The sequence below is a fragment of the Cyprinus carpio genome, chromosome A12, assembly GCF_018340385.1.
Source record: "Cyprinus carpio isolate SPL01 chromosome A12, ASM1834038v1, whole genome shotgun sequence".
Taxonomy (NCBI): Eukaryota; Metazoa; Chordata; class Actinopteri; order Cypriniformes; family Cyprinidae; genus Cyprinus; species Cyprinus carpio.
In genome coordinates, this window is record NC_056583.1 from 21,495,110 (window position 1) to 21,639,288 (window position 144,179).

At 35.6% G+C, this 144,179-nt stretch overlaps 1 pseudogene; it reads left to right on the forward strand.

Moving 5' to 3' along the window:
- Positions 1 to 9,031: 9,031 nt before the first annotated feature.
- On the forward strand, positions 9,032 to 87,278 carry LOC109073507 (annotated as a pseudogene).
- Positions 87,279 to 144,179: the final 56,901 nt, after the last annotated feature.

Below are 144,179 nucleotides of genomic sequence, written 5' to 3' on the forward strand. Positions count from 1 at the left end.
GAGCCGGAATGGGATTGGATTATTTCAGAAGCATTTTTATGGCACAGAAATTGAATTTGCCTTGCTCAAGAGCTCATGAGACATTAGATGCAGGCAGTCGTCAGCTGAATATTATTATGTGTTTAGAACAGAGACGGCTAATGGGAAGCTAGTGGCTGCCAAAGGAAGAGTGCAAAACTGCACATAGCCAATTATCTCATTAAACTAGCCTGCTTATTAAAGCAGAATACGGGCGAAACCATTTGTGCTGGTGGCGTCTGCATTACACCTGATCACCTCCGTGCTTTCTGGATTTAGATCTGGGACTGGCTCCAAAGCTTTTTGTTTGTTCCTGCAAATATGTAAGGCAGGACATCTCGTTCCAGATGGATTTTCTCTATTATAACAAGCCCTGACTCAATTCAGTCACATACATCAGACAAAAGATTGATCTGCTACATGATTGAGAGCCAGTCTAAGATTATAGATGTAGATCAGATGGTCAAGATTCGACTGGTTGGGTTGTGTTTGTCCCTGCTGGAAGATCCTGGAACTACACAAATAGGTGGGCAAAATATATTTTATTATGGATGGCCATAGTTAAATTAGCCATAAATATTCTAAGTTTTTTTTTTTTTTTTTTTTTTTTTTTTTTTAGAAATCTATATTTTTATTTAGCAATGATGCATCAAATTTATCAAAAGTGACAGTAAAGACATACATACATATATATTCATTTTAACTTTATTTTTGTTAAGCATTCATTCTTTATTAATTTACTTATTTACACTTTATTTTTAATTTATCTCAGCTGTAGTTTTTATTTTACAGTTTGTAATTTTAGTGCTACAACTTAAACTTATTTAATTTAGTTGCCAAGGCAGCTTTTATTTAGATTTTTTTTAAATGTAATATTTTATTCTAGCTTTATTTCAAGCAATAAAATATTATATACATACATACATACATACATGCATAGAGAGATATATTTATGTTAAAAAGAAATATCTCTCTCTCTCTCTCTCTACATATATATATATATCAAGTTAGAATATACAACAATGCATGAAAAAAATATTTCTGAGAATAGCTTTTTGCATTATTTGTTGCAGAGGCCAATTGCTTTGATATTGTAATCATAATGCTTTGATATTCAGACATTGTAAATGTGACTTAAGTGGTCTTAATACTTCAGGACACTGTATGCAATTTACAGTGTGTAACATTTCTGTATCTTTCATTTCATAGCCCTGGCAGCATAACAATGAAGCATCAAAGTGTCTTTTGATTATGGTTAAGATCAGAAAGGAAATGTAGGTCATTTATAATAACTGCAAACCCATAGTTTTGCTTTTGGGTCTTTTTTGGTCTAAAAGGAGCATTAGTAGACGTTTTTTCGGCTCCTGCATGGTAGGTTAAGCAGATGCCTGCTTCTTTAGATGAAGTGTGACAGAACCTGAGCGAAAGGTATGAGGAGCTGATTTGATCTGAGGCTTTATGAGACTCTTGGGAGCAGAATCTTCTCTGCCAATTCCAGGACCAGGCCTCCCTTATGGCCACTATCACAGATGTGCCAGGGTCCACAGGGTATCGGGGTAATTGTAAGTGATACAGAGCAAGCTGGCTTTATGATGGAGTAGCACTTGACTCCACCGCATGCGATATAGAGTTTAGAGATGAAACACTGATGGAAGAAAGGTGCAATTCTCTTAATTTAAGTTATCAAAGCTGATGGATATGTGGTACAACAGTTCAAAAAAAAAAAAAAAAAAAAACTATATATATATATATATATATATATATATATATATATATATATATATATATATATATATATATATATATATATATATATATATATATATATATATATATAATCATCTTGAATTCATATTGTACAAGAAAATTCATTAATGTGAGAAACATGTAATTTTTCATTTTAAAGATTTTCTAATGACACACACACACTATGCCACATGGATGTCAACATGCAAATCCTTTAAAAAAATTCCAAACCTGTAGTCTTATTGTAGTTATTTTTATGCATGTCTTTATGAAAAACAAAAAGACATTGACATCAAAATAGCATTTGTTCTAGCATGCCATTCATTCATTTACTTACTTGCTCTTCAAAAGTTCTGTGCCAGTAGTTTTTTTTGTGCAATTATACATTAATTCAATTGATCAAAAGTGACAATAAGTACACTAAAGTGTCAGAAAAATATATAATAAAATAATTTCTATTTCAAATGAATGCTTTCAACTTTATTCAACACAACATCCTAGAAAATAAAATAAATAAATATGCAGCTAAGCGGATTAGTGTATTATTTACATAACACAGTTGTTCCAAGCCTGTATGAGTTTCCTTCTTCTGCTGAACAAAAGAATGTTGGTAACCAGACAGTTGCTGGTAGACATTGATTTCCATAGTATGGGACAAATCTATGGGAGTCAATGGGGAACATCAACTGTTTGGTTACCAACAATCTTCAAAATATTAAGAATGAAATTCATACTACTTTATGCATGTATGTATTAGGGGTGCATGATAAATATCGGCCTATTAATTAATGCGCATCTCGTAAGTAACGCCGGTTATCTAATCAGCAGTAAATTCCATCAGGTGCTAATTTCACATAGAGCAGCTGTTACTACACAGAAACGTTGTTAAAATACAAGCTCATCAAAACCACGTACATTATCAGCTTGTATACGCGCAGCTTGTCAGTTAACAACGGCTCTGTTTAGTAACCTGCTCTATGTGAAATCATGCACCTGATGAAATTTACCGCTGATTAGATAACCGGCTTTGCTGACGAGATGTGCATTAATTATCGCCCGATATTTATTGTGCACCCCTAGTATGTATTAGATGGAACTTTGTGCTTGTATTTCTTAAGCAAAGGGTGATTGCCAAATAAATAAATAAATACATACATAAATATTTGGATGCTGGTGTAGCCATGCTTCTCAACTAACATAATAGTTAACACTGGTCAGCCAGATTCACTGATGTGACCGTGCTAGTCACGCTAAGTTATGCTGAGAAAAAAAAAAAAAAAAAAAAAAAAAAAAAAACTTTTTTTTTTCCCTTATCTACTAGTTATATCAGAGCTAACCAGCTTGGACAAGTTTGAAAATTCATGCTGGTTTAAACTAGTTATTTCACTGGGGAAAACACATAAAAACACATGCACATAGTTACCCTCCTGACTGTAATAATTACACTGAATCATAATTTCCCTGCTTTCATTATCGCATGGGCTAAAATGCCCCCTTGTTTCCCGCTTCTAATGGATGCATTTATCAAACCTGTCTTTCCACTTGGCAAAGGTGTCACCTAGCCTTCAGAGTCAAGGACCACTCAGAGTGGACTGGGGTCCTGGGCACAATGGGTAATGTAGCTGTAGGTCGGTGTGCGGGCAAAGCCACCTACCTTCCCCAAATAAAGTCAGGCTGCAGTTTGTTCAAAGTGGCAAGAGATATGGGAAAGCACTAAAGCAGTTATCGGAATGAAACATTTACCCACAACTATCCTCTTTTATGTTTAATTGCCCAAAAACCTTTTTTTTTTTTACCTCACAAAAACAAACACTTACTGGTAAAGGCATGCTTAGATAGGAATTTGTCATGAACATCAGCAAAACTCTCAGCCATGATGATGAAAGTATAATAAAAAATAAAACGATTTCTTCAGAGGTCAACAAATTCACAAAAGTTACTCAGAGTCAAACACATGACATGCATTAGAACGTCCTTAAACAAGCTTTATCCAAAGACAAAATGGAGATAAATGGACTACCATTGTTGTCAACTAACATGTTGTCAATGTTGTTAACGTATTATCAACAGTTGTGCTACATAAGATTTTTGTGGAAAACATGATTTTTTTTTTTTTTTTTGTAGGATTCTTTGATGAATAGAAAGCCCAAAAGAACAACAATTATTTGAAATAGTCTTTTGTCACGGTTTAATTTAATGCATCCTTGCTGAATAAAAGTTTGAATTTCTTTCAAATAATAATAATAAATCCTATTAACTATTTTGCAGAAGTTTTTATCCAAAGCAACTTGAAGCTAGTAAAGGCACATTAGCAGTGAATTTGTAACTTTGTGCTCTGCACAAGAAAGTTGGTCATACAGATTGCAGAATGATATATGGAGTTTGAGTGAACTATAACTACACCACAACACCAATTCTTCCACATCACTGTGTTTTCATCCTAGATGTCAGAGGATCCTTCCTGCACAATCAACACTTTCCTGAAGAGGAGAAGCGATACATCAATTTTCCAGTGCCTGCGACAGCTGTGGTATGAACAAGCACTTTTGTAATACAGCAACAGTGATGGGAATATTCCTGTTCCAGAATCTAGCATGACAACAAACAAGCAGAGCAGAGGGAAAACCTCTAACTGGTTCCCAAGTGCGGTCTAACAGAGGTTTGTGGATAATCAGAGCACACATGTAAATGACCAGGTTTAGGAAGTGTGGTATCCTCAGGCTATGACTCCATCAGGCATTATTCACAGCAAATCATTGACAATAACTCAGCATTATACCTGTTATTCATATTCCACTTTTTTATCTGCTTGGTTTCAAATTTTTAGTTTTGATGAACAAAGTATATGTGTAAACTGATTAATATAATTAACTGTGATGAATTTGTGGTCTTCAGAAGTTTTACAGAGCAGCACTTTAAATTTAAACATAATTTACTTTAAATAATTTACATCTTGCAGCCCTGTAGGAGGCCCCCTTCGTTAAATAATTTGAATAATAACTTTAAATAACTATTGACATTCATTTAACCCTATGTTTTGTTGACACTGATGTTTTTATGTTTGGAGCCCTAGAGACTCCATCCATCCATCCTTTAACTCTCTGTTATAATTCTAAGTAGACATGCACTTTTCTGACAGGAAAACTCAAAAGCTGCTGACCCATAATGGACTTTCACAACCTTATTGTGATCAATTAAATGTAATAATGTGAAATGATTTTCCTTTCAGCTGATGTCATGAAGCTCTATTACTTTTAACTCTTTCTCTTCCACTCCTCAACTGAACTCAACTCAGAATTTTTTTTTTCTTTGCCTGACCAATGACATATGGGAGAAGTATTGGGAATCCTGTCTGAAAACGGTCATTTTCTTTCCAGTTCCAATGGTTGATGGTACTGATGGTGCAGAAACCATACACTTTTAATTTTTTTTTTTTCGAGTGTAATCAGTAGCAAGAGTTATTTGTGTCATTTTATTAATGCGCACTAAACACATAAGCATTCTCATGAATAAGTTCCACTGTGCATTAAAGAATCTTAAATTATACAAGAGTATGTAATTGTGTCCAGGCCAGTCCATAAATACACCAGATTGCCCCTGTAATTAACCTCTCCATGTGTTCTGTCTTAGCATAATCATTTGTCCAGCTGTGAGGGCATTAACATTCATGTTTTCTCTGAAAGAAATACCACAAAGCCTTTCAATGTCAAGGCAATATGTTTCAATAGTCTTGCGGGCCCTTGTTAAGCCAATTCCTCTGGGTAACACACCATTTACAATGGATTGTGTCTCTTTTTAATACTATTAAAATATAAATGAATGTCCATGCATCCATAATTTTGTTATCAGCCTCTACTGTTGCTCAGGTAACTAAGGTGGTGATTGTGGCACCTGACTTCTGAATATTATTGTAATGCTCAAAATATTCTGTCATGCTTTCCTCACACTCACAGAATCTAAAGTAAGATGTGCCCCAGGCATTAGACATACGATGTGATTGAGGGTGAGGTTTTAACCAATCAGAAATGGTTGAGAAATTTCATTTCTGCATCCAGATTTTCCCTTCAGAGAAATAGCAGCGGATGATCCAAACAACTCCTACGGCAGACCCCAAAACTGGAATATCACAACAGAACAGCTCCAGTCAAATAATCTCTATCGCTACAGCACTGGCAGGGCCTTATTCTGTGCCACGGACAGCCGCTGGTATCCAGCCATTTTCTCCAACCAATCTAGGATGACAAATAGAAAGGGCAACAGTCCCTAATTATAAGCAGAGATCCATTTTTAAAAGGACATGAAACAGAACTGCTGGAGAGCCTGGGGTGTGAGATCACAAAGATATGAAAATCAAGATTTTTGTTGAACAAAATTAAGAAGTCTTGGCCTAAGGCTTCCCTCAATGTCAAGTCAAATTGTTGAGTTCTCACCCATTCAAAGACCTTGAGAACCTACCCTAGTAAGAAACTGATTTGGACCGCTTATCACCATTAATGATAAATAATTCACAAAAGCACGACGAAGAACCGGACTTTTGGCAGAGCACACAGATGTTACAATGAAAGTTTTATGAAACTAGCAAAAGTTGGCTATCAAAAGTCATTGTTTACTCCTACATATCCACTACTGTTCAATAGTTTGGTGTCTTTAAGTTGTTTTAGTTTTTTTTACTTTATTTGAAATAAGTTAATACTTTTATTCAGCAACGGGAAAAAGTAAATGCAGCCTAATTTAGTGAGCATAAGAGTCTTAAAAAAACATTTTTGAATAGCAGTGTAAATTCAGCAGGATCTAGGCCTATCTGAAACTGTTTTGCTGATATTGTTGTCCCGCTGAAAAAGTGTGGAGAAAATTAAACCACAAGGTTTCCCCACCATGAACTTTATGTAGAATCTCCTATAATACAATTGACAATAAAGAATCTTTCAAAACAGCATTGGCATCCTTTCTTAAATGCATTGGAACAGTTTGGGACATACTAGTAATGCTGTACATCGTTATAGTAATGATACACAAATTGATGAATAGATATGTTGAGGCATTCACAATTAAATTTAAATAAGATTTTGCATATAAACTAGTACAAAACGATTCCTAATCTGAAAATACTTCATTGCAAGCAATTATCTTTATCTGGAAAATGCATGTACTGTATATTTAAATTTCTTTATAATTCCCTTATTCCACGTACATTTCTTAATATTCACTATCTACCAGTGAGTCACATAATCAACATTAAATAAACAGATTTAAACATAAAATAGAAAAATATAACTTATTTGACCCTGGACTTCCCCCTCAGATATTCAAATAGTTGTATCTCGACCAAATATTGTCCTATCCTAACAAACCATACATCAATGGAAAGCTTATGTATTCAACTTCTATGTGATTTATTTACAAAATTAAAGAAAAAAAAAAACCCTTATGACTGGTTTTGTGGTCCAAGGTGACACAAATGCCAAATACCGAACAATAAATCCTCAACATGTGGGCCTCCCAACACTAATGCTACAAATGCAGCTCTGAGCTCACTAATCTCTGAAATAATTAACGTTATGCTTTTAAACATCACAAACAACACTTACTGTAATCAACATAATCACATCTACATCCTCTTAAACAGCATAAAACATTATTTCACACATTATTAACAGATAACTAACCTTTACCTGAAAATGTGGAGGAAGTAGATTAAACACACAAAACTCGACGAGTTTTCCCACCGCGAACTTTCTGTAGGATGAACAAACCCCGCGAGTTCTGCCCCTAGTGTTCAACAAGACTCAAGTAATCGATCGCAAACCTTGTGCCAAACTAATTAATCACCGATAACATTTTTGTTGTTGTTGTTGTTGTTGCTTATACTTACAAGGACAGTCCATCTAGAGAAACACAAGTTTTATTTAAATTCTGAATATATTATCGTATTCAGCATGCAAAGAGTGATCCCTTCAAATTTATTAAAAACAGTCCCTCATTTATCAGGATTTCACAAAGTTAAAAAAAAAAAAAAAAAAAAAAAAAAAAAAAAAAAAACGACCGTGACCACACGATAAAAGTTGTTCATGTCTTTATTAGAAAGAAGTTACGAGTATGATAGAACTTAATAAATAAATAAAATAAATAAAATAATAAAATAATGATAAATAAATAAATAAATAAATAAATAAATAAATAAAAAAACGACCGTGACCACGATAAAACTTTTTCATGTCCTTATTAGAAAGAATGTGTCATGTACATACTTCAAGGACACAATGGATATAATGTGAATAATGGAAATCCCTTGTGGGAACAGTCACCAGCCCTGAGCCACAACACCATTCACACCAGTCACCAGACTCTAAACTCAGACTGGGATTTCAAATCCACTTATATATCATTTTTGTTTGCACACAGCGTTTTATGACATTCACAGGATGGTTGATCCACTCACCAGGAGACACCCAGTTGTGGGCAAAAGAGAGAGACAGAGAGAAAACTATATATCCCTCTATATGGCTGTTCAAACATCCCCCTGGTGGTATAAGAAAAATATGATGACTTGTGCTTCAAAGTCACCATAGAGGATTGATTGATAAGGAAAAGAAAAGAAAAGAAAAGAAAAGAAAAGAAAAGAAAAGAAAAAAGAAAAGAAAAGAAAAGAAAAGAAAAGAAAAAAGAAAAGAAAAGAAAAGAAAAGGTTTTTGCCTTCCAGGCCCCCCTTTGGCCAAGGCAATATTGGAAAGCTCCCCATAAGATATTTCCTCTGGTACAACTGCTGTAATGATGACAAATCTATATGTGTTCAGACTTTTTATGAACAGAAGTAGCAATAGGCTAGATTAAAATAAATAACTATGATTTCAGAGGTTTTTTGCAAGTATTTTTCTTCCATTTTAATCAAGTAAAATACTGAAGTTTAATTTTTAAAAATATATTATTAGTTTATATTTTAATGTTCTGATCTAATCACAAACTAGCAGATTATTATTATAATATTATAATAATAATAAAAATTAAAATTAAAAACTCCACAATACACCAACCACTCTACAGATTTTTGACTCTCGTCAATTTTAGTTGTTTATGAAAAAAAAGAAAGAAATAAAGAAATAAAGAAAGAAAGAAAGAAAGAACCCCTGGGGTCCCAAAACAGAGCATGAGGGTTAAATAAACTCTCATGTAGGTTTTAAACAAGATAAATCATGTCACTGGTTACAGATTAAAATAGTTGTCACAATATTCTAATCATCCCAGCTCATCAGAGTGCGAGTTGTGCGTCTTTGCGCGTCCTGACGCACTTTATGTTGTGCTGCGCACGGCGCCATCAGATCCGCTCAGAAAGCAAATGCACCCGGTCTGGACTGCTAGCAGGAGGACTTTCAACAGAGCAGAAACACAGTAGGCTATCTGTTCATCCACGATGATTGTCTACATAACATACACAAGTTCTACAAGCATGAATGAGAAAAAGAGGATTATAATGTGATTAGGGATGATTTTGAGATGCTCTACGAGTCACCACTGCGGGAGGCTGAAGAATCGTCGGCTTGACAGTGAACAGATTTCCACAAGATTCCCTCTTGTGAGCGAGATGAACAACCCGCCGGTGTGATCGTGCACATGGAGAGCGCGATCCACGGCGCGTGAACGCACGCACGGAGATCCGTGTATTCTATGCGCTTTGGACACCATTCTTACCGGATATTCTTAGAAATCTTCGTCTGCAGACACAGTTTCATTTTTAATTAATCTGTTTGTATTTTGCGTTACTTATTGATTTCCAACGAAACACTAAGAGACATAATTTAGGTTGAACTAAAGGGATTTTGATACCCCTCATACAGTAGGTGAGTTTGGATCTAATATTTGGTGTATTTTAAAAATAAACGAACACACACACACACACACACACACACACACACACACACACACACACACACACACACACACACACACACACACACACTAATAACTTTTCCGTTTAAGTTACACAGAAAAGCCCTTGATAAGAGCCTTGCAACTTGAGCTTTTGGGAGGGGAGCCTGTTTATTATATTTCAATGGGCTTTTTATCAGATTTCTGATTCTCGTGATTGCAGGTTTAGGATTATCTGTGTGGAGAAAACAGGCTAATGTAAGAGTCGTCTTGTGATGTTTGAGTTCTGCTTATGCATTTAATATAATTTATGCATATACGTTTTTGTGCTTTTGTAATATGTGCTAAAATATCCATAAACTTTCAGAGACTTTTGGACAGTGCAGTTTAAAAAACAACAACAACAACAACAAAAAACAAACAAACAAACAAACAAAAAAAACATTATTTTTGGAAGTTTCATAGGCGCAGTCTTGTTGTGGTTTATTTTAGTGAACGGGTCTGAATAACTTTTCCATTTAAGTTTGTTTTTGCGTTGCATCCACCTGTTTTAGTCCATGCGCATGCATGTGCTGCAGAATTTGGGAGGGGAGCCTGTTTATTATGTTTCAGCGGGCATATGTTTTATTCATATTCTGATTCTCAAAGTCTCCTTACATAATGAGTTTTGTATGTTTACAACAAGATTGTCTGTACCCAATGAACACATTCGCTTACACACTTTTACGGGGTTCTTTGAGTTTTGGCCATGCATTTAAATAATTCATGCATGCATAAATTAGGAAATATGTACGGACACTGGCCCAGTATGATAAAACCGTCTATTTTTGTCAATCGGAGACGCTGGGGCGCTACATGTGCGCTATCTATTTATCTTTTTCTTTTTTTTCAGCGTCACTCCACGGACAGCTTCTTCAGTCTCCATCCATCCTTCTTTAGAGATATATAGGATGCAGCAGGAATGATCCCGGTCCAGCGCGTTAAAGCTCAGCCTCAGCTGTGGCACGTGAGCGCCGAAGCTCCTCCGTGGCTATGGATGGTCCCGACCACCTCCGGACTGTGTAGGGTGGGTTCTGTTCCTCCCGTGCTCATCTCCTCTCGTCCTCCTCCGGTGATTCAGACAGTCTCGGGATGGCAGATGTCCTGCGATCCGTTTGTGCCTGTGATGCGCGCTGCCGCTGCGGAACCCGCGACCATCAGTCAGTTCAGTCTGCCCAGTGTTCAGGTAACAGGGCTTCACATGCAAATAAAAAGCCCCACATTATCTACTGAACATTTTATAGAGTTTAAAAGAGCCAATTAATGAATGAATGAATTTATGATCCGTTACTGAAATATAGCCTATAAGGACCAAGTCTTGTTTCATAAAGGTTTCTCCTTGTTGCCACAGTTGCTTTTGGTTTGCTTACTGTGTATATTAAGGCTCTGTTTCTGTAAAGGTACAGAATTGATAAATATATAATAGCAACTGTAATTAATATGATAATACAATATATAGAATATAGACTAGATGTTCAGTCCCATGTTTTGGGAGACCATCGTTTCTTTTCAAAGACTAATGTCTTCTATTTTTAATCTGAATGAGGTTTTCAGAATTTATGTAGATATTTGATATGGTGTGCATGACAATATGAACATGTATGTATAATAAATCACATGCATCCAAAACATTTGCTTTCAGCCGAATCAAATGAAAAACACTTCTTACCTGTAACTTATTTTCACTATGACTTTGTTGAAAAGTTTTGTCAAAAAAAAAAAAAAAAAGTTTTTGACTTTTACTCTGGTGCTGCAGGGTTAGGCTTTAGGACATATATCTAAAGAGTTACATAATACCATTAAAATGCTTTACAATTGTCCTTAAGGATAAAATTGTGTCCATAATATAGTTTATGGCTTTAATTTATAATTTATGGCTTTAATTTAATTTTAAAGTTCTGGCCGCAAATGTCCTGAAAATGAATTATTACTAGATAATTTATCTGAACATAATATTTAGATACAGTACTATTCGACTTATTACTCAATACCCTGTTGATTATTTGGATAAGTTAATGTCATTAGTATTAAAATAGCTAAAGAGCAATTACTGTACGCTTTCTCATTAAAGGCTTTAAGAAATCACCTTTATGCATTAAACACCCCAAGTGCCATTTTCTTTCCTGTGTTGATGTAATAATGTGTGATTTCATATTGAAACAGGAATCTGGGGTAAAAACTGAAGGGCTCATACTTTTTTTTTTTTTTTAAATAGCCAGAAGCCTTTAGTTTAGAAGCCTCACAAACTAAAGAAATAAAGCAAATGTATACAGCCCTGGGTGGTTTTGGTCTATTTTCAAAGACAAGGCTAGTGTAAAACTTGTAGGAGAGTATTTAGAAGAAACATAGACTGAAATCCACAAAACTTCAATTATTATCTTATTTTGTTAATGCTGTCCTCACATGCTGTCTGAAATTGATTATTTCCCACTTAGTTTAAAAATAGATTTTGAGAGAGAGAGAAAAAAGTATCATCCCATTCATCGACAAACATACAAACATTACCCACTCACACATTTGTACAGATTCACATCTAGATAGTCATCTTAGACATCAAGTTTTGGTCAAATAAGTGCTTTTTTCATTGTGTAATATACAAACAAAACGTATCAAATGGCTATTTATATACAGTACGTATACATGACTGTAATGGCAAGAAAAATCAATGTATATGTTGTGGGGAAAATTAACAAAACTTAAGTCACTAGAGCAATAGTTCTTGTAGTGAAAGCTTATGGTTTGCCCAATTCGGATATTAACATTATGTCAGAGTTTCCAAGTTGTAAATACGACTCGAGAGGCAGTAAAGGGCAGCATAAATGGTTCTCTTTTTGGCCAAAGGTCCGAGCTCATACCCCACAAATTATAATGTGTATGTGGTGAGTAATGTTTTGCCTACAACTAATCTTTTTTTTTTTTTTTTTTGGTCAAAAATATTAGCTTTTTGTGGTATTAGCCAGTGATCCTATAGTACTTTGTGTATTAAAATGATATGCAGCTACCATTTGTGCAGTAAATACAAATATACTGTAAATCACAGAACTAAGATTAGTTCACATCACTAAGTTCAGTTTTAAATCACTGGCACAAAAAGCTAAAAAAAAAAAGTACTCTTCATCTGAGCATTTTGACTTGCTGTGAAAATGAATTAGTCAAGTCAAGGTGCATTTCTAATACAATGATTCAAGGTCTTGATTAAATCTTGAAACAATTTTATTTGAAGGATTGGCAGTTGCTAGAATATGCCAGGAAGGACTGAAATGTGCAGGACAATATCTGATGTTGATAACGTTTTATCAACATCACTTTTGGAGAACTGATGCCTCTGTTAAAGCAGAAAATCAAAATTCTATGCATTACCTCCCATCAGCTCCACTGCTTCACCACTAGAGGCGCTGTCCTCAAGATGACCCTCACATCTGCAGTTGCTTCCCCCTCATGACTCAAACTCAGCGTGACATTTAATCTGTGTGTCTGGCAGAGGCATGATCACCACTGTTCCACATCCCTGGCATTGAGAACTTTGTGCTTTCACATCATTAAAGTGCCGTTCAGAGAAGGCAGCAAGCATGAACTCAAGTCGCACTGTACTGGAACCAGACAGAGAGAAAGAGACAGAGACAGTGGGAGGAAAGAGTATATTATTTAAACAGAGACTTTGAGTTGCAGACAGCCTTCAGAAGCCTTTGATTGACTGCTACTGCGGAGAGGCATTGACGCAGAACCGAGCATGATAAAACAGGATGTTATGCTGAATGCAGAAGAAACAGATATAGCGTAATCAGCAGAGAAATTTCCTAGCTTCAAAGTCAACATGTAATGATGTCCACTACCCATTTGTCCTTGTAATATGACGTGTTTTTGAGTAATACTGAAAATTATATAAAAATACTGGTTTGGATCAGGAATGGGTTTTAAAAAGGCCAGTTCTGATTTCATATTGACTTGTTGTGTGCTTATACTGAGTTTGAAGGGCAGCCAAAACAACAACATCCAACAATCAAGATAATCTTGAATACATGGCCATCAGGTCATCACATCTTTACATTTATGAAAATAAAAGATAGTCGTTGCAGCCAAAATGGTTACACTGGTGATTCAATGAACCCAAATACAGATAGTCTTTCACTATTAGTGAAAGTAAAAACGGGAAAGTGACGTGACATGTGGCCAAGTATGGTGAACCATACTTGGAATTAGTGCATTTATCCCATCCAAAGTGCACACACACAGCAATGAACACACACACACACACCGTGATCACACACCCGGAGCAGAATATTAAGAATAAAGTTCACAAACGTTGTGTGTGTGTTTTTTTTTTTTTTTTTTTTTGGATTGGAAAGTCTTCATGGATGTTAAAAGAAGTCATTTCCCAGTCATTCACAGTACAGATCCACTAACAAGCAGTTTCTCTGTAGTTATTGAGTGAGATACAAAAAGGTTGACATGACTGTGATTGTGGTCATCATGTAAATCTGTAGTAATTGAAGCTTCCCTGTTCCAGAAATATCTGCTGTCATCAGTGTTATAAGGGAAAAAAAAATAATGTTTTGTGTTGAAAGTTGGGAATTTATCATTTATCCTGTTGCAGTTGGTGGAATTACTGAAGAACAGCAGGTGTTATGCCAAAAAGACTTCCATAACTTTCCCATAAATTCCCTGTAACTAAAATGCTTTCTTGACAGCTTTCCATCCCACCCAGGTCTGATTCAGTTCTTCACTTCTTCTTAATGAGGTGGATATGAATAGATCTCAGTGGTAATCTCAGAAACTTCTCTTCCGCTTGTCTGTCCCAGTGGGAGATGCCATCCAGGCCTCATGTGTTGGGTTTCCAACCTTCTGCAAGTGTGGATCTACTTCCAGTGTTTCCTCATGTATACCGGACGGTCCTGCCTCCACACTACGGCAAGGGCTGGGTGGAAAAACGTGTGCCTGACTACAAGGTAAAGGAAGCATTCATGGTATTTAATTATATTTAGTTTTGGAGTGCGAATCTCACAAAACCTGTAAAAAATGTCATAGTTCATCTCAAAATCAACAGAATAAATAAATAAATAAATAATTAGCCTATTTGTATGAACGTTAAGTGACGTTATTTTCATGATAATACATAATGTCTTCTCTTAATTTTCTATCGTTACTGATGCAAAGAGTCTCACCCTGTTTAATATATATATTTATATATAAAGTTTCTATTAATATAATATAATATAATATAACATGCAAAAAAAAAAAAAAAAAAAAAAAGAAGAAGAATGCAAAGAGGCACATGTAAAGGCAACTTTCTTATTTTTATCAGTTTTTTTTTTTTTTCTGAGATGTGTTTAACCAAAGAACGAATGTTTGCAAAAGTCTCATTGCAACTTAATAACTTCCCATTCATTGTAAATGCAGTTCTGGTGTATACTCATATCCGCTCGTGGGCAAGAACAACTGTTCTGGGGAAACTTGGAGTTTTTCATCATTCTGTAATTGATTTCTGTTTTCTCATTTGCAGTTTTATCTAAACAACACTTTAGCTCTTGAGACCACCTGGATCAGTCCAGAGGAAATGGGAATTTTCCAGCGTCAGGAAAAGCCACTGCTGAGGACAAATCAAACAGCGTTGAGCATATGTAGGCCAGCTGCGGCCTCCAGGAATATCCACACTCTACTGCTAAAACCCAGGCGTGTTTCAGGTAAGAGGTAGAATTTATGATCCCAGCACCCATTTTCCTATACCTTTGTGATTCTGGCTCGCTGTTTGACTAACATTCATCAGAGGGCTTTATAAAAACGCTTTCTGTATTCTATTTACTCCCTAGACTCTTTCAGGCTCATCTTCTAGTTTCTTTTTTAAACAGCTTTTCCATTGTAACTTTAATCTTCTTATTTAACTTGATGTAATAATATCAGAGGATTGTCAGCTGAGATTTTATGGAGCAAATACCCGAAGCAAGGCTGTCACTCCCTCTGTCTGTGTGTTTGTGTGTGGGAAGAGAGGCGGTTTGATTTGTGCTTATGAAATGAATCCAAAATGACTTCAAATTTCAGCTCATTTTCAATCATAGTGTGGTTTAATCAACTAGATTGTGCACTGAAGGCTGCTTAAGAAGGCGTAAATGAAGACCCATAATGAGTATGCAGTAAAACGAATTATGCTATTTGATTCTGGTAACCTGACAAATGTACTGTATACTACACACTTTATACTGTATACCATGCGTCTTAGGGTCATTCCTGTTTTGCAGTATCTTTTGAACTCTGTACCTTTTAAATAATCATGCATGTGGTTAAACTGAAGTGTTTCTATAAATAAGCATAGCTGACCCTTTTATCCCTCTGTGGCTGTTATTGTGCATTATAAAGGAATTTTTAAGACATTTCCAGAGTGCAGACTTGCACTCTTGAAAAATGCACTTACACGTGATTTAATACATTTATTTACACATTGACAATAATGGAAATATAGAACTAAAATTAATTGTTCAATGATTGATCAACACAATCTCATTGCAATCTGTAACTATTTTACATTTTTGGAATCCTTATGAATTTGTACGATTTTATTCATCATTCATTTTATACCCTAGCAGTCTAGGTTTTTTTTTTTTTTTTTTTTTAGGGGTGGACTTTCATGCTTAAATTTATCGAGAAGCAGCATTTAAATAATTCACAAAGATGGCGGCGACTGACGAGAATAGCACAACAAAAAGTTTATAATGCGATGTATGAAGATGCTCGCATTTGAATGCAAATGTAAGCATTTTGTGTTAATGAATTATATTTTGGCCATAACTGGGATAAAAACACAATAACAATAACAATAAAAATAACAATAACACGTGATTTACTGGAACGCCTTGAGTTCGAGAGTGGGAAGTTTCAGCTCTGGTATTCGTGCATCCTACAGTTGGCTGGTAATCAAAAACATAGTGATGTCTGATTGAGAAAGGAATCATTCTTTTTAATGAATTGCCCAAACAGGTCTGCGAAACAGTCTGATAAACTCAACCTCAACGAGAAACAGTATTTATGTACATAATTCACAAAGATGGCGATGGATGACTAGTATAGCATGACATAAAGTTCAGTTCTGTTATATAAAGATACTCGTGTTCACATTAAAAACATTTTTAATGCAAATACAAGATTTTTGTGTCTGTGACTTTTGTTTTTGCCATAATTGGCATTAAAACACAAGATGTTCTCTTTAATTCATTAACATCTTTTGGTGACAGTGATGTGTGATTAACAGTAATGTGTTCAGAAGTGGGAATTTTCTCAGCTGTTTATGATCAAAAATAGCGATGTCTAATTTGGAAAGGATCATTCTGTTTAATTAATTACTCAAGCAATCTTTCAGGCAGTAGCAGAAAGCTATTCGAAGCTTTCTCCATGTAACTTACAGTGTAACATGCTGTGCTTTTAAATGATAACTTAAATTTTTGCTTAGCTATTATTTTCTATATAGATTAAAGATTGTAAACTTACAGTTTCCACCTTCCAAAGAAACATCAGCATGCAGAAGTTTGGAAGCTCTGCATTCCGAAAATGAGCGAGCTGTAGCATGGGAATACTAGATCAGATCCGTTTTGTGGAGATGCATTTATGTGGCCAAGTGTGAAACGTGCACACCCAGCAATCCAGTCGATCAAAATGCATGAAGTGACCCCTTAAAATATTTAATTTACCCACAGTGAACAAGTTCTATTGAAAACAGACCAGGGATTCAGATGCAGCTGAGCGGTGTTTCATATAGCCCTGCATTTAATTCCAAACGCTCTTGCCCTCCAGCAGAGAGCCAGTGTGTTACACCTGTGCTCTTCGCTGATCATAATTCCTAAGCTGTAGACGCTTCAGGTAGACAGTGATAAATTAGATTACAGATGCACTCGTGTGCCGTTCAAAGATTAGTCCTTGAGAGATGAAAAGTTCCTGTAGAGGGTTTTCTGTCTTTCGGACGGCAAAGTCTATAATGAGAGGAAGTGAATGGAATATCTTAGCAGCACAGATCCTGCACAAGCTCTCTGCATAAGACTGAGGCTGAGCTGACAATAAAGATTTGACCTTTGCTACTACGCTTTTACAAGTCTAACACTTTAAGTGTGCTTTAGAATAGAGCGAAGATTTGAAAAGTATTAATAAAGCTGACAGATATTCTGAACAATAAAAATATTCTGGTCCGCTTCAGTTCTTCTTGACTTCAGAACTATAATCAATATCACTTGAAAAGCATAACTTCTTGTACTAGTGAGCAGGATAAACATACTAATACTACGTACTGTAAAGGATTTCTGACAACTTAATGCCCATACAATTATTTAGCAAATGAATATGACTCATGTAGAATACAGTATGCGAATGTATATACAAATGAGATGGAGGATGACTCTTTATATTTTTATCATTTATTTAAAATGTATTTATAAATGTTTAATGGTCTGCCCAGACAGGATTTAGGCCTGTTATGCAGATGGAACAAATAATAATGATAATACATATATAATGACTGCAGAAAATAGTATTATACAATTCATATGATTAAATATTATAATAAATAGTATTATATAATTAATTATAAGTATATTGATTTTTGAGGTTGAATATTATATCTAAAGAGAGTATTATGTAAGTTACAAATAATAATAATAATAATAATAATAATAAAAACAAATACATTAAAAAAAAAACATTAATTAATTACAAAACACAAAAAAAAATTAAAAATATTTTTTTATTATAAAACATATTATAAAAAATATGATTAATGTTAAAAAAGAGTGTTATATAACCAGAATAAGAAAAGTAAACAAACATTTTATGAGTGAACATACAATGATTATAAATTATATATTGAAAGGTTAACATTATTCATCAGGCCTATTTCAATTTAATGTATTTCAGTTTAGCTTTTAGGACTGCAGTTATATCTGTTCTAAATATATGTCATATTCTGTTTTGTCCTCTTGTGAGAAGTCAGTCGCTCAAGGTTGTCACAATGTTCTCCGGCAGACATGTCAGGGTGAGTTATATTGTCTGTGAAAAGAGCTGTCTCTTTTTCACTATCTCTGAGTAGCTTGAGTATGTTTTGCCATTTGAGCAATTAAATTAGCAGTATGTTTCCTTGTGGTTAAAAACGTTGTACATCAAGGTTATCTTCGTGCTGTAAATGTGCCTTTGATGTCTTAACTTGCAGTTTAGGTAAGAAGAACTGCTGAACTATTAAGTAGTATGTGAGTGTTTAGTCTACCCAACTATAGCCAATATAGCTCTATTAAAATAAATAAATAAATAAGTTCATATAAGCAAGCAAAGGCTATGAGAGTTTATCCTGACTGAAGGATAGAGACTATACAGTGTGTGTGAGAGAGTCACAGGCAATATACTTTTTTAACACTGAAACACACACAAGTGCATTTCGACTAGCAAGTGAGCTTTGAAAATGGTCAATGACATATACCACCCTGAATAATCTCTCTCTGAAGTTTAGCCTCTCCACAGGTGAAGCAGTAACCCAGTATGCCATCTCAACCCTGGAATGTATATCTGTACCCTACAGTAACTGTATAAAGATGTAAAGCCATTCAAAAGTGCTAATATAAAGATTTCTTTCCAGTCTGAAAGATGAATCATACTTTTGACTGGAATCAGATTCAGTCTCAAACTCAACATTAGAAAATTCAAATCAATCAAACTGAATTTGAAACTTACTGTGCTTTACTACAATATATGTCCATATATGTGTAGTCATTGCATGTTACAAAGGAACAATGTACCAGTGTGAAAACCCCGATACATGGAAAACATCAAAAAAAAAATTTTATACAAACAAAAAATATCAAAAATCACACTCTATATTTTCTATTTAGAATCATAATATTTTAATAAAGCAACTGAACAACTGGTGTCAATCTTTAATGAATTTGAATTTGAATATGCACGCAAATGTGATTTCAGAACTTCAGCACAGCTTCCGATTATCATAAAATCATTATTGTACGCATTCAAAAGTTTGGGGTTAATAAGATTTTTAAAATATTTTTAAAAAGTTGCTCAACCTTGCTCACCAAGTTGCATTTATTTGATTAAAATACAGTAAATATAAAAATATTCTGAAATATTATTGCAATTTAAAATAACTGTTTGCTATTTTAATATATTTCAAAATGTAATTTATTCCTGTTATGCAAATCCTGAATTTTCAGCATCATTACTCCAGTCTTCAGTGTCATGATCCTTCAAAAGTCATGCTGATTTTCTGCTCAAGAAACATTTACTATTATTGTCATCAATGTAGAAAACAGATTTGCTGCTGAATATTTTTGTGGGATGACAATCATTTTTTAGGATTATTTGATGAATAGAAGTGTTAAAAGAACAGCATTTATTTGAAACAGAAATCTTTTAAAAATGACTTTATTGTCACTTTTGATCAATTTATGATATAATTTTAATTTAGGCTGGTTGATTTAAGTTTGCACCATAAGAGCAACAACACGCCGGGCAAGAAATTGTGAATCTCTACGTGCAAGCAGGTATTGGAGCTTCCGTCTTGTAGTATGCGCTTAACCTACCTATTGAGGTTTTTGTGGTTTTGAGGTGACAAAAAAATAAATAAATAAATAAATAATAATAATGATGGAAATAACAGATGTGGGTGTGGAAGTAAAGTCTGCTGCCATCTGTCAAAAACTTCCATCTACACCCCATAAACCAAAAAGCATCATATGCTTCTACACCCCATAACCCAAAAAGCAGCAGAAGCCTGTTTCTGTGGCTGAAAAATGATTTGTTTCTCATGCATATATCGATGCAAATCAGTTTGTTGTGACTGATGTTTTTGTGATGTATCCTGAGCATCTTGTTTAGAGCCGTGTCTGCTGAGCTAAAAATTGAGGTATATATTTAAAGTGAGGTTTAAGATTAATGTTACATTCTTGCATGCTATGATGGTCACGAATGAGGAAACAATTTATATTTTAAACCTGTATTTAGTGAAATGGAAAATATTTCTGGAAGCCAGAAGTACATTCAGGAATAGGTTATGAACATCTTCGTTGAGTTTAACATGCAGTGCGATTGAAATGTATGGAAGCTTGTTTCCACCACAGAATGAAAAAAATAAAAAAGGTTACTGCCACTTTTTATCTCACAATTCTGACTTTCTTTCTCACAATACTGAGTTTACATCTTACGGAAGAGGATTAGGGCCAAGCAATAATAATAATTAAAAAAAAAAAATACATCTCTTGATTAAAGTCATTATAATGCAAGATTAAACTCGTAAAATTCTGAGAAAGAAGTCAAAATAAAATGCTGAGAATATACACATTAAATTATGAGAAAAAAATTGTTGTGTTTCAAGAAGAAACTCGATAAAATTTCGAGAAAAAAAAAGGTCAAAATTAAATAAAAATAATAAAAAAAAAAAAATGTTGAGAACAAACTTATTAAATAACAAGAATTTACTTTCACTTAGTAAATGATATGTGATGAAAAGAGGAAGCTTGACACCGACTGATGACACGAATGTGTTTATTCTCAGCATTTTATTTCAAATTTTTCTCTAAATTTAATGAGTTTTTTCCTCTAAACAACGACTTTTTTCACGTAATTTAATGGGTTTATTCTAAACAATTTTATTTCGCCTTTTTATCAAAATTTAATGATTTAATTCTCTACATTTTATTTTGAATTTTTTCTTGAAATTTAACAAGTTTAATCTCAAGATGGTTTTATTTTTTTTTATTATTGCTTGGCCCTAATTCTCCTCCAAAACATCTCGCAATTCGTTTTTTTTTTTTTTTTTTTACTGAAATATGAGTTCAAATTCTGTTGTTTTATTTCATTTATTTTTTGGTTTTGTTTTGTTTCCACACAGATTGGAAAAAGTAATTGTGACCTTTTTATCTCATAATTCTGACTTTTTTCTTGCAACTTCAAGTTTATATTTCATAATTCTGAGTCTCACAATTCTGAAAAAGTCCAAATTGTGAGATAAAAACTCAAAATTGCTGTTTTGTTTAGTTTCCACCACAGAATAAGTAATAAAAAGTAATTAGGACTTTTAATGTCACAATTCCGACTTCCTATATTGCATTCCGAGTTTATATCTCACAGTTCCGAAATTTTACATCTCAGAATCGTGTCTTTTTTTCTCAGAATTCTTTTTACATTTCTTTTTACATATAGCTTATATCTTGCAATTCTGAATTTATATTTCACAGTTCTGAAAAATCTCAAAACTGAGATATAAAAACAAAATCAATCTGAGATAAATTGGAAATTCCTTTTTTTTTTCTTTTTTATCCCATGGTGGAAAAAGCTTCAGAACTGATTAAAAAAAAAATGGTATTGGCCATTTAAAACTGTTCTTTAAATATGCACAACTTTCCTTTTATAACTCTTTTGGGGCATAAAATACGCATTCAACCCGTCTGTTGCCTGTCAGTTTTTTTTAGGCCACAGGCAAGTTGCCTGAGAATTAAAAAGTTTATCTTTGATCTGGAGAAGTACAAAATCTACTTGATCTTTGTCTTCACATTTGATGAGTTTAGCTTGACATAAAGCTGAATGGATCAAACCATTTTTTTTTTTTTTTAACACACTTCGGCGTCAGTTATAAAGCAATAGTTATTCACCCTCAGCACAACAAACCTTTGGGGAAAATCGGAGCTTCAGAAGTTAGATGTCTGTGTCCGGGAATCAGCTGTGGAATTGAATTAAGAGTTGTTCTTACAAAGTCATCCTCATGGGCTGGAGCTGTTGATGAGCGTTAGCTGAGGCAGTAATTGTTGCCGGAGGGAGTGTGGCGCTCTCACAATCGAACTCTGTGAGGAAGTCCAATTTGTGTCTTCGTAGTCACACTTCCTTACCGCAGGGAGAAGGAAGTTCTCGACGTCTGCAAACACATCCACACAGGTCAGCAGCAGTTTAAGAGCTTTTCCCTCAGGTAACAGCTTACTTTATTAGGGGCACTAGATATTCTCAAGATAAACTGATGCGGCACTCACAGCATTTGCCTGTCTAAAAAAGGACTGTGTTTTTTTCTCTCATAGTGCTGATGTCTGTCATACTGTAGTGTTTTCCTCAACTTTCTCGATTTTAATAAGCCTGCATCTACAGTCTTTGCCTCACGTCACGCCCACATTTCTTTAACAGATCTTCTGATGCATGTTGCACACAAAACTGCCAAATACGATATAATCTGAATTTTCTATTTGCTGTCTGGTACTGGGTTGATACGAGCGCTCTGAAGAAGAACTAATCACTGGATTTACCAGTTTCACTGGTTAGTGGCATCACATTTTGCAAAGATATTATTTTTTAAAGATACTTAACTGCAAGTAGAAATAAGTATCCACAAGCAGAAGTATATATTCTGGTATTACTGTTCAGATATAATCATGCTGAACTTGCTCATTAAGATTCTCGTAAGACTGTTTTTTTTTTTGAAAGAGATGGTTGGTGGATTTTTCAGCTGAGAGAGACAACTGTAAGATGGTAGATTTTGCACCTGGAAATTTACCTGAAAGAGATAATTAGCTTATATTTTTCACCTGAAAGTTCAGATGAAAGAGACACTTCTCTGTGGAACCTTATACTTTCCTGTAGCTCAAGCTGTACAGCATGGTCTTAGCCATATACTAAGGTCATGAGTTCAATTCCCAGAAGATGCATGAACTTTATTTAAAATTTTTAGCCTTGATTAAAAATTTTATCTTTAAAGTCCAATTTGGATAAAAGCATCTGCCAAATGTGTAAATATAGAAGATGACACTATAATCTTTAACACCTCTTGTGGCAACAGTAAGAATGACATGTTTTTGTTATGAACTTCAATGTGTCAAAACACAATGCAACGAATCTACTGTTGCTATAGTAACAAACGCAACTCTAAAGTGCTTCTGATCGAAAGATAAACCGTGCGCTACTGTATGTTGGGTATATTTCAGCACATTTTGCTTTCGCTCAGTAATAACATCTACAATAAATAAATAAATATAGGCTAATGAATCACTGTTGATCCCCCCCCCCCCCCAGTACTCTAAACATTTTTTTGGTGTAATTAACAATCGTCTATTTTGTAATATAAACTGTCTAACAACAAAGCATGCAGAAAACTATTCTAAAATCTTTTAGAACTGCTTGGATTCAACTCACTTTATTTTCCTCATTCGTTTGAAATAAAATTATACATCATTTGTTTGTAATTTTTAAAGTCATGTAGGATAGGCTGTTACTGATATGTGTGTTGCGAGCTTGGGATGCTGTTTGGGAAGAGTATTTATTTGTGAGTATGTGTGTGGTTTCCTACAAAGAAATGTAGAAAATACAACGATTAAAGGGATCCCTTACCTCCATGTCGTTCCAAACCCGTAAAAGCTCCGTTCATCTTTGGAACACAATTAAGATATTTTGGATGAAAACCGGGAGGACTGTGACTGTCCCATAGACTGCCAAATAAATAACAGTGTCAACATCAAAAAAAGGTATGAAAGTCGTTGTCAGAATACTCCATCTGCCATCAGACGTGCAATCTGGGTAATATGAAGCGACGATAACACTTTTTTGTAAGTGAGGAAAACAAAAATAATGACTTTATTCAAATAATTCCTTTGTCAACAGTCTCCTCTGTGTCTCTCCATATCACCGTATGCTGCGTATGCTCTTCTGTATCATCCGCGCCAACAAGAATGCGCTGTTTCTACGTGTATTAATCATTCAATATAAAAAACACATCAAATCCTTACTGTTCACATTACACAGAAGAGCATAAAAAGCATATGGTAATATGGAGAGACAATTATTAACAATAAAAATGTAAAATAAGAACAAAGACGCACATTACAAATACATTATTGAAGTGCGTCCTAGATAAACACAACATAATCCACTTATTGCGGTAGTGAAACTGTGATGAGTCATCTAGCAGTAACAACGTAATGCTAACAGCTAATTATCATATTAACCAAAGTACAAGCAAAATAATCATATTCAAGCATTTAACATTTACAAGTTAAATGTCATTACTGAACAATACTCCACAAATTATAGCGATCACAAAGAAGTATGTGTACAGTAAGTATAAGTGTAAGTATATAACACCCCATCATATTCAGTTCCTATACTGCCACCTGTTAGTGACTTTTGTTTTGCCGGGAAGATCAAGATAATATTAAGTCCTGATCATGAAAAAATCAAGTTGTTGTGATCACGAGAAAACAAGAAAGAAAAATAATAATAATCTATGGCCTTTTAGGACTTCCATACACATGTCATTGGAGGGAAACTTACTGATTTGCATGTCATATTAATTAAACGTTTTTATTAATTTTCTTTTCTTTTTTTTTTTCAATAATGCAAGACCAAATTAAAATGCATTTAGAACAGAGTATGTTTGGAAAATGACTGGTGAGGCTGCAAGACTGGAAACTCGAACATACAATCGTGGCATAATGAAAACAGAGCAAATCAATATCTGAAGCAAATAACTTCCTGAGATTCTGACATTCTTCATCTACTCAGCACAGAATGTGCCGCCAGCCGTGCATTCAAGTCCAGCATTAATAATCTGTGTTCTACAGTGTTTTACATCTAACCAAAGGGAAATAAGAAGAATGTGTTCTGTACAAAATATAAGGTGGAATAGCTCAGACGTATATTTTCATCTTCAGTGCAGTTTCAACCCTCGGGGCCATTAAACTCCACCTTCTGAAGGTATACATCCCTGTCCTATGGTATCGATCCATAATACTACTCCTGCCAGCTGTCGTGTACCGATAAACCAATATTTTATCATGAATAATCACTAATAACATCAACATTTTTGGACTTACAACAAAAAGAAAATCATCAATTACAGATAATATACATTTACATACAAGAACTACCACATTTTGCTATAAGTTTGATTGCATAATTGCTGTTAATAGTGTTAATCGTCTGTTTGTTTACGTCTTTTTATTGATTTTTTCTGAACATTTCTGCTATATGCACATGAACTGACAGTCACCACTGATAAGCTACTACTAAATATTGTAGAAACTTAATTTTCTGTAAAGTTGCTTTGTAATGATTTGTATCGTAAAAAGCGCTATACAAATAAACTTGAATTGAATTGAATTGAATTATAACAGTGTGTGTTGTCTTCATGAGGGATATTTTACATTTACATTTAGTCATTTTTCAGATGCTTTTATCCAAAGTGACTTACAATTTTTAAGCCTGGAAACAATGGAATTTTATATATAATAATATATATTTTTTATTTTTATGAGCAGCATGTGCATATACTGTATATACATATATATACTCTTTTTTTTTTTTTTTATTCGGCATGAATTAAATCAATGCAATTGGATGTATTCAAAGAATGCACTGAAATGATTGAAAGGGACAGTAAAAAATTCTGTTACAAAATATTTATATTTCAAGTATTCAAATTTTTATTTTAAAATATTTTTTATTTCAAATGCTGTTTTCAACCTTCTACTAATTAAAGAATTTTCAAGAATCTTTTGTTTTCTTCATGCAAACCAGTGTGGATGTTGTAAGAGAAAGATATGTCTTCTGTTTAGTGTCTGTATTATTTCACAGTGACCAGTCTTTATTTCATTTGCTGCTGCAACTGTAGAGAATCAGTAAAGATGCCAAACACTGCAGAATAATGGTGCAGGAAACACTGAAATTTACATGAAAATGATTGGTTCCAGTATTTTTATTATTATTGTATTTATTTTTTTTTTTTTTTTAAAATGAAACTTAGCAATTAGTCGTGATGTGAGTTTTGCAGCAATTTATGAATTTAAAACTGGAGATGGAAAAAATAGCTCCAAATAACGGTGATTTAGGCAACCGAACTAGTTCAGGCTTTATTTTAGCTCGCTCACGGTCATTCATTTATCATCTAATGGTTGGAAGCATTGCAAATGCTTCCTGAGGGCTTTCATGAGAAGGACTCATTCTGTTGTGTGCATTTTCAGGATCTACAGTGTGGTTTCTAGGCCAAAAAGTCATTTTTACTTTAACCCACCATTCCTCTGATTCACAGACCTGCTCTGAAATCTCATTTTTCATCTTCACAAATTTTAGCCTGGTCTTATTGACAGGACCTAATGGAACGTGAAAAGTCACTCTGGTTGCCTTGTCAAGAAATACGCGGCTTCTGGAAAATAGAGTTTAAAAGTTGAGCAGGCGATTTAGAAGTGTGCACTGAAGCGTTTTGGCCCACCTTGAATGGATCACATCGAAACCCTCATGGGAAATTTAATGAGGTGCTTTAAAACACCTTCACGTGGAAACGTTTCATGCATTTGATTTTGTGCCACAGAGAGATTCAGCAACAAAACTCAAAATTTTATAAATACTTTTACATCATTAGAGATAAAGAATGAAATCAATAACACGCCAGCCATGCTAGCACATCAAAATGTGTACAAAATAAAAAGAAACTCTGTTTACTTTAGTTGTGCCAGAAGAATCCACCGCAGTGCAACAGTCACACGCTCCATCACATATGACTCCAGCTAGTTCAAACAGAATACTTTTGAAATAAGAAACATCGATTTGTCTGACACACTTTCACTGCAGACTATGTGTGAATACTAATTATACTCTGTGAAACTCCACAGCTTTATTGGTGTATTCCAGGATGTGAATGAAATAATGACTGTGAATGAAATAATGTCTCGAAAAGTGTTTTTGCCATTTTCAAGGGCACAATCTGTTGAGCGGGGTCTTAAGCAACCCATATTGGCAAACCATATTGCACATCAACCAAACCCATAGGAATTGTATTGATAGTTGCCATTTATTATTCATTAGACATGATGGAGGTCTTTATGATGTTTAATTTAAGTATCTTAACAGATGTTTCCCTTAACATTACTTGGAAGTAAACATTAGTCACAGATGGGGACAATTGCTGATATATATGGAAGAATTTAATGGTAATGGTTGAGTTTTGAGTGCACATTTGTGACCCTTTAATGTGAGAGATGTTATTCCATGGCTTTTATATGAGATGCATTTGAGATTACTGAGCTTAATTTAGTCGCTCCACAACCCAGGCTCACTGGAATACATGACTGCCTACATTTCTACAAATCCTGAAATACGTAGCTTTGGAAAATTCTGCTGCACTTTTCAGATCACAAGTCCTCAATATACGCTATAAACTATATCAACTTTTTCTTCATTGCAGATATGGGTTTGGCCTCTAAATAGTGTGTTAAATTTTCTCTGAAGCAGTTACGCGTGACTGTGACAATGTTTTATTAAGTTGTGTGTAGAAGAAATGCTTTACATCAGAGAAGGCAACATACAGTATGGCGCAAAAATCATGCGCTTTATATGATAAAAGTGTTTTGAGGTCATATCATAGCATTGTGCATACAAAATAAACCTTTATTCATCGATAATATGCCCCTTTACTACCTCTAGAGTTCATTTTACCTGGAACCAGCAGTGAAATGGTACGTATGTATACAGTAGGTATGTTTTTGTACTTTTGCAGACATGTAGATGGAAACACACAGAGCATTTCCAGTCAGCCTGGGTTGAGAATCTCTGTTCTCTGGTCACTACATTTCAAAACACAGTTTCATTTGGCCTGATATTTATTTGGCCACAAGTCACTATTTGCATGCATAATATGAACAAAATCCATGCAAGTGCTTTCATTGGTGGGAAATATGTATGCAGAGCATGCAGCGATACTTCTGCCCTCCATTAAGACAAATCAGCCACCCAAACACAATTTCAAATCAATACATATAGGCACCTGGTTGTAGCCCAGCAAATGCATTCTCCCTCTGCCAAGACCCCTAAGCCTGCCTGGATTTTAATTTTTAAAAAGATCCCAAAAAAGCAACTGCAGTGCCAAAAATCACTGAATTTTGTGCTTTAGATACAGTCTACATGAACTAGAGACTGGGTTTGAAAAATCTGAAAAGCAGAGACTTTCACCTGCCTTTTGTAGGGCCCTATGAAATGTTTTATTTTTTTCTCACCATATTTTTTTATTGTTATCAGATTCTGGTGTTTTTACCATGTCTAATTATTTGAATGCAGATTCTTATTATTTTCCCCTTACATTCTGGTGTTGTGTATTTAAATTGTTCTGGGTATCAAAATGAAGGCATAAAAACAAGTAATTTCATGTCATCTTCGATAAAGCAAACTTTATTTTTTTTGGCAAAAATAAAGGGGATTTACTATTAAAAATTTAAACACCATGGAAAATCCCCTGAAATGTTGTGTGATTATTCCTTAAAAAAACGTGTTTTGTTCATTTTCATAGCCTATTTTAGTAGTAGTGTAGATTCTTCGTAGTAGATGTACATTCAACTGAAAGACAGACTTCAAATCAAAACCGGACTTTATTTTGACAGGTTGCCCGTGAATACCTTTAGAGTTTCGGTGTAATTTTGTGATATGGACGCTAGTTTTACTCAACTTTCTAAAAATGGCTTGTAAATTATTGAATCCGCAAATCTTGAATTCAATCTTTTTGCTGTCAACTTGGTTCTTTAAATAGCACACACGGTGTTTTGTGGTTCTTTTTGGAACTATCTGATCTTAGGATCTGAGCTTATGCATGTCATTTTTGGAGTGAAAAAAAGCATCCTTTGTGGATAAACTTTGGCCATGTGTTGGTGCATAAGTTCAGATCAATGAATCCTATGATTAATGCAAAAGCAGAAAAATGGAGATTTGATGGTGATTTCCGCATCCATACGGGTTCAGGGAAAGACATGAGAGTTAGGATGGAGTGAGTAAACAGATTGTGATGTTTGGGTGAACTATGGACCTATTCTTTAAGTAAGGGGAAATAGTGTGCATTTTGATTTCATGTTGACTTTAAAACCATGTTTACTAAAATTGTTGTTGCTTCCACCAAAATTCTTACTCAACTAACTTTATAAATGACTGCTGCATGAAAAGCCTCTTCTTCAGGCAGTTATACCGTCCGACTCCACTTTGACACTGAACAAAGAGGGGCTCAGCATATTTATCTGGCCGTTGTGTTGCAGGAGGAGTCTGGGGAGGACAGGTAGCATAATCAGCAAAAAATAAGATTGTTTTCAGGGAAGAGGGTATGAAGGTAGGTGGTTTGTTAACCAGTAAAATGAGGGCGGGGGAACAGGGGAGGACAGCATATGTGAGGAGAGAGAGACAGAGAATCCAACACTGAGCCTCTTTGTGAATCAAGATGATGGTCTAGGTAGTCTGAAGCACACCATAAGTGGCCGAAAAGTCTTCATAAGTGCAATCACATCGCCATTATTCAGCTCCGCAGCAGGAGCGGACAGCTCTAGAAGCGCCTGAAGGCTCCCGCTGCATTTACCCTTGTCTTGGCCTGAAATCTTCCTGATACTCAATTTCTCGGAAACAAGAACCCCCTGAGAGAAAGAAATTTGAGAGATTGCTAGAAACATATCACACTCAGACATGAACACACCCACACACAAAAATCACTGCATGACGTTATGTAAATATAAAAATCGAGATCACACACACACACACACCACACACACACAACACACCTCACACACACACACACACACACACACACACACCACACAAGGGGGTTTCTGCACCTATTAGCAATTTTAGACCTGTGGACTTTTAGAAAATAAACATCTTAAAAGTTTGTGAGTTTTTGCTTAAAAACACTTTTTTACACTCTCACTAGTTTAATTTGTATACTAACACAGGTACAGCATAGTATATTACAGTACATCCTATAATAGTAGAATTTCTGCATTTTTCTGCGACACGTGTCATCACAGTGTAGTATTTTATGATTATTGAGGTATAATTATTGTAGGATTTATTAATTTATCTGGAATTCGCTTATATTTGTAATATGTTAATTTTCATTTAATCTTCTATCTATCTATCTATCTATCCTATCTATCTATCTATCTATTCTATCTTCTATCTATCTATCTATCTATCTTAATCAATAATAATAATAATATGAATAATAATAATAATTAGTTCTCACGTCCGATTTTAGTACTCTAACTTCAAACTTTTGCCAAGGCAGCATTCAAAACAAGTTTTTAAATATTGATATTTGAGTATATTTTTCAGCTTTATTGTCAATTAACAGAAACACTTTTTAATATGCAATTATTTTAAACATTTTTGGTTTATTTAACCATAAACACCACAGTCTCCACCACTGCTATAGTGGAAATTATTCATTATTATTTTTTTTTGTCTTCATTTCATAGCTAGCAATTTATGGTGGTCACATTAATTAGTATTTTTTTACACTGACCTTTAATCTTTTTATTTTCACTTTGCATGCCCTTTAATGACACTGCTGTCTTATATCTAAACAAGATTACATTTATTAAAAACTTTATTAGTAGTCAAATTGTTGTTTGTTATATGACTGAAGGAAAGTTGTAATGTAAAGTGTTAAAAACTATTATATCGTAATCACATTTTTTCTCACTTTTTTTTGGTTTACATTATCATATCTTTATAAATATTCTTATTAATAACGTTACGATGATAGATAGAAAATATTATTTCAATATTCTAGTATAGGACCTCTGTTGAACGGTGTTCTGGAGATCTAAATGCGTTAGTTGTCATATATAATATCAATAAAATGTGAAAAACAAGGTTAAAGTTTACATTTAAATTTAATTGCAGCATTCAATAGCAAAAATCAAATAAAACTTTAACCATTTTGGGACCAACTCGTACTGTAGATTCAAGGATCCTATAGATATACTGTATATTATCATAGGGAGCTGTCAAAACAATCATTGGCTGTGGATACAAACATAGTTGGGAAAGAAATAAATTGTAAGGACCTTATTTAGGAAGGTTGAGGACACTTAAGGAGAACAGCAATAATTGATCCCCGCGAGACTGGGAAAAAAAAGGGCCATTCTGGCAGCATTTGGCCACACGCAGTATTTATAAGTGTTTCTCCATCCTTGTTTAAACCTGTCAACGGAGGCGCACCCAGCACCAAAATAAAGAAGTGTTATATATCATGAGTGCTGTTCTGAACACCCTGTTACTTTTGAGGTTTACCTTGTTAAGTTACATGGTGTGTGCTGGGCTGGCGTTTCGAGGGAAGCCCCCGGTGGATATATAATTCAAGGTTTCTATGTCTGTGGAGAGTGTCTCTTGATGAACGATGCATTGTTTATGTGATCTGTGCACCTGTCACTTCATCTCCAGCGGCTAGGTGTTTAAGTGAAGTGGTTAGATCCACATTTATCATTATCAAGCTACATGTAAAAAGGTTAGTAGAGTTTAATCTGCAGTCCCGTACCCTTTGCTTGAGCTGTCAGATGACAGAGTATTCCTCCCCACAACCCTCAGTTGTTTTTCCGCATTCTAAAGCGTTCTCGCAGTATGGGAGAGTCGATGTGCTGGAGCCGATCCATATGATATATTCCCCAGTGGCCTGATTTTTTAGTGTGGTACATGTGCACGCTAACTGCTATGGTTGGTTCTTATCCGCCCCACTCGTAACCATTAGATAAGGTTTCAGCTGCTCAGCGTGGAAGAAACACCAACGCCTGCTCACTCCAACGATCTCCTTCAAGGTTAGTTGCAAATAGCATTTCCCTTCGATCAGGGGACGGAGGCAGGCGCTGAAAATGAGACGGAGCGGGAGATGAACGAGCCACATGTGTGTTAGCTCACCCGGTTGACTAATAATGGATCATCATCATGGTTTTGACAACAACAGTGAAGTTTGGTGGCATTATGACCATAACGGGAAACCATCTACTGTGTTTTGAGCTGCCCTATTTTTCCCACTTTTCTCCCTTCCAATCCAAGCATTTCACATAGATTTGGCAATAATGAATTCTAAATCATGAAACAATGCGACCAGATGAAACATGAAAATTATAATTTGAAACCAGAAAATTTTTTCAAAAAATCATTGCAAAAAAAGAAAAGGTATATACTATGCAGTAGTACTATACCCAGTAATAATATATTACACACACACACACACACACACACACACACACACACACACACACACACACACATATGTAATTATGTTATTTCTTCTACGTTCTTTTTCTTTTTGTCCTTTGCCTACATTCTTTGTAATTACTGTATTGAGTGAAATTTATTTCGAAGAAAATCCTAAAACATTTTTTCAGTGCACTTTTTGAACTGCCATATTTTCCCCATGTTTCCTCCTCCTAGGCAACTCTAACCATGAACCAAAGCAAACAGAGAAAAATCTAAAAAATGTGGAAAATCATAAAATAAAAGGATATGTACAATGTAAAATAAAAAAACTATAAATAAAAATCCTAAATCCTCCACTTTAGTTATACTTGAGGAAATGACTTGAGTAAGTATAAGTACGTCTCACATACTTGAGTAAACTACTCATCCCATGATGCTTTGCCATAATGGAAACAACTGTCCCAGTCCAAAAACAATTGAAATATTACACTTGTAATTCTATTACACGTCATATCTTGTCTGCAATTGTGATAAGGATTTCAACACTTTGATGTAGCACCAAAGGCAAAAAAGGCCCATGAATATCTTTGGCAGCCAGTTAAAACATAGAACAAACACAGACCTGCACACAACATCCGGTGGGAAGAATACACATACTATTACCACTGATGTACATCATAAGAATTGATAAACAATCTGCTATTTATATGACTCTTTATTTGCTTGAACCCTATTTACTTTTCTTATAGTAACATGTTTATGTTTTTAGGGCAATTTAGATGGTGATAAAAGTGATTAGAAAAATGAATCAAAAAGTGATTAAAATCATTAAAAACACACACTCAGGAATTAATAACATTAACATCTCCTAAACACATTGTGCATTTTCAAGTTCAGCGTTTAAACGGAAGTTTATGATCAGTGGTTGTAGTGGTTGCCTTGAGAAGTGGTGTATTCTACTTATTTATGCCCCCAAATTGTATGGGGGTAGAATTGTGTGGCATTTATTCCCAACATAAACAGATTATGGTCCACAAATAAATGTGAAGGAGATTTACAAAAAAATTCAACATATTGTCAAAGAAATAGAATGAGGATCCAACAAACTAAAATACTCAGAGTTTCACAAACATTCATTAATTTCACAAAACAAATTTAAAAAATGAAGATTTGCAATTAAAAAAACATATTCATAAAATCATGTTTGTCACAAACACAATTTGTTGCCTGCCCTTAGTTTTTTGTGAATCACGTCCTGTACATTTGTAGATCGCTGCATGCATTTGTGGCTCCCTGTGCATTTTGTAAGATTTTAAAAAACACTTCTAGCGTCAAGAACGCTGACAATCCACAAAATGCGTGGACTCCACCCACACGTCATACTCAAGCCAATCAGATAACGCCACCACTTCGCTGAACCAATCGTAGCACATTCGCCTCGCTGTAATAACCAATCATGTTGTTGCTTTACAATCAGGCAGTCTCTTCCTAAAATAACTTTATCATAATATTCATGGGCGTCAAATCAGGACATATAAGGGCCATAAAAATTGTTTACAGTAAAAGACATTAAAAATTTTACATGCCTTTTGAAAATGCCAGAGAGAAAACAGCACTTTAAATCAAGGAGCTTATACTGGATACAAACACCTTACTGGAAGGGTCATTCATGATGGAAAGAAAAATATATATCTTTGATTCTAACCCACGACCACTTGCCCCTCCCCACCACCAGAGGGATTTGTGATTGTGAATGAATCATAAATTTGTGTATAATCCTGAGTTTATCCTCATTCACTGATCCTGATGCAAATACAAAGAAACATTCGATACTCCACAATCTATTTTTTTTTTTTTTTTTTTTTTTTTTTTTTTAACCACACAAACAGCACTTCAGCTTGATTTGAAAGAAGTGTCCATAGAATGCAGTTTCCTTACAGGGGGTGCCAAATGATCTGCTCCCACCCTGATTTGTAAGCAAAACGTGATTGGTTTATAGCGAGAACGTGCTACGATTGGTTCAGCATAGTGTGTTGTTATCTAATTGGGCTTAAGTAGAGACGGTTGGGTAGAGTGCATACATTGTGTGGATTTGTGGTGAGCATCTTGACGCCTAGAAATGTCTCTAAACCCACAAATACGTTGTAGCGATCCACAAATGCACAGCAAAGCTATCCACAAATGCGCACAGCGATCTACAAATGCACAGAATGCGATTCAACTATATAAATTGCCAGGCAGAGCTGTGTGTGTGAAATAAAAAAGATATTTGTGAATATAGTTTTTATTTGCAAGTCTCACATGTTTGTGAAACTCTGAGATTTATTCGTGGATTCTCATTCTATTGATCTGTCAATATGTTTAATTTTTTGTAAATCTCTTTACATTTATTTGTGGATCATAATCGATTTATTTGGAATAATGCAACAATTCTACCCCCATACAATTGTTTTAAGCAGCACTTATGAAAACCCTTTGTTAAAAACAGTGACATGTAAAACTAGACTTGCATATTTAGTTCACCCCAAAATGAGCCAGTAGTATTTGCACACTGTCACTTAACTTCTACTTCTGCTGTTTGACTTCATGGAGCAAGGATCATAGCCACAGAAGAGGTGCAGATTTTTTGCAATAAATAATTCAAAATAAAGTAAATAAATAGACTGCAACAATTAAACATTTTGTCGAAACTCTAGTAAATTACATGCTATTTTGTTTAGCTGGACTGTTATACCATCATTGCATAATCATGATCTCTATTTGAAATTAAATAAATTAATTAAAAAAAAAAATAATAATCAAATAAATAATTAAATAAAAAAAAATGTGATTCCAGAATTTTGTACATCTCTACTCCTATGTGTGACTGACTGTTTCTCCCATGACATACAGTCAATTTCGAGCCCTGACACTGGGGTGGGAGCAAGCATTTCAGAAAGTGAGGAGGACAGAAATGTCCTAATTGAAATAATCAAATATAATTAATTTACAAATAGAATTCCTTTATCCATATTAGGGATTTCCTCGTAGAAGTTATTACTTCTACGAGTCCGTCTTGGACTTTCTGCTTAAGCGCACCCTCTGGCTTCCAGTATGAATGAAACATAGCCTGCATGAACGTATTTATGCCTCGGTCCTGAGTGTTTTCAGGGAATATTTGCATGGCTGGACTGTCTTGTTTGGCTAATGCAGGACACTACAGGATGAAGTGCATCAGAGGGGATTTAGATGTGGTATAAAGGAGACGCAATGCTGACTGATAAAGAAGTGGGGTATACGCCATACGAGCTGTGGATACCCCTGCACACACACCACTGGTTATGATCATCTTCCATATTATGATGCATACTGTGAAACTGCCTCCTGAAAGAGAAAAGATGTAATGGCGGCACTTGATTTTGTCTACTGGGAACTGACTGTTTGGTAATTGCTGCACTCTCACGTGATTATGCTGTAGTATCATTTATTAACATTATGAGGAATCATTAATTAAAAAAAATAAAATAATCGTGTGCACAGATAAATCATAAACACCTCAATATTCTATTAAAAAAAAAATTTTGGATTTAATGGTAAATTTAAATAGACAGCTTGATGGAATAAAAAAGCGACACAGACTCACATTACCTGAATTTACTGGGGGACTATATTCCCCATCCTTGTTCAAGTACAGCCATCAATATCAATATTTCAGAGCACATACTTTGTTAGAAAATTGCCAACCATAAATACTGTTATATCCATGGTATTATTCGACAAAGCACAGTAATTCACTTCTTTTATCAAACTTTATTTCTCTTTTCAGGTTGTCCTGTGGGCATAAGCAAGTAGGAAGTTCTAAAAAACGGATCGCTCTGGCTAAGCAGCAGCCATGATGGCGATTGGATTCCTTGACGTGACCCAGGGACCATCTGTCTCTTCTGCTCACCCTCTCCACCTGCTCTCACTCTCACCCATCAAGTTTCCTTTTCTGATGGCACCTCATGCAGGTAGGACCACAAAAGAAAATGCTTGTGCTAATGAAACAAAATCCCCGCCGCTGTCCTAAAGGTTCTATCCTAGCAGCCAGTTTCGGGGTCTAGTAACTAACTAAAGTAACTAAGACCCTTTAACTTCATTACATTTTGCAGTGACAGCAACGCAGCTGTTTTCGAAATGGTATAGTTTTTCCTGTAATGTGGTGTGATATAACTATGTCACAGCGTTTGGTAGATCATGCAAAGACAATTGCGAATGTGTTATTGCTTATTATAAAACAGTGCAAGATGTTAAAGGGATAGTTCACCCAAAAATAAAAATTCTGTCATTATGTACTCCCCATATTGTTTCCAAATCTGTATGATTTTCTTTGTTTGGTAGAAGATTATTTTGAAGACTATTGGTAATCAAACAGTTTGGTTCCCATTGATTTTCATTGTATTTAAGCAAATACATTTTTGATTCCCAGCATTTTGCAAAAGAAAGAAATGTATACAGGTTTTGAACGACATGAGGGTGTAAATGATTCAATGAGTCACTGGTTTGCATTCCGTTAAAGGCACACTTTAAAACATGGAAGGATGTCCAAAAACATGTGTATAGTCAACCTGAATGAATCAGTGTTATTGAACAAAAATCATATGAATGAATGCTTCAATGACTAAGCCTTAATGGGACGGTTACTTGTTTAGTTTTCCTGATTTGAATGAGTGTGTCTGAATGAATCAGATGCATGAATGATTCAATGACTCACTAACAGTCACTTTTTTGTACTGAATGAGTTAATGATTCAGTGACTCTTAAAGATAGGCAGTTGTTTAATTTCTGAGCGTTGTTCAGCATTGTTAAGTGAATAATTCAACGTGTCAACTTGTAACCCCGACAGTTACATGTTTTTGTCTCTGAATTGAATCAGTGTGTTTGAAATGAGTTAAGATTCCATCACTTTTGCAAACTACTGACATAACGATGAAGCCCTACGAAAAAAAAAAATCATTAATAGATAGTGATAACCGTATTTTAAATAACTTGTCAAATGATTTCATTTGTATTCATATTATTTGTTTTTGTTTGTGATTATTGCACTCATGATTTTTGCATTAAACCAAACATAACATCCTTGGATTGGTGTGCGCTAGACTGTCTTGACTTTACCAGTAAACCTATCTCCTCATCATTGTTTCAGCTTTTTTTTGTTTTTTCTTTTTTTTCTTTTTTCTTCTGGCTCAGGTTTAAACCAACCAGCTTTGTGTTGTTTTGTCTGACCCACTTGCTATGATTCTTGGGTTCATAATGAGGGCCTTCTTTCTCGAAAAAGCTTCTGATGGCCTAATTGGTCAATTGTAATTGCAAATGTCTTTGGTTATGCAAATGTCACAGATTTTTAGTCCTGGCTTGTCAGAAATAGTCTGCACGTTGTCTTTTTCCTTCTCTTTTAGACTCAGCATGCATGAAAATGAAAGGTTATACAGTGCATTCTGGTAAAAATTGAGTTAGTGTGTTTGCGTTCGGTTACTTTGATTGCAGAGTTTTAGAGGAAATGTTAGTGTTTTATGGTTGGCAGTTTGGGACTTCGCTAAGCAAATTTCAGAAATGTTGTTGCTTGAGCACCCATCTTCTTGCTGAGTTTGTTTTGGTATTGTTCTTACTGTGGGCGGTACCATTTCTCTTGAAGAAGTAAGAGTTTCACTTTGCTGAAGTGGACGGGTTTAAATCAAGGGTCAGTGCATAAATGACTGAACTGAATGGAAGTACGGCCGTTCGTTTGGTGAAACAGACAGTCTTGCCTGTGAAACAGTTTTTCTTGTTTTCTCTCTTTCTCTGCCTTCATGCATATTGATTAACTGTTTCCTTCCTCTGGTGTCAGTGAACTTGTTCAGTCCCTCTGCGGGTGGATTGCCTGAGGTGAAAAACCATGCGTGTGTGTGTCAATAGGAGTGTGTGCATGAGTCTGAGTGCAGGTCTATATATTTTATGAGCAAATGTATGTATTTTTCAGCTCTGGTCTTGTATGTGGGTGTGAGGGATGAATTCTCTGCTGTGAATCAATAGGAAATGCGGCCGTGGTTGTCAACATGCCCTGTATGGATGACAGGAATCCTCCCCTGGAATTACTTCCTTTTAGCCAGGCCTCAAAAGCAACATTAAAGCAAACAGGCCAGCAAACCCCGAAGGGCTTTTAATTTAGCTCTAACGATGTATATGCATGTTTGTCTGATGCTGTGGTAAACTGGATCACTCTCCATGTCTAGTCCACGCAGCATCAGCCCACTGCATTTGAACTGTAATGACGCTGTAATTCATTCTGATTGCGATCTAATACTTAAGGCAGGAAGGATTGTCATACAGTTTGTGTGAGGGAAGATAATGGAGGTGTGTAGCTCTCTCAGGATGCAGTGTTTAAAGATTTATGTTATATACAAAATGGAACAAGTCTTATTTCATTATTCTTGAAATACCATTGCATAGTGATAAATTCTATTATAATCAAATTTTGATATTTTACAAGGTCTATGTCTGGTTATATAATTTTTTTTTATGTTACATATTTGTAATGAACTTTTAAGTTTAGCATTTGTGGGGGAAGTCGTGGCCTAATGGTTAGGCACTTTCACAACTAACACTAATGATTCTCGTTCCAGCAATGCCACGACTGAAAAACAAATGAGATACCCTTCAACCAAGCAACCAAGCACCGTGTAAACCATCAAAAATATACTACCACTGAAACACACATAGAACGTATTTTAGAACGATACTACCTTTGAAAGACACATAGAAGGTATTTTAGAATAATTATGCTGCCTATACCTTTTGGAAACAACCCCCAACTCATGAAAGGAAGGTGTCTATAATGCCTTTAGATGCTGCCTACGTAGGCAGTTCACTAGGTTTTGAAACAGAGCCAAGGAGAAGATTTTGAAGCTGAACTCTCCCAGTTGTAATGGATGCATGTTTTGAAAGCAGTATGTTGACATTATATCAATGTGCACGAGTTGAGTTTTGGTCTCTTATTTTTTGTGTCCTCTGTTTAGTGCCAGCACTGTGGGGAATCTTTTAATGGCAATGGAGGCGTCTTTGAGCTCCCTTGAAATGCTTGAATTATAGGAGTCCTACACATCTGTGCTGAGAGATTAAGCTTTCAACCGATGCCCTGAATGTGATGCCTTTGTTGCCAAACCATTTTTTCCCCCCTGCAAGTAAATGATAGAGGAATAGTATTGTGTGACCAAAATCCTATATCACAGTGTGAAAAGTTTTCGAGCAGGAGAACAGTATCAGCATGAAGTCGAGTAAATGGAGACAGAACTATTTCTGTGTTTGTGTCAGAGGCCTTTTTTTTCTGTTTATGTCGAGATGTTGCACAATAAGTTGAACTAATGTGTTGTCTGCCAAATTCCCAAAGCTCATGATGTCTAGATGCATCGTACTGATGTGGGAGAAGGTGTTTTTGGCTCAAACATAAAGATGTGTTTTTCTTGCTACTTAAAGATTGACATGCTCAGTACTCTTGTGAGTGAGGATACCATACTCTGTGGGGGTATACGACTTCTTTTTTTCTGTTTTCTGCAGTAATAAAAATGAAAAGGAACAAAACTGCAAATATCATATTTACAGCACATTATATCATATATATGATTTATAGGTGAAATCACATTATTATGACGTGTAGAATATAGTTATATACATTGCTGTTCGAAAGTTTTGGAGTCAATAAGATTTTTTTTTTCTTTTTTTTCATTTTATTAATTAAGGCTGCATTCTTTTGCAGAATTGATCAAAATTTACAGTTTTATAATGATTTCTGATTCAAACAAATGGTGTTCTTTTCAAATGGTAAGACCACGAGGGTAATGATGCTAAAAATCCAGCTTTGCATCACAGGAATAAATGAGATTTTAAAATATATTGAAATTGAAAATATTTACTTTAAATTGAAATAACATTTCACAATATTACTGATTTTACTGGATTCTTGATCATTATACATGCAGTCTTGATGAGCCCCTCAAGAGATTGTCTTTTTTTAACAAATGTTCAAAAATCTTGAAAACCTTTGTTCTTAATGATCATGTTTGAATTCTGTCTCTGACTTAGAAACGTGGATGGAGTTTTTTGAGTTTGTCTTATGCAAATCCCACTCATGGAGTTTTCATGACTTATACAAGGTTTTGACCCACCAAAAGCCAAAGGTCGAAATTTAAACAAGCTGGGCTGCTGAATGAGGGGACAATTATGCAAATTGCATTATGTCTGATAACAGCAGCATTAGTAGGTCATGATTTACATAAGAAGTGTCTTCACTGCTTGGGCATAGAGATAACAATTTAGAGATTAATTTGGAGTTTTCTGAAAACTTTGATAAACACCTTCACTGATAAATCTCTATTGTGAATGACAGAGATAGAAGGGAGGGGTCTATTTTCTTTCTCTCTCTCTGTCTCTTGAGAAGTCCTGCTAATTACAAACTTATTTCAGAACAATAGTAGGTCAGTCCAGAGGGTCAAGCTGGGTTAGATACCATAACTACAGCATTCTGACAAAATGTGGTGTAATTATATTATATTATATTATATTTATATTATATTATATTATATTATATTATATTATATTATATTATATTATATTATATTATATCGTTACTACAAAGAAGCAAGGCACTTAAAGTTGTGTGACATGGACTTATATTTTGAATAAAAGAGTCTGCTAAATAAATAAATGCAATTTATTTTAAACGCTTTGAAAATTATATATATATATTCAGGATAGGCCCTAAAATAAAACCAGTCAAATTGTGCCTCGTAAATATTCAACATTATAGCAGATTTATTAATTTAGTTTGATAAAATTTCTTTTAAGACACATCAGAAGTTTGTTATTGTCAGCTAAATTTTGTTTAAATGAAATTGATAATTTTATTACGGTGAGAAAACTTTTTAGCAAGTGTCAGTAAATACATTTTTTTTAGCAGTAAAATGTTATTAAAAATGTGTTTCTTGAGCAGCAAATCAGCATATTATAAAGATTTCTGAAGGATCACTTGACACTGGAGTAATGATGCTGAAAATTCAGCTTAACTATCACAGGAATAATTTACATTTTAAAATAAATTAAAAACAATTATTTTAAATTGTTATAATAGTTGACATAATTACTGAGACACTTCTTTCAAAAACATTATAAGAAAATCTAGTGACTCCAAACTTTTGAATGGGATATGTATCTCGTAAAGGCTTCCAGCTCAGACAATGATTGAATGGCCGCAGCTCTGAGCTCTCTGCTCTTCCAGCGCATGGACTCCATGGACAGCTTGTACTACTCATGTTCACACTGATCAGGGTCAGCCTTAAAGCTTTAATTGATTGAAAAGGTCCCTGGAGAGTGATAAAGAGTGAGAGAGATGAGGATGATTAAATGTGTTTCATAATGAAAGGTCTCTAGCAAAGCTGTCATAATATTACGCACTCAGGCTGGACTAAGAGAGGATTCACTAATGACTCTGAGGATGCTCGCTATGAATTTGGTACCACATTTAGATGAGCATTTGCTCCCTGGAAATTCCTTTATCACAGATTATTATATGATAGCCAGTCACAGATATTATCAATTGAGAAAAATCTGCTTTAAGATATACAGCAACAAATATAGCAAAATTGTTCTATTTATTATTATTATTATTATTATTATTCACTATTATTTGACTTTTATTTTTTTAATTTATTTTGAGAATATACAGTAATGTTGATTATAGATATATATATATATATATATTATATATATATGTATATATATAATAAATATATATAATATATATATTATATATATATATTTATAATAAAATAAAAATCCAAATAATAATAATAGAACGATTTGCTATATATGTTGCTCTATATCTTAAAGCTGGTTTTTTTTCAATTGATAATATCTAATAAATAATAATAATAAACTAAATATTATGTTGTTGTTATTGATTATTTATTTTAGTTATAATTTGCTGTTGTTTTTATTAGTAGTAGTAGCAATTTTTCGTAATTATAGTTTTTGTAATTATTATTATTATTAGCTGTAGTAGTAATAGTATTTATGTAGGAAAATGTTTGCTATGTATGTATGATATAGCTCATAAAGGTGTTGTTCTCAATAATCATAATAATAATAATAGTAATAATAATAATAAATAAATAATAAAGTTTGGTTATTATATATTAATAGTAAATAAAAACAATTGTTTGTTATTGAAGCAAGGGAAACACCGTGTATTGATTGAATATATATATAAAAAAAAAGAACAAAAACACCGTATATATAGATGTTGCTATATATATATATATATAATATATATATATATATATATATATATATATATTTTGTATTGAAGAATAATGTGGCATTGTCATGATTTCCAAGCTTAAATACTACAAGTGCGCCAGTATACTGCTTTCTATCAAATTATATAATGTTAGTATATCTGAGATATTTTTATCCCCAGTCTGCCTATGACATCTTTGAATGCGAATGGTAAGGTGGCCAAAGGAAGCGTATGGGTTAATTTTTTTTTTTTTTTTTTTTAAACAACAGAGTATTGACAGCATGAGCATCACTCATCACCAGACTGTGAATGTGTGCCAGTCAGATTTTCACTCTGAATTACAGATGTGTCACTCAGTCTCATTTTGGTACTTTGGCCATCACACACGTGAACAGCTACATTTACGCTCAGCTGTCATTTGTTTCTGAGCAACTGCACATTAGTGTCAGCGGTGGCCGAACTCACCGCAGCGGCACTCTCGTTTCAACATATTTTGCCTTTTATTAATTGAAGACTGGATTGAATCGCTAATTTCACAGATAATGTGATTCACTTGACAGACAGAAAAGTATTGAATCCGTTACACAAATTCGGGGTGTCCTTTTTTTTTTTTTTTTTTTTGACAATCATGACTAGAAATGGTACACTAATTATCCCAACCCTGGGTTTGCGCCGTCCTATGTAAAAGCCAGTGTCTGATGTGTTTTCAGACTCTTTCATCACAGAGATTTATGTCACACTGAGTTTTTGAGCTTTTTGATTTATGAAGTCTCATCATTAGCTCTGTTCAGCTTGCCAAGCAGGATCCATTCTTATTCCAGGGCAGTGCCCGTACTGCGAAAAGACTTAGTTAGTATAACTAACAGTACTGCCATAGTGTGATTATGTGATAGTCTTCATATAAATAAATTAATAAAAAGTCTTTTTAGGCAGTTTTGAAATTGTTATTTAAAAAGCTGTTTTTGTACTAATGCCATGAATATGAATCATTGGATATATCCTCTGGTTTGCATCCAAAATAATCAAATGACATGAAGTAAACGTAGGTCCTTTCATGTATGAAGTTTTAATTTAGTGGATTATCCAAAGAAACAGGCATTCCTGCATGGTTATTTAATAATTAAATCCTATTTACAAAAATCAAATGACATTTTCAAGCAAAAATAATTATTTTGTCATTAAATGAGTCTCCTTTTTATGTGCCTTTAAAATATTTTCTTTATTATTTTTTATTTTATGTTTCTTGTTTATTTTTCTATTTCGATTATTTTATTATTATTTTTTAATTTATTTAGTTTTCAGTTTATAGAGTCGTTAGTACTTCAACTTCAACTTATATTATTTTAAACTTATCATAGTTGTCAAATAGCAATATTTGTATTTCCTTTTAAGTTAAACTTTTTTTATATAATGTTTATAAGTCCTCTGAGGTAGAAGCATCAATCAATGTGTAATAAATTTTTTTTTTTCTTGCCAGAAAATGTAAGTTTTATTTTTTGATAATTGCGGCTACTTTATTTTTTGCTATCCAAAATAATCAAATCAATGAAAGTAACAGTTAATTTCTGAAGTTTAAATTTACTGGATTATCCAAACATGAGGTATTCTTACTTGGTTATTCAATATTTAAACCATATTCAAATATAATTTAAATAAAATCTATAGCAAAAATAAAAAATAGCTATATTGACATAAAATTACTTTTTTTTTTTTTTTTTTTTTTTAGTTATTTAATTTTATTGCATATTTATTAATGACTCATAACATGCTATTAGATTTTGGTCATTTAGACCTTTAGGTGTTCGGATCTTCTGATCATCATAGTAGTTATTTTCTAAACACAGTGCCAGATTGTCTTCCAACAGAGCCGATAATTACCATTTTCTCTGAAGGAATATCTTATTGCTTAATGACAATTTGAGAAAGCTCTCTGTAGATCACTGGGACATTGATTCTCACATTGTTATTCTTATTTGAACAGTTGGAGACTTTTACAGATTTACTGTCTGCAAACCAGTTTCCATAGCACCTAGAATTGACTCACAAACACCAAAATCAATGTAGCCTGTCAAGTTCCCCGCTTCTCTGAGCTGCCCAAATAAAACCACTTATCATTTCTCTGTTCATACTGTCTCCCAGTTTTCAATGTCCGGGGTCATATCTTATCTATCTATATAGATGCCCCTCAATTTCTAAAATGAGTTTTGTGAAACTCCAGTATCCTATCGTTTGGACAGAGAAAAGAAAGCTATTACCAGTGGCTCCTGGATGGCAGAAAGTGTTCTGAACTCTTCTTTAAGACTTTTCGAAGAAGGGTTCACTCCTTTCCCTCCTGTATCTGTCCGACTTTTGTAATCCTCCACATTGAAATTCCCTTTCAAAAGTTTCTATCATCAAAAGATAGAAAAAAAAAAAAAAAAAAAAAAAAAACCTCAACACTCAAGTCAAGCTGTCCTTCTGATTGGCTGTCAGAGTAGATGAGGGTCCTAATCTCTGGGGTGATGTCCTAATTCTCTTTCACTCGGGTTCCCTCAGCAGAAAAAAATACTCACATCGCTCAAGGAGAGTCTTGAGCACACCAACGTCTTGGCCTATAGGAAAGTAAAACCAAGAATGGTATTTGTTTAATAGATCAATTGTGTTGTGTCCTAGACAGCTATGCGTTTTCCTGATTAGATCTCTTGATTTTTATCCTTTAGATTTACAAAAGATCTCATTATAGCACATAGTCAAATGTCAAAGATTTCAATATGAGATATTTCTAATTAGGTTTTTTGTTCTTCCATATAAGGAATTTGAGGAGAAACATCTGAGAGAAAGTCCCCTGAAAGAGCAATCAATGAGTCATATACAGTAATACCGATAAAATCAAGATACAGCAATTTTGCGATAATTGATATATTACTAGACCAATCCTTTAAGTGATACGTCCACAATATCTTCTATGAAAACAAATGGCTGTGGAAAGGTTACGTGCAGGTTCCTCCCTCACTTCATTCAAGTCCAAACTGCTGAAAATCTCTGGCAAAAAAAAAAATGAAAATTCTGTCATGATTTACTCACTCTCAAGTGGTTGTGACTCTTCTATTGAACATAAAAAGTAATTTTAAAGAATGTGGGTAACCAAAATTTGTTGCAGGCACCAAAGTTAATGGGGACCAGCAACCTGTTTACTGTTCTTTTGGTTTCCCAAAATACTCTTCTTTTTTTTTTTCGCATTCTTTTTCGAAGCACAAGAAAGAAATTAATACAGGTTGGGACAACATGAGAGTGAGTAAATAATGACAGAATTTTTCATTTTGGTGTGAACTCATCCCTTTTCAATGGCAAGCGGCAGTATGTTTTCCACAATTAGTCTGCTTTCACTTTTGTGTTTTTTGACAGTATTAGTGCAATCAGAGGTGATGAAGATAAACTTCAATCCAGTAATCAGGTTTGCTGTTTTGACAGGCTTTCAGTGATCAGCGCTCTTACAAGTTGTACCTGCTAATAGTTAATTAAGTTATTAAAAATGAACTCTAATAACTTTGGAGTAATGGTGGTAAATTTCATATTAGACAGTTTAAAGGTGCTAATATAATTTGTAAAAACAGGGAAAAAAAAATATTTGTGGTATCAATCTTTTTGGATACCCACTGTATATGCTGTTTATACCCGTATCAGCCGGATCTGTGCTCACACTCCTAATAGGCAGAATCATGTATAAAAAACAAGCAGGCACAGAAGGAGGTGGAGTTAAATAGCAGAGTAGATGGTCATATTCAGGAACGGACACTAATGTGTAGATTTGTGCAGCAAGTAAATCATTGTATTCAAATAAAGCACATAAAACACTACTGTGACAGTCAAGTAGCAAAGGAACGCTGAAGTGTTGACAATAATGCATTACATGACTGCCATACTCTAGAATGAACTGACACACATGGCTTTGGAAGTTGTGTTCTCACTAGGAGTCTGTGTGATGGTGAATAGCAAATCTCATGCAACAGAGCATAATATATATTGTGTGTATATATATATATATATATATATATATAGATATATTATATACTATATATATAATAATATATATAAACTCATCTGTAAATCAGATTACTGTATTTAAATCAAGCTGAGATTTTCCTCACCTTAGTTAGCTTCACCCCTCACCCCTAGTTCTGTGCAATTAACTGGGGTATCTGAATGCAGACTAATTATATTAATTTTAATTATGTAGATGTCATATCATTTTTATACTTTAAATATTTGTTTCAGTGTACTTGATATAGTAGCTTAGGTGTCACTGATTATGGACAGACAGGACGCCTTGGATGTGGCGATGAATTTCTCATGTGGAAAAAAGGGCGATTCATCTGAATCCCATGCTTGCTTATGCAGGTCGGTGTGGGGTTGTTAAAATCAGAACCAACTTGCACTAGTTCAAGACCTTTTGAAATCCGGTGATGACTTCTGGTGCCCGGTCGGCATCGTAAACTGATGCTGAGCCGAACTCAATGGACATTCAGTTTTAGCTAGTGTTCATTCTGGGTCATATCTTACGCTGGCTGGTAAGAGAACCTTTGTGTTGCAATACGTACTCATAAAATTGTCCTTTACAGACTGACAGATAATATATCCACTGAAACATGAGGCTCTGTTTACTCCCGAGGCATCCCACCTGCCCCTGCTGTGACAGAACCAGACTTTGTTTAACACAGCAAAAAGAAGAGTCCAGGGGAACAGCCCACGCTTTTTAGGACCAATCAGAAACAGACTTACTTCTCTGCCTTTTGGTTTTTTTTTTTGGGGCGGGGGGTTTTTGTTTATGGTTGGGCGCTCAAGCTTCTGAAATCTGGACATATGTGTCACTTTATCAAACTGGTGGAAGTCGTAGTAAAGCAGCACACAATTCTCTTTCAGCATTGTAGTCTGTCCTGTGTGGGTTGGTTTCTTTTTGAAAATTTGTATTACCATATGGGAACAAACTGCAGTAATGTTTGTCTTTTGAAGTATGCGTATTAATGGCACCTGTTTACCACAAGTATGGTGAGAATGATTCGGGAGAAGAAGTGTGCCATTTTTTCTTGTGCTTATTAATGTATTTTTCTCCTTTTATAGACTGTAACTTTACCACAAGCTGTATTGCCTATGTGAGAAATGAGTATAATCGAGTTATAACGCCACCTCTAGCAGATGAGCACCGCAATGAGATGACTCATATTGTGCTCGCAAGTGTGTAAATTTTCAAGATTGTTTAAAATGTTCTTAAAAATTAGTCGCTTATCCTTGCCAAGGCTGCATCTATTTGATTAAATACAGAAACCAAAATAGCAACGTTGGTCAACAAATAATATTACACTTTAAAAGAACAGTTCGTTTCAATATATATTTTAAATTTTCATGATTCATTGATTGCCTAAGCGAGCGTGCATAACGCCAGACTTATGTGGCACGATGACTCCTTAGAATATCATTTTAAAATGCTGATTTGTGCAAAATTAAAGAAAACATTTCTTATCTATCTCAGTGATTTCTTTCAAGGACTGGCCAACATTTGTGCTGTCTTATTATTTTTTGTGGAACCAATTTTTCCAGGGTTTTTTGAGAAAGTTCCAGAAGGACAGAAGTTGTTTAAATATAAATATTTTGTAACATTATAACCTGTCTTTTTTTTATCTTTAAATAATTATTATCAATTAAATATTATCAATTGTTGAAAGCGGTTGTGCTGCTTAATATTTTTTTTTTTTTTTTTTTGCGTGTGGAAACCATCATACTGTTTTTTTAGGATTTGTTGATGAATAGAAAGGTAAGAAAGTCAAATAAACAGCATTTATTTGACAGAAGAAATCTTTTCTAACATTATAAATGTCTTTATTGTTACATTTGATCCATTTAAATTGCATCAATTAAGAAAAATACTTATTTCTTTCATACAAACAAACAAACCAAAACAAAAAACATACTGACCCGCAAAGTTTTTAAACACGTAGTAAATTAGTAAATACATTTTCTACTTTTAATAAAGTCAATTTTTAATGTACAAATTATAATGCATTAAAGTCAGTAGCAAAAATATTTCCAAAAAACTATGTTGCAATATGCATGTATTATAGGCCAGATTTTTGAAATGCAATTCATTTTTTAAATGCAATATTTAACGCTTTGTGTTTCTATCTACTAAGGTTTTTCCTGACAGAGGTTTGAAAGCACGCAGTGTCCATCCAAATCCTTTTTTGAGCTCCTTCTCTGTGAAAAGCAATACTCATTTCATTGTAGTTTTGGTCCCAAGAGTCGTCTAACCGTTTTATTTTGTCTGTTTTTAGGAGCTATTTTCTACTCACCTTCTGAATGGAGCAGCCGCTTGATGTGGCCCAATATCCGTCGGATGTTGAATTCACGTGGCAGTCAACACAAACTGCTGTGCTCCACCGAATTCTGTTTTGATACCAATTTTTTCACAGCATTTTCTAGTAAGCCTATTGTAAGTCTCTGAAGAGTGCTATTGGAAGTCCTGCGGCCCTCGTAAACAGATTTTCAGCGGTATGCACAGAGAAACAGCTGTATTACAAATCTTTGTGGTTATGCATCCGATCGATCTGTTCTACAAAGGTCTATATGCAGAACCAGTGAAGACTGGTGTTGTTCTGAAAGAGATATGCTTTTGTGGGCTCTGACAAACAGCACTATGTAATATGCTTCTGAACCCATGCCAACCCCCAGCTCTGTATCAGACAGGATGTCCCTCGATTGTATCTGCTCGCTGTGAGTGCTGCTTTAGTTGGCCAGGTGAATGACAGCTCTGGCTATTCTTTGAAAGCGACAGCTGTTTTAGACCTGTGCTGGGAAGAGCTCGTTTTTTCCACTATTAAGTGTGAATGGAAGAACGATAGAGAGTCATGAGGGAAAAATCACAGCCAAACAAAAGAGGCTTTTTCACTGATAAGTCATGCATGGCATATGCTGGAGTGCGGTGGAAAAGAGCATGTGGGGTCACGGTGCAGAAACGCCGTCCCAGGTGCATTATGAAAAGGTCATCTGCAAATCTCCGTCATATGGTGGGAAACAACCTCAACTGACCTTTGCTTTGAAAGGAGCTGATGCTAGCATGCCGACTCATTGCTTCAAATATGTCGATGCTGGCTTGAATAGCTTGTGGATTTTAGGATTAATTGATTCATTGTGGTAAGGGCACATTTTGAGAATACCTGGTTAAATACCTAGTACCGTTCCAAGTTTGAGGTAACGTTTGAGTTTTTAAAAAAATATATTTATTTGATAAAAAATACAGTAAAAATAAATGTGAAATGTTATTAGTTTGTTACTGTGACATGAAGATGAATTTTCAGCATCATTACCCTAGTCTTCAGTGTCTCAAAATTCTATAAATAAATAAATAAATAATTTTGAACACAGTGCTATATACTGTATATTTAACATTATCAATGTACAGTATTTATTGTAACTTTTGATATACTGTCTGAATAAGTATTAATTTCTTAATAAAAAAAAAATTTACTGATTGCTAATGTCTGAATATATGTGTATATTCACTTATATTTTTATATATTCACTCGTTTGAATTCAACTGACAGTAACGTCCATTTTCTGAATGAAACTATGTTTTTGAATGAATTATTCGAGTCAGTGAAAAACACATTGAGTCATACAGAGAGTCATTAGACTTGTTTGAGATTGCAACAAAGCCTCGCCTGAAATTTAGGCTAGAGTAGGCGGCTACAGTGAGGGGAGTGACTGAAAATAAGTGAAGTCAAGACGGACAGTTCTGAGCTCTCCAAGTAGAATATACACACATAACGAGATCAAAGGCGGATATTGCACTATTCACACTCATGCTTTGTGTTGCGGCTTATAATTTCAATTCTGTTGCTTTTTATACGAAAACAAATATGATGAACAAGACACTCAAAATACTTGCATAAAACTGCCTTCTGTCATTATTTCCCTAAGCCTTCATGGTCATCCGACAATTTTTAAGCTGTTCGTTCTTTTTTTTCTTTTCTGTGTAAAGAGATTCCATGCAGCTCTTTCACAGCACAGACCGGCCGACAGCCGTTCAAGCTCCAAAAAGCATCAAACTTCAATAAAAAGCTTCCATGAAAGTAGCCCGATGACTCCATGCACTGCATTCCAAGCCTCAGAAAAGAAGTCATCTAACAGCTTTGTGTGAAGAACAGGCCAAAATGTAGCTCGCCATTTTGAAAAATCTTCCTGCAAACAGAATATCATCTCGAGTGGAACTATTTCTTTAATGCTGCAAACTCAAAGTACATCTATAGAGTGATGGTGAAAGATCCTGGCAAGACCGAATAAATTTCCATGTTAGCTGGTTTATTCACAGTTTACTGTTTGTATACTTTATAAAAGCGTTAAGAGGCCCTAGGTCTACCAAACCTTAAAAATATGATCATGACCAGATTGACATGCTTTTATATAGACATCCTGTCCAATTACAGATTAACTTCGCATTATGTACAGTTACATTACAGTGCTCTACTTCCAACCCTGTTTTGCATAAAACATGCCTCACAGTGGACTCACAACCCCTGAGCGGCCTCCAGCCAAATCCTCCAGCTCATTTTATCCATTTTTCTAGGCGAGATCATCATTCCCTCTGCACATGGGAAACGCTCTGATTTCCTCAATCAAACCTGGGTCGGATAGTCCCTCCGTTAACCCAAACAGTAGATGGATGAGTAGCCAATCACGAGAGCCACAGTGCCAGCCATCGGTCCCATGATGGAGTTTGAATAATTTAATGGTTGTTTTAGGTCAGGCTGGACTAAGCTTTGGGGCTTACTGTTGCGCTAATAATAATGAGCCACTGTTGGCGTGCTGCTGTTGAATACGTATGCAGAATCGGGGGGTTCCTTTTGAATCACTGCCAGTACTGGGTTGATTTAGCACAGATGCTATAATTCCAGACCAAACGCTCATGATTGGCAAAAAAACGAGTTGGTGTTAGCATTCGACTGTGTAGTGTGCCAAGAAATGAAAGCTTAGGGGGCTCATGTGGCACTCAATGTGCTTGGTTGAAGAACCAGCGAAAAGGTTGATGCTGAATGAGACTTTTTCCTCAGGGAAAAAGAAATGGAATGAGTGACCTTGAGATGTGGAAGTTTTATGCCATTAAGACATGGGATATCTTTGAGATGGCACACTGTCCATACTTCAATACAATGCATAGTACACTTTGGGTGCAATACTGTATCCCACAATACAGTGCACCTGAAGTCACCTACCATTTGGTGATTGGATACGTTTTTTTTTTTAGTCCATTATTTGATCAATTTGGCTCAAAAGTGGAATATTTAGATATATTTAAGAAATAATGCAGTTGGACACTACTGATTATTAAACATGCAAAATAGCTAAGCCTTGTGACTACAATGTACCATACAACTGTTTGAAATGCATATGTCCAAATATGCCTACTATACAGTAGGTGAAAAACAGTATGTGAACTTAATAGTATGTCTGAATTAATAGTAATTCATAAACAGTATGCTAGAGCCCAGTGATTTACTACAGAACCTCCGACAAGATTCAGAAGTGCACGTCTGCATGGACAGTTTACTGTCCAATGGGCATCGAGAGAGGATTTTTGAATGACATGTGAAGCAAAACGCACCTGATGCTGCTTGGGTCACCATACATCCAAATTTCATTATACTATAAGAAATCATTTCGAATATTATTTTTGAAAACAAGGCACAAAGAAAAGCTCAAAACAAATGTTGTACCTGCCTATACATTTATTGATCTTGGATATGCTTAAGTTTGAGAAAGCGTTATTTGTTCTAACAGTAATAGTACTTAGTATTCCTATTTCAAACAGATTCATGGACCGACTTCACACACTGAAACACATGTAAATCTATTTAGTCAACATGCGTTATGTGAGGCTACATGATTGGCATACACCCCTCATGTAAACTCAAGTAAAATACATTTTTTATCAAATGTGGGCTGCATTATGTAAGATGAAGTGTGAGAACTCATCTAAGAATACATAGTACATTCTCAGAGGCAGATACTGGTGTGAACAAACTGTTCTTAAAGGGATAGTTACTTTTAAAAAAGGGGCAATTCTGACATGATTTACTCAAACATGTATTTCTTTATTTCTTTAGGTTATTTTTTTTTTCCTTATCTGGCGAAACACAAAAGACACATTTGGTCTGATCCTCATACCAAAAGCTATAATTTGAATTCAGACGACTTGTAAGTATTATTTTGAAGATTTAAATTTTCATTTCAGGTCGATATTTTACTAAAAATAATATACACTGAAGCATAAATATTAACCCGCACAAAAAAGATTTTTATTTGTATTTTTTTAATTAATTATAGTTGTCCATGTGAGGTTGTTTATATGGCAACAAATTATGATTATTGTGATGCAAGGATAAGTGGTAATAAATTAATAAATAAAGACAGTACAAATAAACCTTTCAATAACACTTAACTTTTGAGAGTTGGTGCAATACAGTAATGTCAATAATTTAGGGGGTAAAAGTACTTTAATTTTCATTAAAAAATCTCAGTGCATATTTCAACTGCGGTCCCATCATGGAAGAAAAAAGAAAAAAGTTATACAGGTTTGAAACCCACACCCAGAGACTAAATGATGACAGAATTTTAAGGATTAGATTACTACTATTCTATTAATAAAAGCATTGTATTGTTAAAATCAACAAGCATCTTTCCTACCACCCTCCTTAATTCGAAATGCGATCTGCGAGAGTTCCATCGGTGAACTTTCAAGTAAGTTTCCTTAAACTGAAATGGCCTTGTTCCTGCTCGTAAAAATAATCATTTGTATTTTTTTTTTGATGCAGCAACAGCAAGGTGGTCCTTTTAATGGCATCTGTCGCCACATGTGGGAACAAGCCCCTGTGCCTAATCTGATTGGTTATAAAATTTTAATTACGCTGAAACAACACGGTTTTCTCATGCCTTGTTTGTTTAGATGGGAAGCTGATTACTACTGAGGTCTGAGTGTGGGGAAATTGCAGGCACTAGGGCTCTGTGCCAGATTGCACTCCATAGATCGAAGATGTTGTGAGCTTTTCACTGCAGAGAGGTTCGGCTCTCTCCGCGCATTTTTCCATGTCATTAGTTTCATACCATGGAGTGTCCATTTCCAAGAAGAGGAGAACTTATTCTGTGTCATTGCATTCTCTGCAAAGCACTGGGTAAATAACATCAAAGTATCATGTGCAGTGGTAGAAAAGCAGGAGACATCGAAAGACAGTTGTGGCTTGGATGTATCTTAAGTTAAGCAGAGAGCAGAGCTGTTTGGATTGAATGATATCATATCATTTCTTTAATTATGCCCATCTCTTTTTTGAAGAATGTATAATTAAAAGTCAACAAAAATGTTTTTTAGGCCCACTTTAATTCAACTATCTGATGTAGTGAAACCATATTAGATGAGGAAAATGTGTCTATATATAATATATATATTATATAATATATATATATATATATAATAGTAGATATATATATACATCAAGCCTCACTGTCTTTCGATGCCTCCTGCTTTTCTACACTAGTGAGGCACTACCTTTCTAAATTAGACAGAGGAACGAGTCATACGGAATCTATCTCAGTTCCTTCTATTCTCCTTCAGATCTAGATTAATGTTTTGACTGTGCTTGACGGACACTCCCACAATCAATAAAAGTCTAGATGAGAACAACAGGCAAGTGTTGTTTTTTTATCCCAATGATTTGAGATATATTGCATTCTGGAATGGATAAGGATGCTTTGCTGAGTGAAAAGCCATTCGACAGGAACTGGACACTTGCTTGAAGCTGATCTGTTTTCTGCTCAGACCAATGCCAGCATCACATGAAATCCTATAAGCGACAGGACAGATGAGAGAGGAATCGAGAGACAGTGATAGCAGGAGGTTGAAAGAGGACAGATTTGAATAATTTGTTAAAAGGAAACGAGATTCTAAAATTTGCTCTGAAGAGAAGGCAACGTGACATTGAATTGCAAAGCCTGCCAAAGCCTTTTCCTTGTTTTTGAGGAGGTAATAATCACCAAGCTTTGACCTGGTACAGACTTTTCAAGACTGGACAAAAACAGGACCGTTATCACAGCTAAGCTTTCTGATATATGAAATGGAAATGTCTAAATCTCCTTGATACAGCGGTTACTTCTTAAGAAGACAAATGAGAGGGGAGATTAATGAAATGTCGCTGCATAATACCACCTGAATTGATGCAAATCTTTACCACTAGTGTCCATGGTTTTATTCAGACCCTCTGGGGCTCTTTTCAAATGGAAAATGCCTATGCATCTGTTCTGCCCTCTTTTCCATCATCCATACACAATGGCTGTGTGTTCTGCATTAGAGTGACTAAAGCTTCCTAATTCAACCATTAATACCGACAGTCTAACTCAAACAAACAGACATCCCCTAAATTACTCCCGTCATGCTCTCCAGAAGATAGCCGCTAGCAAATGTGAGCGGGAAAAAACCCCTAATGCTATTAGCCTAGTGGCTGTGACAAAACACGTGGTTTCACCCACCTGAACACACCTGAGGCCTGTTACGTCAGTAATTGAGATGAAGCTATAATGAATTGAAATAAGGTTTGTAAGGCCAGAGACCAACAATGAAAACATTTAGTCAAAGGGATGCTCTGGAAATCAGGTTGGGAAACTGCAAATTTTCTCATGAGCAGAAAGTACTGGAAAGCTACTTCAAAATATTTTCTGTCAGTCAGTTTCATTGTCGATTTGCCCAACAGTTTTCTTTCTTTTAGTGTATATACAGTTTTTTATAGAATAATAAAATAATAAAAACGAAAATAAATAAATAATCGCAATTATACACTGAATTGAAAAAAGGATCATCCCCTCAGAAAAATGGTTTAACATGGTTTAGATGATTTAAACAAGTTTATACAATTCTTTCATCTCCTATAGCAGCACGAATGAGTGGAATTGTTCCTCGGGGGATCTATAGTGCACTAATCTGATGTGATACTATAGCTGACAGCTGCATTGGTTATAATTCTATCTCTACTAGTATCAACTTTGGAAGTAAAGAAGTTCATAAAGTCATTACTGCTGTGCTGTTGGGAAATGTCTGTCTGTTGATGCTTTATTTTTCGTTAATTTTGCCAATGTATTGAATAAATACCTGGGGTTATGTTAGTTTTCTAATAAAAGTGATAAAAAGTAAGCAGATCTAGCAGTTTTTAATGCTTTTCTGTAGGAGGAAATACTTTTGCCCTCCATGCAATATTGAAATCCTCTAGTTTTGTTTTCTTCCAGCTACTGCTCTCTTTAGGGCGCAACTGAGTGCCTTGTTATACCACAGCGTTGGACTGTTTTCCTTAATCTTATTTAAGTGTAAAGGAGCAACCATTTCTAAAGTGCTAGATAAGAGAGAGTCCATAGTTTTCTGTGTACAACATCAAGTTTTTCTGAGCTAGTGAATATGTTGAGGAATCAAGACGAATCAGGAAAGGTTATTACAAAAAGCCGTCTTTCATCAGTAGAAGTGATGGTTCAACCCATATTTGTAACAAGGAGTTGAAATTTGCCAGCTTTAGCTATATAGAGTATATAGGAACTAGATAATGATCTGAGATACCATCGCTCTGCTATAGAAGTTCAATGCCATTGACATCAATTCACCATGAGATAGTATTAAATCTAAATTATGATTACGACAACGAGCTGGTCCTGACCCCAGTAGAGTTTCGAATAGTCTTTCAATGCTGATCCCAATGCATCCTTGGTTTTTCAATAATACTGTAACTGTTCATAAATCTGGATGATCCATACCTTTGTAATATTTTTATCCAGAAAGGATGGAATAAAATAAATCAAAGTGACAGTAAATGTCACAAGTAAACTGACATTTCCACCCTGAGGTTCTGGGGGGAGGGCACGCAGTTAAAATCACATTCCGGGGTCATGGGGGGACGATCGCCTAGGGTATGGTGCCGAGGCTAGGGTATGGCGACTGCCATAAGTGGAAATGCCACCCACTGATCTTAACCTGCCTCAAATACTTTTGAACGGTAGTGTTTATATAAAACATGACCATGCTTATGATGCCTTAAAATACTGTTTAGGTAAGCAGCTGACTAGGTGTTGGAACAGAGCCGTTGTCTGTCTTCTCTCATTTCTTGATTCCACTGCTGCCTCTCTTAGATTCCACAGAGGCCCACAGCAGAAAGTTCCTGCTTCATTTTTTAATGAATCCTGTACTCTCACCATGAAGTCTGTTTCTCTCGGTAGCTCTTGAATACCCCACATTTACCCCAGTGCTACACAAACTCTCTCCCATGTATCTTGACCTCTCTCCTCCAGCCTGTCCCCTCTCCTCTTCATTACAATATTATTAGACCTCATTTTCCCAACAGTCTCTCTCTTTCATTTCTCTATACTGTTCTGTAAATTATCACACTCTCTCCTCCTCAAACTGCTTATCTCTCTACTCTTCTTCACTCTGCTATTCTTATGTACTTCATATTCAGAAGCATCTGTGGTTGAAAATGTGTGAAGATGATTCCCCATAGAGGGCTTCCTAAAAGAAAACAGATTTTCTATCCAGTTAATTCCACCATGTTTTACAGAAAGTGTGAGAATAGTGTTTGAGCAGTCGTGCTTTTTACGGTGTCTAATAGACCCTATATATAAGCAATATCACACATCACAATTATGCTGTTGTTGCAAATACTCTGTACTTTATATAGGATACTTAGGATTTCATCTTAAAAGCATTCAGACCAACAACACAATATATTACAACAATTATTCAATACACAACAGGTTTATATTGAATAACCTAGTCCCCCCACCCCAACCCAACCAATAACTTTGTCTATTTTGATCTGTCAAAATAAATAATTACAAAATGACCAGGTAAAAGTGAAATTAACCGTTGTGGATCTCAGAAAAACACAGAGTACGAATCACTTGAGTAAATGATTCAGTGAATCATTCATAAATAAGATCACTTATTTTATTTTTTTTTCTTTCATGAGTGAATCATTATCAAAGAATCATCTGAAGCTTTGTTTTTTCAGTTGTTACTGTTCAAAGTTTTTGAAGAAGAAAGAAAAGAAGACTTTTTATCAGTAAGGATGCATCATATTGATCAAAAGTGACAGTAAATAAATGTAATAATGTGGCATTGAAGACCCTGGAGTAATGGCTGCTGACAATTCAGTTTTTACATTCCAGGAATAAATTACATTTTAAAATATATTAAAAAAGAGAACGCTTATTTTATATTGTAATTATATTTCACGAATATTTAATTTTTTACCTATATTTTTGATACAAATAACGCAACCTTTGGTGAGCATAAGAGGCTTCTGTTATATAATGTACTGTAACATTTTAGACGTGTGTTATCATTATTATTATTATAGTATTAATGTCTTTCCGGCTAAATCAAGTCAAACCAAACACTGACCTACGAACGCTGTCAGTGTTGCCACATTGAAAAGTCTCTCGATATAGTAAAAAGAAGAGGGTGGAATCACATTTTTTTTCACAGGCGTTGTGTATAATGTTTCAAAGTCAGAAAAAGTAAAATCTACACCCACGCTATTTGGGAGAAAATGACTATTTGTACATGTGCTTGACATTTATGTAAATGATTCTATATCATAGCCCAGTGTCTAAATAGAACCTGTCATTGCAAACATCCCACACCCACATAAAGTTGTTTTATGTGCATGTAGAAGCTGTATTTATAGGCTTCCCAGATCCCCTGGTCGTATTGAACGCATCTTATTTCGGCCAAGAAACACCCCACAAGAAGAGGCCTTCTGTTGACATGTAAAGTGACCATGAACTGTTTCGTTTTGATGTGTTATTTAGGGCTACGTTCTTTTTCCTCTGTGTAGTTGCTGTACACTTAAAAATAAAGGTTCTTTAGTGGCATCTATGGTTCACTGAAGAACCTTTGACAAGTTTTCATTTCACACAAAGGTTCCTTATCGAGTAGAAAAAGGTTCTTTAGATTATTAAGATTTTCTTTACACTAAGAAAAAGAAACGGCTATTTTTTTAGAACTTGTTCACTGAAAGGTTCTTTAGGGAACCAGAAATAGTTCCTAATGGATCACAGTGGATAAAATGCATATGGATAAAATGCCTTTGTAAGGCATCTCCAACATGCTTTTTCTGTCTGTTCTGCATGTAAATGCCTGTGAAACATGCACATACACTTCCTTGTTTTTTCTTGCATGAGTCTTGTGTGAATTCATGAATTTTGCGTCAAGCAGCAGGTTAATGTAACGGCTCAAGGCAGGTTGAAAGGTGAGGCTGATGCAAAGTAATTAGGCCTTCAGAAATGTCAGTTAGGCTTTAGAGAAATCAAGACTTCAGTCTGAGGCTCACCTAGTCACTGTTTAAAAGAGACGTTTTCAGCATGTACTGTATGTCAGGATTAGACTCAAAGAGGCATTAATGTGGTCCAGCTAAATATATTTGCTAATAGGTCACTGAGATTTCCAGTACACATCACAAACAGGCTTATCATAACCAAATGTGACATGCAAGTTTAGAATGAGAACTGAGAGCTGTAGTGGGGAGATTTTCAGTGAATAAAATTGTGGCCTTACACAAATATATATATGGTTTAATAAGAAATATGTTCATTCATCATTATAAGACTACTTTATAGTGTAATCTGTCTTTATTTGGCCACTATGAACTGGAAAAAACATCTGCATGATGTTTCTCCTTTTGGAGTTTTTATAACTTGCAGTTGTGAGATATAAACTATCGCTGCGAGAAAAATGTCAGAACTGTGAGGTAAAAAGTTGCAATTACCTTTTTATTTTTATTTTATTTTATGGCAGACCAAAAATACAAAATAAAAAAATTAGAAATAGCAAAATTTTAAATTCTGGAAAAAAAAAAGTACTGAATTATGGGTTTGTAGCTCTTCAATTCTCACTTTTTTCTTCCTTGAACTGTGGTTAGATTATATGTTTACCTTATCAATTTTGTAATTACAGTTTTATTTTTATTTTGATTCATTTTTTTTTGGTCCTGTGGCAGAACACAAGCTTCCATAGATAGAGTAAATAGTTGTCAGAAGTATTTATGTATTTATTTAGTCATAGTTCGTTCGAATGTTTTATTATTATAATATTTTGTTCCTCAAGTTGCTTTGGATAAAAGAGTCTGCTAAATGCATATTATAATAATATAATATTGTAACGTTATATTGCCATTATGTGGAAGTGAATCATTTAAAAGTTAAGTGTTGTTTAATTATATTACACCAGTCTTTTCTAACTGATAAAAATTATTGTTTGTTTCTCGGGGACATTCATTTCTTTCTGAAATACTTTCAGAAAGTCTCCTCCATGGGTGTTCAGTTTAAGTAATTGTTTTTTCTTTAAATTAAAAGTTTTAGAGCCCATGTCAGCATTTCTCCATCAGGCTGCCTACAGGAGGAAATTAATAAGCATATCAGAATGGAGCATTTGGGCATATTTATGTATCTCATAGGCCTTACAGATGGAGAGAAGGGAGATGTTTGGAGAGTCTGCTAATATTGGACGGATTGTGGCTTATCCTTGTTTGTAAACAGAGAAAGACACCAGGATGTGGATGGCAGATACACTGGTACTGTTATTTATAGAGCAGCGAGTTTGGTGTGAAATGGGGAACTATTAGGGTGGAGGAAATGGAAAAATCTGTCAAACATGGTGTCTTCACGCTCTGAATTCTCACTTTAGGTTTTTGTCTCAAATCAGTGCTTCTCGGTTTCTAATTCTATATAAGAAATGAATTTGTTAATACCTTTTTTGTTATCTACCCCCGTTTCATTCCGAGATTCACTACTACATTTCACGTGAACCATACTAGAGCATTATGTTCCCAGCCAAGAGCGCTGATAAAAATGTGTCGCTAGGATCTTTCAATCAGCAAACTACTAGAGCTTATTAAAGTTGCTTTTCAAGAAGTTTGTGCAGTGCAGTGATTATCAAGGAAAGAGACTAGAGACTGGAGGACTATTGATTATGAAGATACAGCATCTGCCTACCAATAATGGCAAGTTCTACTCCATAGACAAGCCATTGCTAAGAGAATTATGTTGCCTTATCATAGGGAATATTGTGCCAATTTTCAAGCAGTGAAAACTTCAGTAATGATATCAAACGGCATATAGTGATTTGTAAACTAGACTTACCATAGTCTCAAAAACCTCACTCCCATTCAAACTGTGGCCTATTTTTGTCCACATGTATTAGCTTTAAGGTCATCTATTTACTAGCGCAGTATAAAAATTTGTGCAGATATAGTGCCAGATCAACATACCATTAAAATGTAGCAGGAAAGAAACCAGAAAATGTTAATGATTTCATCTTGCTGTAAATTGAAACACAACTTGAGAATTTTTAAAAAAGACTACCTATTTCACTGAATCGGTGTGAATATTCTGTTGCAAACGTAATGTCTTAGTTCAGGCACTTACTTGCATTTAAATAGAAATCAAATTAATTCATTGTATTATAAGTAATACATTATATATTAAAAACATGTGCTGAACTTTTTTACACCCACATAAGTGGGACTAAAGTTTAATATTTTTATGTAAATCCCTAATCACCTTCTATTGTCTTTGGAACACTTTTTTACAAGTTGTCACTGCCAAATATACCACAACGTATTTATAGTAAACTAAAAGATACTGCAATGTCCCTGGGTTAAAAATTTACATGGTTACTGTATTGTAATAAATAATTTGGCACATTTTGTAATGATTTTTGAAATTTGCCAATTTATCAAATTTAAATGTAATATTTAAATGTCCACACTACAGTTAAAAATGATAATCCATGTAGGCCAACACATCAAATAAGTGTAGTGTTTAAAGCACGGCAAAAGATTATAAAGAACACAATGATTTAAAATGTGCTTGTAAAGCAAAACTTATTAAGTTGACAATTACTTTTTATTGAACTCAATAAACGTTGAAGTACACTTCAGTGGCCTTGTCTTAGAATTAGTTTTCTTATCGCAAGTAACAGTTTTTTTTTTTTTTTTTTTAAATCTACTTTTAATATTTGAATTACTTTCAGGTGCATATCAAACAATTAAGCAGTGTTTTTGAAGTAGCAAATCAAAACTCACAGCTGACGGAAAATAATGTCCATAGTGCCTATTTCAAAGGAAACCTGTTCTAATCAAGGCCATTTCACAGGAGTTTTTTCAAGATAGCAAAGATGATCTGGTCACTCTGTTTTCTTAGGAGTATTCATGTCTTTGTTATGATCTGAAAGAGTGTGTCCAGTATTGCCCAGGGTATCCTTGCACGCAGGGCACTACAACACGTCCGTACACCTAAATGGATGAAAAAGATGTTTGTTTTCTTAACGATGTATCAAACCTTACAAGTATTACAAATCATGAAAGTACTCCGCATATCAAAGTCCTCTTTGATTTTAAATCCTATCTTTCCACTCATCTCGTGAGAACGGTACTGCTTTCCTAATGCTCTTCAGGATCTCGTCTACATCCCCTTAGCTAGATCTTTTGTTTTCCACTTAATTTTAAGTGGAATAATGTGGTTTAGAATCAAGGCAGCATTGCAGGCAACAGTATCAATACTAACTTGGGAGTGTGTTTATTTTAACCTCTGTATCCGTCACTAATGAATTAACGACTTGTGAAATTTTTACTTTTGATTCTTGGAGCATCTGGTTGGGTGCTAAGAAAACCAACAAAGTAAAATGGTTAGTTTAAGTGGTCAGCTCATGCTAAAAGGACCAGCTCACACCAACACAAACCTTCTAACAGTTGTTCCAGGTTTAGTCAGTCTGTTGGATCCTTATAAAAATGATATTAACCAGCTGCCTCACTGACCCAGAAACATCATTGACTTAACAGGCAGAATTTTTGGCCACCTTTAAATAAGCTGTTTTCTATGGAAGCACATGTCCGCCACGGAATATATAGAATCAAGAAAGGTACCTTCAGCTCTCAAAATTCAGACTTTGGTTTTTCACAATTCCGAATTTTACTTGATATAAATTATATATATACAGTATATATATATATATATATATATATATATATAGTATATAATTATATATATATATATATATATATATATATATATATAAATAATAATAAATAAATAAATTCGACTTTATCATCTCACAGTTCTGAGCGTTTTCCCCTTCATATTTGCTTTCCCATGGCCTCAAAAAAAAACCCTTTTTTAACATCATGTCAGTTTAAACAGTAGTTCTCAACCGAGTTTTTGTGCTTAAAACAATATCTTTAAAATAGTATAACTTTTAATGCATTACTATTTGTATTTAACCGGTCACAGTACATTTACTTATGACAGTAACTCACTACACAAAACTCATTATGGCCCAGATTTGGCTTATCTTTGTTGCAATGGTGGGACCTAATGTCTGATTTCTGTCTAGTTTTAAACATGTACAGATGAATTGGCACCTAAGTTTGGTGGAATGCAAATCTCCAAATCCTCAAGAACAGAAGATATGTAAAGCATTTTCCTCTTTCCTTTTAAAAATGTTGGAAACCTAACCTATGTCTTAATTCAACGCTATCCTCACGGCAAGTCGATAAATAATTTACGAGGTGGCTAATTCGTACAAATTCTTACGACCTCACTCGTACGATTTCATACGCTTGGCGAGACCCAGTGACGTGTTTAGTTCTAGGGGCGGGGTTCGGTGTAGGTCATTCGTACAAATTCATACGAATGTGCAACTCATAAAATACGTACCATTTGGCGAAAAATCGTATAGAATTTGTAACGAGTGTGGTCGTAACGAATTCGTACGAATTAGACCACCTCGTAAAATATGTACGAAGTGCCATGAGAATCGGGCTGGAGATGATATAATGGTTGATGTTGCATTTAAGTGTGTATTCATAATTGTTGTTGTTTTTTCAACATTTTAGAGGTGGGCTTTAATTCTATGTTCACATATAACCCAGGAACGTAGATGTCCATGAGGCAAGATTGAGCACCTGTCTGAAAGATCCTGATGACCTTTAAAGCAGGAGATGTTTTTTTCAACAGATGGAAAATGGCTGGCATGTTAGTATAATTGACTTGCTTTCACTCTTTTTAATCTCCATTTGAACCCAGCACTTCAGATGGACCGAGTACATCATGTCCCTCTTATCTAGATCTCAAATTAAATCCAAATTCATTAGAACAAACAGAACAGGGCAAATAATAATAGACCAAGCAAACAAGCAATATCACTCAAGGAACCTTGAATGAAAGTCTTTGCTGCCTTAGTTTTTTGCTTATTTATACCACATAGCGCTGTTCGCTTGAAAAAATCATGTCTCTAACAAAGCAGGCTTTAATTACATAATGTATATATACCAAAAAGAGTATCCCTGAAACCACCTAGTGAGAACGCACGTAGCAATTAACCATTTCCGATGTTTTACTTGGACTGCTCTTGCATCTTTTGACACACAAATACAATTGTAAGAAACACATCAGGGATTGCCCTCCTCTCAGATGCCTGGCTAAGCTCCATTGTTCCAGGATTTTTTTCCCATAAGATTAAACCTCTTTAACAGTCACAAAGACTGGGGAATCGTTGTAGTAGTTGCGAGTGTTCAGTATTTGTGTCCGAGCTTTCGGGTTCCCGGTAAACACCTCTGTGCCATTGTCAGTGGAAACTCATGAAGTGTGTATCAAGTAAACAAACAAACAAAAAACAAACAACAAACAAACAAACAAACAAACAAAACAAAAAAAAAAAAAAAAAACACCTAAATTTAAAACCTTTAGTATCATATAGACCCCCCAAAAATTATTAAGAAAAGTTCTTATGCACCCTTAGATTTATGCAGGGTGTTTGCTGGGTCCAGAGCTAGGAAGTGCTACTTACTTTCTATGCAGAGCACCTAGGTTTCAATTCCCATGCTGGAATAAAAAAATGTTTTTTTTTCCCGCCCCTTTTTTAATAAATCAAGTAATCAAGTAAAATTGCAAATATATGCCAGTGGTGGTATTAACAGGAGCATCTCATTGGTTTAATTTAGTAATGACTTGATTAAACAACCTTGAAAGCAGTGATGAACACATTTTCAGTGACTACTGCTGTAAAATTACTGGTAACACTTTAGATTATTACAACACAATATCACTATTAACTAGAGCTTTAAATAACAATAAACTCCTAATTAACTGCTTATTGATGGTACAAGGTAGTTGTGTAATAGTTTATTTGGGTACTTGTATAAAGTCATGAATAAAATAAAGTTTTGTTCTGGGTGCTTGACCAACAATGAGATAACGTGATGTGTGGGGTGTTCCCCTGCTTTTTACTGTTTTGTTTGATGCACTTACTAGACCTACTGCTCCTTTTCAACCAACCATGTTGTGATTTTTAAATTGGTCTTTTTGAAGCATTGAGCTTCCTTGTTTCTAAAGTATGAGCTGGTTTTGCCCATTATTTGCCCCAGAAAGTGAAGTGTCCTAATAACACTTGAACTTTTGTTTTAGTGGGTTTTCAGGATCAAACGGTAGGTATTAGATTTGTGTTTCTTGCAGAATTTGATGTCCATTAGCCTGCCCTCTTTTACTTAAACTGCTGACTCCAAAAAGCCAGTCTTTTTACACATCCTCCCATATGCACTTTATGTATCTGGTCCTTTAAAGTTATGGTTCATGCATGACCCATGGTTAAAGGGATAATTTACCCAAAATGTTTTAATTCTGTCATCATTTACTCACCCTTTTACTAAAATGAAATTCTAAAAACAACATTGGACATCAGTGACTTTGTAAACGGTAAATGAGGAGACAATTTTCACTTTTGGTGTGAACTATCCCTTCGAGATCCAAAAGCAGGAGGCCCAATGAAACAGTTGAATTCTGAAATTTTAGATGTTTTGAATTAAAGCTTTTGTTACTGTGGAATTCAAAGATCGATATTCAAACTGCCTACATTTTTCCTGTCTCTGTGGGTTTGTGCAATCCTGCTGATCTGTGTAATTCCCAAATTAATGTCACGCATCTGAGGCTTTTTGTTTACCTGATCTTTAGATGGATCTGTTCGGGGAGGATTAGCAAAGCCAGGGGTGGCAACCTTGGCGCGACAGGTCTGATTGGCCTCCCACAATGCACTGCTGAGGCATGACATCCTTCAAGAACAGAGAATGGTAGATCAGTATCAGAATGCATAGGTCGACAAGTCTGTGTAACATGTGCAATCCTGTGCTTATTGTGATTGTATAAAACAGTATTTCAATCATTTTTCCCAAATATAGAAAAAAAAAAGACTGATTAAAGTGCCGCTCGATGAGAAAATTACAGGGGAGAGATATTGAGCGCAGGCCATGCCGAAGTGCTGCAATGACGAGAGCTTGTGAAATTGCATTGTCATTTTTATACGACAGGGCAATATTACAAACAGGAACTCATCTTCAAAGTTTTGGAGACATGACAGCCTAAAAGGGTTAAGAGCCTCACTTTTGGCCACCATGACAAACTAGATATTTGGATCCGAAGACTGACAGTATTGGTTGCATCTCCACAACTTCATAGAAGCATAAATCTTAGAAGCCTTTAGAAGCTGTATCTGATAGCGTATATCAATTTCATGGATATTATAACTGGATTAGTTTTTGGCAACAATGATTGCAATATTACTTCACAGTGAAACCTATTATCCAATCAAAGGATCATAGGCTGATGTTGTTAAATATAACTTTATTTTGTTTTTAGCGGGTTTACACCCAGATAACCTAAATCTCCAGGCACTAAAAACTCTTACCCACACTGGGCTTTTCATAATTATTTCCAGAATTAATTAAAAGGAAGAGTTTAAGCACAGCTTTTAAACATTCAAGTCATCTCTCCCCAAAACACTCTCGCCCTTGGGCCACTGCGTTTAGCTCACAAGAGGGAGTTCTTGAAGCCTCCACAAAGGAAGCCTTCGGTTCGGTTGCATTTTAAGGCCAACAGGAGTCTCCGGAGTTGAAATGCTCGCGATTCTTGGCAGATGCGCTGCACGTCTTCGCTCATTGATTCTGATGTGCGTTTGATATGCCGTGGGACTCAACTAGGTCACATTTTATTTCTTTGTTTCTTTGATACGAGACATTTTGGCAGGGCAAGGTTTGAAATGGAAGGGAGAGGCAGCCATGCTCGGAGACTCTGAGTTTGTTGTAAAATAAAATGACTCATTAAATGGATTATAAAGCACAGAGTTTTCAAGCCGTAGGTTTAATTATCTCACCGCATGTGATATTTAATTACACATTATACATACATAAAAGCATCATCATTGTTCCCCTAAGCTCTGTTTGAGAAAAGGTGAGAAAGTTTGAGAAAGAAGCAGAAAGGTGATTTATATGATCTATGGCTGGTGCTGTGCAGCACATCGATACTTATAAAAACTGCACTGATATCAGAACTGGAAGTTTTAGATGACCAAAAAAGTGTTTTGAGTCCAGAAAACTTTAAAATCAAGGAACCTGAGAAGTATAGTTATGTTCTGTTGAGGAAAACAACTGGACACACTCTTTTATCTATCTATCTATCTATCTATCTATCTATCTATCTATCTTAAAGAAAATTATACCTTTTTCAGCAAGGATGCATAATATTGATGCAAATTGACATGAAAAACTTTTATATTATAATGAAAGATGCTGTCAATCGAGCGTTGCCATCATATGAATAAAATACTGCACATTTTAAAAAGATTTTTTTTTTTAATTGCAATAATATTTCACAATACTAGTGTTTACAATATTTTTAAATGCAGCCTTGGTGAGCATAATAAACTTTTTAAATATATTTATTAAATATATATAAAAATATTACCGACCCTAAACTTTTGAGTGGTATTGTATTTTAAAGTCTTTTAACAGCTACAAATTTTACAATTTACACATTTAAACTGTCACAGTTACACATTTTGTTTATGAAAATTATTGCGTGTTCTATTCAGGTTTTTTTTTTTTTTTTTTTTGAGAGAGAGAGAGGGAGAGAGAGAGAGAGAGAGAGAGAGAGAGAGAGAGAGCACTGATTGTGAATTTTTTCTCTGCTCATGTTTATCATTATATTTCAATGTGTTGCTGACTTTTTCACTCATTTGCTATCATAGTTCGCTGTATGATGAAAGAATGGGAGTAAATTTGCATATTTGCTCACAGCTCCAGACAGTATTGCAGTTTACTCAAGATTTTTGGGTCCTGGATGATGAAACTACTTTTAAAGATTATACTCTGATTTCAAGACGCAATTAGTCTCAGGTCAGGGTTGTTCATCTTTTTTCTGTATAGTAGTTAAACAGATTTGAGACAGATATGGCCAAAAAAATTTAAAAGAACTGCCTGAAATCTTAAAGTGATTGTTATTATGATGCAAATGTAATTCTACAAATGTGCTGTTTTCAGTCAATTTTGCATAAAACAAATGATTATTTACAATAATTTTGATGCACGTTTTTTTTCCCCCTTATAATTTCTGGGTCAGATTTATTTAATCACTTTTTCAAAATTATTAGTTAGCACCTTCATGGTAGTGATCTTTAAAAAGGACTGGTGATGTGATAAAAGGCAGATAAAAACTGGCCAGCTACCCAGCTCTGAATGAATATAATCAGAAGTTACAGAAGCGTGTCTGATGGTAAGGCCAATGAATCGCCTCGGTGAGCAGATACGATCTGGTAAGGGGCTTCAGTCAAGGTCCAGTGTCAGCAGAAGCAATACATTCTCATTCATAATGAAGAGGCTGTTCTGCTTCCCAAAATAATAAACATTTATTATTCTCTCTCAGCTGCATGAGCATTAGACAGGAATTGTAAACTGATACAAATTACCAAGATACAAATTGGGTGCATTACAGTTTCACCTCTTTCTTTATGAATAATTCATCTAATAAAAGACCAGTCTGTTCGTAAATAGACTATGCTAGTATTTTGAACATGTAAATACAAATGTATGTGTAACTCGTAGGCTGGAATGTCTGGAAGCTGGTGTTGCTACAGATCCCCGCTGCAATGCGCAGAATGCTCTTCACATGTTATTTTGGGCAGTCACAACTCACTGCACTGGATGAGACTACCTGTACTCTTTCCTCTTTCTGAAGACACCTTTTGTGGAAGATATTCTGAGACAGTTGCATAGAGAATCACATAATTACTCACAAGATAGATTCTTAGACAACAAACACAATTTATTGCGTAATGTTTCCTTATAAAATGCTCTCTTTTAGGCACATATAAGAAAGCATTGTAGTATTTTTTATTTATTTATCTATTTATTTATTTTTATTTTTGTTTTATTTTTGTATAAAACCCCATTGACTTTGGGACAGTGTGCAGCAGCGAAATTGCTTGTATGTTTTTCACATCAAGATAATCTTCACAAAAACTTTTATGAATTTTGAAGCCTAAATATAATTGGCATTAGTAAAAAAAACAAACGTAGGGCTTGATAAAGATGTTTTTCAAGAGATATAAAAACATATATATACTGTATATATAGTCTGGTATTACTGGTGTATTTTACACCCTAGAATAAAACATGAAAATATGCTAGTATCATATCCCTTACTTCAGGCATTTAACCAAAAACCCAATGAAAATTCCATTGACTTTGGAACAATGGACCTGAAATAGCAACAATGCTAATGTAACTAATTTCTAGGTATTTGGACACATTCTGACATCACAAAATCTTTTCACAAATTGTACTGGTATTCAAAAACAGTTTTTGACTCTTTTGTGTGTGCTGTGTATTTTTATGCACCATTAACCTAGCAACATGCTAATGTGAAACTATTTGGAACCAATTATGAGTCGAGTCTCCTATGCCGAATTGCTGCTTATGTAGAACACTTGAAAATACTCATTCACTCTTGAGGTTTAATTTCTGTTTGGATGCTGCCTATACAGGCTGCAGTCAGCTTGGTTTTGAACAGTCCCTTCAACTTAGCCGGAATGCATTATGCTAAAACTTCAAACCAAATAACGAACAGAAAGCATCAGATGCACAGTTTTAGATCTTGCATTTTAACCTCAGACATTCACCATGCATCATGTCGACTGTAAAGTTGGTCCTCCGTCTCTCACCCTTAGCAACCATTTGTCTCATACAGGTAATTCCAAAAGCTTTCACTGCCTCTGTCTGATGCCTTCATAACAACAGATTACAGATAATGTCCTCCTGTCACCCTCTAAACGTCCGTCCCCATCAGTCGACCCTGACATCAAAACACATCCAAGTCTCTTAACCTTCCCAAGAATAATATCAACCGATCAACCCTGTTTTGATTGGCAAAGACGGGTTTATCAAAAGGACGGGTTTATACAGGAACCGCAAATCTAAACTTTCCATAAGCAAATTCATCCTGTTTTTGAATCCTCAAGCGGAGAAGAAAAAAGGGACAGCTCACCAAAAATTAAAATTGTAGATCGTTTTGCTCCAGCTCATGTCTTAAATTAGCCACGGGAAAAGTGGCATTAGGCCAGACACAGTGAGTGCGGGACGCTCTCGTCGTTGATTTTGGGTAGCTTTAATTTGGCAGGTTTTTGATCATGCGCTTTGAATTATTTAATGACTAAGCTGGAAGACATCTTTTTACTGAGGCCTGTGTACCTGATCTCATTAAATGATCTCATATTTTTATACGTTAGACAAGCAGCTAATTCAAGATTGGAATGAGGATATGTGTGAAGACGCGTCACGTCAAAAAGCTCAGGCCTCAACAACATATGTAACTTTGAGTGAAATAAATAGCTAATACCCAGTAACCTAGAGACAAGCCAGATATCATGAAGTGTAGAAATGATCTATAGCATCAAAATAACATCAATCCAACATTTGTGTTTGGTTTGTGTATGTGTGTGTTTGTATGCACACGCGTGTGTTTCTGTCTGTCGGTGTGTCTCCCAGATCAGAAAGTAATAGCAAGAACAGCCATATTTTTTCATCGAACAGATGAAAATCATGAAGTTCATGCATCATTAAATGTTTTAATGAGGCAGATGTCCATCATCTCCCTCTCCATTTAACTTCCCATGAATGCACAATACATCTTTTTCAAGAAAAGTAACTGACAGGACACAACAGTGACTGATATTCTTTCATAATGAACTGAGGTTCCAGAGTCAGAAATAATAACAAATGTCTTCCACAATTTAAGTTAGATTTTGAGGAGACCTTGCCAAACAAGGCAAAATTTCCTATGGATAATTAATTAATTAAAATAAATAAATTAATATTTTTTTTAGATTATTTACATAAACTAAATATATATTTTTGTCTAGCTGCAAATAATACATATTTTCAGTTTGCATGTCTTCTTTGACCAAGGTCATTATAATTAACTAAAAAAATTATATATATAGTTTAGTATATTTTATAGTATATATATATATAGTATATAATATAAATACACTAAACTATAATTATCATTTTTTTAGTTAATTTAAGTTAATTTTTTAGTTAATTTAGTTTAGTATATATATATATATATATATATAATATATATATATCTATATATATATATATATATTATATATATATTAGTATATATTAATACACACACATTAATATATTGCTATTCATATAGCAATACTTCTAATTCTTATTTAGTTTATTTTGATGAAAACTTATTTTGATAAAACTATGAATAAAACTATAGACAGTTTAAAAAGTACATAAAATTAATAAAAATGAAAAAATAAAACTTATAATTATAAATATATATATAATACTCTGCCTGTGACTGTATTGACAAAATATTATTCTTTTATTATATAAATTATATATTATTTTATTTTTTATTGTTAGTATATTTTATTGTTTTCTAATTTTACTGTTCTATTGTATACATTTATTTTTATATTTTATTTTTAGTATAATTTATTTTCAATTTTGTGGTTTAAAAGGGCAACAACAGAAATAGAAAGGGCAATGTCATTTACAATCCAGAAAGCTTAATAACTTCTAATAACCTTTTTTTTTTTTTTTTTTTTTTTTTGAAGCAGAACATCACAACAGAACATTGTGGAAATGGCACATACATATTCAACCTGACAATCTGTCAACCCCTCTGGATTTCAGCAATGCCCAGCCCAGAGCTGAAGCCAAATGTAATTAACCTTTATGAACAAGCAGAACTGGGTCAGCAGAAAACTGGGGACAGAACGCTAGAAAATTAAAGGTTAAATATGGCCCGGTTGATGAGAAAAAGCCTCGAGCCTCATCCAGCATTTTCAATGTTTAAAAAGTCAGACGAACTTTTGATTGAAGCTTTAATCAGTTTAATAAGTTTAGAGAGTAAAATGAAATGCTCTTTTGATTCCCAATGATGAAAGCAACGTTTATGTTGATCTAGGGAGTTATATTGCTGGTTGTCCTCCTGTAGGTTATCTATGCAGGGTTTGAGATTTGTGAATTTAATTTATAGCCTTATTGGCTTGTAGAAAATGGATAGCCAGACTGATTTGTACTGCATAATGTGTGTGTATTTTGCAATGTGTCCTTGGCATCATCTCTAATAGCAAAAAACAACACATAATACAACACCTAATAAAAAACAAAAATCATCAAAAGATGGTACTGATGGTTTCTAAATTCAGCTTAAGATTGTACATATAAAAACTATAAATATACACATAAACTATAAACATAACAGGAACAAAAAACTATAACTATACACATAAACTATAAACTAGATGGATTTTATTTATGCCTTACCAGTCTATCATTCTCTGTCTTTCTCCATAATTCATGCATAATAAAATGCTCTTCCATGTTTCCTTTGTGGCATATAGGAACACGGAACAGCTGGGAAGGCTTGCTGGGACCCATCCTGCCCTCTCAGATCACTGCAGTAACATCACTCTCTGCTCCTGGAGTGACCCTGCTTACTGGAAACTGGAAGAAGCAAAGAGCAACAGGTGAGAAAACACATAATATAATACAATTTTAAATAGCATTCCCACAATTGCTTTTGTAGTGTATGCCAACGTTATTTCATTAGTATTCATAGGTATTTGTGCACTACCATTCAAAAGTGTGGGGTCAAAAAAAAAAAAATAATAATTACAGTTTGCACAAAAATATTAAATAGCACAACTGTTCTCAACACTAATAATAATAAATATAAAAATGTTTCTTGAGCAGCAAATCAGCATATTAGAATGATTTCCGAAGGATCATGAGACACTGAAGACTGGAGTAATGATGCTGAAGATTCAGTTTTGCATCACAGGAATAAATTAAGTTTAAAAATATATTAATATAGAAAATAGCTATTTAAAATTGTAATAATATTTTGATTAAACAAATGCAGCCTTGGTATATGTGTATGTTCTTTAAGTAAAAATACCTATAAATTAGATCATCTGACGTTTTGAACATTATTCTACCTGACTAGTAACAATGAACAGAGCCTTCATAAGTTATATTTGTTTAGAATAAAAACAAACTGTTTAGATTTTTTTTTTCTTGAAAGCATAATTGTATCCCAGCCTAGGATATTTTTATTTAACAAAGTTATTGCACATCTCTGAAGAAATTAATTCAAAATCAAAACAGCATCATTTTATTGTTATATTATTATTATTTTTTTTTGGTATTTTATTATTATTATTATTTTTTTTTTTGACGTTTATTGCAAAAATACCAACCTTGCAGGTACTTCTGAAGGAGACTTTAATTAAATGACATCTATTATATAGCTTTTCAAAATTAATTCCCAAAAAATAAGTTAAGTATTCTTCACCCGCTTTTCCCGTCTTCGTGAAATTCACTGCATTTTAAACAAGACAGATCTGAGTCTGCACACTCTAGCCAACAAAACTGACCAGATTTGACATGTCCAGCAATGTTCAACCATCGTATTCTTTCCTTCTACATTATGGTCTGTATTGCCTGTGTAAAATATTTTGGACAGCAGCCTTGTGTTTATCACAGCATAAACAGCTTGTGATTCAACTAGTCACCACACAGATATTCTTCACCATTGTCTTCCATCTTAGTAAGACTTCAGAGTAGAAGTGTGCCATGGAAGTATCTGCGCTGACAGAAACAAATGAATGGTTTGTGTAGGCGTGGATGAGAGGTTTTCCATCAATGCTTCCAGCTCTGTGATGATGACTGATATAAATCAAACAGAATCTTCATTCAGCCCTTATTGCAAAGCAGCTGCTTGTTGTAATACAAAGAGTTGCTATGGGGCCAGAACAGTTTCATCCAACTTTAATCAGGATTTGTCAGTGCTAGTTGTTTTATAAGTAATCCATTACAAGCTGTTCTCCCTATGCCCCCTTTAACTGTATACATACACCACCATTCAAAAGTTTTTTTGTTTTATTTTGTTTTTTGAAGAAACTGGATCAAGTTTGATGACACACTTTGATAGTGGCTTGTCTGAAACTTTAAAAATAACCTTTAAAAGCTTAAAGTTTGGAGGTTATGCTCAGTCTGAAAAAGTCAGACAGGCCAATAAAACTCAGACCATAAACTACTCAAAAAGTGCCCCTGGCCATCTTGTTATTGTTCTCTTCAGGGCAGTTAGTATCACCACAGACCTCATCGCTGATTTTCCTTCGTTGAGCTGTAAGGATGGAGACGGTAGCCGTTGCCTTCCCACTGCTTTGTAGCGCTGCAGAATACGTCTTCTGTGACAGTGAAGTAACAAAATCCTCCACCTTTTCAGGAGAGACGAACATCATCTGCTCACATTTGTGCCGTAGTTTAATTATCGCCAGATATGTGAGGAAGAGCTGGAGACCAAGTGCTGTCATCTTCTTCGAGACTGGATTAAAGCTCTTTCTCTTGGTAGTTGTGGCAGGACTAAAGTCGGGAAAAAATAGTAGCGTGACATTATCCTGCATATATTTCACCGGATATGGCTGCCGAGCACCTTTCAAGATCGCCGACCTGTCATGCCATCTTAGTACATGGAAGATGAGAGTACACGGCCGATCAGAGTTTTTCCTTCAATCATACATGTGATGTGCCTGGTCAATCTCGATGTCACGGCCTTTCAGTGAAGGGATCCACTTGGAAAGATAAGCTCTGAGGAAGCCCGCTGCATCTGAGCCCTCCGCCCCCTCTGGTAACCCCACCAGTCGTACGTTATTTCTCCTGCTCCTGTCTTCAGTGTCCGTCATTTTTTCAGTGAGTTGTTCCAGCTGATTTTTTTAAGTTTGTGACTGTCCTCCTATCCTCATGTGCAGCTGCTTGAGCGGAGTCGACCCGGTCCTGTGTCTGTTTTGCTGTGTTGGCTAGCTTTTCAACTTCTGCTTTTAGCTCTTTTACAGAATTGTTGGTCGTTTGTGTATCCAAATGTAGATCACGGAGTCCTGGGGTCAGTACAGAGCCTATTGCTTCTCTAACAGTCGAAGCCACAACCGAATCGAGTGTACTTTGTTGCTCTGTGAGCCCTAACTTAATACTGCTAGCTATAGCTGCGTTGATATCCTCTCTGGAGAAGGTGGAATCTTTGAATTTTTTCTTTATTGGCGATTGTTCAATCTCTCTTTTCTGAACATCCTTGACTGCTGGGGTACTCATAGTGGGCTAGGTAAAGAGTGGTTAAAATTTACTGACAGGCTATATATCATTTCTGACAAAGTGAGGACTATGCATTCATTGCTACCGAAGGGTCACGTGATCTACTGTCCCAAACTTTTGAACAGTAGTTTATGCTAAATTCATGCTGTTTTTGTCTGATATGTAATAGAGGTCCTTTAAAAAGCCAAGTTCAGCCATATAACATCTATCATTATATTCAAGTCCTCTGATGTCATTTGGCAGCTTTGTGTGAGGAAAAGACTGAAATTTATGCAATCATTCTATCTCTCAAACCTCGTTTGCAACTGAATTTTTCAAATGTATATTCAAGTTTACCACTTGTATTTCCTTTCAGAATTAATTATTTAAATTATTGTTTCCATGCCATATACTTTTACAGTATATATGTAGAATCAAAACAATCTTTAGCAAATCCCATTCCCACCTCTGAGCATGAGCTTTTCTCCTTGACGTTTCTTTGTTGTTTTATCCAAAGCTGCTGAATTCAGTATGCAGCCTGTTTGAGTTTCATTTCATGCAGGACAAAAGATCAAGCAGCGCATTTGATTTCCACTCCACCTTATGCTTGCCACATCTAATTTCATACCTTTCCATGGAGATAAAGTGAAAATTATTTTGGCCTAGACTGAGTTTGAGTGTGTTCAAACTATTTATGTAGAAGTGACTGATGGTGTAGTGTATAATGGTTTCTCATTGATTTGCCTGCCAGCTGTTAGGTGGTTGTTGTTAGAAGGTTTTACTCTTATCAATTGAGGTTCAGAATGTGTTGCAATGTCTTTTGATAACTTTTTGATGTTGCTTGTAATGTGTGTTTTTTTTTTTTTTTAATACATTATTGATTTTCTGAATGTTCTGTCAATATCCATAAAGAGCAAATAGCACTTCATTGTTTGTACTCAATGTAGTACAGTGTTTCTGTGGGGGGAAAAGGTGTAGAAACAGTTCTCACTCAGAAATTGCTAGTAAGCTTCACAATTAATTAAATAGAAACAGCAAATAACACATTGAATTAAAAATTAAATGTTGAAGTAGAAAGACTGAAATAGTATTTTCTTGTAAAATGTACTATTTGTTTTATTTACAACTTTGAAAAATCTTAGGCTAGATTATTATTAAATTAGAAAAATACAAAACAAAAACATTTTTACTAGTAGTCTCAGAAAGCTAAGGAATAGCAGTCAATCATAACTGAACACATAGCCTATATTCATACATGCAAATGAAGACACCCCTCTTTCCTTGATGATAGCTCAGCTTAAAACAGAAGACAAAACGAAATAGCTCTCAGTAAACTGATTTGCAATGTTTTCATTATGGGAATTCCATTGATTTATTTGGATGCCACAACCATTTGATTAGTAGATGAAGTGAACATGAATTGTCTTTTAATGTTTTCCTTGAATTAAATTTACTATTAATGAGACACTGATTGTTTGAATAAATAATGTGAATTTTGTAATCAGGGGATATTGGGCATTTATCTATGTCCTCAGATAGGATTTTGGAATTGAAGAAGCCATCCTGCACAGATGCCTTAGTGCTCCGCCGTGATCCAAACCCAAAGGCTAAAGCTGAGGTTTGTAATCCTCATCTTTCTCTTATTAGCTGTAATTGATTCTTAAAAAAACATGATATAGGCACCATCAACATAATTGCCATTGCCATACTGTTCATTCGTTGCCAGACTTTGGTCCTCATGAAAATTGTTTTGGATCGTCTTAGAGGCAGAAAAAAATATCAAACTGATTTGTGGAAAAGGTCAGACTGTGGGCACAATCAGATTTGGAGTCCAATTAAGTTTGAGTTAATAATCGCTTTTGTTGAAGTGTGCTTTACCACAGAGTCCCTATAGGTGACAGCTTTTAAAATCCTCTCAGCCAGATTAATTAGCGAAATTCCCCCAGAACTGTAATTCAGTTGCCTGCAAGCCTGCTGCCCGACCTTATTCAGAGAATTAGTCATTTGCATCATTCGGTCATGCAGGGACTGGGTAATTGGTTGTTTTTTGAGTATGTGTTCAAGGCTGAACACATCTACATCATTTATCAGGTGGATAATCATCACTATATTTTATTATTAGCCTTGTAACCCATGTTTAGATAATTGAGGTTCACTTTGCCTGCATGATTACGGAGTAGAAAAAACATATGTGCTCTGTTTTAAAGCCTCGCTGTCTGCCGCCAAACTGAATCGAGTGACTTGATTTCAGAAGTGATTTGAAACAATCTGCACATATTACTAAAATAAAAATATGATACTCTGATAAGCATGAAAATACATAAATCACACAAGTATTGACTAAAACAATCAATTTTTATTTATTAGATCTATTTTTACTGATACTTTTAAGTTTTTGTTTGCCCATACTCTTGTAAAACTGTGGATTACTCAGAATTACCGGATTAGACATTGATTTCTAGTTTTGAGTTTTTCATCTAATATTTCATTCTATACATAAAATAAAATGCATAATACCATCAAAAAATCTTTTCTTTTTAACTAACAGCACACACACATCTGAAATAATACTAATTATAATAATAACATTTTCCTTAAAACATTCTGTTTTACTCTTAAACATCACATTAAGCAGTAAAATTGTGAATGCTGTTTGATGCTTTTGGCCCTGACTCTTGTACTGGTCATGAATCTGGCCTGAATCCTGTATGAAAACTCACAAGACTACTTAGACAACGGTAGCACTTTATTTTACAGTCCTGTTCCTCATGTACATACTATGTACTTATTATAGTAATTACAATAACTATGTAATAACTAGGTACTAACCCTGAACCTACCCTTAAACCTTACCCTTACCCATGTAGTTACCTTGTATTACCAGAACTTTCTTAGATAAATACACTGTAAGTGCACTATAAGTACATGTAAGTACACGTACTGTAAAATAATGTGCAACCCAGACAACATTATATGCCCTCATGTCAAGCTGACACATCCTTTCTGTATGTGTGTGTATATGTGTCCAGGATGAGCCTTTTAACGTCAGTATGGATGAGGACAGTTCACTCAAAGACAAGCGGCCAGTTGCATCCACTCCTATACCTGGATCACCATGGTAACTATCAGTTTTGTCTGCGCAAATATGATTGTATGGCTCACCATCAATTTGATGCATCTTGATTGCTAATAAATGACTCTCTGCAAACAAGATAATGACCGATCGATTTCACTGTGTCAACCTAAACTTTCAAATGCCACTGTTGTAAGTGCGCTGTTTTCTCATGTGTTTTGGAATGCTTTAATAGCCAGTTTGTTCTTATATAGTGACAAAGATGTTTGTTTTATCTCGTCTCATTCTGTCATAAATGTCAGCAGCTTTAGCACTATTTAAATGATCCATGCCGCTTTATAACTGTTTGATGACAGTAATGCATGAATAAAATACAGAAGTGCACATTGGCAAACCTCCAGAGCTAAACAGATGCACTGACACCCAATCGAAAACCTGCATTAGGACGAGGTGTTATGCAAGACTTCCATTTTTTTTTTTTCTGCCAAAGCAGTGTGGGCTTTCTTTCACTGCAAAACAAACACACACACACACACACACACACACACACACACACACACACACACACACACACACACACACACACACACACACACATTTTTGAAGCCCAGCAGGCGTCATGGCTTATTGCATTCAGCTTTTGTTGACTCACACAAACTGGCTTCACTGTTAAACGCATTTAACATGTGGCTGATGACACCAGAATTAGAGCTGTTGTGTGATTATCCAGATAGCGATGTTGGTTAGATTCTTGTGGTAAATAAAGAAAAAAACATTTTAGAATGTAAACCCAAATGAAAGATCAAATGAGATCTCTATAGTGTTTCAAATATTTCGAGACAAAAATCAAGTGTAGCGTTAGTCAAGCTTGCATCATCTGACTCTTCTGCTGATCCATGTCCACCTATAGGAATACGACGCCTATCACGGCATTCCTATATAAGGTCTTTTCTGTATTATCCAGCAGCTTTATCGCTTGCTCAGGAGCAAATTGCCCTTGTCTGTCCCCAACTCCTCCTTTCATCACAGTCAAGACTTGGCTTTCTAATATTCATTGTTGAATCAGACTCCTTTTATCTTTAATAATGTTGTTACACTAAAATGTCCTTAAGAGCATTCATTATATCTGCATTTGGTTCTGTTCTGTTTACCCTTGGGAGATATTGCTGCTCTCCCTGCTCATTCATGACAGACAGAGTTTTTACCCAGAACAGAACCATACCGCCAATCCAAACTGTACGCAAAGTGTCAATCATTTTGACGACAGGGGTTCTGACAAACATGAGATTGAATGGAGAGCACATTGAGAATATTAGTTAAGTCTCCAACTTCTCAGATATCCTTTTTATCTAGTGCTCTAGAAGTGACCTCAATAATGTCTGAAACTATATGAGTACAGATTATCTGATCTAATTTGATTCTGATTCATATGTGCATTTTGTTTACTTAGCTAATCCTGTAAATTGCACAAGGAACCTTGGTATATTGCAAAAATATTCATTTTAAAAATAAAATAAGAGTTGTTTGCCAATAAAATAAGAGCCATTTGTTCCTGAACGGTATTGCACTGGAGGTGCTGTGTGTTTCTATCAAGTCGTTCTGCACTGGGTGTGCTATATGATTTTATTCCCTAAAAAACACTATGTCACAGGAGCCATCACATATCGAACTAGACTGATTACTCTGATGTGTGTTTTTGGTTCAGTATTAAGAACTTGTGATCTGGACTACGCTGGTTGTGCTGTATGTTAATGATTCACTTAAAATTACAGGTTCATAAGAGTCAATTGCTTGAGAATTGGACTAGACCTGTGCTGTATGTTTCTAATTCACTCACAAGTACTGTTTCATAAGAGTCATTTGTTTGCGAATCAGACTACCCTGTTCATGCAGATTGTTTGTGTTCTGCACAGCACATTTGAACAACTCAAAAAAAAAAAAAAAAACGATTTATTTATTTTTTATATTATTTCATGGTACACTGCCTGTAAACACAGGTAATGTTTCTTTTTACTTTTTCAAATGTATTAAGGTGGATAGTGGTACAAAATTATGCTGTTTTGCATTTTTGGGGGAAACTGACATAAGAATACTTTATAGTTGTTCTGCATAGTAAGTCAGCATAGAAGAAAGTCTGAAGAAAGTTGCATAAAAAAAAAGAAAAAAAGAAACAAATAACACACTATTTTGCATCTCCTAAGCCATAAAAGAACAATCTCTAAGCAATAAAATAGTCCTTTGGGTAGAGTTCGTGCTTCTAAAGTTAATTTTGTAGTTATTGTTTTATATAGAGGTTGTATGGAAATGATTTTAAAACACAAGAATCCCTGCAATATTAATGGAAAGACAAATGAAGCATGAGTCTAGTGCATAACTGCATATGACTAAAGCAGATGCTCCGTTTCAAAGATTTTTTTTTTAATATCATTGGGTCAGTTTTATGGTACAGGAAGGCACTGCCGATCTCCCTGATGCAATGGGGTTGCAAAAAAAAATAAAAGTAATGATTTGTCATTCATGGCATGAGGCTAGGTTGTATCAAATTACCTCACAGACCATGGCAAAATCCATGAATACTTTATCCGACATGCCCTGAATGAAGCCTGAAATGGGTCTTAAATTATCACTGTAAGGTAAGAATATCTAGTGCGGAACATCTGAAAAATTGGCTAATTTTGTATTTATGACATAAAACTTAAATGTATAATAGGCTTGTAGATACTTGATGCTGGACATATTGTTGATTTTATCCATTTAAAAATCTTGTGTAACTCCTGAAGGATGGTTACGGCCAAAAAAAAATAAAAAAAATAAAAATAAAAATAGCTGGTGAAGACAAAAATACATCAGAATCTGAATCAAATGGTCAAATTCAGCCCATCTGGTCTTTCTCAGCTGTCATTTGTGACCCAGAATCCTCTCTCTGGGTCTCTCTAGTCCTGCTGGGACTGTTTTTCATCATCAGGATTTCTTAGTCACACTGTGAGAATACCACAAACAGTCTGTCGGTTTGTGCTCCTGCATGTATGTGACTGAATAAAGGCATGACAGCATCTCTCTCTTTTCTGTAGGTGTGTAGTGTGGACAGGCGATGACAGGGTGTTTTTCTTCAATCCCACCATGCATTTGTCAGTATGGGAGAAACCAGTGGATCTGAAAGATCGTGGAGACCTCAATCGAATCATCGAGGACCCGCCACATAAACGCAAGAAAGACTCTTTAGGTGAGACTCTGTCCAGAAATAGTAGACCATTCAGGCATATTTAACACACTCTTTTAAATATACGATTTGAAACAATTTTAGATACCATTTAGTATGAATAGTGTACAAATTGGTATGCAGGCAATGTGTTTTCTGACCCATTTAATGGCACATTTATTTATAAATGAAATCCAGATGGCACAAACGAAGTCTTTATATGCTTGAATTTAGTTAACATCAAAAGTTCAAGTATGAAATATAATTGAAACATCATCGTATTTAGAAATCACACAAAAACTGTTATGGAAGATTCAGTAAATGTGTAAACTGTGTTAAAAAAATTAAATGAAAAAAATGTGATGCCGTTAAACATATTTTATCTAATTTCTAAGTCAGTCTCATTTAAACAATTCAATCTGTGATTTAATGGCATATTCCATGAACCTGTTATAAGATAAAATATATCAAAATTCATAAAAATTTCACAAGTTTTAATAATTTATTCATTGAATAAATGAATAAAAAATTAAATGAACTACAACTACACTTACACACACACACACACACACACACACGCACACACACGCACACACACGCACGCACGCACGCGCGTGCGCACACACACACACACACACACACACACACACACACACACACACACACACACACACATATTTACTGTACACTACCATTTAAAAGTTTGATTGATTGATTGATTGATTGATTGATTGATTGATTGATTGATTGACTGACTGACTCATCGATTGAAAGAAGTCTCTTCTGCTCACCAAGACTGAATTTGTTTGATCAAAAATACATTAAAAATATTGTGGCAAAAAATACATTTTAAAATAACTGTTTGTAAATATAAAATGTATGTAAATGTAAATACAAACAGGAATTAATATGTAATTATTTCTATGATGGCAAAGCTCAATTTCAAAGTCAAAGTCATGATCCTTCAGAAATCATTCTACTATTCTGATTTGCTGCTCAAAAAACATTTATTATTTATTATTAAACAGTTGTGTTTGTCGAAATAATTATTTTCAGGATTATTTGATGAATAGAAAGTTCAACAGAACAGCATTTTTCTGAATGGAAACCTTTTGTAACATTATATATGTCTTTAATTTAATTTTTTATCAATTTTATGCATCCTTGCTGAATAAAAGTATTCAAATTTACTGACCCCAAACTTTTGAACAGTAGCATACCTGCAAATACTAATGAGATCAGGTTGGCAAGCCCTACTGTAGCCTCAAGGAAAGACCCATTTATGTTCAGATTAAGTTGCTGAATCTGTGAAGTGTAATTTACGACTTTATGAAATGAAATACAAGAGCACAGTCTGTAAAGAGATGAACTTGACTGAAAGTTTAATCCTCACAGTGCGATAATGATGCTCAAGCAAAAGTTTAATACACTCACCAACTACGGAACTGGTGTTCTCGTGGATTAACTAAAAGCAGTAATCCAATGAAGCGGCTCTGCAAATATTGAATTAGTCTGGATCTTGTCTGGAAGTTATTAAATGGTTGGCTTGATTTCCCAGAAGGCTTTTCATCTTTATTGATTTAGTTTCATTGCTGTTTCATGGAGATTATCTATTGATGACCTTAATCTATTCAGTGTCTAAAATTTAAATATGTCCGTCCGAGTAAATTAGTTATTATTGTACTTTTCGGATTAATAACCTGGCACGAGCCAGGCATATCAATACAGAAGAGCTGGAGTTATGTGCATAAATAAAACTTTACAAACTTGTTGCATGTTTTTACTAATTTATTGCTTGTTTGTTTTGATAATCTGTTTACAATGTTAAATCCTAGTAAAGTGTATGGATGCAGTATATGCTTATCTACAGCATTTTTTGTTCTATCAACAGATGATGGCTCAAATGCTGACGATGATGACGATGATGAAGAGGAAGGTAGTTCAAAGACCAAGCGCTACAAGTAAGTTAGGTCGACCCATGTAAAATATGACAGCAGATCTTAATCTGCTTTAATTGATGAGGAGGGTTTTGTATCAGATGTGTTATATTTTACTCACCTTAATAATCGCACCTCAACAGGAAGTCTTTAGTTTTTGGTGGGCAACATCTGCACTCACAGCTTGATGCGGATTTCTTAATCTGTCACTCCTGGAGATGATTTACATTGAACAGTTGGGTGTTTGAAAGAAATACTCCCAAATGTCTGTGTGGAGACAAGAAAACACTTTAAAAATCAGAGTTGTGTTGGTGTTTCTTAATTAATTAATTTATTATTATTATTATTATTATTACTATTATTATTATTATTATTTTATTTATGTATTCTTTTTTTTTGCACATTTCATTTAATACAGTTTTGATTTTTTTTTTGTTTGTTTGTTTGTTTGTTTTTGTTTTTGTGGTTAATACTGGTTGGCTGATATGAATTTTTAAAATGCCCAATGAGAAACGTAATAAAAAATTGAGTAAAAAAAAAAAAAAAAATATATATATATATATATATATATATATATATATTATAGATAATATAAATACATATTATTAATATATATATATATACATATATATCATATATATACATATATACATATATATAACATATATACATATATATATATATACATATATATATATATATATATATAATATATATATATAAGCATATACATATATATATATATATACATATATATATATATATATATATAATATATATATATATATATATATATATAATATATATATATATATATAAATCATACATAGGTATGACTTATGTTTGTTGTCAAAACTTCCAAGTATTTAATCACAAACCTTTAGATCAAAAAGTTTTGAAGATGAAGACAAAGTATATCCAAACTTTGCAGAGTATGATAAAAATGAATGATAGCAAAAGAGGCACGGTCAGAATTGCTGAAATGGCATTAATATTTAATTCACACAATATTTACTATAAAATATTTGAAGATATTTTAGTGAGTTATAAACTAACTATCGTAATAGTTTGTGCAGAATCAATGCTGTAAAAAAATATCTGAAGTTTCTGAAGATCTACTTAAAATTGTCATGTTTAATTCAGTGTGTTACTTGCTGTTTCTTTGTAATTGTTTTTGAAAACATCAGTTTAGTTTCTACATAATTTTTTTCAGTGTATTGGACAAAATATGAGTTGTTGTATTTCCATTCCTTTAAAGACTGGACCACCCTGTTGAGTGTGAAGGAAAAAACGGATCATCTCTTCGGTTGGTTTTACCGCTGGAGCTCCGGATCGGCCACTTCAGAGACATGCTTCTGGAAAGAGGGGTGAGAAATCCAGTGATAATAATGAAACTTCAGACTTAAAATGGGGGAAAAAAAAATGAGATAAAAGTTAATTTAATCGTTCACCCTAAAATTAAAATTCTGCCACTACCTGGCCCACCAAAATAGTGCAGACTTTGTATATTTGTACACACTGTGAATCTTGAAATGACGTGGCGTAATTGACATTTGTTTGTTCTGGATGAGAGGATCATTCATTCTGTGTATTTTGAACAGGTGTCTGCATTCTCCACCTGGGAGAAAGAACTGCACAAAATTGTATTTGATCCACGGTAAATCCAGATGAACCCAAAGCAACTAAACCACACAAAACACAAACATCAGCACAAAACAACCAAAAAAACTAAAATATTAATAGATTCATTACCTCTACATTTCCACAGACCTACTGTGGTTTTATTAACTACTAGTAGATGGTTGCAAGACCAAATGTCTTGTATCAAGGTAACTGTATATCACATCGATAATGACTTACTGTACACACTAAAAATTATTTATATATTGAATATGTTTATTTATACATGTTATTAAATTTATATTATAAATATTAAATTATATATATATATATATAATATATATATATAATATTTCTATATATTAATAAATATATAATATAAAATATTATATATTTATATATAATATATATCTATTATATATATTATGCACACACACGATGCAGAAAAAAATCTGTACTAAATTGACAATACTACTTTTTTTTTCTCCTTCAGATTTATGATCAGTTTGTCAAAGCAAGAATGGAAAAAGGAGCAACAGAAAGAGAGGAAAAATGAATGCAAGAAACTCCAGCAACAGCGAAAGAAGAGTACAGAAAAACTGCTGGAGGAAATCACAAAATCACAATCCAGGTGAGCTTATGAAAATAAGTGTGGACTGCTTTTGCTGATGCATTAAAAAAAATCCATCTCTTGAGCGGATTATTTATTCAGCAGAGGGTTTGTTAATAAACTGATGGTCTTTGCAAAGTTTGGGTCCTTGTTTCTTTGGGTTTGTGTGTATTGGTTTTCACCTTGTTTCTTGTTAAAGGTCTTCCTAACAGAGAAGTGAATTCAAAAAACATGCCACAGGGATTAACACAAAGCTTGAAGTTTCCTTTTTGCAGGTTTAACAGAAAACTTCTTTCATTTTAACTCTGTTCTTTACCTGGTTAATTTATAGTGAAAGGAACTGAAGAGAAGTGAATCACTGAACTAATATTACCACATTCACAGCTCCTGTTATTGGAGCAAAACAAAATATTTCATCTTAAATAACTGACTATGAGTAGTTGGAAATATGATATACATCTATGTATATGTTGGCATTAACTCTTTCCCCACCATTGCAGTAATTTTCCGGCTTTCCATGTTTTAACTGATATGCAGTAAGAGGCGCTGTTACACATCTTCTGAAAAGAGTACTGAATGTCTGGATCAAAACATGGTGAAGAAGAAACAGAAACAAGGGATTGCATATGAAAGCAGATGTATGTTTAAAATAAGATCATCAAGCATTAAACGGCATATAAATCAAAAACTGCCTAAATAAAATGCAGTCTCCAGGAGGTGGTCTACAGGAACGTGTGCAAAAAAAAGCGTTTCTGCCAGGTGTGTAAAGTGATGAAATGAATCACCGTTTGTCTAAGTGCGCCTATAAAATGTTAAGTATTGGAACACAAAAAAGTGCTTTTCTACCACATTTTGCTCAAAATGTTGCTGTTTTCTCCAGTTCTACTTAGACCACGCGCTCACTTCCGAGCCCCCCTTTCGAGCGATGTTCATCATGGAGGTGGGCACACTATCAAGGATGCTAAAAGATCTAAAATGCACTAAAGCATTCAGTCGCTAGTGCCCCTCTTGATATCAGAGGTTGAAATTTACCTGCTCAGCTATTACTTTGGCAATCCATTACACTTCACCCCTGAAATACTCCCGCGGTCACCCCGGCAACCAATGTAACCTACCCAACTCGCAAATGCTGAAGCGAAAGCTTGAACATGGCATGAGTGCAGGATGTGAGGGCGGGGTGTCACTAAAACACAGACTCTAAAGACTGCAGCCAATCAGCAGCACTCATTTGCTAATATGCCCTCATGATTATCAGGGAAGTCTGAGGTTTATCTGCACCCACAAGTTCTTACTTCCTGGGCTCCTCCATTATACTTCACTTCTCCCAATATCCGGTCTATGGACCTTGGTGTAACCCACACCGCTCGGCATTTTGAAGACAGCAAAGACCTCTGAGTTGTTCTGGGCATGTGTGTTGGTCTCTGTTTATACTTACCCAACCTTTAAACTTTACTCCCATTCGGGTCACCGGCACCATATGTAACCACACCTGCTCCAAGCGGCGAACTCAAACTGCAGCCTATAGGGTCACGGTCCCGTACGGAGATCAGGGGGGAGTTCTCAGGGGAGTAAGCTTTTATTAGCTTGCCTCTGTCTAAAATCATCATGCTCTCCATTGCAAGTTCTCACAAGCGGAAACAAACTTAAGTGATAGACTTTATAGTCAGGTTTTTGAAAAATCCCCTACCGCTAAGTAAAACTTGCATTACCCTGAACCACTTCAACGCTAGCAACTCAACTTGCCCCCAGTTTAACCAACCTGTACCTAGAACACCCTTGCAGTTCCCTGGCAACCAGCCAGAACACGCCATAAAACAAACTACATAAGCTATGTGTCCCTGCCCTAGAACACCCTAGATAAATCATAGCCAACAGCCTAGCAAACCAGTTTGCAATCCCATAGGAAAAATGGTTTAAGTTAAAAGATAAAGATGAAGATAACAAATGCATTAAAATGAGAATGTTTCTTGGTGAAATTGTCTTTAGCTTATTTTTTTAAAATGTTGTGAGAGATGGTATCTCGACATCCTTTTATTGCTTCTGGGCAGCTTTATGTGCTTTGTCCACCTGTATCTTCCAGACTGAAAGAACATGCTAGGATCTCGATTCTTGAAGAAAGCTTTCAAAAGTCTATCCATTGGAAAAAAAAAAAAACACAAGTCAGACCTCTTTATAGACTGAACAGATTAGTGGATTCATCCACACCGACTGACGTACAAACATATGATGATTGTCAAGGATCTCATTCTGATATTCTCGTTCGCTACGGTCGACATTTCAAATCGAATGTTTTCGGAAAAAAGTATGGGGAACGATCCGGCGGTTTTTTAAGACAGGTAACTTAAAGAGGAAAGACCAGGAGCTGTTTTTTCACCCAGTTCATCAGCACGTTTAAAGAAGGCGGGACAAGGAGAACAGAAATTGCGGTCTGAGGAAGATGAGATGAGTGTTAGTTCGGGTGAGGGAGGGTGACTGTGAACTGATTTCCTATGTGAGGACTGATTATCACAGCTTATACCACCATACAGTGATACACATCTGCCTATATGTCTGGACCAAAACCAAAAAGGGCAGTTTGCTTTTCAATGAATTGTGACTTTCAAACAAATGGAAACCAATACAGAACCAGTTAGAATCTGAGCAGCGCTTTTTGCGGAATGGGACAGTCTGTATATGAATCGTTTCATTATGAAAGCTGATTTTTCCCTGATTTGAGTATAACAAAGGTTACCTAAATCGCAACACTGAACATGGAATATCAGAGTTTGACTCGCTGGAGAAGTATCCTAAAGCCATTGACCTGTGCTACACAGGGTAGGAAAAATGATTTTATATAATAATTCGTAGATAAGTGTTGACCTTGCCTCGGAGCTGTGCTAGAACAGTGACCGTTAGAAGTGAAAACCATTTTGTCAGAGGCAGGAACAGATTCTACACAGCATCTGTGAGTTTGAGACTCAGGTGTAAGTGGTGGTTGTGTTTCGCATGTTCGATATAATTTTTCAACATGGCCGTCTAAAGGTTTGTTGTCATTTAAATTTGTTCATGATATCGTCCAAAAAAATTTTTAAAGTGATGCTTTTTACAGAATGTAATTCATGGTAAACGCTCTGTGAAGTGCTGGTGATATTTTGTTTGTGGAATAGTTTACCCAAAATGAAAATTTGCTTTACAATTTATTCAACAACATCGAGCCATACAAGATGTGACCTGTAAGCATAAGTTTGTTTCTTCATCCAGAACAGATTTGGAGGAACTTTTGCATACACATCACTTTGGCTCTTAACATGGGGTCATATGCAGTGAATGGGTGCCACCCTTCAGCTATGAGAGAGTCCAAACAGCTAAAAAAAAAACTCCACAACGTAATGCACCTACTCCAGTCCAATCAACTAATTTGAAGGCCAAAAAAAGACTGCGTGTTTGTAAGAACACTTGTGGATTATGTGCTGAGGTTTTTATCAGCTGTTTTTGTGATTCTCTCATGTACTGGACGGGTACCCATTCGCTGCTTAGGTTTTAGAGACTCGAGAAGCACTTATGGTGAGCATGGTAAACTTATCTCCAAATCTGTTGTCCGAGCTACATGTGGGCATGGCCCCTATATTTTCGACGACATTTTCATTTTTGGAATTGTTGACACTAAGTTCTTTTAAGTCTAGTGCCAAAGTGGATTCTGTTCTACAGTAAATTTAATTGAAAAGGACTGTTTAGAAATGTTTTTTCTTGGTGCAATTCAATTCATGTAGGCTATTTGTAACGCCGTATTGATATAAATAAATTATTTTATTTTATTTAATTCTGGTTGAAATGCAATTATACATTTCTGTAAGCTTTTATACACCACCAAAAAACCTATTCAGGGCACCCCCGCCCCTCACAATAATTGAGTTTAAACATTATTTTACTTGCCAAATATTACCTGTTTATTTACAATTCTGATTCGAGTAACAATGCTAAGAAGGAAAAAAACTCATTAATTGCCAAGATGTTAACTTGCAATTGCACTGAAAAATAGAGAATTGTTGAGCTAAAAACATTGCGCATGACCTTTTTTCTCCATGTTTATTTCCGGCCAGGTGAAAATAACTAATAATATAATAATAATAATAATATAATAATAAAAATGAAATTGAAACTGAGGAAATTGCAGATGTAAAACCGAACTGCAATAAAAAAAACTCTGTATTCTGAGATTATATCTTGCATTTCTGAAACTAAAGTCCAAATTGTGAAATAAAAAAGTCACAATTACCGTTTTTATTTCCATAGGCATGCAATGTGGCATACCATGCAAAAAATAATTTAATTATAATTTTAAACACGTTTAGAGATGATCTGAGAGCACTGAAAAATATTCATGCAGTTTTCAATAAATCATTTATTTTAGCCAGAGAGAGATAGCATTACATTGTTGATATTGAAATAAGCTAAATGAACAACATTCAAAACATCCAGATTTTCTCAAATATGTATGAAAATACATGATTTTTGGATGTAAGACATAGGTTACAACAGACATCAACCCAGAAACTGGATGGTAAGCATTAAAAAGTATGTATGTTTTCATGTATGTTTTCATGACCTTTTATGAAACTCTCCTACTCTGACCCTGGGCCATCATCTATATTGTTGAGCCTTGTTTTTGTTAACGTAAAAAGTATGTATGTTTTCATGTTTGTTTTAAATTTTTAGTTTTCTTTTATGCCATTTTTACTGTAATACCTCCGTTAAGATCTTTCATTCTGCTATTTGTTGTATAAAACATTTTATTTATAATTATTTTTTGTTGATATTCAAACATCATAGGTGTGCAAAAGTAAATAAAAGTGATTTCCTATTAAAATACATTTCTGAATATATACTGTACATGTAATAAACAAACCTCTAGACAACTCATCTCACAAATCTCCTATTACACAAAATATGTTATTCTTATCCAGTTCCTTCATTAATGTTGACACGCCAGAAGAAATGTAGGCTGAACATGTTCAATTTCATTTGTTTTCCTAGAAGTTTTAGCCAGAATTAGAATTCGATGCGACTAATTAAATGTTGATGATAAAATTTTCATTTGCTGCCATGCACACATCTGTCAAGCAATTGTCACATTACACACAAACTGGCTTCTCAGGCATCAAATTTTTAACATAATTAAAATAGTTTTTCTCTTTTGTATGTAGACTTTTCTTAGATTCATGTTGTTTTGGACTCGCATCTTCATACTGGATTTTGGAAAGGGACATTGGGCATCTTCTGTAGTGAAGCTCTTTGGTTTAATGTTGTGGCCTGTTTTCAGCTGCCTGCAAACACAAAGCTCAAATAACCAACAACAAAGACTGTGTTTTGGCTTCATCAGCTAGCAGCACCTTATGATTTTAACACCAGAGACAATAAGAAGGACAAAAAAAAATGAAATAAGAAAAAAAAAAAAACTTTTATTAACATATATCTATATTTTTTTTAATATTTAAATGAACACATGATAATGTTAAGGCTGAAAAATAAACTTGCTTTTTTTTTTTAGCCATGGCCCAGTGATTATTTGAAACCCTTTTAGTCATGCACTAGAGATGCTGGAGAGACATCTTTATATATTCAGCCACTGTTCAGCCTGTCTTAGATGGGGTCAAGGGAATCATGTACTTTCATGAAAAGACCAATGAAGTCTGCAGCTGTCCAGATAATACATACAACAAAAATGGGAACCAACCAGCCAGCAGGGGTATAAGTCATGGCATTAGTTTAGCACAGTGAAAAATAAAAAGCAGCTTTAGGAATATTTACCCTGAAAATGAAAATTGTGTGTCCAAAACTGTATGACTTCAGAAGACAATGAATAAACTTGGATTCTTATGGACTCCTTTTGTGGTTCACTTTGTCAGCTTCACAGTTAGCCTATAGTTGTCGGGAGGAAATAAGTTTTTTGATGATTCTTAAGGAAATCACTTCTGTGTTCCACAGAATAAATGACCTAGTTACAAAATGAGGGGGGTGAGTAAATAATGGCGGCAATTAAATTCAGGGGTCAACTGTTAATACAGGCTCATTAATACAATGAAAGAAAACTGCAATGACTTGCACTTTGTTTCAGCTTTAATCAAAGTTTGAAGAAGAAGCGACACTCAGTTTTCAAGGACACTGATGTAGTGAAGAGGAATTGAAACTTAAATTATCTTCTCCAGTCGTCTTCTAGAGCCTGGATATCGACTTATAATAAAACAGCTGATGTAAATATTACTACACGTGACTATTAAAAACAGCTTTAATACTACAGTAGCACACATCTGGAGTAGGGAGAATGACAGTTTTTTTTTTTTTTTTTACTTCCTGCAGAAATAACAATACACACAGATAAACACAGAGATGAACGTCTCACCAAATGTCTATACGCTGTCCTAAAATTGTTATTCGCATTAAAATATAATCAAACAAAAATATTAAAAACAAACAATAAAAAAAATACATCTCAAAATGATTTAAACCAAAAAGTGCTGACCCCATGAAAAAAAATCCCTTATTGAATTCCAATCCTTATTATTGAATTCCCTATGAATTACCCCAACCAAATAAATGTATTTCTCTCTCAGACTTATGTCTCTCAAAAGCAGTGGAGCTGTCCAAACATGGGAAAACGGAAGACAACTGATGGAGGCGAGATTAGGCTACTGGCACTGAGGCCCAGTGCTTGTTTACTGCAGAGACGCTGAGGTGACGGAGCCGGCTAGCTAACCAGTTCATGCAGCATCAGTAGTGCCGCGATTCCGCTCTGCGCCTCACACAGGCTGATGATGAACCCGACTCACTGGTGAGGAAAAGTCACAGCCGCTTCTCCATGGGAGTGTCACCTCAATCAAACACAGCTATAAAATAAGCACAGGGAAAGCAGACAGAAAAAAATGTCCTGGCAAACTGTTTTGTGGGGGAACGAAGGAGTAGAATAAAAAGACATTATGGCTCCACGGGACATCCATACTCTCTGGCTTCATCCCAAGCATGTTAGTCTCCTCCCTATCTAGTCAATGACAACTGCAGGTGACTCTGGTGCAAGGAGCAGGGGAGATTGGGAATCTTCGCGGTGAAAGAAGATCACTATACAGTACCAGACCTGACTGAAAGGGCGGCTGCTGATAGAAGTTTGCCCACTAAGGAAGATGTCTGTTCCTAAAGAAAAGAGGAGCTGAAAATTTTTAGAGATCATTCCGTAAGAACTGTTGTGAGGAATCGGGGAGGTGAGAACCTGAGAACGGAAAGACAAGTGGAGCAACTTGAAAAGAAACAAACAATAAAAAGGGATGAGTCATTCACAAACCAGACTGATCCTCTTTTATTTTAAAGATCCAGCTCTTGGGTTAACAGCTCTGAAGAGCATAATTATGAGTGAATAACAAGTTACAGTATACAGCAACTAATACACAACATTTCAGTCTATTAGTACATAGAGGTATGTACTTTTTTGAAGTTGATAGTAAGACTTAAATGAAATTTATATTATTGCTCTGTTTGAAAGAAAAAACCAGCATACTGAAGTTTAAGCGTAGTGGAATCCCATTTCAGCCACAGATTTAAAAATAAAAATAAAATAAAATAAAATAAAATAAATAAAATAAAATAAAATAAAAATAAAAATAAATAAAATAAAAATATAAAATATAAAATATAAAATATAAAATATAAAATAAATAAAATAAAAAATAAAAATAATAGGCAACTGAAACTTTTTGTATCCTGACAATTTCGGACTTTGTTTTCTCACAAATCTCACAATTCTGATTATTTAAAAAAAAAAATAAAAACTTTATTATTTTTTTTTGTGTATTTATTATAAATAAAATACCTTTTTTTCTTGAAAATGTATATTTACAAAATTCAGAAATGTTCTCTCAGTTTTGTAGCTTTCATTTTAATATCTTTTCTCAGGGGAAATGTGAAAAAGTCTTAAAATTGAAACATAAGCTATATATATTTGTATATTTTATAATAATTTATTATACAAAACGAAAGCTACCATTTTATTGAAAATAGAATTTCAGAATCAGCAATGTTCTCCTCAGTTTGGTAGCTTTCACATTAATATCTTTTATCAGAAATATGACTAAGGGGAAGAAAAGTAGCTGATATATATATATATCATTTGTTAATTTATTTTTATTCTATGGTGGAAGGCAAACAGCTTTAATAGAAATAACATGAGTGTGAGAAAAAAAAAGACAATTACCATTCATTTGGAAGTCTTTACTAGAGCTGGATAATTTATAAATAGAGGCTGATTCTGGTACTTTATCTTAGCTACAAGATTTTATTTAGACAAAATTATGATTTCATCTTTTATGGAGGACATCATTGAAAACAATTTCCCCCTTATGCTTTTACCCCGGATTAAGCATTTAGCTTTCTGAGATGACGCTAGCATTGAAAAACACTGCTGATGGGGAAACAGCTGTAAATCTAGATTTTTTTTTTTTTTTTTTTTTTTTTTTTTTTTTTTTTTTCTGAAAGCATGTTTTACCAACCTTGAGCACTTTAATATTCACAGCTCAAACACCTATTTAGTATGCAAAAGAGGATATCCAATCATAACAGGGGTCATTTGTATATTTCAGTCTTACATATAAAGTAGCAAACAGGGGTCTGAAAAAGGGAAGAAACACACACTGTAAGATTAAAAAGTGGAGAATATGGCTCCTTAAAAGCCATTAAATATTTAACACAAAAACCATTAAAACTGCATTAGTCATATTATGAAGAATCAAAGTTCCATGATCTTTTGAGTTAAAAGTTGTTCATTGTGCTATTAAGAAATACTGTAACTTTCAAAAACTCTTTCAAAAGCTGTGTAAATAGCTCACTCGAAGTCAATAATATTTCCACATATGAAGTTAAGGTTAAAGCAATATAATGACTTCTCTTTACAAAGGAGGCTATCAGTATAAAAATGGAAAAATTAAAAATCAATTGCATATTACATTTAACGGCAAACCTGCAGACTGCATAAGGCGTCTTATTTAACTATGAGAGAGGTAGTAGCAGCAGCTAAAGTTGCCTAATTTTAAGATCAAGAAAGAGGGTGGGAAATGGTCAGAATAATCTAAAGAATGACTTATTAACTGGAAATATACTCTACTTTGTACAATACAAGCAAAAACATCCTTTGAGGGTCAAAACGCTAACTAAAACAATCCTTGCTTAGGAGTACCATCTCACATGTGTAGCTCATTAAGTGAAAATGTGTAGAGTCAGGTGGTAAGTTACACTTGGCATCTAATGTGTACTCTTTGTCTGGGGTGTGCTGGCCTTGGCGTGTGGTCTCTGAAAACAGCTGAAAATGAGTGGGGTTTTAGGAATCAAGCCCATCTGAAGGTGTGTGCAGAAAAAAGAAGGGAAAAAGGACAAAAGAAAAGAAGTTCAAATGAGAGCGTAACCGGTTTGGCGGCGCAGGTCTGCAGCACCCTTGTGGTAATGCATCACAATCAATATTGATCAAGATGCAGAAATCAGACGTCTAATAACGAATGACAGAATTCTGGAAATGCAGACATTTATTTTTTCAACTTGCCACTTTTTACATTTCAAGTGGAAAATGGTGCTAACAAAAAATATACATTTTTTCATCTGTTTTAAAGTAAATCCCGTTGCTTAGAAACACAACAGCACACTTCCTCTTCAACAAGCAGATCTGAGATATCATGGAAGGAATACTTCACCCAAAAAAAAAAAAATTGCTGAAAATATATTCACCCTCAGGCTATCCTTTCTTTTTTCTTCATCTAACCAGCACTGATGGAAACAGCTGCAAAAACTAGGATATTTTTTTTTTTTTTTTTTTTTTCTGAAAGCATCATTTTACAACCTTGAGCACTTTTAATATTCACAGCTCAACACCTATTTAGTATGCAAACGAGATATCCAATCAAACAGGGGCAGGGTGGATATGCCGTCTTACAGATAAAGGGAGCAAACAGGGGCGGAAAAAGGAAGAAACCACACGGGGATAAAAAGTGGAGAATATGCTCCTTAAAGTCAGGAAAGAGGGCAACACAAAAAACCATGAAACTGCAGGAGTCATATTATGAAGAATCAAAGTTCCCGTGATCGTGTTTGAGTGTAAAAAGTTTGGGCATGGTACTATGAAGAAAGACGGGAAACGGTTCTGCAAAACTCTTTTCAAAGCTGGAAAATGGACTCACGCAGGCAATATAGGCAACATATGGAACGTTGTAAGGGTAAACAAGATAATGACTTCTTTACAAAGAGGCTATCATCAGTATAAAATGGAAAAAATTAAAAGCCTCAGTGGCAGAGGACAGTGAACGGCAACCCTGCAGACTGATAGGGGCGGGGGAACATGAGAGAGGATAGCACGCGAAAATTGCCTACTCCTAAGAGCACGCAAAGAGGGGTGGGAAATGGTCGTAACAATCTAAAGAAGGACTTATTAACTGAAAGAGACGCTACGGTGGACAAGACAAAACATCCTGTGGAGGGTCAAACACTAACGAAACAATCCTGCGGTGAGAATGAGCCACAGGTTGGCGAGTGGAGGAAAGGTAGAGGCGCAGGTGGTAAATGAACTGGCATCGAATGTGGCCCGTGTCTGAAGTGCGGACGCAGCGTGTATCTCTTGAAAACGCGAAAATGATGTTTTGAATCAAACCCGCGGAAGGTGGGCAGAAAAGAAGAAAGGACAAAAGAACAGAGTGCAATGAAGAGAGGGCATGTCGTTTGAGCGAGCGCAGGTGCAGCACCCTGTGGTAATGCCTCACAATCAATATTGACACGAGGCAGAAATCAGACGTCTAAATATACGAATGACAGGAATTCTGGAAATGGCAGACGTTATTTGTTCACTTGCCACTTTTTACATTCAAAATGGAGATGTGCTACCAAAAATATACATTTTTTTCATCTGTTTTAAAAGTAAATCCCGTTGCTTAGAAACAAAACAGCACACTTCCTCCTTTCAACCAAGCAGATCTGAGATATCATGGAAGTAATACTATCACCCAAAAAAAAAAAAAAAAATTGCTGAAAATATATCACCCCTCACAGCTATCCAATATGATTTCGTTTTTCCTTCATGCTAACCCAGATTTTTAGAGAACTTCAGCATTAAATCGCTTGTCTCCCCAATAGACCAATGCATTGAATGGGTTTCCATCAAAAATACGAGTCCCAACAGCTGCTGAAAACTTCACAATAACTCCCAAGTAATCCACAACCACTCCAGTCCATCATTTAAAGGTTCTGTATGGATGATGGACACTGGAGGGGGGGGGAGTGTTGAACTAGGTATTGCAGTCCAAATTCAAAATATTTGAGAGGGGTTGTTATTCACCCGTCCCCTCCTCCTCAGACTTGACACCCACGCAGGTTGCCAGCATTGACACACCAACAGTAACGGAGCTGCACTTGACGTGAATAAAAATATAAATACGTTTGTGTTTTCCGCCAACTGGCAAACTGGGGTGCTGAAATACACATTGGGTAAATGGCAGTGGGTGGGTTTCCAAAACCAAAAACAGGAGACAGTCAGGCCCAGAACGCAAATTTCAAACGGAAAAATAACGGACTGTAGCCTTTTTGTTTTTTCAGACAAATATTATAAGCATGTTTCATAAATAATCTGCAAAACATCTGATGTTATCTTTAATACTTTAGTAGAGTCAAACAATTTTACATCCAGCAACCTTTGATGTCTTGTGAAGTGAAAAGCTGCATGTTTATAATAACCAAATCCATCAATGCAGACATTTTTAACTTCAAATGAGTAGCTCTATCTATAATATTTATTTTCGTCCAGTAAAAATTTTGTCTCTTCTGCATCCGGCAGAGAAATTATGCACGACTCAAACACAGTTTAAAAAGTGCAAAAAAAATGAAAATTTTGTTTCATTCTGATGGCACACCGATTCACTGCACTGACTCCCTCATCCATTGTGTGGAGTGAATTAATGCGACAAACAAACTCCACCTACATCTTGGCCTGGTCAGAGGGTGTCAAATTTTCATTTTTGGGGGACAAAATTTTCAATAATTAAAATTTCTTTATTTTTTCATTTGTTTGAACTATTCTCATTAATGTCCATTGCACATGTGATGTCATTATTCAGCTTTGATTCCTTAGTGAGACACTGTCAATAATGAAAACAGAGTGGTTGATATGCATATTTTTACAGCACTAATGATGAGCTTGTGCAAGGACCACTAAAATAAACATCTTTGAATCATAAGATTTGTGAAATTATTAATAACCGAATGAGGATTTAAAAAAAAAATTAATATGAATTCCTTAATTAGTGAGAAATTCAGACACAATGCAGAAAAAACTGGTAGGAAAGTTGCACTGTATACACACATTGTGATCCCAAAAAACTGTAACCACATGTAATATTCTCGAGGTGCAGTATCGCTAGCTTCTTAGAGGCTGCGGGCGAATTCTCTTGTTTTGGCCATCAGGCGTTGGTTAGGCAGTGGACCTCCCTGTGGTCGCTCCATCCACTAACCCACTCTTTGGCAGTGGTTTCCGAAGCAAAGTTTTGTTATCCCGAGAGTTTTAGCATGGCATTTTTCCCTCGGTTTGGTTTATAAAAAAATCCACACAACATAAGGAAAAATGCAAGACAGCATGTGTTCACTCAGTGCTATCTGATGTGTTGCTCTGTCGTCCAAGGGTGTATATATTGCAAAAAAATTTTGGCCTAATAATACCCTATAGGTTTATTGTAACCTTGTATTGCATGTGGAGAACCGAAGTCATCCGCACCAGCGTTGGCATTTCTTCCCTTTTTAGTTTTACTAATTCATGGTTTTGCAACTCTGAACCACATCAGCCAATCATGATCTGTCTTATACAGTAGGGTTATTTATTAGCCAACCCAAAATATGAACTCTTTTCCAAATGTTTCACATTAATACTACTGTATTCCTTAACTTTATAAATATGCTGCAATAATAAAACCATAAACAAAATCAGCACCATTTCTAATAATCCAGCTGCAGTGCATTTTGGGAGCTGTATTTTGTCAGTCAACATAACATTATCAAGTAAATGTATACGTACATAACACTGACAAAGTCCTCAGCAGATTGTACTCAACCAGTTTATAGGCTAAACTTTTTGCAATAAGTAACAAATAAATTATACATACAGTTATAAGACTTCATAATAGACAGAGACACAAGACAGGCATACAACAATAAGTGATATATGCAAAGCTGCTGGGCAAAAAACTGTAAATTTCAGAGTTTCATTCTTTCAAGGTCAAACATTGGTTTTCTACTTCTAGAACATGTCCGGATTGATTGTGAGCAAATACATCTGCACCTGTGGCCAGTCTTATGAAGCATTGAAGTCTGATATCTCTCCCATTTATACCGATGCCTGTCAACAAAACGCTCAGTTTACCCTGTGGCCCCATGTTTCCAGACCTCTACACGCAAATGCAGCTCCGCTCTCTCCAGATTCTCTGCCATGCCACAAAGGCTTTGCTACAAACATGCATTAAACATCTGCTTTTGTAGTCTGAGCGAAACAAATAAATATGATAAATATAAATACCTATTACATTTTAAAACTGTACATGCAGACAGTCTTAAGTTCAGATCTGCAATCAAATAAGACTTGTGTGTAAAATAGATCTTAAAGTCACCATGAAATCAAAAATGACAATCTTCACTAGCGAGTTTAATTTGACAGACGATCTGACGATGCTGAATCCGTGGTTTTGTCCAAACAAACAACACCAGACGGGAAAGTAGAGCTTCGAACTTGTATTGACGTCTTTCCACTGTTGAGGACAATATACATTTTTGATATTCATGCGTGTGTATTTTCTGCTAAACTAGCAGGAAGAGATCAATTTACATTTGCCCTGCTAGAAACTGAGGCACTACAGCAATAGGTCATAGTAAAGAGCCACAAAAATTGAGATTTGTTATGTTTGTATGTGTTTTAAGGAATGCCAAAACTTGCAAGCTGAGACTTTATAGTTTCATTCCAAAAAGTAACCCATTCTGTCGTGTTGGTCAGATCGCCTTGTCAAATCAAACTCCGCGGTGAGGGGGTGCCACCCCGACCTACATTCCAGAAGCAGTTTCAAACGATATTTTTTTTTTTTTTTTGTCTATGTCACAGTTGGAAGCAAAAGACTATCGACAAAATTCAGATTCATGCCGACTTCAAAAGGACTCTATAACGATGTAACCCTTTTTTGTTATAAATATTTCAACATCAAATCAAACAATCCAAACTTGCTCGTTCTGTCCGTTTTTCCGATTCCTGATAAATCTTTAGCAGGCTGCCTGCTTTAGAGAACAAGGACTCTCTTAGGGATAATTTTTTAGTTTACCGTTAATGCTTATTAGTGGACATTCGGTTCCTTTACATCAATATCAAAGAAAATACCTGGGAATTTGAATGAACCGCAATCAATGCGCTGGTCATTAGGTTTCTAAAGATGACACATCCCATTCAATAACTCTCATTATAGCCTTATCCTTAAAAATAGGCATGGCAAAAGCCTTATGCCCAATACAGAACGTTATATGTTAAGTTAACGTGCAAGTGAAAGTGACGTGACCTTCAGCCCAATTATGGTGACCCATACTCAGAATTAGTGCTTCTGCATTTAACCCCATCCTCATTGCACACACACAGAGCATTGAACCCACACACACCACTGTGCAACACACCACCCGGAGCAGTATAGGGAACAGCCATTTGTTGCTGCGGCGGCGCCCGGGTCAGCAGTTGGTGGGGTTTCGATGCCTTGCTCAATGGCACATAGCAGTCGTGCGTATTGAAGGCTGAGAGCGAACGGTACTCACTAAAACTCCCCCCACCCAAATTTCCTGCCGGCCGAGACTCGAACTCACAACCCTTCGATTGGGAGTCCGACTCTCGAACCATTAGGCCACTAATCACCCATTTTCACAGATAATCTTGGTTTAGCAATAGCTGACATCACCAATGTGAGGAATTTGTCATTGTTTACTCACTCGCATAACATTCCGACTCTCATTTTATTTTGTCTCTTCCAAGAAACACAAAATCCAATTCTTTCTGCAGAATATACAAGATGTTGTTATCCAGTGAAAGTGAATGGTGATACGTACTGCAAAAATCCACAAGGGCAGAATTTTTTTTTTTTTTGGAATAACCTAATAACCCTTGTGGAGAACCTATAATGGTACTTTTTATGATTTAGAAGCATACCCTTTGTTGAAACATTCCATTTACCCATTTTTTAGGTTTATTTTTATAACCGTAAATTAAATGAACCTTCCCAGAACATTGCAGGGAGGTTTGGATTAGATTGATTGATGGATTGATCGATTGATTGGGCCATATACAGAATGATTATACTTATGCCTAGAAATTAGTATTCTCAGTTACAGGTATGTGTTAATGCAACATATTAAACAACTTTACACAAAGTTGTTGATGGACAAATGAATGCTAAGCATGACAGTTGCAATAATTTTTACATCATGTTTGGACTTAATGTGTTCGTAACATTGCCAAAGGTATTCACGGTTGTGATTTGGTAAGTGAATACTGAAATCGGTAGAAATTTAGCGACACTTTTCTACATATATGTTTGGACTTTCTAATGGCCATGTAAAATGTGGCATGACAATAAGATCCAAACAGTTCTGGCATGAAATTATTTCCACTCAATTCAGATTGATATCACTAATGTAACTCAAATACCTAAAGTGGCCTATTGCATTATTAACAGATGATCATAGAATACCTTTGTCTCTTAATTCGGATTGGTTGAGCCAACACATTGACAGGTATTATTGTGGCAATGCTGATTATGCATCCCTGCATCATATTTACTGAATGAAATTCAATATTTGCTTCGTACTAAATTTGAGGTGCTTTCGACATCATTTAGAGAAGTGAAGTCCATTCTCTTGTTTTATCCCTTAATCACCAGGATTAAACTGCCATGAAGACATGATTCCCAAGTTATAATTATTTATTCAATTTTCAGCTGATTTTCACGATGTAATGAATGAATCTGAAATGACATCTATGTCATATCTAATTATGATTTCCTACTTCTCAAACATTGATTTTTTTTTTTTTTTAATGTAAGTTTGATAAGTTGCATTAACGATAAAGTCTAATTTGAGAGAGAAAAAAAAAGAAAAAAAAAAAAAAAAAACATTTGGATATTGTGAAAATACTGGGATGGAGAGTTTTTTTTACTGATTGTTTTTTTTTTTTTTGCAAATTTTTTTTTAATTATTAATGCAAATCAGGCAGTGTAATTTCTTTATTTAATTATTTTAAGATGGCCGGCCTGTGTAATTTTTTTATTAATGTAGCAAATGAAATATTACCTGGTGGAAGGATGGATTTATCAGAAGATTATCTACTGTAAGCTAACATCTTTTGTTTTCCAAATTGCTATTGCCACATTTTTTTTTAATAAAAGCAATACGCCTCAACACATAACAACCACCGACTCTTACAATAAATGTGCTTCATTGGAAACTTTACTTTTAAGAGTGTAAGAGTGCATGGTAAAAAAGTTTGAATTAATATATATTTACAGCATAATTAATTTTAATATATCTTTTATCTATATTTACCTATATCTAATCTAAGAAGATCTCAGATCTTTAGATCACCACTATATATGTTATACTGGGGGGGTTGGTGTTGTGTCTTGTTCTGGTAAGCACCATGTAACAGTGCAGTTATGAATCTTCGGGAAGTTGGTACATTGCTTGCTTGGATTCTTTTCACATCAATTTCCCGAGATTTTCCAGCGGCTCTAACAACTTCCATGAATGTCCATTTGTCGGCAAAGCAAAGAGGGGCTGCTGTCCAGGGATCCATTTGTATCTCATTGTCCATGGTGTGTGTCATTTATGGGGGGGATGTATCTTGGGCAATTGCTGCTTGGAACTGTTTTTGGTGAATTGGGATGTTTTATGGACCACTTACAGACTGCAGATAGACATTGCAGACAGTAGACAGCCAAATAGTTGTTGATTTCCCCCATAGGGACTGGAATTCAGGTCCATTAAGGTGAGCAGCAATAGAAAAACAAATGGTTATATGAATTTTTGTCAGCCTACATACTGTGTTGAGAGAATGGCAACAAGAGCTTCAAGTAGCACACACACACACTGGGCCAGTACATAAATGATTATATAAGTGGCCCAACTTTGCTGAACTCTGCATGAAAAATAATGCTTCTAGACTGTAAGGGGTTAGATCAAATGTGCCAAACTTCACATTGCACCATGCATATCTATGGTCTACCATAGACCGTCCCGCAGGGGCTCCAGGAAGAGAGAAAGTGAAAAAATCGTTCAAAAACAACTGCGGTTATGCAACTTCAGTTGTTTCAGCCTCAAATGGACAAGAAATTTACTAAAACAGGAGAAGGGTAATGGTTGTCAGGAGCACTTGTGCTGACGTTCTGCTCCATTACTCCACAAAGTGCACTATTTGGTCTCATTGGACTTCTTTCTGTGGAACTAATAAAATGAGATTGAATAGTGTTTCATTGAAGCAGCTGTGTTTTTTACCATTAACGTTACAACTCTATAAAATGGTCTGGGACAGATTATCTTGCTTGCTCTGCATATGCAAATAGTCGGCTGATGAATTGGCAACTGGCAAGAGCTGCACACAGACGTGAAACGGCAAAGCTCAGTTCTGCTAAATGACCAATGCACCTGTCAGCTAGAATATACAGCAGTCAGCCCAAGCAAAGCATCTTCATTTTAAGGACATTAAGTTGGAGGTCCTTTTTAATTTATCACTGTATAACGAGGCCTGTGAAGGCCGGGGGTTTGGCTTCTTTTTTTAGACTGTTGTAAATATTCAGAGATATCTGAATGCAACATAATAATCATCGATGGAAATTCAAATTCAAAATGTTCACTGGATTACAATGGTTATACACTGTCCATTTAACCTGCTGGCTAAACTGAGTGAAAGTACATTTTAGGTAATGCACAACATATATGCATATGAACTTCATTGATTGAGAGATGTCCCACCCTCAACGTTATCGGTGATGTTATGATTTGGATCACATCACTTGAGTTGCGGTTGCGAGTACATCAGATAAGAAAGATAAAGTGGCATTTTACCTATCCAAGTACACACACACAGTAGTGAACACAGAAACACACGCACACCATATTGCTGCTGTGCCCAGGGACGCAGTTGGGGTTTCGGGGGGTATCACAGAAGTCCCATGGTACTGAGGGTTGAAGAAAGCACTAGTTTGTCCCTCACTCCCCCCACCGACAATTCCTGCCAACAGCCTTCGGGTTACAAGTCCAACTCTCCAACCATTAGGCCACGACTGCCCACGATTGGTGGTATATCTAACTTGTAGAACATCTTATTGTAGTATTAAAAAAAATAATAAAAAAAATTAATAATTAAGAAAAAATAGACAAGAGTAATCATCAACTACTAAATGAACTGGCATAAATGAAAAAGGAATAAACGTGCACAAGGTAACATGCAGCTGATTCAGTTGGGTGGATGCTATTGCAGGGTTTGCGCTATCTTTATGAAAGATAAACTGAAACACTAATCGACGAAAAACTTATTATGCCTCAAAAACAATAAATGAAAGAAAGAATATTAAACCTGATCAGCTATAATAACATCATCTAATGTAAAATTAGAAAATCCAAATATTGAATAAGATGCAATAATTGCCAACTGGTCTCTGGAAAAGGTTTAAATAAGTGATATTTACATTTGCTGTGGGTCGAGTGAGCATTGTCCTGTGACTTCTGGTTGTGCTGGTAACAATGCAGTTTGGAAGAGGAATAGTAATCTGTTTCAACAGCCTTTCAACAAAACGAGCCTGAAGCCGCTGTAACAGATGCTGATCGCCTGGAGCACCAAACAGTCTGGAACGCAGACAGTGGCCCTGGAGTAGGTGCAGAAGGTTGTTTATTTTGGAACACACAACAAAAGTACCTTGAAGTTTGCTCTCGCTGGAGCTTAACCTTGTTGTAAATGTCTGAATGTCTTCTGCTTTCTGGGCCAGAGAGACTCAGAACATGGTTCAATCCACTTTGTCTTTCTTAAGCCATTGATTGAATCCTGCTCCCATGGTGCACACGTGGGGCGGAAGACAGGGACGCACTTAGATAGAGGAGTGTGTCTATCACAGCTGTTGTATACAGTGATATATTGGATAACACTGGGAAAGCATACCCCCATAACGTAACACTACAGAAAACTTAAATTAGAATGTATCATGTGAAAATTAATACATATGGACTGACAAACACAGCCGTGCCTACATATGGACGGCCTCTGTGGTAGATTTCTGTGGTAGATTTAGCCTAGCTAGGGTGAAATTACTACCAGCAGGGACGGCAGGGATGGGCAGAGTGGGGCACTGCCAGGGAAAGACACAGGCCGCTATGAGGTAATCCATACCGTGGAAACACCCACATGGGGATCTCAGGTGGAGTACACGGGTGAGGCCATCGGCTCTACACTGAGAATTGCAAAAATCTCTCAAATGTGTTAGGTGTCGCCCCAGCCCACATCTCTACAAATGTCTGTTATTCGAAGTGCCACATACCAAAGCCCAGGAAGAAGCAACACTTCAGTAGAGTGAGCTCTCATCCCCAGGAGGCAATGGCTGATCTTAATATTGGTGAGCCCAAGACTTTTGGATCGCGTACTAATCCAGTGGGCAAGAACTGTACGTTGAGACAGCCTTTCCCTTCTGCTGTCCTGACATAGCAAAGATAGATATAGAATAAGTGCCCCGCTTCCACAATATAGTGACCTCCAAATGCACGTCTGGGAAGACTGGTACCAGAATTGGGTGCTGATGATCAGCGGGGGGCAACCACCAGGTCCCAATACATCCAGGCATAATGCGTCCTCGGCGGATGGGGGAGGCTTTTCCCATCAAGGGCTCCGACTGTACTTCAGCGGCCTGGAAAAGCATAGCTGGTCACCCCTGGGTCCTGACTCAGGCAATGCCTACACTTCCGTGAAGGTATGGGTCTTACACTCACGAGAGCCTTTGATGCTAGCGGTCGACATACTGTCCATTCCGCCAAAGCCTCCAAAAGAGATGCTGGATCCTCCTTTAAGAAGGACACAGCAACCTCATCCCACAACTCCACTACCTTGAGATTCACTAAAGGAGCCGAGGGCCCCCACTGAGAGCGTGCTCGGCGGGGAAGGCCCTCACGGTAATACTCAGGGCACCCTGTCCACATGACAAATTTAGTACCCTTCAAGGATGAGGAACTAGATCAGGGACTCCACCTCGTTTTCAAGTCTCGCGCCAAAACACTACCATCTCTATTCCCGCACTATGGGGAACATGAATAATCCACCAAACACAGAATCATAGTGCTTACAGCCCAGGCACGTTGATTACAGTGATCGTGAAATGGACAGATTGGAGCAGAAAACAAAAGCACCCAAAAACACATGGGTGGAATGAAATTTTAGAAAGACGCAATGTCACACCTGTGTCCCTTCGTTTAGCTATTAGTGCTATATAAGCCACACAGGGGAAGGTTCACATCATGTACTGGACAGCTTCTTATAAAACTGCAGCGTTGCATCGCAGGTTTTCTCTCTCAAAATCTGCAAGCCGCAGCTGAACACGTTACCTGACCATGCTTTTTTAAACAGGTAAACCCTCCTGTTTCCCCTTCTGTATGCCTGTGTGCACGTACCAAGTTCCTCTGTCCTGCTCTCAATATCTTATGTGTGGTCTATAATGGCCAATCTGGCAGGGTGGCAAAAGGGTCCCTGGACTCTTGAAATATTTTCACCACATCCCAATTAAAGCTCTCATGTCAACCTCATGCCACTTTTGTCGAGTGCCTTGTTTGGCTGTGGGTTTCGCTCTCTCTATCGTAAAGGAAGAGAGGTGCCACTCTCGATGACTAACTTAATCAAATCTTTGGCACGTGGTGTCTATGTGGATGAGGGAAAAGTAATCTTCTGTCTATAGGGAATATTTGTAAAATGTTTAGTACCTACGCTAGTTTTAATCTAGCATTTACAGGTCATGCGTTACAAGGACAAGGCTGACCATACGCTGCGTTTCTCAAGGTGGCTCATTAAGAACTAAAACAAAAGAGCTTGTGTCATTACCTTTTTATTTTATTTATTTAAACATTATCCAGCAATATTTACTAGAAACGCTAAATATATGGTGTTCCAAAAAAGCCATATTTGAGCACAAACTTTGAAATTGAATATATTTTCCTATATTGGACTAGTGTGAGTTCCACTTAGAAGATTAAACGGAGCAAATTGGAAAAAGCTTAAATCCTCCTGGCTGCCAGGTGTTATTTAGAGCTCTCGAGATCAGGGCAAGGTGCTGGGATTGTTTAATATTGAAAGAGCAAACTGGGACTCAATCAGCTGTCACATAATTATTGCATTTAAATTTCAGGTAGTCAAATATACACCAGCCTACTTAAAACGTGGTCGCTCTTCATAGGTAACATGACACCTGAAGTCCGTCAGCTTTGAAAGCAGATGTGATAAAGATATTTGTATTATTTTATTAATTGTTAAAATGCAAGTTTTATACCAATATTCTGTTTATAAGAGTGATATTTGCAATTTAAAATAGTGTATACAAAATTAAAAAGCAGTAACATTAACCAGATTTTGCAGTCCCACAAGACTATTGATGCTCATTTAATAGGTAAAAACAATCACTTTTTTATCATTGCATAATTCAGGTTTATTTTTGCGTGTGTTCTGCACCACTTCTTTTCAATGCCACATTGTCGAAAGCAGTGAGTCAGATTTATTGCTGAGAAAAAAAGCATTAGAAAATAGTCAGTTAAAGTGCATCATGAGCACTAGTATGCCATGTTTATGCTGCACATTTTGCCTGCTGCTCAACAAATGATGACACTGCAGCAGAGAGTGCTTAACACTGTATAGTTTCTGAACTTACTAAGGACTTAACTTACATTTAAGGAGCAGTTCATCCAAAAATGAGGTTGCTGTCCGTGTTTTTTTTTTTTTTTTTTTTTTTTTCTTAATGGAGCTCTTTTCTATACAAGGAAAGTATATGTATATGTTTAGGTGAAAATACATTGCTATATGGCTATTGAAAATGTTTTAAAATGCAAACTGGAAGCATTCAAAGTTTATAATTTTTACAATGTCTCATTGGCCAGGCAATAATCATTCTGACTTCATTCACCGCACGGACCAGGTTTAGAGGACTAACAGAGCTACATTAGTCTTGGTTAGTTGTGACATCCTAAGATTGATAGTGTGAGGAACTAGTGGAATGTTTTTCATTTCAGCAAATTGCCATGTTGTAGCAATTCAATGTCAGAGGCAGAAAAGCAAAATGCATTTCCTTTGTGGCAGAGAGATCAATAATAATTACCAGTGCAGAAAACAAGAGGGTAAAAATGCGTTGTTTATTGTTTGACATAAAGAAAAGTGCAGTCAGTCAGAAGAGAAAAAAATGCAGTTACATTTATTGTAGAACTTTTAGGAAGCTCACCGCGCAAATGTAAATGAATATATTCACAACAAAGCAATCATAAGCAGATAATAAAAAGCTTTTTATAAAAGTGTGAACGAAAGAAAATGCTATTCAATAGTGCTAGAAATGATTGAGACATCTATAAGTGTTTTTTTAAATAATTTCTGAAGATTGACTAAGGCAAAAATGAGAATTTTGCTCAGCAAAAATTGTTACCAAAACCTGTGAATTGTTTCAGAACATAAAACAACTTCCATACTCGAGTACTGTTCTCTCTTTGATTTCACAAGTTATTAAAGCAAATTTTGCTATTGTAAATATGAGTTTTCCATACTGTGAAACTTAGGATGTTACTAATCAGGTATAAATTATAGGGGGCTCTGTTTTTGAACACAGATGACAAGCCTTATGAAAAACTATAGATGGATGAAGAAACTAGTGAGGATGGGGGGTGAAAATATGACTGCTTGGATGCAGGCTGCAAGGTCTGGACAGGAATGGTGCAGAAAATAAATTGAGCCTTTTTCAGCAAGACTGCTTCAGAGGATGCTTGGCAGATTTCAATATGGGGCCCTGCAGGAAAAATATGGAAACTGAATCCAAAGGAGGACCGTGTTGAGGAAGCTGGGAATTTAAATCAGCCTACACATGATCTAGGCTACATACATCATTGGGGGGAAGAGAAAAATGCTTAAAACCAAGAATTTATGTCTCAGCACACAATATGTGCCAAGAGCTTTTTTTTTGTCACGTAACCAAAGACTGTCAAAAAACCTCAGTGAGATGGTAATTATTCACAGCACTTTTTTGAAGTTATACTTCGTTAGTACTTCCATTAGGTGAAAACGGACAACATTAAAGGAACATTTAAAAATTAAAATACTGTTCATTTTCACTCACCTACATGGCATTCTGAACACAAAAATGTCAGAATTTTAAGAAGTGGAGTTTTTTCTTCTCTGTACAATTACAATGAACAGAGATTTCAAGCTCCAGAAAGGATATCAAAGGCAATGCTCTAAAAGAAAAAAGGTCATCCACAAGAAATGTTCACATATATTTTAATTCTTCTGAAGCCATACAATAGATTTATACAAGGAACAAATGGAAATTGAAGTCTTCCTCTTCCAGTGAGCTGTTTTTTGTCCATTTTTGTGAATGAATCAATTGGTTCATTTAAAAGAACTGACCTCAACTATGGCAGCTTAGGGTGAATGTTGTAGCTTTGTGGATGTCAAACCTTTTTGGGGAATAATGACTTCAATTATTTGCACCTTCTAATCTACAAAACCTTCAACTCGGACTTGTATGGAGCACTTTTGCAGTAGTTTTTATGATGCTTATGTACCTTTGTGATGTTTAAAAGCTCCAGTCACCATAAACTGTAAACTGCATGCAAAAAATTAACAGTACATATCATCAAAGAATTTTCATTTTGTTTTTTTAACTGAAAAAAGAGGAAGCCCATGCACACCATGACATGAGGGGGAGGAAGAATGGCAAAATATTAATTTTTGAGTGTAATTAAGTTCCTTAATGCTGTCATGAAATCTGACCTCCATGTTTCTTCTTTTTTTTTTTTTTTTTTTGCCCTTGATGTTTCTTGCACCCTATGTTGTGATTCACTCAAACGCTGGAAGGGAAATGTACAAACATCAAAAGGTTTTTTGACAGCTTGATCAGATCTCCTCATTTCATTCTTCAATGAGTTTGTGTCATTTCTCATGCTGAGGCACTTCTGACAGACAGACAGTTTCTTAGCATCAAACTCACAGCACCAACATCGCAGGGCTCAAACAGAGGGAGACGTCTTATAAGGGGCATTACTATTACTAAAAGGCTTTGACTAATACACATCAAAGGGATTAGCTGACCAAAGAGCATCATGGGATTGTTACATATTTAGACAACATTGGATACATAGCTACCGAATAAGATGTAGGCCTACAATCTGCAACAGCAGTAAAACCATAAATGCAGGTCACTTTTATGAAATTTTCAGAACAGTATTTCCTGCATTTATATATATATATATAGTATATATATATATATATATATAATATATTATATATAGATATATCTATATATGATTAATACGTACTCTACTGACAGCCCAACATTTTTTATTTAAAAGCAAAGGGAACAGATTGTTTCTTACAAACGCACAGCTTTTCACTTCGCAAGATGTTAATCATGGACTGGTGTGGTGTGGATTACTTGTGGATTATTATGATGTTTTATGAGCTATTTGGGACTATCATTCTGATGGCACCCATTCACTGCAGGGGGGGAGCCATTAGTGAGAAAAACATGTAATAATGCTAAATTGCACCAAATCTGTTCCGAAGAGAAAAACAAACTCATCTACACCTGGGATGGCCTGAGGGTGAGTAAATTCTTCAGCCAATGTCATTTTGTGGGTGAACATTTTCCCTTAAATAGCAAGACAAATCATGCGATATATAATATATATATATATCTTATTATACCTATATATATTATATATATATATATATATTCTATATATATATATATGTGCATATATATAAAAACTAATCATAATATAATTCAAAAAGAGAGCATGTTTACATTCGCAGCAACAGCACAGTCCTTCAACCACATATTTATGACAAGCCCTGTACACAGTGAATAAAATTTCCCCACATTCTGCATATGCATTGCCTCCTTATTGCTCTCTTGCCTTGTTTTCTTTCTCTGCAGCATGTTCTATCAGGGCGAATTGATGTTTCGAATTTACTAATGGCCGAATCAATGTCTAACATCCAACACGCCCACTTGATTCACATGCATGAAAGAAAAAATAACCTTATATAACCGTTTATGCTCAGTGTCATTATGTTCTCATATCTTTCAAATCACCTACTAGATGACAACATGATTTTTCAGCAGGTGGAGAAAAAATATAGGCACCACCAAGGGATTTCATTATTAGTATGATTCATACAAATCTACAGCTAGACAGCCCTGAAAGATAAAATGTTTTCTGTGTTCAAACTATATAAGGTATCAGGAAGGTCATGCACTCATATAGGAAAACAGGTATTTGAATGCGCCCAGGGGCAAATAAAAAAAAACAATCATCATCAGAGCTTTAATTTTAAATATATGATGTTGATTGCAGGGTACTGTAACTAGAAACACATTCCATCCTGTACAGCTAACTATTTTTCCTATTTATGTTGTTAGAAACCCCTCAGTACCACCAATGTGCTGCTGCAGTATTAGCCGATACTAAGTAGTATGGTATTAAATCAGAATTCAGAAAGAAACCTCGACAAGAAACACCTCAGTACATTGAGAGTAGATTGAGATAATCAACCTGATGCGCACAAGGGGCTTCCTGTCCTCACCACTTTATCCCTTGTCATTCAAACATGGCAACAAAAAAAAAAAAATCTCATATTCTCATCCAACAGATCAAGAAACTCTGTATCTATGTTTAAGAATACTTTAACCTATAAATCAAAACTTCTGTCATTATTAATTCACTCTCACAATGGTCCAGACCCATTCGAGCTCTGTTTATTATGACAATTGAACTGTCAACCTCCAAAAAGAAAAAAAAAATAAAAAAGAAAGAAATGATAAAACACCAATATTCCACTTAGGTGTCTTGATGATGCTAGTAACCCGTCAGGTTTTGGTCGATATTACAGAATATAACAATAGTTATGTACCTCTATCGACTGAGGCAGTGTTTCAAGAGCCTTAAGATTCACAAAATCTTGCTTTCGCTTTTGGATTGTTCTGTTTTTTGCGTGTTTAGAACAGATGTAGACAGACTATCAACATCTACATTAGCAGTAAGGATTTTTTTTCATCGACTTTGTCTGCAAGTTAACATATTTACACCAGTAGGTGGCGAAAAGTGATTGTATTTATGATGGAATCATATCATTCAACTGACTCACTTGCTGCATTCCAGTTCGCCTCCTTTGTTACTATGCCCTAAAAAGATCTCCTCTTTTTTGTGAAGACAAATTACAATCTTTTGAGAATGTAGCAGACTACTGCACGACGCAGCAACTGATTCATTCAGAAATGATTCATTGATTCATTCGCTCATCAAAATTCGTTCAAACACACTGATTCATTCTGGAATGCCGTAGAGTAGGGCAATTGTCTTCTTTTAAAATATTTAGTTTAGCGAAAAAAAAGTGAACCAAAGTCACATTTTTGTGCTGAAACCTACGTTTATCGATTGTTTATTGAACTGCAGGACCTTGTGCCTATTGCTGGAATCACTGCTGCTGCTGCCACTCGGTAACACAAACAGCCCTCTGCTCGTGTGCATATTAGCTTAAACCCACACCTCTGAGGTTGACAAAAAGATTAATAAACTCTGTTTGTCCTCCCTCTCTCCTCAGCGTCGTGACCGTGCTTCAAGCTCTGTGCTCTTGGGTTCATGAGACCACTTTCATTTGTAACAGATCTTGCCAAATCCAGTCTGCAGCAGCTATGGGGGCCTTATGGGAAATGTTCCATCATTTGCTCTGTGTCCTGAAAGCAAAAGGTCACTCACAAGAACAGAGGTTGGCAACTTTGGGGACAGGAGGTTATTATGACAAAGCTGTAAAGTTTGAAGGACTTGAAAATTGTGCTTCTGAAATGAAGGGGAAACAGGACAGCAAGATTTGAAACAGGGTTGTCGCACTATTCAGAATAAATTAGTGAATGCCTTTTTAAATTCCTAATTTGAATTTAGGATAGTAAACAGGCAGGCTTACACATTACCAAAGTTTGGGGTTGGTAAGATTTTTTTAAAGTCTCTTATGGTCACCAAAGCTCAATTATTTATAATAAAAGTAGTATTTACTTTTGAATGGTAATGAGCATTGAAATTAATGTAAATTATATTTAAATGTAATTAAATTTAGCTGCTAAGTTTATGTGGACTAATGAAGTTCCCATTATGAAATTAGATACCTTTCTTGGCAATGCAGTACATTACGTTCCCACCATTTCAATTCCATTTTGAAGTCATTACGGTTTGACAGATTCAGTTCAAATTTACACTCATGAATTGAAAGGCAAACCAGTTCTTAAATTATAAATTTGCACCAACCCCGATTTGTAGTTGTTTACCATTTAGATATGCAACGTAAACTAAATATACACTCATGAATTTTTCCGAAACAGGGAAAAAACTACAACTGTTAAATACCTGAACACAAAATTACTGCGCATAAGATGTTTTACGAAGTTCACACAGCAAAGTTTTTGAGTGTGAAATTCCCCCAAAACAAGCAGCCTTTTCTCCTCAGTCTTCAGGTATGTCCCCTGGTCTGGACGATGCATGATGCTTCAGTCTAGATGATTAATGCTGCTGTTCTGATCATCTTTAACTCTAGAGCAGGTTTGGACTAATGGCAGTCAGCCCAGCAGGGACTGATCACTAGGAGAAGAGAACTAAATAATACTTCCTAATTAGCTGCTCAAGAAAAGGCACGATCGTTGGCACGCTGTTACACTGGCTTGCCGCAGATTGCTATTTTCAGGGACGGCATGACAGATAACAGAAATGGTGTGACCTGCACAGACAGACTCACTAAATGATATTTCCTGGGTTACTGATATTGAATTCCTTCTAATGTGCTCAGTTTTCTTTCTTTTTTCTTTTCTTTTTTTGCTAAAGACAAAGAGGGAAATTCACTAAGATTGAATTGTGCCCATTTTTCTTTAGCAACCAACTCACTAATGAATTTATGTAAAGTAAGGCACAATTCTCCATCTAAACACTAAAAATTTAAAGTGAAACATTGCCCACCACAAAACCTGTTTTAGGTCCCTGCATGGGTGGCGATGTTTACTATGGTGTTGCGGGACAAAGGAGTTTTAATTTGGCACATCATTGTCAAACTGTGAAGATCAAAAATGAGACACTTGTGAAGTTTGTTCATTTGTAGTGTGGACGGCTTGTTTGTAGAGGGAGACTGCCATCTATATTACAATGTCGGAATAATTGGAAATCTAATCAGAGATTAGGCAATTAGCTACTGCTCACAATATTCTGTGAAGTTCGTTTGTCCAGCTTTTTAGCGCCTTGTACTCACATTACTTAGCACTTTAATGGTTTGAAAGCTTAAAGTGGATTCATCCTACATTTATATGAACTGAATGTGCACATTTTTGCTGTTAAAGATGTATTTTCATTCTATATGCAAAGTGACCTATAAATAAGCTGGTAGTCGAAAATCAAAAAACAAAAACCAGAACATAAACAACATTGGCATTGTGGCTAGACTATCTGGCTGGCAAAACAAAGGCAGAGAGAGTTTGGGAAAAACCTTCATTCCTGTATGAAAACCACTCATAATTAATTTTGCGAGTTGGCAAACACATTACCAGCCCTTCAGCTTGTAAGGCAACTCTGGGTGTAAACAGTTCTGACCTCCAGAATATTGTTAACAAACAGACTACGAGCAGCTTTCCAAATTCAGGTTTTGAAATGACCACAGCTGCCAGATTCTCATGTACCAAAGCAGCTTGCTGTCCAGTAGAAACATAATTGAGTTCCTCAACCACACAAGCCAACATGATAATACCACCACGTTCTCTTATGATGCTTCAGTGGATGGAGAACAGAGAGACGGAGGTGTTCTGATAAGATTGTTTGAGCGAAGATGTGGCATGTTTTTCTGCTCTGTTGTCAGTCGCAGGCTTACAGATCCGGATGAGTGCATTCTGAGCTCTTCACTTTAATTACAAATTGCCGTTAGCATAAACCTTCACTACCAACAAAATTAACTATTTATTTACTTGATTGCCACAGGATACATGTATTTAGCAAAGACAACCCACCCGCTTCTGTAGGGATAGTGGAGTCTCACAGATGTGAGACACAGAAGAGCTCGAAAAACGTGAGCAACAGTTCACTAACAAAAAATTTTAATCACTCACCCTAATGTTATTCCAAACCTGTGCACACACTTCAATATAATTGAAGTTGAAGTTTGGGGATCCTTCGCTATAGAGCCCAAAAAGCATCATAAAATAGTCAAAACTATAGTCCTACTTGTGCCCTACTACAGTATAATTCTTAAAAAATCATTAGAGATGTGTGCGAGTGACAAGGATATGGCATGCCATATCCATATGTGTCCCTTGTGTATTACATTTACATATTAAATTTAAAAGGGGGGCTCATACCATACACACACACACACACACACCCCACCCAAACACACACCACACACACACCACACACACCCCAATCACACACACATTCATTTTAAAAAGGAGACTGCATGAAGAAAATGTATGGTTTTAAATATATGGCTGGTAGTGAGCTTAAAAAAAAAAAAGTGGTTGTGCCCTGATCCCCAAACCTAGTTATATATAACCACCATCCGGCAATCCTCAGGTGTCCACTTTTTTAAACGGTCAACTCAGCTAAAATGCCTGGCAGTACCAGCATTGGTTTTGTTCCATAAAAAAACCCAGCAACCCTACTTTATACAAGCAGCAGGTTGTTTAATAAAAGAAACCTTACAGTAACGTTTCTGAGGATTTCAGAAAGCATGCAAGGTCTAAAACTATCATGAGTCCATCTTTGTGTCTAACAATGGTACTTTTTAGTGTCAGGGTAGAACTCATGCTCCACTCTCATTTTGATCATTGCCAAAAGCTATTGTTTGAGATTACATGATAACAATAACCTAGTTATATCAACCAATTCAATAAGGAGATAAATTATTACTGCTGGATCGGCGGTTTCAAAGGATCATGATAGATTGCTTTGTTTCTCGGTATTATTAGAGTGAAATTTGAAACATGTGATCCAGTCTGGGAATCTCTAATAGAGGCTCGTAACCCATCGGCATAATGGACCCTTTCCCCAGATCGGTGTTAATAAGAAATGTCTTTCATTGTCCCTGAGCACGGTACAGATGTTTTTTGTCATCCGGGAGGATTGCCACTAATGTCATACACTCTTTATTATAAAATATACAGTATACTAATTATTAAATGAAAATGTAAGTTAAACAATAAATAACAATAATATTATGATGAAATATGAAAATAAGCTTCATAGAACGAGCATTGCATGCTCTAACTGTTTGGGCTACAGGGAATATATATATTTCGTGAGCGTTCCTGTAACCCCAAACAGTTAGAGCATGCATATTGTTATAGCCTAACTTACAATGTAGATACATATACTACATGTGTGTATCTTAGATGAAGCCTTAAGATCAATTTTTCGTCTTGTGCATTAGATGGTGACAGTCCTGGAAAGAAAATGCTCTGTTTACGTGCAGGATCTTTGAAAATGTTATGAATGGTTTTTAGTTTCCTGTGTGTGGAGTCATGCTATAGACAATTTGGTCAGAATTAGAATTATTTAATTTAAAATATCCGTTTGGATTACGTATCAGCCTAAGCGGGTTGAATAACCGATGTAACTCCATAGCACGTGATATGGGTGCTACAATCCAATGTTGTCAAGTCCAAATGTAATTCCATCTGGTTTGCCTTGGAAAGACAATTTTCTACATGCTAGTGCATTAGGAATATTGTCACCTCTCACATCGACTGCGGGAAATGTTATTTAAACTAATCTGATTTGTGCAGATGCCCAGATAAATAAGCCCAAAAGATACACCCTACCAGCAAAAATATGTGTCTATTGCAGGTTGTAACAAAACCATTTCCCTTTGCAATTAGATATTTCTTGCTCAGGTTGTTTTGGTTGACTATGGCTGCAAGACACCAAAACGGGAGCATAAGAGAGGAACAGCAGCGAAGATGTAGCTGTTACTTGCAAAAACATGCATCATGTTTCTTGCACCACAGTGAAAAGGTATTTATAGAATGGAATGCTGCAGCTGCCCCCTGCTTATTTAAAGTACACTAAAAGTTAAATTAAAATATATAATTTCTGGTGATCTCGACCAGATGCAATTCAATTTTAAGCTCTACCCGGTAACATTGAATTATTACATGAAAATAGTGTTCTAAAACTTCTGGGGCAATTGGTCCTCAACAGCAAAAATTCAGAGCCTTGCCAATTCCGGTTTTCTATGTGCCACACCCACTCTTGGGGGTTAAAATAACGTGAGATATTTTCCGTATTCTTTCTGTGGATCTTTCTGCAAAGTAGGTGTCACACGCGACTACTGTTTTTAGATGGGACTCACTGAAATCATTGGTTCATCTGAATATCTTTAAGGACCTAATTCAGGAACAAAGCAAGTGAATGAGTAACTGAATCATTTGTTCAAACGATTCATTCAAAAACATTTTCAGTGGTCGCAGAGTTCTCGTGGCAAATTTAAAACAGTGTACATTTTATGGATGCCATGGATTTAGATATTAACTAAGGCATGATACTTCAAATTATTTTCTCGTGCTAGCATGCCACAAATGCTTGTTCGCTAGAACATCCACGTCTACTGAACACAGTACCGTAACAGCAATTCAACATTGGCAGTGATGCCTCAGGTTCCAAAAAATAGATATAAATATAAGTTCAAAGAATATTAAGTATTACTTTGAGGAACATGTTTTTTGGTGTAGCTTAACGAGCTGCAAAACAGAGTTCTACATTTTATTTCACAAAGTTAACAGGGCCATTAATCAGACTTGATCTGATATCCAAAGTAACGGGTTGAACGGGTTGTCCAGCTGTTACATGTTTTTTACTGCACTGGTATTTTGTGCCACTTTGTTGGCATCCAAAGTGCTTTTATAAACGGTTTGCAGTTTTATGGCAAAATCCAACACTGTGTATTTTGCTTACTTGTTTTTCTGAAGGTTTCCCTAACATATCCAGGAAGGGAGGGCCTAAGAGGGGGAACCCAAATAATAAATGGTTCATTGTTATTTTTTTGCCATTGATGCAGCTGCGGCCTTACAGTGTATGGGCTTCATATTGTTTTGTACCAAGCTCGGAAGAGTGAATATTATGTGGGCAGTTCTGTTTGGCCCTCGAAGGTTTTGTTTTCAGCTCTTGTCTCCAGCCCAGCTGTCGCTCTTGTGCCCTTTGTGGTTAACAAGTGGAACCCTCGGTTTTTAAAAAATACAAGCAAACTAGTTTAGACTACTTTAAACTTTTTTAGCACTATAACCCGAAGAAGTTATATATAGTGGATAAATGATGTATGAGAGATTTATGATCATATTAGATGAGAAAAACAAATGCCTAAAATTTGATTGATTGTTATAAACACCCATTGTTCCTCACAAACTAAACTACAAATAGTTACATGCTAAATAAATGGAAGTGCTAATGCTCAACAAATGCTCAACAGGAATAGATTGGCTTGTTGTAGCTTTTATTGCCAGATGTCTCAGAACACCAAGAGCAAGCCTATGACCAAGCTTGTGGTTACTTTGTGCCCATAAATCTATGGAACAGCACCTCGGTAAAACACTAGTTTTATTTTAGCTCCGATTGTATTCTTGCAGAAGCTATAAGACTGATTAGCATCCACTCTCAGGACAGAAAAGAAAAATCCATTAAAAGAATTTACACGGGCCACAAATTGTGCTCGTTTTCACACGGCTAATAATTTCTAGTCATGGAAACCTAAACAAGCAGGTGGTAATGAGGTTCATAAAACCAGTGGACCGGTGAGTCGAAAACCTCACCTCACGCTCTTTCATATATCCGACTGAACATCAGCAACCATATGAATTTACACGTGCAAGCAGCCAAAACAGTAGCTGGCAACTATTTATTCCCCCACCATCCTCAGTCAGATCTCTCTGAGGTGGAAGGAAAAATAGGACTGTTTATGAAGCTGTTTGGTAAACATCGGAACTCACTGCTTTACACTGAAGCTCCTTATATTAATATCATAAATAATTATCAATTTCAATCTAGACTCAACTTGTGTTGAATAGTGTTGATTCTTCTTGGGAACAACAATTCCTTTTTTGTCCACTGTAGAGGGACAATTATTTTTAGGGAGGTTCCCTGCCATATTCCACAGTGCCGGGATACCCAAAATTTCATAGTTACCAAAATGTATTGCTTGCTTTTTCAAAAATGAAACCCCAATAAAATTACAAATCAAATCAAAATCAAAATAAATTATATAACAAATATATAATATATAATATAAAACAATATAAAATAATAAAATATATTACCACCCAAAGTACTAGTTATACAAATATTACACATTGTAAGCACCAATTTTTGGCCCAGGACACTAGAGGGAAAAAAAGAAAAAGAAAAGAAAAGAATGATTGCTCCTGCATGTCATGTAAAATACATACATGCAATACATACATATTGTTTAGCTGGGTTCTAAGATCTCTGTCATGTGAGAAATCTCACATCTGCATGAGCTGCATCTGCTATTTTGTTTGATATCAATGCACTATAATAACCTTGTTCCAGCACACTGACTCTCAAAAACCATGGTTATCATATATTCATTTTTACAGGGAAAAAAAATACTAATATTAATAATAATGATAATAATTAGATTGATTAAAGAAAAAAGAAAGATAGAAAAAGTGTAGGAAAACAGGTGGGGGGACAAATGTAACTAATCTTTTCCTAAACAATATTATTTTCATCTCTTTAACACCCATTCAGCTGCATTAACAATGTCACATGTCTTTCTGTTTTTTTTTCCAGTAAACTTCCCTGCCTTTTAAAATCGTGACCATACACTAGCGTGCAGCTAGTTGGTAGTTTAATCATCAAACACCAGCATGAGCTTCATGCGTGCTTGACTTAAAATTATTGTTGTGGACCATAACTATGTCTGTCTGTTACAACCAATATAAAAACAAATACGCCTGCTGTAATGTACGATGACTGTGCATTCAATAATCATTATTTACAAGGCCACTTCCGAAGAAAAGAAAAGTAGAAATTTTAATGTCACCTCTAAAACCCTAGCTCAACTGTGCAAAATAAACGCTTATTAAAACAAAAATCACTACAACTGTGTCCCCTTTTAAAAACTAATAACTAATATTTGGTGTTATAAATAGATGTGATTAAAGCACTTACAATTCCTTTAGAATTGGAACTTAGAAAGCACAACTTCCTAAAGCAAAAACCTAAAGCAAACCACAGCAACATCCAATTTTAAATAAAAGTTATTTGCTTGATTTGTGTATATTAAAAAGCATAGAGTAATACGAGATCATATCTTCTATCTATGATCTATCTTCCAATATCTATCCGTCAACTAATCTATCGATTCTATAATCGTATCTATCTTCCTATCTATCTATCCTATCTCTCTATCTATCTATCTATCCACACACAACAAAATAGAAACCAAAGTGAGTTAAGATGAGAGACAACCGACAGAACAGACGATTAGACATACATACACTCGCACGAAGATAGATGATAGATTAGATAGATATATAGATATATAGATAAAGATAGAGTAGAATTAATTAGAGATATGTATGTATAAATAGACCAGTGCAACGCAGAACGTCTGATCATTTCTCACTGTGACAACTAGGTGCTCTACCTCTCCAACCCTACCTGATTATATTTTGTCAAAATTGCTGTGATGATTTGAACTAGCTATGGTTTGAGTTTCTTGATTAAAATTTCTGCTCCACATCGTCCCCGCTATGATTGGTGTTAATGAGCACAAAAACGGGTGAGTTTACGACAATCAGGTAGGAGACAAAAGGTCGAGGGGATAATGTCATGTCCCCCTCCCCCTAAACCACTCCATATTCCAGAGAGACATCTAATATAAAGTAAATTCCCCTGGTCAACAAACAAAACAACCACAGACCAAACAAAACCCACAAGACTGTGAACAAGTGGGTTAACAAAGCGTATGAAAAATTATTCAAACTAAAAACGTAACCATTCACTTAAGCATATTTGGTTCAGAAAACATGAACTCCTTCAAGAATGAAAACACCAAGACTCACAAGGGCATTTATATAACAATAAAAAATCACACTTTAAATAATTGCTTACCATTAATGAAAATTACATAAAAAAAGTTAAAATCGCAATACAATAAACTATATTGAATAAAACTCTTTATATGCCAACTAACATATAAACAAACACACACACAAAAAAACAGGACCACACAATATATACATATCAACATAAAATGGTAAGCATGTATTGTAGTTATATCAGTGATTTTTGTGCTGAAACAGAAAATCAAGGTATTAAACCCAATAAATCAGAGTAGATCAGCTAACAATACTGACGAAATGGTTTTCTGTTAAAAAAAAATAAAAACTCAGTGAAGAGGCAAATGGCTAAGACAGCCTGAATAGAAATTGGCTTTTCTAGACATAATTACCACAGTCGTAGTATAACTGTACTTCCTAGTAGATTCCCCCATTGGAATATTCCTAGGGCCTTCGTAGAATTATGAGGTTACAATTGTTTCATTTACCACTAGTATTGCGAATCACATACATTTCATCTCTGTCAATACTCATTTGTGGTATACATCTCATATGAAAACACTGAACATGACAATGACTGAATGTTTTCTTCAGTTGGTGAACCAAACAAAGTTTATCCCAAGGTCCGATTTTCTTTCCTATTTTGAACAGCTTGCCATGTTTACACATTATCCAGTGAGATTCACCGGAAAAAAAACGCATTTCATGGAGGCTTCATATTAGGAACTTGCCTTTGTGTCTCAAATTTTAGAGAAATACTTTTAAAGAGAAACCAACACGGAATGATTTTTTAAATTGTTTATCATCACACATGAAGAAAGATTGAACTACTGAAAGACTGAAACTTATTGCGGGAATGATTTAAATTCTCTGCCAAAATATGATAGATAATCAAAAACCTTCACGGCGCTCTAATAAAAAAAATTGAAATAGGGGCCAAACGAACCACGCCCCCCAAACAACACCCCCCTAGAAAAAAAAAGTCCGCCACAAACCAAAGGCCACACCCCCACTCACAGCGTTTTCTGAACAACAGAAACAAAGGTACAGAAAATAAAAAAAATGCCCGCTCAGTCTTACCGAGTTTTACAACAAGTCCAAGAGGAGATCTGAACACTCCGTACATTGACCAGTTAGATCATCCAGGAGATTGAATAATTGGGGGGTCTGAAGTCTGAACCGACTTATCCAAAGAATCACCAGTAAATCAACAACATCAACAAACAGTGTAGTTGGGCTAGATAAAATTATAGACAAAATATTATTGCTCGTGAGATCATGCCACATGCCATTTTCAATAAACGCACAGAAGTGTATTGGTATTGACATGTTAACGCTGCAATGAAACAAAAACCCATCCAGATGGAACCTTAAATGAAATGGAAACTCTTTGTAAAATATACCATATCAACCTTTCAACATAAATAGTTGCATAATCACGGCTGTGTAAACTGATGATTATTCACATGGAACTCAGAGGTGAATAAAATAGAGGTCTCATCAAAGATGCTTTGATTTCAAAAACCATTTTACAGAACAACAACAAAAAACCCACCATATAAATAATAACAAAAAATTATAGACACATATAAATTAAAGCAATCTAAAAGCAGCACAGAGGAAAACTGGCAACTTCGAACTTGTAATACTACCCGTTTAAAGCACAAAGCTTACATGTGATCTGTTTTATATTAAAATCTGGCACTATTTTGATATTCTACTAATATTCCTACCTTACCTTTTAACTCTCCTCTATACAACAAAATTATGTCCTACCATCACCTTGCTACATTTTTTTTTTTATTGTTTTATTGTAGTTTTAAATATATTTATTTTTAGTTTGTTTATTTAATTGAGTATAATATAAAATACCCTAAAAACATCAAACAAATTAAAAAAAAAAAAACAACAGACTATAAAAACACACAAAACAGAAAAAAATATTAAAGATAACATAATCAAACATACCAAGCATTTTTTAAAGTAAATTAAAGTAATTTCAAAACGATTTAAAAAAAACAAAAAAAAAAAAAACCCAAACAAAAAAAAACATGCTAATAAAAAAAGTGTCAACAAACAATGGTGTCGGCAATGCACAATTTTTCAGAGTTCTTATCAGTATATATCGAAGTTTTTCCAAAAAACCCAATCGTTTAAAAATCCTTGTTAAAAATTGGATTACAATCCACAACATCACCTTATATACCTCTAAATTGATCAATGGAATTAAAACTCCAAAAAGCAGATTGGATAGATTAACTAGTGTATCATATTCGTCGCAAAAATTAATCCGTAATGCACATAAATATCAGAGAACATGGCAACTAAATTGATTCCAGGTGTAATGTCTCCCAAAATGCGTGTGAGAATTTGCAGCATATTCTATTATACATATTTTTCATAAACAACAAAAAAAAATACACACAAAACAACATAAACTAGGCACTCAACTAATCTTTAATATGAATGTAAATACGGAAAACGAGAATTAATTTTTGGAGAAGCAAATTAAAATCCTAGCCTGAAATCATTACAGCTGATAAATGTTGTGGATCAATTACCAAAGGTGGTGTGAAACAACTATCCTGCCACTAGCTTTGCTCCATAGTGGAGCTCTTAATGCCATATCCACCCGTAAAATGCACAAGATTTTGGAAAGGTTGTTTGACGCTTTCTTTTTCAATTTACAACTAGGGAAACAAGGTTTCTCAAAATAGTGTTCTGTTATAAATGAACGCAACAAATATTGTAGAGTATTGGGCATATTACAGATGACCCTGAATCCCAACAGATTCATACTAGAGATAAACTCTCCCTGGAAACTATAAAATCAACTTATCTGTCATTTAACTTAAAAACTCTGGTATTTGTGGTCCGGTGGAAAACACACAAAGAGTGAGTAACACTTTAGATTTTTTCCTAGCTGTTAAGCAAGTGTCCCCCTTATAAGAAGATCAAGCACAATTCATCTCTCCATTCTCTATCTGCAATTAATCTATTCAGTTTTTAATTCATTGCAGATCTGGATAACTACACATGAATCAACTATCCTAATGCTTTAATGGGCTTCATTATATTGAATAAAAATAGTACAATGAGAAATTAAATATGTAAAAACAGTGGCTCTTAATGCATCTCATATACCACACAAATAAAACCATATATGGTTACAAAAACGCAGCTTAAAACTAAGTGCATGCTGAAAATGGCTTCTGTACATGGGGAATGAAAATCCTCTTACTCTTGTGTATGCCAATCCGATAGAGTTTTCAGATCAATGCTGATGTGACAATTGTTGACAACAAGAAAAACACACTCAATTGTCAAGCAACGTTTAACACAGTTCTAAACAATCTTTCACACTGACAGTTTCAATCTCGGTTGGATGGTGTAGTGGACGTGTTTAAGATTTTTTCATCTGCCAGCACTATCAGAGAGTGATGGCTGAAGAATTGTCCGAGATGAGTAGCAAAAACAACATCTTACACAAAGAAATAAATCCATATGTTCACACATAAAATAAATAACCAAATACCATTTGTAATGGCGGATCCGCTCATTCGTTTTATTAACCTTTTAAGTCTAAGCATTTTCAAATACTAATGAAAAAATGATATAATATAGTATATTATATATATATATATCAATTAATTTAACCAAATGAATAGATATTATTATAATATTGCACAAACCACAAAAAAAACAATCTGCCACAAACCATGGTCAATTTTTAAACAATAAAAAAAGTGGATCATTTATAAAGCGCATAAAATGGTCTAAAATGATGAAATAATGACATAAATAAATATGAAATAAACGACATAAAAGATAAACATTGTAAGGAAGAACACATAAAAATAGAAAAAAACATACACGAAAAAACATTTGAACCCAAACAACGACCCAAAACTGTGCAAATTCATTAAGCATTAATAATCAAAATAAAACAATTCTTTATTCACTAAGTACCATCATATCATTAGCTTAACTGCCGACATTTACAGTTGTGACACAGAGAGAGTATATATGTGTTCACTGGTTGGGCAGGTTTTCAGAGTGGCTCCTCAAAAGAGTCTGGGGGGGGGGGGGGGGGGGGGGGGGGGTTCTTTCTTTTTTTTTGTAACAGTTAATCGAACCAAAGGGACCCCATGTATCATCCTCATTTTCTCTATATTTTCCGGGGCAGTGTGCCGGTTTTGAATGGCACTTCAGAGGGTACGGAGCCCCCGCTGCAGCCACATGTTCCCTCCTGCCTACACCCTGTTTAACAAACACTCACACTTTTCTTTGTTTTTTCTTCTTTTTTTTTTTTTTTTTCCCTTTCATTTTGTCCCTCTCTTGTTTGTCTTTCGCCTCCTCTATCTCTTATTTCCCCCCCGCTCATTTGACTGTCTTGCACAGATGAGTTGATTCATGCTGATGTTGAGCTCCTGCCCCCGTTCTCCCTCAGAATCTTGCTAAAGGACTGTTGGATTTGGTACTGTCTGCCCGCCCACCTTCCGCTTAACCAACTCATTCACATTAACAATCCCATTGACTCTCCCGGTCAGTCCATTGTTGTTAACAGGGAGCGTTTGGCGCAGCTACAACTACGCTAGCCATGGATGTTTCACATGCGGGTTGTCCGCCAATCGCCTCCCGCGGCTGGTTCCTTGGGGTTTCCCGCAGCACTAATCCGAGAGGACACCTAACTGCACTGCCTCACTTTTAATTTTTGAAAAGATAGATGGGAAAATACGTTTGTGTCACCCTAGACATCACTTAAACACCCCTCTAGAGTAACTTCATCCCTCTCAGGTAGGGCTTAGGAGACATACTAGCAGGAAACATGGCTAACATGGGAAACATGTCTTCAAACAGCCTTATAGGTAATTATAATTAGGATAACAAACCGAGCATCAAACAAACTTTACTAACCGGTGGACTTAGTATGTTACAATTTTTGCAGATTAAAGGCCCATATAATACCCCACAATGTGAACTAATGACCATTCAACACCACCACAATAATGTTCTGTTAAATTATAAAATCATCCACCGTGCAGTTTTGCACTATGCCACTTTAATACATTCAATATACACAACTGAGGTGAGACCCTTGAGCAAGGCACCGAACCCCCACAACTGGCTCCCCCGGGGAGCCACCGCATTTGACTCGCCCACTGCTCTGGGTGTGTGTTCCTGTCGTCAGTGATGGAGTATTGTGTTAACATTCTAAACGTTTATGGGTTCGATTCCCAGGAAACACACATACTTGTAAAAAAAAAAAAAATGGTATAACCTTGAAGGCACTTCTTTACGGTAGTGTTTTGGCTAAATACAACGTGTCTGCTAAAATGCATAAAATGTAAATGTTCACCAACGGTTTCACTGTTGTGTATTCACGTATGGCTCCACACCTGTAACCACCGTCTCCGTTCTCCCTTTCTAAATGCTTTGAAACTCTTTAAATCTCGGGGGATTACGGGTGTGGTGTGCGCTGTTAGGATTGGCTGTCATTGGTTAGTGATTTGTTCATCAGATAGTCCAATTCTTAAAGCGAGTCCAATGGCTATTGTGCATTTGTATCATTACACAGTAGTTGTGGTGTGGAATCGCTGCTTTATTCATTTTAAATTCTTATTATTATTAGAACAAATTAATTAAATTTACTATTGATTTTAGATAGTTATCGTTTGATAGTTATTCCTATTTTTGTAAAACGGGGTATTCTTAATTATAGTTCTGGTGCCAGATTTAATAAATCAAAGGTATATTTCAATTTTTATTCAATGCTATTTTTTTTTAACTCTAAAATTTATTTAAAATTCTTTGTTAAAATTTAATAGGAACAAATTTTTAAACGATATATATATATATTGATTCTTAACTGCAGATTGCTACAAAAATTTTAAATCAAATTTCATAGGTTTAATATATATATAATGATATGCAGCTACATATACACAGGCAGTTTTGGGGACTGTAACTTTTTTCCTCCTGCAGTAACACTACACAGTCAAGAGGAATAACATGCAAGTGTATTTCTTTATGACTATTCAATACAGACCCAATGCTCAACTAATGACTACTCTGTGGCAACCCCTATCTGCTGGAATGGGTTATGTAATACTGTGAAGGTCAAGGTTTGTTACAACCATTCAATGTTGTGTTTTTTTTTCCAATCCCCACACTTACATCAATTTCTTCTTTGCTCCGTTTACACAAGAAGCTATTCCATTCCCATTTCGGGAACAACATGCCAACAACCTCTTCTGTGCTTCACGAGATTTCAAATAGTTTACTTTTATGACCCAGTTTTAAGAACAAAACATGGCTCATACTAAACAGCATCTTTCAGCTAGAAGGAAGCTGCATCATTCCAGCCAGAGAAAGTGAAAAAGCAAAAACCACAGGGTTGTAAATTCCCATGCCACCCAGGCTCAGCTTTTCTGTAATTCAAGCACCCCAGACCTAAACCGCCTTCCTCTAGATGTTTTCTTCCCATCCATCCACTTTGATTAATTATTGCATCCATTAACCATGTGACACCACAGGTACACCTGCTAAGGCTCACCCCACGAACCAAATTTGCCGAAAATTACAGCCAATCATATCATGTCCTTTTTAATAATGTGGCTCGCAGAGCCGTTTGCGCCCCCTGGTGTAGATTTAACAGCAGCTAATTCCGCTCAAATGAGCGGCCAGAAATCACCGGTTATTTTGCTCCCACCGCATGTTTTATATTTTCCCACCGGCCTCGGTACGAGATTGATCCTCTTAACTGCTTCAGTCTGGGTCCATAAGTAATGAATGCGGCCAGTGCTGGCTTATTGTGCATTTGTGTGTGAAGTTGATTAGCTATTAGAACTGTCAAGGCCCTTCCCTCATTCCAAAAGTTCAGATGACCCTCATACTGATCAGTACAGACAATGAATGGGGCCAGATGGATCCCGACAAAGTTTACATTAACACCACGGGCCACATGGTCACATCAGCTGAATGTCCTTGGCTGAACATGGTGTTCTGTAGACAGCCGTATGAATATGGGAGCCGACAGATTATACTTAAACTCAATTTTTTTATCATCTAAAACTATAAATATTAAATTTAGCAATTTGTCATAACGGTTGCTTTGACAACTAATGTGCTCCTGAAAACAGTACGGAAAGTGAGAGTTGGATCATGTCTGTAAATGTCTGATGGATACAGATATAAATTGTGGACTATAATCAAAACTTCTTTGGGAAAATTTTTCCACATCATGCACCTGCTACAGTCCATCATGTAGAGCAGTGGTTCTCAACCTCCATTCCTGGCAGGACCACCAACACCTGCAACATTTTGGCATGTCTCCTTTGTCTGACACACCCATAAAACAAGTCCTTGAGTTTCTACTAATGAGAAGGTGACCTGATCAGGTGGTTTTGATTAAGGATACATGCAAAATGTGCATGTTTGGTGTCCTCCAGGAATGTGGTTGAGAACCACTGGATGTGAGATTAGAACCTTGACAAACTTCACAGAATGTCCCAACTAAGAGAATGTCTGTATAAACATAACAAATTATATCTACTTCAGGGATGTGGTCCCTAGTTTAAGTGCCCACAAAAAAAACAAAAAATCTATACAAGTGTTCAGTATTATTACTTTATATTATTATGGAGATTCTGCTAATTTTCTAGGTGTTATTTATAATATCAAAAGTTTTTTTTTTTTTTTTCAGTGTTGCAGTGAATTCAGTGGTTATTTTCAGTTTTAGGAGTTGAATTTTAATTTAGCACATATTGCATGAGCTAATTTGAACGTGAGTCAACGAAAATGTAGTGTTTGTGTGTTTTGGTATGTATGTCTCTTTTTTGTATATTTCTATGTGTTTATATGTATTGACGAATGCTTGCCAGTATATTTTCTGCTAATTAAAATGGCAACTTTTTCCATATTTGCTTTTCTTTACATTTAAGGAAGAGCAAATCAGTGCCAATCATTGGAGTCAGGTGTGCGCTCAACGCACTGCAACGCTCTCATCCACCTGCCCTCAGTTAACAGGAGGCTGTAATCTTACACACGGGTCAGTGACCAGAAGCTCATCCCCCTTTCGGTTTCCTAACAGCCCGGGCATCACACCTGTCACCCGTGGGATTAGCATCAAACTTACGGCTGTTTAAGATGGAGGTCACCAAGGTGGACTGCACTGGCGGAATCCCAGCTGAACTTCCAAAGCCACTCCGAAAGCTTCTTTCCCAGAGGTTGATTTTGTGTTCCCTTGGCATGGCATTCTTGCATTTGATCCAGACCCTCGTCCTGATAGCTATAGATCTCAGCCCCAGCTCTAGGGGCCAATAAGACAAGAATTTGCTTGTAGAAGACATTTACAGATACTCAAACTGTGATACATTCCATAAACTCAAAAGGAGTCTGTCATCAGCTTTCAGTTTATGTTTTACTGCCTGTAAATCGTAATTGAGATTATGAAGATGCTGTGATTTTTTTTTTTTTAATCATATGAGTTTTCAAATGCTCACCAAGGGCACATTTGTTTTAATCACAAATACAGAAAAACAGTAATATGTTGTGAAATATTTTTTACAGTTCAAAATAACAGTTTTCTATTTAAACAAATTAAAATGTAATTTATATCTGTTAAATTTAATTTAATTTTAGCATCATTACTCCAGTCTTCAGCATCAAATGATCCTTCAGCAATCATTTAAATATGCTGATTTGGAAGAAATATTTTGTACTATTATTAATGTTGAAAACAGTGAAAACATTTGTCACGAAGTGACTTTGAGGGCGGAACCAAAGTGAGAGGAGAAGTTCCGCCCGGACCAGAAATGTGTAAGCCCTTGTCACTTCCGGAGAAAACCCCGAACAGCTCCAAATCAAGGGAAATCTGCAGCAGGTGTGTCCAATGATGTGGCGATGCAGACAGGGCAGTTCATGGGTATAAAGAGGGCATCGAGGATACAGGAAGGTGTGTTGTTTTGGCCTCCCAAGGAACGCCACGAGTGGGACGGAGTGTTTGGGCGCTGGAGTAAGGCGAAAGCAGATGAAATGTATTGTGAGTCGCTAAGTCGAATTGGAGGATTTGAAAACGGCGCACTGGAACATGTTTGCCAAAGTGAAGTTTTTATGGAAGACGTCTAACTCACTCGTGTTCTGTTGTACGACAGTGCCGTAGATAAATATGGTGACATTGTGAACAACGCATAACAACGAGACCTTTCTGGGCGTCTGCACGAAGCTGGAGAGAAGAGAGAGCGGGAGGAGACCAGTAATTACGAAGATTGTGAGTACATTGGATGTTTACAATTCCTTGCTCATACTTGGATTTGGTAACAATACCTCGTTGGAGTGATTTAACAGCTTGTTTGCGGTCGGACCCCATCTTTGAGACGGACTAGTTGGTGAGCGAGTAGAGCGGTGTGAACGGATGTTTTTGGGCTGTGGCCACACCGTATAGTTTGTTTGGAACACCTTACCGTGACAGCGACTGCAAATTCCTCCAGGAACGAAATCCGACCGGGTGGTGGGAGTACCCGACCTTAAAAATCACTGGAAGTGTGTGTAGTGCAGTGGGCTGAGGTCCTGTTCTTTGACGGTGTGTGCACTAAAGCTTTGTCAGTGTCTGTGCCGTGTCACCCTGTTGTCCTGTACTTGCTACGGCCGACGGCCGCCCGTGGAAAAGGGTTCCTGTTTTGGGAAAGAACGTAGGCATGCCCGTGGCGGTGCCCACCTATTCCACCTACGCCCGCCTATAACTCCGGTTCTCTCCGACCCAGCTTGAAGGTGAAGCTGCGGAAGCAAACAAGGTATTGTGCGGATATTGTGGGAAAATAGCTATTGCCCTTTGAATAACGCTCCATAAAGCCCAGCGTGAAGATACGTCACGTTGTGAATACTTACCTGTCTGTACGAGCTAAAAGCTATTGCCTTGAATACGCCCTAGTAAAAGCCCAGCGTGAAGACAGTAGTCACTTGTTGAATACTTACCTGTTGTAGAAGCTACAGCAAAGCGATTGTCTTGAATACCTCTCGTAAGCCCAGCGTGAAAGATACAGTCAGGCACTTGTTGAATACTTACCCGTCTTTACGAGCTAAAAGCTATTGACCTTGAATTACGCCCTGTAAGCCAGCGTGAAGATACTTCACTTGTTGAATACTTACCTGTCTGACGAGCTAAACGCTATTGTCCTGAATAATACGCCCTGTAAAGCCCAGCGTGAAGATACAGTCACTTGTTGTATACCTTACCTGTCTTTACGAGCTAAAAGCTATTGTGTCCTTGAATACGCCTGTAAAGCCCAGCGTGAAGATACAGTCACCTTGTTGAATACTTACACTGTCTGATACGTAGGCTAAAAGCTATTGTCCTTGACTAGCAGACTCTGTAAGCCCAGCGTGAAGATACAGCTACTTGTTGAATACTTATACCTGCCTGCTACGAGTTTTAAAAGCCAGTTGTTCGGAACACGCTCAGTAAGCATAGTGTGAAGATGTCAGTCACTTTGCTCAATACCTATCTGTTGTTACGAGTTAAAAGTTACTCGCCTTCGGATATACCCGGGGGACATACCAGGGGCATAGGCCTAGGTTACCTTGCTACATCCTTTACCCGTTGTTACTACTACCTATGCCCCCAGGGATTGGTTGTGTCACCTTATACTTACCGGGAGGTCTATGGTAGTGGAGGAGCTGGTCCAGACGCTGGTGAAAGTAACAACCCAAAAGAAGCAAAGAAGCATAGGAACAAGGCATTCCTTTCTCCGTTTTATCTATTACTTTCTCATTGTGTTTTCTGTTGCCTTTAGGAGCGAATAGAAGGGCGCCAGGGAAAGCAATCCCGCTACCATGAGCACACGGATTCGGATAGTCAGGAGGACTGGTAGAAGTTCTGGGAAAAGACCGAAAGAGCACACCACTCAACGACCCCCCCTACCACCCTTCCGTCCGCATATTACCAAAGACCTCAGGAGTTCTCAGGAGCCAGTTCACTCCTGCCAAGCGACGAAGATCAAAATTTTTTAGATCCCTTTCTCAATTCCTAGATTACCTTTTTAAATAATTTAAATAAAGTTGTTTTAAATTAAACCTTAACTTATCTTGGGTGTCTGGTATCTGGGGTGATCTTGGGACCTCCGCGAGGTGGAAGTCGGGGAAGGGGCTGTGACTCGCAACACATGTGGTCAGCTCGACTGTGACAATTTTTTTAATACAAATAAAAGTCAGGTATTTTTGAGAAATCGGTTCCATTTTTTTCAGGAGTCTGGCTTGACGGTGAACAGAGCGTTCAAAAAGAACAGCATTTATTTGAAATATACCTGTACATTTTTCTGTAACAATGTAAAAGTTATTACTGCTACATTGAATCAGTCTTATAAAAAACAAAAAAAGAGGAAATAACATTTTAAAACCTAAGCTGAATTGGAAGAAAAAGAAGAAAGAAAGAAGAAAAAATCCGCTTCCTCAGCATGAGAAGCATGAAAAAAACGACGCGGCCCTCCCCCCCCCCCCCACTGCATTATCTCAGTTGATTATTCATGGAATCCTCAAACACCACTATATACAAGTCATCATAATCAGAAAATGTTGCAAGCCAGATTCAAACTCAGATCACTCACTTAAGTGTCACTGCTCCTTGTGTTGAAGAAACTGACTAGTTTTAATTGCCAGTAAACTATTAATTTACTGGCATCTTACGGATTGCAGATGACATACTAATTTTGCAATAAATATTATAACAGTAATTTTCATTATTTATCAATGTTCTGTATAACATCGGTTGTAAGAATCACTGGACCCAAGCCCCAGTTCTGTAATGTAAAATTAGATGCACTCGATTTAATTTCACATACATCAGTGGCTGTGCCACTCTTGGCCAGAACGGGACACACATAAATCTTGCTCGACTGATGTTGCTTTGTTGACGTTCCCACATAAATATGGGAAGCTAATCTCCCTGAGAAAGCTTCCTTATCAGTTGTAAAATGAAAACAAGTATTTGTGGTGTATGCGGGCACAAAGTTTCATCGCCTGATGGTGAGAACACACAAAACAGAGCTGCAGGCACAGATTAGTTTACCCAAAAGCCAATCCGCAAAACGTAAATGTCATGTCCCACGTATGTTATGTCTACTGGCAGCGCACCTGCACATTACTATCTGAGCTGTATGATGGAAAAGGACACACATCAGAATAGGCTTGTTCCGCATGAAATGTGTCGTTTGTGCTCAGCCCCCCCACAGTAACAGAGTAGCTCGGGGTTTTTTTTTTTCTTCTTTCTTTCTTCTTATTCTCTCCCCCTCTAATCTATTCATATTTCATCCATTTCTGCCTCTACGTTTTTTTGAGTGGGGGTGTGAGATGTGTGGGTTTAATGTAGGTTTATGACAGCTTGTCCTGATTGAATGACAATAGCTCAGAAGTAGAAGAGCCTTTTTGTTTTGTGTCAAGCCCCCAGTCCTGTGCTGTTTCTGCTTTTGTGCACCATGACTGCAGATTTTATATTTTTTTTCTTTTCATTTATTTGAGACAGGTTGCATTCAATCGTTTTCTGGAAGACTTTGCTCGCTATGGGACATAACAGTACTCTTTAAATGTTTTTAATATTTTAAATATGCGTTTATATTATTATGCACTTTAAAATATAGTATTTCTATAACTTGCTGCATTTTGAATTATTAACAATTTAATTAATATATTTTCATTAAAATTGTCTCTATTTATATATATATATATAGATATATATATATTATATATATATATATATATGATCATATAAAAACAGTTTCAGGACTTATAGATACATTATATATATATATATATATATATATATATATATATATATAAATATATATATATATGAATATATATATATATATATATATATACATATAAATATATATACATAGAGATCTATATAGTATTATAAGATATATATATATATATTATAAATATCTATATTATAGTATTATATTCTTATATATATATATATGTTATTGATCTATGTCTATATATGTATATGAATTATATTGTATATATATATATATATATTATTTAAATAAATATATATTATAGTTAATATATATATATAGTATATAGATATATAATGTATATATATTGTAATATCATATATATGGATATGTATATATATATATGTATATATCTTACTATATGTATATGTATGTATCTTTATATGTATAATGTATAGCTATATCTATGTATATGTATATGTATATGTCTCGTCATGTATATATATTATATGTAGGATATGTATATATATCATATGATAAATGTATATATATATAATGTCTATAATGTCTATGTAGATATGTATATATATGTATATATGTATATATGTTATTATATGTATGGTATCTATATATATATGCCTATATATCTATCTGTTATATATATGTAATAATGTATATATATATAATATATATATGTATATATATATGTATATATATCGTATATATTATATATATATCATATAATATATATGATAGATAGATAGATAGATAGATAGATAGATAGATAGATAGATAGATAGATAATTCATTTTTAACAATATAGAAATTATATACATTTTATAAAAAGAGGTCTTTGTTTGTATAAATTGCAAGTGGTTGTTAGTAGATCTGAAGGAACAAATCCCAGCATTACTTACCTAACACAACAAGCAATACAACTGAACTAATTATTACGGATTGGGCTGAAAGACTCAACATGAAAAACATTACATTTAAAACTGAATGAGATGACTGCAGAGTAGTGTCCATGTGTGTGGTGTGTGTTTTGAATGGAGCAACCATGGGGCTTGTGGGAGAAAGTAAGTAAGTTGTCTAATCCTCATCCTCCTCCGTAAGACTGCCAATATAGCAGCGATGAAATCAGAGGCGAACGTGCGTCACGGCAGGAGGATCGAGGAGCTCGATTCTGGGTGTCTTTAGGCACTGGTTCCACGGTGAAGCTATGAGGAACTTGAGGTCGAAGCTGAAGGTTATGAATCAGGCCTGGAGGCAGCTCAGTGTCAGCTCTATTTGATCGCCACAGCCCGGCTCCGAGTCACCAGTGAAAAATCCCGGATGTGATTATCAATGCCTAAGCCATGTCCGCACCTCTCCTATCTTTCGTCACACACATGGCATAAGCTCTCATGCCAGTACAGGGGCTTCCTCTTCCTATGGATCATTTCACATTGCGAGATGTCAGAATCCATACCCCAGTCTCCATCTTGCTGCTCCAGAGAAACTGGAGAGACTTTATTTGCGCGGCGGAAATATCACATGTGTACAAACATATGCACAACCAATAGGTCGATGCTATCTGGTCATTTTCCAAGAAAAGTCACCTTTTCCTTGCTTCTAAACATTATACAACTTACATTCTTTCCATTAGCCTGGACTGTATCCCCTGCAAACTAGTTTAGTCCTATGCGTGTGAAACTATATGTGATAAATGTGTGTGTGGTGCTTGTGGGTGGTGTGTGTGTGTGTGTGTGTGTGTGGTGTGTGTGTGTGTGTGTGTGTGTGATAATATATATATAATCTATATATATATACGCCACCCTTATTAATATTTTGCTCCAGCACGGATGCACCTAGCAATGATCAGGTTATAGTAAAGACATTTACTAATATACATTCCACATATTTATATTGTTTTATTCTTTGATGACAAAAGAAAGCTTTCTCTTGTCCCCTTTTTTTCCCTCTCCCTGGTCCCATCTTATTCCCTCCCATATATATATATATATATTATATATACTGAGGCAGCACAACTGTTTATTGAGCAGAAATCCAGCATTATAGACCCCCCCCCCCCCCCTATGATTTCTGAAAGGATTAGTGCCACTGAAGACTGGAGTAATGGATGTGCTGAAATTAAGAAATAAATAGTTTTTAAATATATTAAAAATGAAACGCTATTTTAATTGTAATAAGATTCCACAATGGTACTATTTTTTTTATTTTTGCTTTTAATTTTGGTATTTTATTAGAAAACTACTATGCAGTCTTAAGACACCTCTTTACAAAAAAAAAAAAAAAAAAAAAAAAACACTTAAAAAAAATTTTTTTCAGTACTATTTTCATTGACAGAGAAAAAAAGTAGTATATGCACTACCTGGCCAATTTTGATTTGTCCACATTGAATTCATCAGTAATATAAAACTTAAGGTTACTCAAGCTGTTTGTTTAAAGCAATATAACATTACAATCATACTGTTCAAATCAAGGCGTTTTACAATGGTTCAAAAACAGTGGTGCATATTGCTACAATACAAATTAATCTATTTTTATGACTTTCAGCCAATATCTGCGCTATGATGTTTTTGTCCTTTCCATGTAATTTAAGCATTGGTCCTTCAGCTGGTAAACACAAGGTAATATATTCTTTATTTTGGGTACATGGTATTATTACATATTTTCTTAATCTTATTCACCTCCAGCACTGAACATTTGTATGATATAGGTCAACTTACTTGGCAAAAGCATTTTTTGATTTCAGTTATGTATAATTTATAGAGGTACATGTTTTATAGCAAACCTCGCAATGCCAACTGACGTGACCAATTCTGACTGTCAGAAGATGTATCATTGTGAGGTAACATCAGCTTTTATTACGTAAATTCTAAGAGGATCACCTGTCCTCTGACAAACTCGAAATGCCAAACATTCAGTCTTATCAAACCAGACGACACCACGATTCAAAAGTATTATCAAGCATTGTATGGATGACGCAGAAGTGCCGGACGATGGCAGTTCGACACTGTATGTAAATGTGTGGGTCGGTGCTAATGCTGGAGTTTCTAACAAATCTCAGCATTTACTGCACGTAAGAAATCTTTTTGATATATGGTGTTTGAAAATGACGGGGCCATGAAAACATGTGTTATAAAAACAAGGACTACAAATACTGTGCGTCACATTGCACATTAAAGCCCAAGAGAACACATTAAAACACACAATCTGCACCCAGCATGCCAGGTGACTACTTACTTCCGGGTCTTTCGACATTTGTGTGTTGTGACAGGAACTGCACGAGGCCTGCTGGCTAAAGAGGAAGCACACATTAGGAAATGCTACTCCGCTAGGCAATGAGTAGATGTCAAACCACACCAAAGATGAAGAATGGAGAGACAGACCAAGCGACTGTGCTCACTTGTTGGTGTGATTTGCTCAACACAGATCTACTAGTGAAATGATACCCCTTAACGTCGGACAATTGTTTCGACAATTGTTTGATACTTCAATGTAATAGAAGAATATCGAGGGTACAGGTGCCCTGCCGGACTTTATAAACCGTAAAAATAGATAAAAGTGAAAGCACATTAAATCTGTTAGGTGTAGCAATATATTAAGCCAGGGAGTTTCTCTTGTTGTGCAGTCCAAATTTGGATTGCAAACCCATTCAAACCTCGGTTCCTGATCATAATAATCTGCCACAATCACTTGTAAATAAGAAGAAGATGACAAATGTGGTCATGAAGGGTTGATTATATTTTTAAAATACATTTTAAAACATGCCCATATAGTCGCTTAATATTAAAAAGGGAATAGGAAGTCATGAAAACGGCATGCATGATAAATAATAATTATGATACTGCAATTAGTTGTATGTACAAGCCATACACTCACCATCCACCACAGTACACACGCACACTGCTTTACCATTATAGGAAAAAAGCAATCTCTCTCAATCTCTCTCTCGCGCTCGCACACACACACAGATAAACACCACCACAACACACACCACAACCATTCACACACGCACAAAAAAATATCTTATAGTCATAACTAAACTGTAGAAAAAAAAAATAAAGTCAGTATTTTTTTTTTTGTTTGTTTACTTAGGTTAAGAAAATCACAGTTATTCCACATACTTCTTTATCTGGTCCCTATTCAATAATTGGTGTAACACAACTTTTAGACGTATAAAAATTATTGCGGAAATAAACTACCTAAATACATCAATAGAATAAAAACATTACTCAACAAAATGTCTGATCTTTTCTGTTCAGCCAAATTAAATGAAATATAAAAGACCAAAAATACCATTTAATGGTAAAACTAGGTTAAAACCGAATCGGAAGATACAAGATATAAAATTGTATTTTACGATGAAATGGGACAAACGAATAAAACAGAGTCAATAAAGATAAACTTAACTAAGCAGCACTGACTCTCCCAAAACGTCAGGGATCCTGATAGGCAAAACAATATGCATATAGCATATAATGTCATAGAGTGTGATTATTATTATTAAGTTATGCTTGTGTTCCCAAGAAAATGGCACGCATGTCTTTATAGCGAAATTACACGCTGTGAGAATAGCAGGAGGAGACTGCGCCTCATATGTGCTCTGCACTCTTTCGGCATGTACTTGGCATTTCAACAAGGGGTGCCCTAAAAGAGCTGTGAGAACAAAAAGGAAGACTAGAAGAGAGAGACTCACAACGTGCGTCATTTCATCTTCGATTATTTCATAATTGTCACCTACTCTATTAAAGCTTGTTGCTTTACATTTTAACTGTTAGTTGATTATAATTCATATAAAATGTTACTTAAAACAGCAAAGGCTTGCATTTCAGTTAGCTAACTGCATTTACTTAATAATCAATTTGAGGGTATTCTGAGGGCAAATTATCTGTCTCTTTACAATGTTCCTGAGGGAACATAGGTACTAAGTGACTTGTCAAAGACAGAGATAGAGCAACATCGCCTATACGACCATTGTGTCTCAGTCCTGGACTCAATCCCAGTACACAGAGTGAATACGGTTAAAGTGGGACACTTAAAGGAATAGTTTAGCCAAAAATAAATATTGTGTCACTCTTTACTCACCCTCATGTAGTTTTAAAGCAACAGTTCACCTAAAACTGTTGCTTGAACTGAAAATTTGCTGAAAATGTACTCACCCTCAGGCCATGCAATATGTAGATGAGTTTGTTTCTTCATCAAACAGATTTGGAGCAAAATAAGAATTAAGATTGAAAAAATATCACAATTCTCAACAAGTACCCACACTCACAGTCCATGCGTAAAGTACTTATGAAGTGGAAAAGTGTGCTGTTTGTAAGAAGAGAAAACAGGAAAATTCCATCAAGACATTTTTAACTTCAAAGTCCCCCCCACCCCCCCCCCCCCCCCCCCCCCTTGCTCCAGCTAAATATGGGTCTTATTTCCATTAATTATTACTTTCTCCAAAAAAAGGTCAACCCCCCCATCATCCCTCATCTGAATCAGGAGGGGAAATGATTGCAGCTGGATATCAAGTGCAAACATTTTACAAAATCGTGAAAAATAGTAAACAAGTTCTAAACAAATTGGATTTGAGTTGATGTGTGTGATGAGGAAAAAAGACCGGAGGATGGATTTTTTTTTCACATGGAAGAAGTGTAATATGCTCATGGTTCCCTTTTTTATGATTAGACTGTACGGTTACCATTTTTTGTTGTCTATTGCTTTATTTTATGGATTCCTTACAAACATGCAGCTTGTCATTTCACAATTAATTTATTGTACGGGATAACTTGACACTGCAGTGTGTGGATTACTCTTTGTTGGATTATTGTGATGTTTTATCAGCTGTTTTGGGAGCTTCTATTATGACACCCGGCAACCAAGTCACTACCAGAGGAGCCATTGGGTGCGCAATGTGATTTTGTGCAATGCTCAATTTCTCCAAATCTGTCTTCATGCGAAGCGTGGGAAATTTGAAAACACCTTCATATATACTCTGGGCATGGCCCCCTGAGCAAATTTGCATTTTTGGTTATAAAACTCTTTTTTTAAAGTTTTTAAAACTTTTAACCCGATATGATTTTTTTTTTTTTCCTCCACCACAGAACACATAGGCTTTATGGGACAGTTATATTAGTCACATTTAGGATACCATTAGTCTCACTGCTACACATCAAGTTTCAATGCACCTACCCATGCATTCAAAACCAATACTATTCTTGCATGATTGTTTTAGATGGAAAACATGTGAATTGCATGCCTGGCAACTGTGATTACAATAATTATTTATGAAACAGATGTTAACACGCAGAACCAAAGTATCCTCAGCACCAATTGTATTATTCACATAGGAAGGGCAGCATTTATGGTTGCAGACAATGTTACCAAATTAAAACCAAACAATTTTTCTTTTTAATTTTTGAAAGAGAAGATAAAAAGTTTCTCACCAACTGAGATACTTTTTACACAGGTTGAAAGATGTGGGCCAGGTTTATAATCATTTAGCTTGCCATGGACTAATGAAAAACGCATAATTTAAGAAATAACAGATTGTTCGGTGCTTCCCCATTCTGTTTTATAAGAGCCAGATATCCATCAGTAGTGACAGCCTGCTGTATTTGACTTCGCAATATATCGGAAGATTCATTTGCCCCTAGGTCAGAAGTTTGACTACCAAATCATTAGGCCAGCACTCTTAAAAAGTCAAACACGCCCAATGTCCTCCTCATTCATTCTTCTGAAAATGAATAACAGTGTATTTCCCTGTTAGAGTAGAGGTACACTCAGGAATCATGTTTATTTATTTTCAACAGAAACCAAAACAACAAACAACTGACTCGAGTCCCTAGTTATGGATAAAACATGATGTGGTAAATATCATGTCCGGTATAGAAGATTTTATATTTATCCATATGAGATAGCTAAAATAATTTGAATAAAAATGGGAAACAGTTTTCTTAAATTAAATACCTAAACATAATAAAAAAAAACATATACCTATCAAATATTTTGATACAGAATTTATTTTTATTATTTCAGTTCATTTACACTTATTTCATTAGTTTAGGTTTTCCTCTTCTATTTATATTTGATCTTATTTCAGCTTTTAATTCACTACTGAAAATTATTTTAATAGTTTTAGTTAATAACAATACTGCTGTACAAAAAGGAAACACTAGGAAAACAATTTCTATTAAAATACAAAATGACATTGTGTTACATTTTAGGTTTTAAACTTTGACCTCTCAGTTTACAAAAGCAGAGCAAGTTGCTTCTGGTTGTAAAATTACAGTGTAATATATCCAGATGTGCTAGAACCAGGCTCTGGTACAATACAATGCTCTATGTGATGTTTCCACCCAATGCCTCCCTCGATTTTATCTCTCGTTGACAGCCGATCCATACAGATAAATCACACCTCGTAAGGTTTGTCTCCCCTTCACACTCCAACCTGCACTGTATCAAACGATTAGGAGTGCACCAGACTCCGTCAGGAGTATAAGAAAAACAAACTCTTCACTGCAGTAAACTTTCACACATAGAGTTCTAAATATCTTTAGCTATCTGTCCTCATAGCTTCTCTTGTCAACCATGAAAGTGTTAGTGACTTTTCCAAAATAGAAAACAGTCTAACGTACCATATCAGGATTCTCCAAAAAGGTTCATTGCCGCTCCATTGACATGAGCTAAAGAAAATGACACTAACATCCATTCTTTGATTTACAGGAGTCTGTTGCCTATACTCGCTTAATTTGTCTCTCTCTTTGCTGGTGCACAATAACAGTTTGTCCATTTCGTATGTGTAGCTCAGCATTTGGCCTCTCGCCTACTCCATCTGAAAAGGTGTGCAGCGAAATTGTGCCGCAATACAAGCAGTTCCGATGTGGGTTTCATGCCGGCCCAAAAGCTGCAGGTTAAAATGACATCTGGGCCTGATCTTACAAGAAGCCAAGCTAGCTTTGAAAAGTGATCTTCTGAGTTGTCAGATTTGCTGATACTAACCCAGGACGGCAAGCACGCACACACACGTGATGCTTGTTGTTGTTGGAGAGATGACTGGATTTTGGTCCACGGATGGCATTGAATGATTGAGCTTTCTCAGTCAAGGCCTCGGAAAGTCTCAGCAGGAAACATACACGGCTGATGCTCACTTTCTTTCATCATTGACATTCTCATTCATACAACAAGAATCAAGTTGCATGAGACAAGATGAAAATTTTTAAACCAGCAGCTGTCCTTTGTGAATGTGCCCAGATGAATAAAACAAAGGCTATAGAGACACAGAAGGACAAAAGGCGCACCGGAGGGGTGCTAGTGGCCCAAAGAACTCGCTGGGATTGCCTGACAACACAGACGGCCGATGAGAGACAGAGTTAGAGACTATGGACTATATGGAGTAGAAGGGGTTTGTAAAAAGTTGTTTTTATGCATGTTTTGGCAGTTATTGCTTACAAGTGTATAACCCTACCCTTCCCCTTGTCCCTTGAAACAGAGTGTCAGGGGGTAGGCGGTGAAAATATTCCCTAAGAACCTGGACAGGACCACTACTATAATGCCGTCACACGTCATCATAACTCGTCTAGCTCCTACCATCACACACACACTGTGTGGTGTGTGTATCGACCTGCCCCCCCCCCCCCCCCCCAACCCCCCAAGAAAAAAAAAAAAAAAAAAAAAAACCTTCCCCCCCCCCCAACCCCCCACCCCCAATCTGTGTCTGTATTAATGCGCTGCTTACTGAACCACACACACACACACCCACACACACAACTAATAGCGAAATGAAGCGCAGCTCAACATCCAGGAGAAAAGAAACTTGTCAATCGCCTGCCCCATGACTTTTCTTAACATACAGTTTAAATACTGAATCACTCCATTATATTTACCCAACAATGAGAGGATAAACTCGCTGTGTTTTTAAGTAAACTCACTCTAAAAAGTGGAAACGCGCATACACACAACTTCACCCATCTCTCTCTCTCTCTCTCTCTCTCTCTCTCTCTCTCTCTCTCTTCTCTCGTCAATATTTGAGAGAAGTGTTTAGCAATTTCTAATTATTCGGTGGGGGGACTAGCCCCTTCAATGTCTACGGTGGTTATTGCCCTGATAAGACAAGAATAGATGTTGTCGGCTCTCCATCGTGCAGTCTATCGTGATATGACGTTAGCAAATATTAGCGATTTTTTGCAAACATTTCTTTAGACGAACGAACACAACGAGCCCGTTTAATATGAACTCACGATTGAATGTAAATAAACACACACTTGATTACTTTTCATTAAAATCTTTATAAATGGCAAACTGCTTACATTTATGTCGATCTTTTGTTCACTCAGGCCGCCAACTGTTGAAGAGATAATTAATACCCCCTGTTTTGAAGTGTGGTCCCGGAAAAATCTAGTTTGAAGGGCTTGTTCTGGCCCTCCCCCTCCAACCACAAACTAAGCCTCGATAACACCACTTAACCTTAACGTGAACACTGCAAACGGAGGGGTAGGGGAAAGGGAAGGTCTAAGGGGTTAGAATTGGGATTGGGCCCTTGGAGTCGTTTTGACCATCATCAGCGATGTTGGCCCAGTTGTCAAGTACGGCTACTCCAAACAAAAGTGACATCACCTTCACCAAAGCAACCTTGGTTCAATTCATTTAAAGTGTCTCCCATCAACTAATATCAACAGGACTTGATGTTTAACATATTAAACCCCCCCAAACCCTTACCGAACTCCAGTTTCATTGCAGAAACTTGTGAGTGTTGGTGCTGTTTTCCCTCCAAATGATTGCAACTCCATGGATCATGGTGTTGTAATCTGTTTAAGGACAGGGGACATGGGAAGCTTCACCGCTGCTGAGTAGATGCAGAGTAACTACACCATCGTCTTCTTTTGGTGTTTTATGGGTGGTTTGCAAACAAAACGATATGTGACAATTACCACCACCTACTGGGTGGAGTGTGGCAACAGTGATGTAAGAAAAAAAAAAAACCTTCTCTTTAAACCTTCTCAATCCTATTAAACCGACCTATTTTTCGTAATTATCTCATTAATGTATTGAACTTCTATGATGGTTCAATCCCTTATGCAGCAGTATTAATTGTAAGATAGTTTCCTATCCCCATTTTCCTCTTAGTTATTCCAGCCAAATATGCCCTTTCTCTTTCAAAAGCAAGTACTATATATAGAAAC